General features: G+C 47.6%; 1 protein-coding gene across 1 annotated transcript; it reads left to right on the top strand.

The window, feature by feature from the left end:
* The first annotated feature begins 34,767 nt into the window (after positions 1–34,767).
* NOTCH1 (notch receptor 1) lies at positions 34,768–140,337 on the top strand. Its single transcript, XM_034427164.3, has 34 exons — positions 34,768–35,181; positions 44,516–44,597; positions 80,096–80,358; positions 81,814–82,152; positions 85,008–85,130; positions 87,705–87,938; positions 89,106–89,261; positions 91,116–91,301; positions 93,452–93,565; positions 97,281–97,394; positions 100,412–100,645; positions 103,411–103,521; positions 103,642–103,834; positions 105,707–105,852; positions 107,113–107,226; positions 109,616–109,735; positions 111,959–112,111; positions 112,625–112,853; positions 113,469–113,670; positions 114,245–114,398; positions 114,738–114,922; positions 115,960–116,092; positions 118,793–119,050; positions 120,155–120,267; positions 121,788–122,356; positions 123,891–124,316; positions 125,821–125,969; positions 128,717–128,933; positions 130,668–130,758; positions 131,961–132,120; positions 133,497–133,792; positions 133,929–134,076; positions 134,172–134,269; positions 134,894–140,337. Exons 1-34 carry the CDS (start codon positions 35,076–35,078, stop codon positions 136,277–136,279), a joined length of 7,602 nt encoding a protein of 2,533 aa, XP_034283055.2. The 5' UTR covers positions 34,768–35,075; the 3' UTR covers positions 136,280–140,337.
* The last annotated feature ends 2,497 nt before the right edge of the window (positions 140,338–142,834 follow it).

The raw sequence follows: 142,834 nt of genomic DNA, 5'->3' as shown, positions 1-142,834 counted from the left end.
CGGCCACATTTGTTAAGGGAACCACTGCAGTTGCTAAATGAGTCACCCAGTTGTTCAGTGAAACTGGCTTCCCCATGGACTTTGCTTGTCAGAAGTTCGCAAAAGGGGATTAGGTGACCCTGGGACAATGCAACAGTCATAAATATGAGCCAGTTGTCAAGCCTCCGAATCTAACAAATTCAATGTAGAGACAGGTAAAGCCGTACACTTAGGCAAGAAAAACCAAAAGGACACATTTAGACTGGGTGAAACCAGGCTTAATAGCAGGAACTGGGAGAGGGATCTTGGAGTCTTAGTGGACAACCAGCTAAATAGGAGCCAGCTGTGTGTGGCAGCAGCCAAAAAAGCCAATTCAATCCTAGTTGCATTAACATTCCTACTCCCACCCCATTCCAAGGATGTTCATCCCAAATTGTATAGCTAAAAGTCTGTAGAGCTTCTCAGTCATCCAGGTCCTGGTTGTCCCAAAGGTGCTTTTTCAGGAGGCAGCTGGACTTTCTTGTTTTTTCTTTTGAAGACGTTTCACTTCTCATCCAAGAAGCTTCTTCAGCTCTGACTGGATGGTGTGGAAGGGAAGGATTGATATTCCTTGCAGACAGCTGGTCCTTAGAGGGTGGTTGAAGCACTTGGAGGTTTATCTGTGTCCTCAGGGTCACCTGAGTGGTGCTCCTGGTTTATCTGGTCTGCCATTTTTCCCTCTGGAAATCCATTCCTACTCCCACCTCATTCCAAGAGTCTTCATCCCAAATTGTACAGCTAAAAGTCTGTAGAGATTCTCAGTCCTCCAGGTCAGGGTTGTGCCAGTGCTTCAACGACCCTCTAAAAGGATGCAAAGGACCAGCTGTCTGCAAGGAATATAAATCCTTCCCTTCCCCACCATCCAGTCAGAGCCGAAGAAGCTTCTTGGATGAGAAGCGAAATGTCTTCAAAAGAAAAAAAAACAAGAAAGTCCAGTTGCCTCCTGAAAAAGCACTTGTGGGTGGCTGTACAACTCTCAGGGGATCAAAAATCCCGGGTCCCCATTCCTGATTTTGCAAACCAGGCTAAACTGAAGGGCCCAGTTGAGCATCTGAAACACACAACCACAAAGCCCACATTTTTTTCCCCGCTGGCTTCGAAACTCTCTGCAGCCAGCTGTCCAATTAACCGCCATGTCACCTGGCCACGCTTAAGCCAATTTGGGCACGGCTCAGCCGGTCTCTCTCTTTGCTGGTCGAGAGCTTTGGAAGAGGGGCTGGCTGGAAGGCTCCCTGCGCAAGAAGCTCAGATTCCCAGCTACTGATTGGCCTCCTCTCTTTGGCTGGAAACGGTTGGGAAGCCTGAAGCTGGGCAGAGGCACAAAACCAACAACTGCAAAGAAGTGGGGGGGGCACTGGGGAGGCCGTTTGCTTTGGACCGAAGGAGCAGATTTCGGTCGCCTGATTAATTTTTCAAATTAACAGAGTTGGAAGGGACCTTGTAGGTCATCTAGTCCAACCCACACACCCAAGCAGGAGACCCTGCACCATTTCTGACCGAGGGCAGTCCAGTCTCCTCTTGAAAGCCTCCAGGGATGAAGCTGCCACAACTTCTGAAGGCAACTTCTGTTCCATGGGTGGATTGTTCTCACTGTCAGAAAAATTCCTCCTTATTTCCAGGTTGAATCTCTTCATGATCAGCTTCCATCCATCGTTTCTTGTCTGGCCTTCAGGTGCTTTGGAGAATAACCTGACCCCCTCCTCTTCTTTGTGGCAGCCCCTCAGATACGGGAATCCTGCTATCCTGTCACCCCTAATTCTTCTTCACTTTAGACTGAGCAGACCCAAATCCTGCAGCCGATCTTCATATGGTTTAGTCTCCAGGCCTTTGATCATCTCGGTTGCTCTTCTGTGCACTTTTTCCAAAGTCCCGAAACCTTCACGGGAGGATTGTTGTGATGCTTGCCCAGGGAAGAGAGTGAAGGCTGTACAGGGCCTGCAGTCACACACGCCCCTTAATTAGGCTAGCCGATTGGAAGGAAGGAAGCTAATATAACGCACTAAACTATCTTGCGGATTAACAGAGTTGGAAGGGACCTCGGAGGTCATCTAGTCCAACCCCTGGCCCAAGCAGGAGACCCTACACCGTTTCTGTCAGTCTCTTCTTGAAAGCCTCCAGGGATGAAGCTCCCACAACTTCTGAAAGCAACCTCTCTTCCATCGGTTGATTTTCTCCTTATTTCCAGGGTGAATCTCTCCTTGCTTAGTTTCCATCCATTATTCCTTGTCTGGCCTTCAGGTGCTTTGGGGAATAGCTTGACCCCTTCCTCCTCTCTGTGGCAGCCCCTCAAGTATCGGAAGACTGCTTTCCCCCCCACTTTTTTTATTCACAAGAATACAATTGAAAATGCTACAAGAATCTAAAGAAAATGGAAGATTTGGACTACCAGATTGTTTTTTTTTTTTTTAAATTTGATTTATATGCCGCCCTTCTCCGGAGACTCAGGGCGGCTTACAATGTGCTCAGCAATAGCCTTCATCCTTTTGTATATTTATACAAAGTCATCTTATTGCCCACACAACTGGGTCCTCAATTTACCTACCTTAGAAAGGATGGAAGGCTGAGTCAACCTTGAGCCTTGGCGAGATTCGAACCTGCAGTAATTGCAGGCAGCTGGTCTTAATAACCAGCTTAATAACAGGGTGCCTTAAACCCCTGTACTACCAAGGTTTTCATGTTACCAAGCATGTGTGATAACGGTTAAAAGAATGGATGACCCTTAGACACAAGAGACTGTTATATTTAGAAGGATATGATTTACAATTAGGATGGCATGCCTTCCTATGGTATGAGAAGAATAAAATCCATAGATACTTTCAAAATCACTATACAAGAAACTCATTCAAGGACCTGCCCACTGGCAAAGAAATTCTGGGCGAAAGTTAAAAAGTAGATAGAGGAAATAACTCAGAATTCAATAAAGGGAGAACCTGAGCAGTTCTTATTGGGGATATCTATAGAAAATTATACCAAGGAAATATATTATTTGATACTACATATATTGACGGCAGCCCACATATATGCGCAAAATTGGAAGAAGGAAAATCCACCATCAGAAGAAGATTTAATTAGGAAAATTTTAGAATGTGCAGAGCTAGACAAACTAACAAAAGAACTCAAGGAGAAAGAGGAAACAGAATATTACAAAGTGTGGTGTAGATGGTATGAATGGTTGGAAAATAAGAAAAATGAGAAAGAGGAATAAAGGGGAGAGGGGGAAAAAGTGTTGAAGATCAAAGTATAGGGTAGACGAAATAAAGAAAGATGGAAATTAAGTGTTGAATAAGATTTAGTTAAAGTATGTGAAAATAGATGTATGTAGAAAGAAAGGATCACTTTGAAATAGCTGTAAGAAAAAGTGATTTGTATATAAATGTTGTGTGTCTGTGTCTTGTTTTAATGTGTTTAAAATAAAAAACTTTAAAAAAAAAAGAAACTCATTCCAGAATGGCTCTCAATGATGGAAGCCTTTAGATACCCAAATCTGATGAAGTTTGGAAAAATTGTGACATAAATATTGGAAGTCTGCTATCCTGTCTCCCCTGGTCCTTCTTTTCCCTAGACCAACAATGCCCAGTTCCTGCAACCGTTCATCGTATGTTTTAGCCTCCGGTCCCCTAATCCTCTTGGTTGCTCTTTCTACACTCTTTCCAGAGTCTCAACCTCTTTTTTATAGTGTGGTGAGCAAAACTGCATGCACTACTCTAGGTGTGGTCTTCCTAGGGCTTGTAGAGTGGCATTAGAGTGTGCTGTTTGCAAATCAAAAGAGCCAGCAGACCTCGTGAGGTCAGGGCACAGCAGCCCATTTGGTCCGACTCCTTCCGGGAACTTTCTCCCATTTGCCAGTTCTCCTTTCCCAGGGGAGTTTTGGAGATTCCCAGTCGGGAGCATCTGTGCCACCTTTTGCGGCAAAAGGACTAGCATGGTTTTATTTATTTATTTATTCAGTATGTTTGTCAGGCTGCCCGCCTGGTGTGCAGAATGTGGTGTGGCTCGCGGTTAGAAACAGAGTGAAAATGGAGCAAACGCAGCCACCTTTAAAAACAACATAAATAAGCTAAAATAACATTGCAGCCCAGAAGCCTCAGCTCATGCCACCAAGACCAAGAAAGGTCCAGCAACATGATTACTATGGGTCTGTGGAGATTCTCCATCCTCCAGGTCGTAGCCTGAACTAAAGAAGCTTCTTGGATGAGGAGGGAAAGGTTTTCAAGGAAAAAAACAAAACCAAGAAAGTCCAGTTGCCGTTTGAAAAGCACCTTAATGGGGACATTATTACTACAGGTAGCCTTTGATGGACAACCACAGACATTGGGACCAGAATTATTATTGCTAAAGCAAGGTGGTTGTGTCCGATTTCACAACCTCTTTTGCTATGGTTGTTAAGCAAGTCACCACCGTTGGTTAAGGGAATCTGGATGTTAAGTGAATCCGGCTTCTTGCATTGATTTTGCTTGTCAGAAGGTGACGGGGAAGGTCCCAGAGGATGATCTGATCCCAGGACTGCCGAGGATGCTGGAACTGTTGTACATGGGTGTTGTTGATCACATGACTGTGGGAAACGTTGCGACGGTTCTAAGTGTGAGGACCAGTTGTAAGTCACCTTCTTTTTTTAGGGCCATTGTAACTTGGAACGGTTGCTAAACAAATGGGTGTAAGTCGATCCCTGTCTGTCTGTCTTTCTGTCTGCCACCTGCCATTGATCTCCAGTGGATTGTGGTTCTGGTTGGGTTAGAATAAAATAGAGCTGGAAGGGACCTTGGAGGTCTTCTAGTCCAGCCCCCTGCTTTGGCAAGAGACCCTATACCCGTGATGGCAAACCTATGGCACGCGTGCCACAGATGGCACATGGAGACATATTGGTGGGCACGCAAGCATTGCCCTAGTCTCCCTTCCGCTTTTCCACTCCCATTTGACAGAATTGGGACGTTTGAGGATTCTTGAGCCCATGTTTCCCAGCTCGTCTGTCTCTCATCTGGACCTTCTCAGGGCCCTTTTTCATAACTGGGCCTCCTGCCTGGACAGGTCTTCTCCTCCGGTGTGACTCCAGAAGGTCTGGGACTGAAAAGCAGCATCTCCATCCATCTCTCTCTCTCTCTCTCTCTCTCTGCACCCCCTCCTCTCTCTCGTGAAGGAAAACCCAGAGGAAATCCTTCTGTCTCACAGTTGTGAAATGAAACAAAACCCCTTGCAACTTGTTTATTTCCTGGCTCAATTGTGTGGGCTGGTGAATGGACCAGGACGGGCTCCTTCTTTAACTGTTTCAGGGCTGCCTTCGGGCTTCCTCTCCCCTTTTCCTGATTTATGAAAACCTTGAGGGAGCCCATAAATACACTCCACTGGCATGTAAAGTCTGGGAACCAGGAAGTTGGTTTACGCTCTGCCTCCCACGCCTTGCATCAGCCAGGATTGAGACGGGGAGGGAAGAGGGAAGAAAGAAGAATCTGCAGAGGAGAGAGAAGGAGCCGATCAGCTATGCTGGCTTGCTGGGTTCTCTTGCAAGACCCCATTTATTTATTTATTTATTTATTTATTTATTTATTTATTGGTTCAATTTATATGCCGCCCTTCTCTGGAGACTCAGGGTGGCTTATAATGCGTTAAGCAATAGCCTTCATACTTTTGTATATACCTGCTTAGTACGGCTTTCGCCCCCCCCCCCAAGCGGTGTTCTTTTTTATACAAGGTCAGCTTATTGCCCCCACAATCCGGGTCCTCATTTTACCTACCTCGAAAGGATGGAAGGCTGAGTCAACCTTGAGCCTGGGAAGATTTGAACTTGCAGTAATTGCAGGCAGCTGGTACTACTTAACAGCACTTTAGTCCTCTGCACCACCAAGGCTCTTGGTGGGCGCACCAAGGCACCATTGCCACATTCACATGACCAATAAGCCTGATTGAGGCTCCATGATGGCTCAGCCTGGCCCATTCAACCTGTGAGAAAAAGAGAGCTGGCTTTCCCTCACCCTCAAACAGCCTCGGCTAGGAAGGGGTGCAAACCCAGTCTTCTTTCTTTGCAAGGAGAAGGGGGCAAACTCCCATCCACCTCCTGCATGCCAAGATCCTGGGTGTTTTAGACTCCCTGGTAAGGAGGGCAGTGGTTGGAAAAGCAGAAAAATCGGGACATTTGCTGTCTCCCTGGGAGGCTGGTGGCTCCAATGGCTTTCCGGGGCTTTTGGCTGGGTGCGATGCCAATCCAGGCTACCTTTGGGGCTGGCATCGAGGCCCTTTGATTTCTGACAAGACACATTTCAGACTCCAGCAGAGGAAAGACCAGACTGGGACAGAAACGTCCTTTTGTTTGGCCCAACAAAGAGGCTTTGAGCCGTTTATCTCTGGAGCTGCGCAGGAGGAGAGGGAGCCTGGAAAGGCAGGAGAGCCGGGGTGGGGTGGGGGGGTGGAGGGCTGTGAGAAAGGGAACCGGGAGGCTGCCCTGGCGCAAAAGTGCAGCCCGCATGAAACAGGAGCCGCTGCATCAGATAAGCGGCACACAAGGAGCGTTCTTGGCATTCCCCACTCCCGCTGAGCCCAGCCGGGCAAGAGACTCCCTTTCTCCTTTAGGATCTTTGCGTTGTCGGAGGGAAACTGAGTCCCAGCACAACCTCTCCCACTCGGTGCCTCCCCAGGCGCTCTTTGCCAACGGTGCTGAAGGCCTTGGATCCATCCATCGGGGCTTAATCACAAACCAAACATGGGATACAGTCAAGATCAAGGGAGGTGCTAATACCACTTTATAAAGCCTTAGTAAGACCACACCTAGGGTCCTGCATCCAGTTTTGGTCCCCACACTATTAAAAAGAGGTTGAGACTCTAGAAAGAGTGCAGAGAAGAGCAACCAGGAGGATTAGGGGACTGGAGGCTAAAACATATGATAAACAGTTGCAGGAACTGGGCCTGGCTGGTCTAGTGAAAAGAAGGACCAGGGGAAACAGGATAGCAGCCTTCCAATATTTGGGGGGCTGCCACAGAGAGGAGCGGGGGGATCAACCAGTTTCCCAAAGCACCTGAAGGCCAGACAAGGAATAATGGACGGAAACTGAGCCAGGAGAGATTCAACCTGGAAATAAGGAGAAACTTTCTGACAGGGAGAGCAATCAACGGAACAGAAGTTGTGGGAGCTTCATCACTGGAGGCTTTCAAGAAGAGACTGGGCTGCCATCTCTCAGAAATGGTGCAGGGTCTCCTGCTTGGGTGGGGGATTGGACTCAGTGGTGGTATTCAGCCGGTTCTATCCAGTAGTAGTTGAACCAGTAGTGGTGGCTGCAGTAGGCTCCACCCATCCACCCGGACATCATCACATCCCGTTTTGGACACTCTCCACATGCGCAGAAGGTCCTGCGCATGTGCAGAGCTGTCGGATGCACACTCACATTTGCGAACCAGTAGCAAAGTTAAGTCAATACCATCTCTGGTTGGACTACCGTGTTTCCCCGAAAATAAGACCCTGTCTTATATTTTTTTTGAACCCAGAAATAAGCACTTGGCCTTATTTTCAGGGAGGTCTTATTATTTTGGAGCATGTGGAGCAGGACAGGGATCCTCTTGCCATCTTACCTGATTTCCAGCTCTGTCTCCCTAACCCTAACCAGAGGAAATGGTGGGGACCAATATTTTTGGGGGAGGGTTTATTTTCGGGGACGGCTTATTATCCAGGAAGGTTTTATTTTCAGGGAAACACGGTAGATGATTTATAAGGTCCTTCCCAACTCTGTTAATCTGGAATGGTTTCCACATGGAAAGAAATTGTTATGTGCATTAACTCATCTCACAGACTGATCCTTTCAGAAGGCAGCCTGGCAAGCGACGGAGGCTCCATTGGGAGGTCAGGCAAACAAGCCAACTATGGCCAAGGCCACCGGTACTCTTGCAGCCCCCATCACTCTGAGTGGGTCTGGAACCAGGGGTCTCCTTCGCCTTAAGGAAAGACATTCCCTACTAAGAAGGGACCCGGATAGCAGTAAGCACAGCTGGATCGCCAGCCCACTGGCAGCAGCCCCTCACCCCAATGCCAGGGTTTGGCTGTCTGCAGTTGAGCGTGGCTGGCCCTGATTCATAAGCCGTCCCCTTGCCCAGAGAAGCAAAAGAGCTGCAGCCAGAATCTGTAGAGATTCTCAGTTCTCCAGTTCATGGTTGTCCCAACGGTGCTTTTTCAGGAGGCAACTCGACTTTTTTGTATTTTCTTTTGAAGACATTTCACTTCTCATCCAAGAAGCTTCTTCAGCTCTGACTGGATGGTGGGGAATGGAAGGATTTATATTCCTTGCAGATATCTGATAATCTGCATCCATTTTGGGGGTTATTGAAGGGGGGTGAAGCAAATGACCAGCTGTCTGCAAGGAATATAAATCCCTCCATTCCTTACTATCCTGTCAGAGCTGAAGAAGCTTCTTGGATGAGAAGTGAAACGTCTTCAAAAGAAAAAAAAACACAGAAAGTCCAGTTGCTTCCTGAAAAAGCATCTTTGGTGCAACCAGAATCCAACATTCAGGCAAATCTGGTTGGGTCCCCAATCTTCTCTCTTGCATCTTGCTTTAAGGGGGACGACCCCCAAATTCCTGCTATCTAAAGGCAAAGCCGCAGCAGCTGCGATCCCTGGCGTTCCAGGAGGGGATGTGGGTCGCCGCAGGTAGCAGCCCTGGTACAGCAGCAGCCAGGTGCGTGAGGAAGATGTTGCCACATTTTCTCCCTCTTTGCTCTGATTTGACTTCCAATTTGATTGGCCTGTGGAGAACAATAAATGACTCCCTAGATTTCTTATGAAATCTCACGAGGAGGAGCGGGGGGGGGGGGAACGTTGCTTATCCTCAGAGGGAGCAGAGTTTTGGCTATCTCCGTCTGCGGGAACTTTTGTTTTGGCTCCTGGAACGGCCCTGCCCAGGCTGAAGGACACCAGATTGGGAAGGTTTCAGGGTGCTGAATATGCACAATAATGGATGACAATGATACGGATTTTAGTTTCACTGTGGGAGAAACCGAAGCCAACGGTTGCTTTCTTCGGTGCTCCCGTGGAATAATCCTAACATTTCGGGGGAGAGGACATTAAAACCACAGCAAAACTTGCCATTTCTTGGGTTGCCTCAGATTGTAAGAGAAACTAAGATGGCAGAGGTGGTATTCAGCCAGTTCGGATCGGTTCGGGCGAACCAGTAGCAGCGACTGCAGGAGGGCCTGCCCGGACGTAATGCCATCATTTCATGTGTGTGTGTGTATTTCTTATAAAAAGAATCCCAACTATTTGGGCTGCTGCAAGAAAGGCTCTCCAGTGTCCCTCCCTCCCTCCCTCCCTCCCTCCTTCCTTCCTTCCTTCCTTCTTCCTTCCTTCCTTTCCTTCCTTCCTTCCTTCTTCCTTCCTCCCTCCCTCCCTCCTTTTCTCCCTCCCTCTCATCCTTCTATCTTCCTTCCTCCCTCCCTTCTTCACTCTTTCTCTGCTTCCTTCCTTCCTTTCCTTCCTTCCTTCCTTTCCTTCCTTCCTTCTTCCTTCCTCCCTCCCTCCCTCCTTTCCTCCCTCCCTCTCATCCTTCTATCTTCCTCCCTCCCTCCCTCCTTTACTCTTTTTCTCCTTCCTTCCTTCCCTTCCTTCTTCCTTCCTTCCTTCTTTCCTTCCTTCCTTCTTCCTTTCTTCCTTCCTCCCTTCCTCCCTCCCTTCTTCACTCTTTCTCTCCTTCCTTCCTTCCTTCCTCCCCCCCCTCCCTCACCTTCTTTCAACTTACAGTCATATACAGTAGATTTGCTGGGAAAAGTTTGCTATCATTTGCAAATATTCGAGGTGAACAGCCACAGCTATAGATGTTGCCATTGGGGGGTGGGGAATTGTGCTTGGGGGGGTGATGGGGGGGTCCTCACAACCAGAGCTGCCGTGGGGAGACTCCCTTAACTTCATGGAACAGATTCTAAGTTGGAGGCTGTCTCCAACCTAAGAACATGCCACTGCCACGTTTTGTGGGGTGCTTGGTGCTCTCTGAGAATTGGTGGCTTTGCTTTCAGAAGTCGCCTTAGGGAAGATCATCATTATTTAGATGAGCAATGAAATGTTCACAATTCAGAAAGCAGCAAAGTCTCCACAGTTCAGTCCTGAGTTACAAGATGCTCTTCTGTTGGGACCAGAGTTTTCGAATAGAATAGAATAGAATAGAATAGAATAGAATAGAATAGAATAGAATAGAATAGAATAGAATAGAATAGAATAGAATAGAATAGAATAGAATAGAATAGAATCACAGAGTTTGAAGGGAGCTTGGAGGTCTTCTAGTCCAACCCCCTGCTTAGGCAGGAAACCCCACATCACTTCAGACAAATGGTTGTCCAATCTCTTCTTTAAAACTTTCAGTGTTGGAGCATTCACAACTTCTGGAGGCAAGTTGCCAAGAACTGTCCCAATTAAGTCCAGCCAAAAGCAGAGTCAGAATTGCTGCTCTCCCTGCATGTATAGTAGTGGCCAAAATTGTGGAAACCTTTTGGGAAAAGTGTATTTTTGAGGTTGGCTAATAACACCACTTTTTTGGAGGGAGTTTCAAGATAATCCTATTCCACTGCTGGAATGGCCTGCGAATAGCCCAGACCTTCACCCAATTGAAGAAAATCTAGGGAGCCGACTAAAGAAACTGGTTAGTCAGAAATGACCTAGCAATAAAACCCAGTTAATAGAAGCCATCATTCAATCTTCAAACAGCTGCAGAATTCAAAGACTTGGTTCACTCCATGGGAAGACATTGTAAGGCCGTAATTCATGCTAAAGGTTACCCAACGAAGTATTAACTGACATGGGGATCATTGGACATGGGACATGGGGCATGGGAGATATACATGGATATCATGGATATCTCGTTTTTTCTACATGTTTCACTTTTCTTCTTTATACTGTAACGGCTATTCTAATAGCAAATCCTTCATAAAAGTTATTGCATTACATTCTTGATTGAATTATCTTTCCATTGATGTATAATTTTATGGTATTACTCCAAAACAAAAAAGTGGTGTTATTAGCTAGTTTTAGAAAATACACTTTTCCCAAAAGGTTTCCACAATTTTTGGCCACTACTGTACTTTTATCCTTGATAACAACTCCAGTGATTCACTTAACAAAACGAGAAAAGTTGTAAAATGGGACAAACAGATTTCTCACTTAGCAACGTAAATTTTGGGCTCAGTTGTGGACTACTGGTATTATACAACCTCAGTCACCCAGCTATGAACTGAAGGCAACAAACTGCCATTGGGTGAATTACAATTATCGCATGGCTCTGAAAACGGCCAAGAACAAAGGTGTGAGTTCCGGCAGCAGAAAAGAGTTGTTGAGGAGGCATTGCGAAAACTTCAGGGTGGCAAAGATTTTATGCCACTTTGCAGCCACAAGCAAAGCGGATTCTGCCTTCTGCTTTTTATCCCCAAGTGTGTCCTAAAAGAGAGACCCCAAGAGAGAAGGAGAGCTATGGCACTTCTTTAGGCCAACCGTTTTGGCTGAGAAACTCTTTGGGGGCTGTCGGGATTTTCAACAGAAACCTCTGAAATTGGAGAATGAAATGCTCCTGCCTGAGCTCCTGTTTTCTCATGGACAATTGCAATTGATTCTGCTGCCTGTCCCTTTCCTGTTTATTGTCTCCCGCAAACAACAGCCTTTGATGTCTTTGGGTCTTTCTTGTCCCCCTGAGGGGGTTTCCTGCCCAAGGAGCCTTCTCCAGACTTGCTACACACCACTTTGGAGCTTGTCCTCCTGCATGGGGCTGGCTGGAGCCACCGGGGGCTTTGAGCGCCTTGCAAGGCAAAAATCATCTCTGGATTTAAACTTAATGTGGAGAAAAGCAAGGTTTTGCACTTAGGCAGGGAAAACCAAAAGCACAAGGATGGATTAGGCCCGTGACGGTGAACCCATGGTACGTGTGCCACAGGTGGCACACGAAGCGATGTCTGCAGGCACATCTAGGTCAGCTCCACCGTGCATGTGCGTGCGCCTCAGGGGTGAAATCTACTTACCTTCCCTACCAGTTTGGAAGTGCATGCGGAGAGCAACTAAGATGATTGGGGGCAGGGGTGAAATCCAGCAGGTTCTGACAGGTTCTGGAGAACCGGTAGCGGAAATTTTGAGCAGCCGCACCACGCCCACCAAGCCACGCCCACAGAACCGGTAGTAAAAAAAATTGGATTTCACCACTGATTAGGGACCTGGAGAGAGAAAACATACAAAGGAGGACTGTAGGATTTTGGTATGGCTAGTCTAAAGAGAAGAAGGACTGGGGACATCAATGACAGCAATCTTCCAATATTGGAGTTGCTACAATACATACACACAAGAAAGCTGCTGTGGGATATACTGTATGCCCATTCTCCCCACGACTGGGAACTGTGTCTGAGGCCAACATCCCTGCATCTAAATCCCAGCTGTTTGTGTGTGTGTATGTGTGTGTGTAGGTCTGGTGGGGAGAGAGGTTGGCTCTGGTGCCTCCGAGGTGCCAAAGGCCAACTGCAGACGCCTCCCTCAGGAGCAGCCCTGAGCTGACCAGCTGACTGGTGCCCAATGCTGCAGCCTCCAGGAAACCCCAGAGAAGCCCAGGGGCTGCAAGGATGCCAGGATGCCCGCCTCCCGGTCCCCGCCCTCCCCCGTGTTCTCATGGCCTCTCTCGGATGCCTGGGTCTCTGCTCGCTTGGCTAATTGGAGAGCGCGATCGCCTGGGAAGGAAGGGAGGAGGAGGATTCGCTATTATATCTGGCCCCTGGCCAGCAGCCTTTGTGTTTTCAGAAAGCCGGTCCCTCCACAACCAGCCCGCCTGACTCCTTCTTGTGCCCCCTTTCCCTCTCTCTCTTCTGGGGAGGCAAGCAAGAAGTCGAAAACCAATTGGGGGCCTTGCAGCCCAAGGTCCCCCTTGCCCAACCAGAGCTTCCTCGCAGGCTGTGTGTGGACCCCAAAACTCAAACTCTGTCTCTCAGTCCAGCCCACCTTACAAGGTTGTTGTAGTGGGGAAAACAAGAGGAAGAAGGAGCATTAGATATGTTCGTTGTCTTGAGTTATTTATAAAAATAATAAAGTCAGGATAAATATATATATTTTAAATAAATAAATATTATTTAATAAAGCAATGTATATGGCTATCTAACTCATTCATGAGGACAAATAATTTCTGTGTAGATACGAATAAAACATTTTTGTAAGGCACGTCACTTCCTAGCCTACCCTGAAGTTTGAAATTAATCTCATCAACCATCTGAAATATTTCTGGAACAAGAGCTTTATTAATATTGCCTCAGCGTTGGGGGGCTGACCTGACTTAACCTCTGAAATTCTCAAGAGGTAATGGGACTATTCAAAATGGTGGCTCAGCAGACTGATAGCATTGTGATTAACACCAGCTGTCTGCAATTACTGCAAGTTCAAATCTCTCCAAGGCTCAAGGTTGACTCAGCCTTCCATCCTTTCTAAGGTAGGTAAATTGAGGACCCAGTTTGTGGGGGCAATAAGCTGACTTTGTATAAATATACAAAAAGTATGAAGGCTATTGCTTAGTGCATTGTAAGCCGCCCTGAGTCTCCGGAGAAGGGCAGCATATAAATCAAATTAAAAAATTTTTTAAAGTGGGGGTCTCCAACCTTAGTAACTTTAAGACTTGTGGACTTCAACTCCCAGAATTCCTCAGCCGGGAATTCTGGGAGTTGAAGTCCACAAGTCTTAAAGTTGCCAAGGTTGGAGACCCCTGTTTTAAAGGATGGTGGAGATTGTTGATCGATTGATTGACTGTGTGCCATCAAGTCTGTCAGATGTAAATGCCTTATTCTCCAATGTGTAAATAATGTATATATGGAACATCAGAGGTTAACTTATTCTTTGGACTTTAATGTATTCATAACTTACCACTCCCATTCCTAGCTCCACCCCTTGTATATATAAGGAGCCACCCTCACCATTCTCGTTGCTTCTACCTCGAATATTCAGTGAATATAGAATGCCTATCATAATTAAAAAGAAATATATTTAAAGCTTTAACTTCTATTATCTTTATTGAGTCTGATCCTGAAAATATTGCAACAAGCTGGTAGCAGAGGATGGTTAATTGACTCAATAAGTAATTAAAAATGTCCAAGAAAGATAGGCCCAACACCAGGGCCTACAGCAAAGAAATAGAAACTGATCAAGAGATGATCAACGAATCCACCAATGCGATTTCGAGAGAATCCGAAGAATACACCACTGAAGAAGAAGAACTAATGAGTGAAAATAATGACCAGAAAGAAATCGAAATAGAAAATAACGAACTCAGGTCAGAGATATTAAAGATACTAAAAAGCCAAAAGAATGATGAAAGTCTCATCGCGGACCTCCAGGAGATGCTGAAGAACAGCGGAGCAGCGAGAGAGAAAAACGTCATTAAAGAAAAACCCAAAGATCAAAAAATCGTAAGTGAGATGACTACTGAGAAAATAGTTGTTAAAAAGAAAAGATGTGATCCCGCGCGAAATTTTGAATGGCAGCCATCTTGGTTTCAACGAACTTCAAAAGAGAATGGAGCAGAGCCAATCAAAACGCTCAGTTCAAAATTTCTGGCGCGAAAAACACTATCAGACGAAGAAAGTGAGAAAGAAGTCTCAAACTCTTCAGATGATCCAAAATCAGAAAGTGAAGACGATTTAACAAAATCTCAAGTAAAATCAGCAATGAAAACGCTTTTTGCTGCTTTTGGGCCAAGACTGAAAATTACCAAGACATCTACGAAGAAGCAAGAAATCAAACCGGCGACTCAAGACCTGCACGCTCCCATCCTGACTTCGAAAGCGACGACGCCCGAGCCCAGAGAGCCATGCCGATTTCGCCCTACACCACAGACAAAATCGAATACCAACGCACACAAAAAGAAGAAAAGAACCGTCACCACCACCAGAACCCCAAAAACCGAGCCAGAGACCGACTCATCTGAGGAGGAGCGGATCGAGAGAGCTGAAAGGGAGAGAACCTTCCACGACGCCACCAAAGAAGAAATGAACAACGCGCATGTGCGAAACTACGTAGACGACCCAGAAGGACTTGAACTGGCCAGAGAACCGCGCAGACTCATTGCAAGCATCCCAATGCCGTTCTGTAATTTCCTGCACTTGAGAGATCACGGACTGCCCCAGGTTGTAAGTAATGGACAGAATAATGTAGGTAACTTACCCAGTGACTTCCCAAAACTTAGAATTGATGGCATTAATTTACAAGAGTGGTATCAACAGCTTCAGGTTATTTTCATGAAAGAAAATTTGCTATTCTTTATAACTAGCCCTCCAAGAAGACCTTGGACTTTAAAAATAGATTGTTTACATCATAGAGCATTTTTCATAATAATATCTAGCGTGTCTCCTGCAATGTATCATAGCATCAAACCAAACCTAACTGTATCAGAAATAATTCAATGCATGTTTAATCTATTTCACAGCGATAGCGTAGCTACAACCACAAGAATGTCTAAGGATTTCTTTTCCTCTAGAGTAAAACCAGGGGTTTCTATAAGTGAGCATTTGATAAATCTAAACAAAATAAGAGCTGAGCTACAATTGAGGGGGGAAGTGATTTCAGATCAAACAATGAAAAGTGTTATTATCAATTCACTTGATCCATCATGGGATAGCTTTATGTCACACTTAGATACCATTAATTTGGGATATTTATCCATAGAAAGTCTATCTAACAAATTGATAGCAGAAGACAATTCAAGAAAAAATCGATCCAGTAACCAAACAGACCACAAACCTTTTAGGAAAGTAGTCTTTCAAGATAAACATAATGAGGCCTTTAGATGCTACAATTGTGGATCCAGGGAACATAGTAGAAGAGACTGCCCCAAAGTCTCAAGAGAGAGACATAGACCAGAATATAGGAACAAATATAATTACAGACAATCTTCCACAGATAGACACAAATATAGAAGCCCACCAAATTACAAAGAAGGTAGAGGGGGTAGAGAAAATTCAAAAGAGAGGAAATCTGGGTCACTGAATGGGCTAAATAAACAAGACAGCACCAGAACACAGCAGGATGAGAATAACAATTGGCTTATTGACTCTGGTGCAACAAATCACACCACCAACAACAAAAGTATATTATCTTCATTTATAGAAGATAAGTTTGTGATAAAGGTAGCTAATCAAGAAAAGGTTCAAGTACTAGGCAAAGGAAATGTGACCTTGCCTGGTCTAGGGAAAATAGAGGGGGTATTATTAATCCCAGAAATACCTCACAACATACTAAGTGCCATAAAATTAAGCAGAGAATCTGATATCAATATAGTTTTCTCAAAGGGGAAAGCAACTATAGAAAAGAACAAAACAAATGTAGGTACTGTAATGATAAAAGGAGGTCTACCCTATCTGATAACTAAAGAAAGATGTTTACATAACATTGATTCAAATATGGAAGATTGTATTGAAGCAGATGATGAAAATGTCAGTAACAGTGACAATGATGAGTGTAGAATAACTCATGATCACAAAAACACATACAAGGAAAAGAAACCAAAAATAGGTAAACCAATTCATGATGAGTGTGCTCACATCTTACACAGGAAGTTAGGACATGCAAGCTTTCCTGTAGTACAAAAAATGACTGAACACGCAGAAGGTGTCAAAATAAAAAATTGTGAAAATTATTTGGAATGCTCAGTATGTAAGTCCACCAAACTAAAAACCAGTCCCAGACCAAAAAAATCTAACAGATCAACTGACAATATTTTTGATTTGGTACATATGGACTTAGTTGGTCCATTAAGTCCCTCAATTACCTATAGAAAACGTTACTTCCTAACAATAGTGGATGACTACAGCCGATATGGTTTTGTTTACACATTAAAGCACAAGGATGAAACATTTCAGAAATTTAAGGAATTCTACAAACGTATAGAAACACAACATAATATCAGAATAAAGCAAATTATGACAGATAGGGGATGTGAGTTCATGTCTAAAGAATTCTCCCAATGGTTAAAGGATAGAGGAATGTTACATTTCACGTCCAATCCTTTTTCTGCATTTCAAAATGGAGTTGCAGAGAGGAAAAATTCCACACTACAAACCATGATTAGGTGCACATTAGAGGATGCTGGTTTAGGCAAACAATTTTGGTCAGAGGCATTACATTATTCGAATTACACTCAAAATAGAACCTGGTCCAGTATTGTGAATAAGACACCATATGAGGTGATGTACAATAGAAAACCCAAATTATCACACATGCACATATTTGGAGTCACTGCAGACGTACACATACCTAAACAATTGAGGAGAAAGGGAGAAAACGTATCCAGGAGATTAAGATTCATGGGATACGAAACTGGAACCAAAGGGTACAGATTTATTGATAGTAATAACAAATTTATAGTATCCAGAACAGCTGTGTTCCATGAACAGGCCAATTGGTCAAAATTGCACCTTAATGAAATATTTCCTAATAAATGTAAAGATACGATATCTTGTGAGGAAGGAACAACAGAAAATCAAAATATTAACAAAAGTAAGAACAAAACCAAAACTTGGACTAATAGTCAGCATAAAATAAAGACAGACACATTAACAAAAAAGGAAGCTAGATATTTGCATGATAACCATAGCAAGCCTGAAAGAACTATTAGAAACAATAGAAACCAAATACCAAATAAATACAAAGATTACATAATGCATATGAATGGAGAACAAATAACACCTAATACATATGAAGAAGTATTGAAACTTCCACATGAAGAAAGAGAAAAATGGGAACTAGCTATGGAAAAAGAGATGGAAAGTTTACAAGGATTAAATGTATTCACACCTGCGATCGCACCTAAGGATAAAACAATTATAGGTACCAGGTGGATTTATAAAATTAAGAACTTAGAAGGAGGCAATACCTTATACAAGGCTAGACTAGTTGCACAAGGCTATGCACAAAAATATCCAGAAGACTATACTGATACATATTCACCCACAGTGAGAACAGAGAGTGTCAAAACAGCCCTTGTAGTAGCATCTGCACTCAATCTGGACGTATTCCAATATGACATACAGACCGCATACTTACATGCAAAATTAGATAAGGAAATATATGTAAGAGCACCACACAGTCAATACACTAATAAGAACGAAATTTGGTTATTAAATAAGAGTCTGTACGGATTAAAGCAATCCGGCAAAAGATGGTACGATTGCTTGGTAAAAGTACTTAAGACCATGGATTTCAACGCCACCACTGCTGATAACTGTTTCTTTGTAAAAAAGAGTAATGATCATATTGAATTTGTATTAATTTACGTGGACGATATTTTATACATTGGAAAGCATAAAGAGAGCAGGGAAATCTTTGTAAATAAGTTAAATGAACACTTCTCACTGAAATCTCTGGGTAAAGTGAATAAATACCTTGGTGTGCAAATTAACAAAACTAAAAGGGGATTCAAACTTACACAGAAAGATAAAATCATCGAACTCCTAAACAAATGTAACTTAAATAATGCTAAAACCTGTGACACCCCTATGCAAACTGATTTTCTTAGAAACACTGATGAATCTTCCCCTGAGTTTAAAGACAACACATTTTACAGATCAGTTATAGGTTCACTCCTTTATATATCTAATTGGACTAGGCCAGATATTGCATTACCTCTCAATCTATTGTCAAGATATGTTAGTAAACCAACCTTGTATCATTGGGAAGCTGTCAAAAGAATTCTAAGATATCTGAAGGGTACATTAGATTTTTGTTTAATGTTGGAACCCAATAATGACAGAGAACCAAAAATTACTTGTTATGCTGATGCAGATTGGGCTGGTGATACAACATGCAGAAAGAGTACTTCTGGTTATGTTTTTCTATTGAATGATTGTCCAGTTTACTGGTATACTGGTAAACAAGAACTAGTGGCCACTTCTACTACAGAAGCGGAATATGTTTGTTTGTCCAAAGCTGCAAATAACCTTGTATGGTTCAATGATCTGATCACTGATGTTTGGAAGAAACCCACCTTACCATTTATTATGCATGAAGACAATAAAGCGGCCATTGAAATATCCAGATCCGATGCAATTGGACAAAGGTCCAGGCATATTGATATAAAGTTTAAGCATGTGAGACAACTGTCTCAAGACGGATTCATTAAAGCAATACATTGCGATACTTCTGAACAATTAGCTGACATATTAACAAAACCCTTACCTTCTAAACAACACAAATATTTAACTTCTAAATTATATGTATTATATTGTCCTGAATCAGAATGTAATTGGTGTTGTGTAACGAACCGGCATTTAGAGGGGGATTTGTCAGATGTAAATGCCTTATTCTCCAATGTGTAAATAATGTATATATGGAACATCAGAGGTTAACTTATTCTTTGGACTTTAATGTATTCATAACTTACCACTCCCATTCCTAGCTCCACCCCTTGTATATATAAGGAGCCACCCTCACCATTCTCGTTGCTTCTACCTCGAATATTCAGTGAATATAGAATGCCTATCATAATTAAAAAGAAATATATTTAAAGCTTTAACTTCTATTATCTTTATTGAGTCTGATCCTGAAAATATTGCAACAAAGTCAGTGTCAACTAGGAGTGCTATTCAGCAGGTTCTGACAGGTTCTGGAGAACCGGTAGCGGAAACTTTGAGTAGTTTGGAGAACTGGCAAATACTACCTCTGGCTGGCTCGAGTGGGGTGGGAATGGAGATTTTGCAATATCCTTCCTCCAGGAGTGGGGAGGGAATGGAGATTTTGCAGTATTCTTCCCCTGCCACGCTCACCAAGCCACGCCCACAGAACCGGTAGTAAAGAAAATTGAATTCCACCACTGGTGTCAACTCTTAGCAACCACATAGAAGAAGTTCTCCTAGGTGATCTGTCCCCAACATGGATTTTGGGGTGTTCTGATGGTGGACTCATCACTTTGCTGCTAGCCAACATCTTTTTAAAATTCTTCCCATTAATTAATTGATTGATTAGATGCCATCAAGTCAGTGTTGACTCTAAGGGACAAAAACATATAGATTATTTTCCCCAGGAGAATCTACCCTGAGCTGATCCCTCACATGTCCCAATGTTGTCTATGGGGATTCTCCATCATCCAGGACACAATTGTCCCAAGTTCTCCAAAAGGCAACTGGGGTTTCTTGGTTTTTTTCTTTGAAAACGTTTCGCTTCTCAACCAAGCTTTTTCAGTTCTGAGAACTGATCCCTCACGTGTCCCAAAATTGGACCATCTTGATGGACCATCCATCTTGCTGCTAGTTACCCTGTTCTCTTTCCTTCTGCCTTTCCCAGGATTATGGACTTCCCATGGTGGTTGGGTCTTTGCATAATGCAACTGAAATAATTTGAGACGGGTCATTTGCGCCTCAAGAGGCAACTCTGGCTTGGCTTGCTGTAGGATCCAATTGTTTGTTTCCTTGGCTTTGCCTGAAATTCTCAAGATTTTCCAATTGGAAAACAGTTCAAGTCTTTATCCTGTTTTTGTTTTTGTTTTCTTGTTTTATACAAAGTGGATAACGAAGACCAGATGGCTTTTTGTATCAGAATAGAGCTGGAAGGGGCTCTGGAGGTCTTCTAGTCCAGCCCCTTGCTCAAGCAGGAGATCTTATTTTTGCTCCTTTGCTCCTTTGAAAATGTTTGTGGGCGTTACAAACCCAATGGAAAGCTTTGGATAAGAGAGGATTTGAGGCATCCAACACTGTTCACGAAGGGTCAAAATCAGCAAGATGGAGGATGGAACTGTAGGAAGTTAGCACCCACCCCTTTCCTAGAAGAATGAAATATTTTGGGAAATATTAAAAAGGCCGAATATTATGTTTCCCTGGATGATAAATGGAGAAGCATGTTTTAAAGACGAAGCAGCTTCCATCTTCCTGGCCCCACCCTTTGTCAATGGGCCAGAGGTAGAAACCCAATCCTTTGTCAAAGGACCATCATCTGCAACACAATAGGATCCATCTAGCAACAGAAACTAACACAATGGGACCCATCTAGCAACAGAAACTCACCACATGGCACCTGGGAAGATTACATCAGCCAGCAAGGCTAGCTAAGACCCCACCCCCTGAGAGTCTGACAACCAATCCGGATACTCTTTCTGGGCCCCAGGAAGTTCAAAGCCAGAGAAGGCATAAAACCCGGGGACTCGCTGCGTCTCGCCCCTTTTCTGTTCAGGAACTCAAACCATGTGATCCTGTCCACCATTAAACCATCTTTCCAAGCAGTCTCCATGTTTCCAGGGTCTTTTTCCCCACTTGGAGCTGAACCCAGAAGGAAATTTCTTCCTACAGAACATCCATCTGCCACCTTGCTGTCTTTGGCCTCCTTCCTGCAGCCAGCACTGAATGAATTCATGTGCTAAACCAGAGGAATCAAACTCAAGGCCTGGGGGCCAAATCCGGCCCGTGGCGATGCTTAGATCTGGCCCACGGGGCCACCCTGGAAACATCAAAGGACCAGCCTGCAGTGTCTCTGCCAGCAAAAACAAATCTCGGGAGGACCTCGAGCTCCGTTTTTGCTGGCAGAGGGTTGCAGGAGGCCGTTGCAGCCGAAACGGAGCTGAGGGCCGCGGGTAGCCCTCCTGAGCTCTGTTTCCACTGGCAGAGGGTTGCAGGAGGCTGTTGCAGCTGAAACGGAGCTTGGGAGCCCGTTGTCGCTGGCAGAGCACTCAGCCCACCACAGGTGCCCCAGACATGAGTGATGTCAAGGGCCACACCCATACTGGCCACGCCCCCAACTCCCCCCCAGGTCAAATACAACCCTGATGTGACCCTCAATGAAATTGAGTTTGACACCCTTATGCTAAACCATTTAATGAGGGATGGCAACAGCAGTGTTTATCTGGAGCTGTTTCAAAATTAGAGCCCATTGGGCTGGCTAGGGGGAACCCATCTTGGAATAATCATGGCATGTTAATAAATAGATGGCTGAGAATTAATCTGGGTTTTTCCAAGCAATCCTGTCCGCTGTACCCATTAAACACAACGATCGTAACATGCTCATTGACAGTTGCTGCTGGATTGAAACCTGGTTTACCAAACATTAATCACAGATGATACCAAGTATCGCCTGGAATATAGGGGTAGTACTTTCCAAGAAACACGTGAGCAAAAAAAAAAAAAAAGCAGATTTTGTAGCCCTGTCAGCTGTGCTGTCTCACCCAGACTGAAGACTTTGCTGTTGTAGTTGTTACAAGAAGGATTTAAGGCTTAGTATGCTATGTGAACCTACCGATAGTGACTTATTTAATCCACAGAGTTTACTGCTTGTTCTGATTTTAGCCAACAGCTAAAACAATTTGCTAAAAAGGCCAAAAGCCTGTGTGAGAGTATACACTGAAAGTGCATGGTTCTGGCATAAATCAATATTTTTAATATGTGGACATGATAGCAATCTTCCAATATTTGAGGGGCTGCTGCAAAGAAGAGGGGAGGGGGCAACCTATTCTCCAAAGAACCTGAAGGCAAGACAAGAAACAATGGATGGAAACTAATCGAGGAGAGAAGCAACCTGGAATGAAGGAGAAACTTCCTAACAGTGAGGACAATTAATTAGAGGAATGGGTTGTCTTCAGAAATTGTGGTTGCTCCATCACTGGAGGTGTTAAAGAAGAGATTGGACAGCCATTTATCCAGAATGGTATACGGTCTCTTACTTGTGCAGAAGGTTGGACTAGAAAACCTCCAAGGTCCCTTCCAACTCTCTTATTCTGTTATATATTAATAATGTTAGCTTTAAGAATGTCAGATTTATGAGATCATGTCAAAGTTCTGTAACTTGATTTCCATCAGCAGCTGGCCAGATGCATCTTTGAAGTTAGCAAGCAAGTTTGTTTATTTTTTTTAAAAAAAGCATTTTAATCCCACTGCTAGAGCTGCTTACAACTGTCAGAAATGAGATAATCCCCATCCATAAACTTCAGACCTAAAAACATGCAAAAAGGCGGGGGGGGGGGGGAGGTGAGGAGGGAGAGAGAGAGAGAGGGAGGGAGGGAGGGAGGGAGAAAGAGAAAGAGGAGAGAGAGATGAGAGAGAGAGGAGGGGAGAGAAAGAGAGGAGAGAGATGAGAGGGAGGGAGGGGGGAGAGAGAGAGGGAGAAAGAAAAGAGAGAGAGAGAGGAGGGGCGAGAACGAGAAAGAGGAGAGAGAGAGAGATGAGAGAGAGGGAGAAAGAGAAAGAGGAGACAGAGGGGGGAGAGAAAGAGAGGAGAGAGAGGGAGGGAGGGAGAGGGAGGGAGGGAGAAAGAGAAAGAGGAGAGAGAGAGGAGGGGAGAGAAAGAGAAAGAGGAGAGAGAGAGATGAGAGGGAGGGAGGGAGGGAGAGAGAGAGGGAGAAATAGAAAGAGGAGAGAGAGAGAGGAGAGAAAGAGAGAGGGAGGGAGGGAGGAGGGGAGGGAGAGAGAGAGGGAGGGAGAAAGAGAATGAGGAGAGAGAGAGAGGAGAGAAAGAGAGAGGGAGGGAGGGAGGAGGGGAGGGAGAGAGAGAGGGAGGGAGGGAGGAGGGGAGGGAGAGAGAGAGGGAGGGAGAAAGAGAATGAGGAGACAGAGAGGAGGAGAGAGAAAGAGAGGAGAGAGAGAGATGAGAGAGAGGGAGGGAGGGAGAGGGAGGGAGGGGGAAAGAGAGAGGAGAGAGAGAGGAGGGGAGCGAAAGAGAAAGAGGAGAGAGAGAGATGAGAGGGAGGGAGAGAGGGAGAGAGAGAGAGGGAGAAAGAGAAAGAGGAGAGAGAGAGAGAGGAGAGGAGAGAAAGAGAGAGGGAGGGAGGGAGGAGGGGAGGGAGAGAGAGAGGGAGGGAGAAAGAGAATGAGGAGAGAGAGAGGAGGAGAGAAAGAGTGGAGAGAGAGAGATGAGAGAGAGGGAGGGAGGGAGAGAGAGAGAGGGAGAAAGAGAAAGAGGAGAGAGAGAGGAGGGGAGAGAAAGAGAAAGAGGAGAGAGAGGGATGAGAGAGAGGGAGGGAGGGAGAGAGAGAGGGAGGGAGAAAGAGGAGAGAGAGAGGAGGGGAGAGAAAGAGAAAGAGGAGAGAGGGAGATGAGAGAGGGAGGGAGGAGGGGAGGGAGAGAGAGGGAGAGAGGGAGGGAGGAAGAGAATGAGGAGAGAGAGAGAGGAGGGGAGAGAAAGAGAGGAGAGAGATGAGAGAGGGAGGGAGGGAGAGAGAGGGAGGGAGAAAGAGAAAGAGGAGAGAGGGAGATGAGAGAGGGAGGGAGGAGGGGAGGGAGAGAGATAGAGAGGGAGGAAGAGAATGAGGAGAGAGAGAGAGGAGGGGAGAGAAAGAGAGGAGAGAGAGATGAGAGAGGGAGGGAGGGAGAGAGAGGGAGGGAGAAAGAGAAAGAGGAGAGAGAGAGGAGGGGAGAGAAAGAGAAAGAGGAGAGAGGGAGATGAGAGAGGGAGGGAGGAGGGGAGGGAGAGAGAGAGAGAGGGAGGAAGAGAATGAGGAGAGAGAGAGGAGGGGAGAGAAAGAGAGGAGAGAGATGAGAGAGGGAGGGAGGGAGAGAGAGGGAGGGAGAAAGAGAAAGAGGAGAGAGAGAGAGGAGGGGAGAGAAAGAGAAAGAGGAGAGAGGGAGATGAGAGAGGGAGGGAGGAGGGCAGGGAGAGAGATAGAGAGGGAGGAAGAGAATGAGGAGAGAGAGAGAGGAGGGGAGAGAAAGAGAGGAGAGAGAGATGAGAGAGGGAGGGAGGGAGAGAGAGGGAGGGAGAAAGAGAAAGAGGAGAGAGAGAGGAGGGGAGAGAAAGAGAGGAGAGAGAGATGAGAGAGGGAGGGAGGGAGAGAGAGGGAGGGAGAAAGAGAAAGAGGAGAGAGAGAGGAGGGGAGAGAAAGAGAAAGAGGAGAGAGGGAGATGAGAGAGGGAGGGAGGAGGGGAGGGAGAGAGAGAGAGAGGGAGGGAGGAAGAGAATGAGGAGAGAGAGAGAGAGGAGGGGAGAGAGTGGGAGGGAGGGAGGGAGGGAGAGAGAGAGAAAACAGAGGCTTTGAAAGCTAAATTCAAGAGTCATGGAACAAAATGGCAGATTCTGCCCCAACCAGCTTCTGAAACTGGTTTGTCATTTGTGGACCAAATGATGAACCGAAAATCTGCATGGCTTCATAACTTGCTTTCTATTAGGAAAAAAAATATATTTGTAGCTCAGGATTGGACTGTGTTGTCCATGGTGCTTTCTGGACTTGATTGTTTTCTCACAGAAATTTCTTGACCCAACTAGATAACATCATCAGTGCTGGAAGGGAGTGGAATTTGCTGTCTGCTTACCTATTGGTTGCTTGCCCTGTCAGTGCAGATGGGCGGATTCTTGGTGATTCCTTGATCAAGCTGTTAATTATTATTAGATTGTCTGATCTGCTAGTTTCTTGATTGCGGTATTGTTCAATGATTGACTGTTGGTCTAGTAACACCAATATCAATAGTAGGCCAACAATCAAATAGTAAACAACAACCTAATTTGTTAATTTGTTCCTAATTAAGGAACCACCAAGAACAACTTACCAACACAGACAGGGAAAGCCATTTGTATATTACAAGGAGTGCATTCCACTCCCTTCTAGCACTGATCATGTCACCTAGTTGGGTCAAGAAACGTCTGCATGAAAGGAACCAAGCCCAGAGAGCACCAAGGACCTCACTGGTGCTTTCCATTGCTGTGGGACAGTTATAATGCTGCACAACATCTTGATTTGATTCCTGAAGTAACCTAATTTTGAATTTATGTCAGGTACAAAATTGCCCATGGTTAACACAAACCAAACATGGGTAATTGCAAACACGAGGGCATTTCCAGGCTGTGTTGCGAGAACCTGGTACTGTATGGCCTCCTGACATAGTTCCTTCACCCAAAGCCGTATCAACTCATTCTAGGACCAGTGATGGCTACTCTTTTCTGGGCTGAGTACCCAAAGCGCATGCGTCAGTGTGCGAATGCGTGTACACGCCCCTAACCCACAAAATGCAATGTGTGTGCGGACCCATGCATGCACCCCGCCCTGTGCATGCGCATGTGGCCCCCGGCATGTGGCCCCCACACATGCGCACGGGGCCCCCACATGCACCCCGTCCCCCACGCATGCGTGGCAGAGACCCGAAGACCAGCTGGCTGGTGGGAGTGCGCGGCAGAGCTGAGCTGGGACAACGGCTCGCGTGCCCACAGAGAAGGCACTGCGTGCCACCTGCTCGCTCCCTTTTCCGACAGAGCCACAACAGAATGAAATGTGCTCCCTATGCTTCCTACCATTGCATACAAATGGCTGGATCTTCCCGGTGGCCTGACAGCTTAATAGAGCCTCCATGAACAGGGGCAGTCCACCTCTAATTTCCCAGTGGATATCCCAATGAAATCGACATTTGGACAGCTTTTGTAATGAGGACAAATGCTGGCTTAGAAAGGATTCCCTCCGCCTTCCGTGTCCAGCTGGTCTGTATTATGTAAAACCTTGTATTATCCGGGTTTCCCCACCATTTCAAGCCAAGCTAGTTTGTTTTGGCATTGCAGCTCACAGAAAACAAGCCACTGTTATCTGACAGCCAAATGTTGTGGCTAACCAAACCAATGGTTGCTTATTCGGCAGAGGAAGGACAGCCTGGCACTCGGCACGAAGCCCAGTCACTGAAAAAGGGCCAGTGCCCACCAGCCAAAGGGAAGATGGGCCTCTTTGCCCTGTAAATCCTTGCACATTTTTTTCCCTCCCGAGAAACTTTCCTGGCAGAGCAAAGGCAGCAGTCACGGTGAGACCGTTGGAAAGTCCTGTCCAAACACGCTGAGCCACAAATCAAGACGACGACTTTTGGTTGCCGCTGCTGGGATGCTGCTGTGTATTTGTTTAAAGCACCCAATCCGGAGCTCCCGCACATCCCCAACCTCTCCCTCCACCAACTGAAGGGCCGCAGCAGCTCCAGGCCTCTGGGCGCCTCCTTTCAGCACCAGGGTTCAGCTCTACACGGTTGCCACCAAGCCCCGTCCTGCCCTCCCGAGCCCCTCGGGCTCAGATGCTCCCTTGTCTGCCTGAAAATTGGACAGCTTCACACCGGAGGAGGAGGAGGGGGGGCAGGTTAAACCTCCCTCTGCTGTGTGACCCACCCAGCCATCCTGGCTTCTTGAAAGCACAGTTGGGGGCCCTGCTGCTTGTGTGAAGCCAGTCATCACGGTCCATCCGTCCCATAAACCGTGCCAAGCTGCGCTGGGTAGCTTAGACAAAAAGAATAGCAGCAGCAGGTTAGTTCAAACGGCTAATGTGGAAAGTGATGGGAGGGTATTGACTCCTGCAGAAGTTCCCCGTTCTTGTATTTGCCCAAGACTGCGTGAAAAGCCTCAAGTTTGTTTTAGAAGTCACAACAAATGTGCTCACACGGCCTGTGATCAGGGCAAAAATTCTGGGGACCGCCAGCACTTAAAAGCCTAAACTATTGAAAGTGCGCTGCAGCTCACGGAAGGACCTGATTATAAATTGGGTTAGCAATAGCCCTTAGACTTATATACTGCTTTACAGTGCTTTTACAGCCCTCTCTAAGCAGTGTACAGAGTCAGCCTCTGGCCCCCAACAATCTGGGTCCTCATTTTACCCACCTCGGAAGGACGGAAGGCTGAGTCGACCTTGAGCAGGGCCGAATTGAACTCCTGGCAGTAGAATGCAGTTAGCCTGCAATGCTGCATTCTAACCACTATGCCACCATGGCTCATAGATAGATAGATAGATAGATAGATAGATAGATAGATAGATAGATAGATAGATAGATAGATAGATAGACAGACAGACAGACAGACAGACAGACAGACAGACAGACAGACAGATGGACATAGAGATATATAGCAGTAGCAATAGTACTTAGACTTATAAAGAATAGAATAGAGCTGGAAGGGACCTTGGAGGTCTTCTAGTCCAGCCCTCTGCTCAAGCAAGAGAAGCTATACCATCTCAGACAAGTGACTGTCTCTTCTTAAAAACTTCCAGTGTTGGAGCATTCACAACTTCTGGAGGCAGGTTGTTCCACTGATTCATTGTTCTCACTGTCAGGGAATTCCTCCTTAGTTCTAGGTTGCTTCTCTCCTTGATGAGTTTCCACCCATTGCTTCTTGTCCTGCCCTCAGGGGCTTTGGAGAATAGCTTGACTCCCTCTTCTTTGGGGCAGCCCCTGAGATATTGGAAGACTGCTATCATGTCTCCCCTAGTCCTTCTCTTCATTAAACTAGACATTCCCAGTTCCTGCAGCCATTCTTCATATGTTTTAGTCTCCAGGCCTTTGATCATCTTAGTTGCTCTTTAGATTAGAAAATAATGTGATTTTATACCCTTTTGAAATCTCACGGAAGAGCCAGGTTTGGCGCTCTCTCTCTCTCTCTCTCTCTCTCTCTCTCTCTCTCTCTCTCTGTGTGTGTGTGTGTGTGTGTGTCCCCTTGCAGGTATGCAGAAGGCTCCCCTGAGGTTCTCCACAACCACAATGGTGCAACCCAGTGACAAATGCCTGCGCTCGTTTGAAACCTCCTCTGACTTGATTTCGGTCAACAGCAGCCAGCGAAGCACCGTCTAAAAAACTCTTGCAAGGAAAAATAATAAAAATGCATCAGAGTTTGACAGCGGCTGCAGCTCTGGTCTCTTTTTTTCAACGCACCCACAAAGTCCACTTTGGAGAAAACCAAAATATTGTGGCGATAACAGAGATGAAAGGGATGCAAAAAAAAAAAAAAACCCCTTCCATGTGCCGTTTGGACAAGTGGTGTCAAGGAACCTGCATTTGTCAGTAACAAAAGTGGCTGGTTTTATTTAAATATCCCGGGGCAAATTTCTCACTAAACCAACTTTCCCACGCTGGGACTCTCCTTCTTCGCCTGCTCATTTTGGCAAATTTTTTTTGTTCCCGGAGCTGTCAAGGGGAAATATATAAGCAATGCTGGTTTCACTTAGTTTTTTTTTTTTCCAGGCCCCCGGGACACAAAAATAATTTACAGATGTGTGTTACCTGTTTATATTTGCATTAGGTTTTCCTTAGCGAACATAATATTTCTTAGCTTGCAGGAACAAAAAATAGATCCCACGGTAGTGTTTCTTATCCGTTTTATTTGAACTTGGGGGGAAAAAAATCTCCCAAACTTCAGACATGTTTAAATCTGTCTGGGCAGAGGAAAAAATGTAAAAGAACAACGGATCCAATGGAGGTCTGCCAAGATTTCCATTAAGTCAGGCTTAACAGTTATTTAATTTTTTTTTAAAAAATGCCTTCAGTCCTGCTATTTTAAATCCAAAATATCTCCTCAAATTGTACATTTTTTTTTTTAAAGGGCTGGTCCAAGGATCGAAAAATCATTTGAGAGGTTTTGTTTTATGAAAACACTTCTACTCATTCATCTTTTTAAAGGACTTTTAGGGGAAAGAAGAAAGGATCTTCTGTGTCCAAAATCCCATGATTTTACTAAAATATGCCTTTTGATAAATTAAAAGGATAAATTAGTTGCTTGTATTTCAAAGAAGGAATTCAGCTAGTTTCCTGATTTAAAAAAATAAAAATAAAAATCACAGACATTTTGCATCTCTCTGCAGGTCCCCTCACAAAACATAATTTCTCCACCACTCTTCCTTATACTTTAACCCTTCCTGCATTTTATGACTTCTGCATCCCCCTCAGGAAGCTGTGATGGTAAAAACTTGATATGATTTTGAGGTGGAACCAGTGGTCGGTTTCAATTTTTTTTACTACTGGTTCTGTGGGTGTGGCATGGCTTGGTGGGCGTGGCTTGGTGGGCATGGCAGGGGAAGGATACTGTCAAATCGCCATTTCCTCCCCAATCTAGGGGAAGGATACTGCAAAATTGCACAGGCCCCCACCAAAGCAAACCCTAAATGCTTAATGAAGCCTAAGCTGCAAATCATGGCCATCGCAACATGCCAAGTCAGAAAGGAGCCAAGGTGACTCCATGTACTGGGTGAACCCAATAAACCGTGGTTTATTCAGGAAATTCGCTAGGCCAAAGGAGGGCTGGTTAGATTGGAGATCTCACTCCCTCCTTACCATCCTGGAGGGCCAAGGGATGCCTTTTAGCCACTGGGACCCACTGGTTTTACCTTTGGGGAAAGGGGCGTGGCCAGCCAATGTTATTACCGGTTCTCTGAACTACTACAAATTTTTACTACCAGTTCTTGCGAACCGGTGCAAACCGGGAGCAACCCACCACTGATGCGTCCCACCCCATCATGCCCTGTTTTGCCTTCCAGGTGGTGCAGGAGTCTTTCCAGGCCCAAATCGGGGTGCAACCCCCCCCAAGCCTCTTTTTGGGCCTGGAAAACCTCCTGCACCAACCTGCACCCCCCATGCCCCGCCCTTCTGTGCATGCATGCACGCGTCCCCTACATGCACCCCGTACCCAGCGCATGCGCAGTAGAGACCCAAAGACCAGCTGGGTGGTGGGCAGCGGACACACACGTGCACTGGAGCTGGGCTAGGGCGACGGCTGGCGTGCCTGCAGAGAGGGCTCTGTGTGCCACCTGTGGCATATGTGCCATAGGTTCGCCATCGCAGCCTTCTAGCAAACCTTGGATTGTCTTAGCCAAAGGCTACGGAGTAACCACAACCAACTGTGTTATTAAGCCAGAAACCACAAGAACAACTTGAGAGGAAGGTGCTCCACTCGCTCTACGGACCCAGAAAGAAAGGCAGATGACAGAGAACAAAGCCAACATCCGTTTCCACTCCCAGCTCTAACCGTGGATGATTCAGCCACTGAATGTTTCTGAAACCACGATGGCAGAGTCTGGAGATCAGTGCAGGCAAAGGTGACACACTACCAGCCAAACCCTCTTAAAGCAGAAGACGGCTTAATGCATGTGGGAACCCCAATGGCCCCAGCGTTAAGGGTGATACGTTTATTTTGTCTTGTCTGACATGGTATAGGGTGTCCTGCTTGAGCAGGGGGCGAGACTAGAAGACCTCCGAGGTCCCTTCCAGCTTATTCTATTCTATTCTATTCTATTCTATTCTATTCTATTCTATTCTATTCTATTCTATTCTATTCTATATTTTGTATCTATCCTATCCTATTCTGTATCCTATCCTATCCTATCCTATCCTATCCTATCCTATTCTATTCTATGTTCTGTATCCTATTCTATTCTATTCTATTCTATTCCATTCCATTCCATTCTATGTTCTGTATCCTATGATAGGATACAGAATATAGAATGGAATAGAATAGAATAGAATAGAATAGAATAAGGAATAGGATAGAATAGGATACAGAATATAGAATAGGATAGGATAGGATAGGATAGGATAGGATACAGATTAGAATAGGATAGGATAGGATTCCTATCCTATCCTATCCTATCCTATCCTATCCTATCCTATCCTATCCATTAGATTTTTATCTAGCCTTTACTACTCTATAAATAACTCAAGATGGCATAATACCGTTTCCCCCAAAATAAGACATTCCCCTGATAATAAGCCCAATCGGGCTTTTGAGCACATGGCAATAAGGCCAAGCGCTTATTTCAGGGTTCAAAAAAATATAAGACAGGGTCTTATTTTTGGGGAAACACAGTATTCCTTCTTCCTGCTATTTTCCCCAACAACCTTGTAGAGTGGGTTACTCTGAGAATAAGTGACTGTCCCAGAGTCACCTAGCAGCTTACATGCCTAAGGAGGACTAGAACTCAGAGTCTCCTGGTGAAAGTCACCCTCCTGGCCTAAGGCAGGACTAGTCTAGAACTCACAGCTTCCTGGTTTCTAGGCCTGCAACTTCACAGATACAGTACATCATAGTGGCTTATTGTCAGAGGAAGATCCTTTCAGCAGCCAAATGATGTACAGAACCTGGCTTAACAAGATATGTTTATGTTGACATAGTATGTTGTGCATGGAACTTGCCAAGAATGACACACACACAGCACAGCAGCATTCAGCTACAAGGCTATGCATACTGCATCCAGTTTTGTTCCCCACACTATAAAAAAGATGTTGAGACTCTAGAAAGAGTGCAGAGAAGAGCAACCAAGGTGATGAGGGGACTGGAGGCTCAAACATACAATGAACAGTTGCAGGAACTGGGCCTGGCTAGTCTAGGGAAGAGAAGGACCAGGGGAGACAGGATAGCATCTTCCAGTACTTGAGGGGCTGCCACAGAGAGGAGGAAGGGGGTCAAGCTATTCCCCAAAGCATCTGAAGGACAGACAAGAAACAATGGATGGAAACTAAGCAAGGAGAGATTCACCCTGGAAATAAGGAGAAAATCAACCGATGGAAGAGAGGTTGCTTTCAGAAGTTGTGGGAGCTTCATCCCTGGAGGCTTTCAAGAAGAGACTGACAGAAACGGTGTAGGGTCTCCTGCTTGGGCCAGGGGTTGGACTAGATGACCTCCGAGGTCCCTTCCAACTCTGTTAATCCGCAAGATAGTTTAGTGCGTTATATTAGCTTCCTTCCTTCCAATCGGCTAGCCTAATTAAGGGGCGTGTGTGACTGCAGGCCCTGTACAGCCTTCACTCTCTTCCCTGGGCAAGCATCACAACAATCCTCCCGTGAAGGTTTCGGGACTTTGGAAAAAGTGCACAGAAGAGCAACCGAGATGATCAAAGGCCTGGAGACTAAACCATATGAAGATCGGCTGCAGGATTTGGGTCCGCTCAGTCTAAAGTGAAGAAGAATTAGGGGTGACAGGATAGCAGGATTCCCGTATCTGAGGGGCTGCCACAAAGAAGAGGAGGGGGTCAGGTTATTCTCCAAAGCACCTGAAGGCCAGACAAGAAACAATGGATGGAAACTGATCAAAGAGAGAAGCAACTGGGAATTAAGGAGAAACTTCCTAGCAGTGAGGACAATTAACCAGTGGAACAGCCTGCCACCAGAAATCGTGGGAGGTTTTTAAGAAGAGACTAGACAGCCCCACTTGTCTGAAATGGAACAGGGTCTCTTGCTTGAGGGGGTTGGACTGAAAGACTTCCAAGGTCTCTTCCAGCTCTATTCTGATTACATACATTTACTCACATACTTATCGGCTCTCCACTCACGTAAATTAGGGAGTGACCCATAACAGGGATGTTATTATTCACAATTAATATCAGTATTATTTTTAGTTTATTGTATGTCTATTGCTGGTCGATGACCGTAATAAAGTTTATATTCTTCTATTCTGATTATTATTATATTAAGGAGAAACTTCCAAACAATGAGGACAAGGATCCAGCGGAACAGAAGTTGCCTTCAGAAGTTTTGGTGCTTCATCCCTGGAGGCTTTTAAGAAGAAACAGGAGAACCATTTGTCTGAAAGTATAAAATCCAATTTTTTTTTACTACTGGTTCTGTGGGCGTGGCTTGGTGGGCGTGGCAGGGGAAGCATACTGCAAAATCCTCATTCCCTCCCCACTCCTGGGGGAAGGATATTGCAAAATCTCCATTCCCACCCCACTCTGGGGCCAGCCAGAGGTGTTATTTGCCGGTTCTCCGAACTGCTCAAAATTTCCGCTACCGGTTCTCCAGAACCTGTCAGAACCTGCTGGATTTCACCCCTGATACAGAGTCTCCTAATTGAGCGGGGGGGGGGGGGTTCGACTAGAAACCTCCAAGGCCCCTTCCAACTCTGATGATGATGGTGCAGGAGAGCCTGAAGGCTGCTGCACCTGTTTGTGAGGACCTGAAGAGGCAAACCTCCCGCTGAGTATCAGGGCAGCACTCGGGAACTTGCCAAGAGATTTAAGAGAATTGGAAGGGATCTTGTGGGTCATCTAGTCCAACCCCTCACCCAAAAGAGCCGAGGTGGCGCAGTGGTTAGAGTGCAGTACTGCAGCTACTTCAGCTGACTGCTAGTTCAGCAGATCAGCGGATCAAATCTCACCGGCTCAAGGTTGACTCAGCCTTCCATCCTTCCGAGGTGGGTAAAATGAGGACCCAGATTGTTGGGGGGCAATATGCTATTTAGTATGCTGTCTTTGGTGTAACCCGCCCAGAGTCCTCGGAGAGTGGGTGGCAAAGAAATATGAATAATAAAATGAATAAATAAATAAAAAGGAGACCCTGCACCATTTCTGACAGATGGCAGTCCAGTCTCTTCTTGAAAGCTTCCACTGATAAAGCTCCCACAACTTCTGTTCCACGGGTGGATTGTTCTCGGTGTCAGAAAGTTTCTCCTTATTTCCAGGTTGAATCTCTCCTGGATCAGTTTCCATCCGTTGTTCCTTGTCTGGCCAACAACCTTAAAGGAGCTGTGAGTCCTGACAGTGGGAACAATGAATCAGTGGAACAACCTGCCTCCAGAAGTTGTGAATTCTCCAACACTGGATGTTTTTAAGAAGAGAGTGGACAACTATTTATTTATTGATTTGATTTATATGCCGCCCTTCTCCGGAGACTCAGGGCGGCTTACAATGCGTTAAGCAATAGCCTTCATACTTTTGTATATACCTGCTTAGTAGGGCTTTCGGGCCCCCCTTCCTAAGCTGTTTCTTTTTTATACAAAGTCAGTTTATTGCCCCCACAAACCGGGTCCTCATTTTACCTACCTCGGAAGGATGGAAGGCTGAGTCAACCTTGAGCCTGGTGAGATTTGAACTGGCAGTAATTGCAGGCAGCTGGTGTTACTTAACAGTGCTTTAAGTCTGCTGCGCCACCAAGGCTCTGTCTGAAATGGTACAAGGGTTCCTGCCTAAGCAGCGGGTTGAGCTAGAAGACCTCCAAGGTCCCTTCCAACTCTGTGATTCGATCTCTCTTCTATCTTCTATCACAGTTTGCAAGAACTTCCAGTGGCGGGTCGTTCCGGCGGAGGGGACGTTGGGGGAGCTGGGGGGGGCAAGGCCCCGCCTGTCTTCTCCGGGGAGGCGGCGCCTGGCATGCAAAAAAGAAATAAAGCGAAGCGAAGCAAAGGCAAAACCCCGCCCCGGCCGAGCCTCCGCCCCGCAGCCAGCCTGGCTCTCGTGCGCGCCCGACGCCCTTTTTGCAAACTTCCCGGCCAGCCGAGAAGTTCCTCTTTTCTTGCAGCGGAGCCGCCGAGCCGAGCGAGCCGAGTCCCCGGCAAGGAGCCTTCCAAGCAGCCCTCCGGCCCGTCCCGCCCGCCGCCCGCCAGGAGGGAGGATCGCATCCCGGCCGGAGCCGCCGCAGCCGGTCCGGGAATCCCATCGGCCGGAGCCGCCGCAGAGTCAGGCGGCGGGATGCGATTGCAACCCCTCCGGGGACGGAGCCGCCGCCTCCGCCGCTTCCCGGGGTTGCTGCTCCTGTGGCTGCTGCTGCTGGCCGTCTTGCCCGCCTTCGCTGCAGGTAGGCAGGCAGGCCAGGCCGGGGAGGGTCCCGGGGTGGGCGATGCTGGCGGGAGAGCCTCCCTGGACGGCCGCAGTCTACCTTGCAAACCGCTCAGCCAACGGTTCCTGGTGGGTGGCCGGGTGGGTTGGAAGAAGCGCGCCCGGGTTCTCTCCCCCGGCCGCCCCGAAGGTTACCCGGGTCGCCCTGATCTTGCTCCTCTCCCATCCTCCCCTCCCCCGGCGGCTGCGGATGATGGGAAGGGGATGGCGGAGGAAGAGCGGCCGCCTTGCACAACCTCCTCCGCTGCTGCCACCGCAGCTTCCCCGCCACCCGGTCGGGGCTCGGCTGACCCGCCGCTCACCCCGGCGGAGGAAGAGAAGGGAAAGAGCCGCAGCTTCGGGGCGGCCGCCTCGTTCTTTCTTTCTTTCTTTCTTTCTTTCTTTCTTTCTTTCTTTCTTTCTTTCTTTCTTTCTTTCTTTCTTTCTTTCTTTCTTTCTTTCTTTCTCTTTCTTTCTCTCTCTCTCTCTCTCTCCCTCCCTCCCTCCTTCTTTCTTTTTCTTCCTTCCTTCCTTCCTTCCTTCCTTCCTTCCTTCCTTCCTTCCTTCCTCCCTTCCGCCCTCCCTCCTTCCTTCTTTCTTTTTCTTCCTTCCTTCCTTCCTTCTTTCCTCCCTCCTTCCTTCCTTCTTTCTTTTTCTTTCTTCCTTTCTTCCTTCCTTCCTTCCTCCCTCCCTCCGTCCTTCCTTCCTTCCTTCCTTCCTTCCTTCCTTCCTTCCTTCCTTCCTTCCTTCCTTCCTTCCTTCCTTCCTTCCTTCTTCCCTCGGCTCAACTTCGCTTTTTTCCAAAGAAAAGAAGAAAAAAAAACTGACCCGACCGGCTCTCCGGCTTCCCTCCCAGCTTCCCTCCCAGCGGCTCCTTGGAGCTGGCTGCCCGGTTAGGAAGTTTGGGAAGAGTTGCTTCCCGCCCCCAACCCCGTCCCACCGGACAAGCCTTCCTCCGGCTGGCCGGGAACCATGGGAGCGGGAGTCCCTGGAGGTGGCAGAGCGACCCCCCCAGCCCCGTGTGCGCCCCGTGGTTAAAGGACTCCGGGCTGGGGGGCAATGGGGGGGGGCTGGGCCGTGGGTGGGAGCCTCGCGGGGCAGGGCAGGGGGTCTGCCGGGGGCGCCCCCAGAAGCCGGGCTGGGACACTGGGGGCTTCTGGCCTCCCTCTCTGCCCAGCGAGGCTTTTTCGTTCTCTCTCTCTCTCTCTCTCTTTGTGTGTGTTTTTTGTCAACCACTTTTGTGACTCTGCGTCAGATTTCCTGTCCTAGCCTCCTCTTGTACTTCTCTCCCCCCCCTTCTTCCTTTTTCTGGGTTTTTTTTTTAACTGATGACTTTCGGGGCAGAAGTGTGTGATTTTGGGGAAAAGCAGCGGAGATGGAAAGAAGCAAAAATAGCAAGCCTCAAAGACCAACCTGTGGGTTTTTGAAAGGCCAAAGGAGGGAGGGAGGGAGGGGGGGCAGCCGCTGCTACACCCCCCTTTCCTCCTCCCCCAGGCTCTGGTCTTGTGCTGAATTTGGCTGGGATTCTTGGAAGGGGCAGCTGCTGTGGCTGATGGATCCTCTCCCTCCCTTCCCCCACACACAAGCAAAGAGTTTGAATTGAAATCGAAGTTGATCACAAGTGGTTGGGAGCCACGTGGTGCTTCCCCCTTAATCCGGGCCCTGCCAGACACACAGGTTGTGTGTTTGTGGTATGTGCACACACAGGTGAGGCACAAAAGCTCCTGAGCTCAGATTTGGGGTTTTATGAAGCAGGGGGTCCAGCCCAAACAATCCAGCCTCTTTCTCCCCTAAGCCTTCCGTAGTTGCCATCCTCCCGGCTTGGTATGATGGGGATTGTAGTCCAGCATAGACTCAGGAAGGCTCCAGGCTGCCTCGGATCCTTGCCAAGTCTTTGGAAGAAAGCCAGGCCCAGACAGAAGAAGGCCTTGGGGTAGCTATTTTCGGCACCGGAGGTGGGAGACCCATCTTCAGGTCCACCTTCACACCAGGGGTGAAATCCAGCAGGTTCTGACAGGTTCTGGAGAACCGGTAGCGGAAATTTTGAGTAGTTCGGAGAACCGGCAAATACCACCTCTGGCTGGCCCCAGAGTGGGATGGGAATGGAGATTTTGCAGTACCCTTCCCCTGCCACGCCCACCAAGCCACGCCCACAGAACCGGTAGTAAAAAAATTTGGATTTCACCACTGCTTCACACCCATCGGGAGTGGTGGTGGGTGTCCTCCATCTTGGGCCTTCTCTCTCTAAAGGTTTATTTATTTAGCGTATGGCACATACATGGACTTGTAGTAGTTCCAGTGTTAATGTCCAGTCCACCCAGCCAGTTGGAAAAAAATCAGACTTTGGGCCGGTGTAAGCTCTGGATGGACATTGGGACACAATGTGCTGGATGTTTTGTCGAGGAGCCTCACAGTCACACTGAGGGGTAGAGGCGAGACCCCCACTTAAACAAGGAGTCCTGGCAGACACCATGTTGGACACGGATCCTGTTCAGAGTTGACCACTGCCGGAGAGGAAGGTCAAAACCTGGCACCTCTCTGAAGAGTCTCCCCCCAGAGACTTCTGGAGATGGTTGAACTCTGGTCTTTTTTGGGGGGGGCTGCAGAGTGGGACTCTCTTGTGCCAACCCTGCCCCTCTAAAGTACTCCCCCCCCCAATCTGCCTTTCTGTCAGACCTGCCGTTTCTTGGCCAGAAACGGTGTGGTGGGTCTGCCCCAGAGACCCCCCTCCCCTCTGGTCTGTTTGGAAGAAGGGGGAGGAAACCCCTCTTGTTTTGAAGTCTGTATTGGAGTGAGAGAGAAAAGGGCGCCTTCCCGGACCAGCCTCCCCCAGAAATCTGAAGGGAAGCTCAGAACCGGAAGTTTGGAATGGAAACCGGAGCTTTCTTAAGGAAGGGGGGCGTTTTCTGCCCCCGGGGCTCCTCTCGGGCTCCCCCAAATGCAGACGGGGCGCCCCCGCACTCCTTCCCCCGCTGCCTGTTTCGGGAAGTGAAGGGGAACTCGGTTTGGCCTTCGGTCTGGTTTCGCTTTTGCTGGTTTTTATTTTTTTATTTTGCTTTTGAGCAAAAGGCAATTCCAGCTTGGCGCTGTACAGGTGCTGCTTGACTTACGGCCACAATTGAACTTCTGCCGTTAAGTCAGACCTTTTGTTAAGTGGGTTTTACGACCTCTCTTGCCACCGTTGTTAAGTGAGTAGCAGGGTGGTTAAGTGAATGGGGCTCCCCCATTGATTTTTTTTCTTCTCAGAAGGTCGCAAAAGGGGATCACGTGACCCAGGGACACTGCGACCGACGTAAATATGAACCCCCAAGCGTCTGATCATATGAGGATGCTACAACGGTCGTCAGCGTGAAACATGGTCCTCAGTCACTTTTTTCAGTGCCGTCGTAACTTTGAATGGTCACTAAATAAAGTGTTGTAAGTCGAGAACAATCTTTTCTTTTCACTCAAAAACTACCTGCGTGGGTGTCTCTCGCGTGCTGGCAGACTGGCTTGCTGTCCCCCCCCCACCCTCGGCTGCCTGCTCAGTCCGCTGCGGCCGGCATCAGGCGGCTCCCGAGGGACGGCGGGTGGGGGGGGCTCCGATCCCCTCTTTGTCTGGGCAGGGGCTGTCGAGCGGCACAGCTGTTGCTTTTTCCCACGCGCCCAGCCGAGCCCCGTTTGCGGAAAACGCCGAGTAGCTGCCAAGCCAGACGGGGCGGGTTGGGTGTGTGTGTTACTCCAGGAGGCTGATGCGTTTGCCCCCCCCCCACACCCCCCCCCAGAAAGAAAAGGGGGCATTTTCACTGCTGTGAATGACAGCCTGGTTGGCTTTCGTGGGAGATCCCCAAAGCTCCATCTGTGAGCGCCTTAACAGAGCCACAGGTGTGCATGTGGCCTCTGCCAGTTTTGGGACGTTTGGTCTCTTTTTGGGGGTGCAGGGATGCCCAGATTTTACAAGCCCCGGGGACCAGAACTCAGTTGCAACCCAGCTGCTTTCTCCACTTCTGATGGAAGCAGAGAGACCCCCTGATACTTCGACTCCCTTCTCCCTTGCTTGGGGGCTACCCCTGGTCCTTCGTCAGTTGCAGAGGGACCAAAATTCGCCCGTCCATCGTCGTCCCCCTCCTTCCTGGTGAGATAATTGTGCATGCTAAAAAAAAGGCCGGGGGGCTTGGATTGCATGGTGATGTGGGCCATCATGTCTTTTGTGACCCCTCCCCTTCCTGCAGACCCCGTCCCTCCTCTGCCCTGGGACCAGTGGGCCTCCAGAGGGGCAGGCCTGGTTGGCATCCTTGGGCTGAATCATCATGGATTGGAGAGTTTGATGTGGTGAACCAGCCATGATGGCTTCTTTAGCAAATCATGGCTTAGCTTAATATAGGAATTCTTTGGGAGGCTTGGCTTTGCTCCAGTGTTTTGTTTTTGTTTTCCTTCCTGCAGTCATTCCGTATTCTTTTAAGCTGATTGGTCTACGATAGTATTATTGTACTAGGCTAAAAGGATGTTTTTTAAAGTTTTGGCAAACATATTTGCATTCTGCTGGACTTCAGCTCCAAGTTGATTTATGTTTTTTCATTTGTGATGCCTTTGGGGTAATTTTGAGGCTCTTTTGAGACTCTGGAAAGAATGCAGAGAAGAGCAACAAGGGGCAACATGATAGCAGTGTTCCAGTATTTGAGGGGCTGCCCCAAAGAAGAGGGGGGTCAACCTATTTGTGGGAGCTTCATCACTGGAGGCTTTCAAGAAGAGATTGGACTGCCGTTTGTCAGAAATGGTGTAGGGTCTCCTGCATGGGAAGGGGGTTGGACTAGATGACCTCAGAGGACCCTTCCAACTCTGTTATTCTGTTACTTACCAAGCAGAAGAAGGTTGCTTCACAGTCTGCATTTGGTGGCTCACCAAAGTGGGACCATAAATCAGCTTTTTAAGATGCTCTTCCTTATTTCTTGAGAGGACCTGAAAGTAACCAGGTCTCTTTTCTTCCGGTTTACAAATGCTTCCATGCCAGGTTCACCTAGGAGGAGGAGCAATTCTTCCTCATTGCAGGCAATTCAGCAAATGTGCATTTAATGCCTAACCCAGGCAGGACAGGCCTGCCTGTGCTTTAGCAGTTTATGGTCTGGTGGGTTTTTTTTTGGTTGCATCACGTTGGTTTCCTTTATTGCACTTTTTACAAATAATAAATCTCTATTTCATTGGACGACTTAGAGGACTAGCAACTCTTCCTGTACTTAACGTGCAGCTCGATTGTGGCTAAACATAATGTGCAAAGCTGTTAATAGTTGGTAAACCTATAATCCTCTGTTAATATGTGCCAAACCAATTAACTGTGTGAACCACGGATAGCTAAACCGTGGCTTAATGTGTTGTGTGGACCAGGTCCTATTTAGTACCCAATCTGTGATTGGCATCCTTGATGCTTTATAAAAATTTCCCCTTTAAAAAATATGACCTTTATCGAAGTCAACTGCTTTTCCTGCCAGAGGCTATTCAAAATAAAATAAAATAAAATAAAAATTGTCTCCCAGACCTCTCATAGCCAAACAAAGTTTGAGTTGATTCAGGCAGCCCGAGAAACTCCTTTCGGGGTTAACAAAATACATTTTTTCCTGTTGATAGAACATATAGTGCCAAACCAACAAGGGAAAATTGAGCCTAGTCTGTTAGTTTGCTCCATGAAGTCCCCACAATACCTTGTCGTAGAATCCTAGTTTTGCCCCAGGTTTGGTGTTTGGTGAGGTTAATCCACGTGCAAATCGTGGTAAACAGAGGTGGCTTTCAAAGATGTTTACCACCGGTTCGCCGTGCGTGCACACGCTTGCTTCACGCATGGGCCCAGCCTTCCACGAATGTGCTTTGTTTGCGCTCACGCCTTCCGCACATGGATCTGGCCACGAAAACATGGCTAAATAGCCTAAATAGGACAGCATAGTGGCAGCCCACCGTGTCCGCTACCAGCTGAATACCAGTACTAATGGTAAATTATGATTTTCAAACATGGCCATTTTAAGATGGGTGGGCTCCAACTCCCAGAATTCCCTTGCCTGCATGCTGAATAACGCAGCTGATTTTCGGGCCTTCTGGGCCCACCAGAAGTCAGGAAATGGGTTGTTTCTGGCCTCCGGAGGGCCTCCAGGGGGGTGGGGAAGGCCGTTTTTGCCCTCCCCAGGTTCCTAGAAAGGCTCTGGAGCCTGGGAAGGGCGAAAAAAAATTGTCGATCGAAAGGTCGGCAGTTGAGTGGTTCGAATCTCTGGTGCCACATAATAGGGTGAGCTCCCGTTGACTTGTCCCAGCTTCTGCCAACCTAGCAGTTCGAAAACACCTAAAAAATGCAAGTAGAAAAATAGGGACCGCCTTTGGTGGGAAGGGAACAGCGTTCCATACGCCTTTGGCATTGAGTCATGCCAGCCACATGACCACGGAGACGTCTTCGGATAGTGCTGGCTCTTCAGTTTTGAAACGGAGATGAGCACTGCCCCCTAGAGTCGGGAACGACTAGCTCGTATGTGTGAGGGGAACCTTTACCGTTTATTCTTGTAGAAATAAAGGGTCCTTTTGAGTTACACAGACAGGCCCATAGAGACGTGTTTTGCAAGCTTGGCTGCTTTTAAGGTGTTTGGATTTCAACTCCCAGAATTCCCCAGCCAGCCATTCTGGGAATTGAAGTCCACTCATCTTAAAAGCAGCCAAGCTTGTAAAAAACGACGGTGCTCGAGAATTCTGTGGGTTCTTCTCTTCAAGCTGAAACAGAGTTTCCCAGAATCGAGGAAGAAGCGTGGAGCTTGGCATTTGTTCAATTTGGCTAAGATTGTCATCTCTAGTGATTGAAGATACCCAATACTCTCTTCGCATCTCAGATGATATCTGGCGCAGAGATCCTGGGATTATAGCGATGGTTGGCCTCCCCCTTTAGGTCTGACGAGTTGCCATCCCATAATGCCAGTCCATCATCCCATGAAACGGTTTTTCCTTTTCATCTGCTTTGTCCAGAAGAGATACATACATACATACATACATACATACATACATACATACATACATACATATATTTATGAGAACTGCTAAACTGGAATTTCCTGGGTGGATTTCTTTGGGCCTCCCTCTTCCCCACAAACCAACTTGGTTAATCTCTGAGTAGCTAAGCAGGAGTAGAGCCAAGGCCACTTAGAATTGGGGGGGGGGCAGAGGGGGAAATCCCATGCCGGGAAGGGCAGCGGCAAACTCTGGATGGTCATTTACACAATCATTTATGAAGCTGAGGAAACTGCTTTCCTTGGTGTATAGCAAGCCATTCTGTAGCATAAAGAACCAGTTTGATGTAGTGATTTAAAGCACCAGCCAGAATCTGAGAAACTGTGAGTTCTAGTCCTGCCTTAGGCAAGACTAGCCAGCTAAGTGACTTTGGGCCAATCACCGGGAGACGGTGAATTCTAGTCCTGCCTTAGACATGAAAGGTAGCAAGCAGGAGGATTTTGGGTCAGTCACAAGGTGGTGGTGAGTTCTAGCATTGTGTTAGATAGGAAAGCTGGCTGGGTGACTTTGGGCCAACCACCAGGAGACGGTGAATTCTAGTCCTGCATGAAAGCTGGCTGGGTGACTTTGGGCCAGTCCCTCTCTCTCAGCCCAACCCACCTCACAGGGTTGTTGTGGAAAACATCAGAGGAGAAGGGTCTGTTGGATATGTTCACTGCCTTGACTTATTTATAAAAATAATAAAGGTGGGATACAAATAAATATAGATCTGATGACTTTATAACTGCTAAAGCCGATTCTGGTTCCAATTATGACTCTTCATTATTTGGAAATCACCTGAAAAGGTCATATTTTAAGAAGGTAAATTATGATTCATGTCCTGGAAACTTCACCTGATTTACCTTTTGATTTCCTGCCTGAAAAATGGGTATAGAGTTCTTAGATAGCTGTCAGTTGCGGGAAGAAGAAATATTGCATTTTTTTGAGGCCACTTGGATCTGTACAGTAAATCTTCTATTTTGTGGACGATTTTGGCGGAGGGATGTCTGTTAAACCCAAATGTTCATTGACTTGAAATTTAGGTTATTTGCATCAATTGCTACATGGATTGTTTGCATTGCTTTGCATATAATGGAGTCTGTTTGAAATAAAACCGGGTCCATTAAATCAAAAAAATTTGAAACAGCGAAGCCCTGCTGTTTTACAAAAGCACTGAAATCTTGCATATATAAAGATGACTAACATCCTAACTCTGTCCTTTAACTTTTCCCAACCGGATGTGTTCTCAGAGCATTGACATTAACCCCCATTCTCAGGGTTTGGGGAGGGGAAGCCTGGCATCTGGGAGCACATGGAGTGGGGCAAGGCTGCACTGGATCCTATCCACAGCCCTATCTAACAAAATGAAATTCAATGTAGAGAAAAGTAAAGTCCTACACTTAGGCAAGAAAAACCAAAAGTACCCATATAGACTGGGTGAAACCAGGCTTAATAGCAGGAACTCTGAGAGGGATCTTGGAGTCTTAGTGGACAATCAATGAAATAGGAGCCAGCTGTGTGCGGCGGCAGCCAAAAAAGCCAATGCAATTCTAAATTGCATTAACAGAGGGATACAATCAAGATCAAGGGAGGTGCTAATAACCACTCTATAAAGTCTTAGTAAGACCACACCTAGAGTCCTGCATCCAGTTTTGGTCCCCACACTATAAAAAAAGATGTGGAGACTTTAGAAAGAGTGCAGAGAAGAGCAACCAGGATGATGAGGGGACTGGAGGCTAAAACAGACGATGGACGGTTGCAGGAACTGGGCCTGGCTGGTCTAGTGAAGAGAAGGACCAGGGGAGACAGGATAGCAGACTTCCAATATTTGAGGGGCTGCCACAGAGAAGCTATTTTCCAAAGCACCCGAAGGCCAGACAAGGAATAATGAATAGAAACTGACCAAGGAGAGATTCAACCTAGAAATAAGGAGGAATTTTCTGACAGTGAGAACAATTAACCAGTGGAACAGAAGTTGCCTTCAGAAGTTGTGGAGTCACTGTTCATCACTGGAGGCTTCGAAGAAGACTCTGGACTGCTTTTTGTTAGAAATAATGTAGGGTCTCCTGCTTGGACGGAGGGGTGGGGGGATGTTGGATTAGATCAGGGGTCTCCAACCTTGGCAACCTTAAGCCTGGAGGACTTCAACTCCCAGAATTGGAGACCCCTGGAGACCCTTGGACTAGATGACCTACAAGGTCCCTTCCAATTCTGTTAATCTGTTAAAGATCCTACATGGATTCTGGGCCTCTCTTGATATCTTCCGTCCTGTGGCTGAGCTTCACCAGTGCCATGACAATATCTCTCTTCTCTCCTTGCAGGCTTGCGATGTACCCAGCCTTCTGAATCCTGCTTGAACGGTGGAAAGTGTGAAACCTATCAAAATGGAACAGGGGCATGCCTGTGAGTACTGGCTTGTTTTTTATAAGCGTGGGGAATGAAAGCGTGTAAAAGATTTCAACCCTGAGATGTCCTTTTTTGAGTGTTCCAAGCTTGGGATAAAAACAACGCAGGCCTTTTGAATTTTGTCTCGACTGAAGGAGGATATTCTTATTTGGTGTGGATCTGCTTTGTTCTGGCCTTGAAAACACACTGCATTTTTTTTGCATCTTCTCTTTAATGATTCTATTCCACCCTTACTTTGATATTAGTGTAACTCTCATCCCGCAGTGAATTGTCGTGTGGCCAGTTGGCTGCAGCGAATTGTCACAAACCCTTTTGTGCTCCTAAGGAAAAGGTGGGATTAGAAGTCAGTCGAAGAAGTGAGTGAGTGAATCAAATCAGTTCTTGGAGCATTGAGAAAGCTCATGAGAAAGCTGGCTTGTGGTGATACAGGGCTTTTCTGATCCCAACGGTGTGTGGGGAGGAGGTAAAGGGGAGGGGGAGGCAGCCCCCCTTCTTTTATTCCCCCCACTTTCTATGCTTTGAGTTTGCTCAGGAGAAAGCAGGAGACCCCTTCAGCAAATTAATCAGCATGGGAGCAATTTAACAGAACAAAGGCTCGGTTCCTTGGTGAGATGCTGATGAATGCATGCCACAACATACATACATGCATACGTATGTACACACACAAGCACACACAGACACCATGCACTCATATAAAAACGTGTGTTTGGATTTTTCTGCTCCTAGAAGCAAACCTACCCTGGACTCTCTCGTCTAAAACCTTGTTTTCTTTCATTCAAAGAGTGACAGCTGGGATTCGGTCAAAATTCAGCTGCTATTGTTGAGACGGGGAGATGGATGCTTTGTGACTAATCTCGGGAGGGTTCCCAGAATGCCTGATTCACTCTTACCCCACACACCCCATTTATTCCCCCTTCCCTCTCCCCAGTCTTCTGGTCATTCTTCTTCTGCCTCAAAGAACTCGTTTGTCTCCCCGATTTCCATGGGGCGGACAGATGGAATTGAATGGGGCCAGGACAGATGTGGGTGTTCTCTGCCAAGGGAGGGGGGTTTACTGTTCCTGCCTCAACTGCCAGTGCCCCTCACCACCCGGAGGGCCAGTTAGGAGGGGAACTTCTTTGCATAAATCGTAAGTTTTGTTCACCACCTTGCCAGAGGCCTTGGCATCGGCCATCTCTACCGGTGGTGCCCTCCACGCGTGCTGGGTAAGTTACAGCCTGAAGGGCCTCTCTTGTGCTGGATGATGGGCTGTTGTAATACCTTGCACGAGGATTGAGCTCCTCAGGAGAGTAAATGCCCCCCCTCCCCAAGCCTGCTTGGTGTGGATTTAGGCAGGGATTCTCCACCTTGGCAACTTGAAAATGTCTGGATTTCAAATCCCAGGAACACCCCCTCCCCCCTGCCCTCCCCAGTCAGCATCTTGCCAAAACTTGAGAAACACGAGCTTAGGGAGTCGTGTAAAGCTTGTAAATCTGGATCAGAGGAAATCAAGTGGAATATAATGCGTGAACCATACTTAAAATTAACAAGTGTTTGTGGTGCAAACGTTTCATTTGGCTAAATGCTGTATTTTTTTAAAAATGAAGCTTGGTTCCATCTCTGTGCTTCTCCTTCTCCTTCTCCTTCTCCTTCCCTCCTTCCTCCTCCTCCTCCTCTTTCTACTTCTTCTTCCTCCTCCTCCTCCTCTTTTCTCCTCCTTTCTTCTCCTTCCCTCCTTCCTCCTCCTCCTCCTTCTACTTCTTCTTCTTCCTCCTCCTCCTCTTTTCTCCTCCTTTCTTCTCCTTCCCTCCTTCTTCCTCCTTCTACTTCTTCTTCTTCCTCCTCCTCTTTTCTCCTCCTTTCTTCTCCTTCCCTCCTACCTCCTCCTCCTCCTCGCTGTTCTCAGCTCAAAAAGCTTATAAAAATAATTTCATCCAGGGGACACACTAGGGAGGGAGGGAGGGAGAGAGAGGCATTCTCGTGTTGGCTTAAAAGGTTGGATTAAAGAGCAGAGAAGGGGGTTCAACTCTACAGCCAGTCTTCCACTGACAGCTGGGACCAGAATTTCCATTCCTAAGCCATTAAGTGAGAGGCGCCCAATATTATCACCACCTTATTTGCTGCAATTATTCGGTAAATCGCACAGTTTTTAATTGAATCTGACTTCCCCCCTTGACATTGTTTGGGGTCACCAACCTCTCCTTCTCCCTCCCCCCCCCCACGACCTACCTTACAGGGTTGTTGGGATAAAACAGGAGGTTTCCTCATCTCTCCGAAGGAAAGCTGAGTTGTGAAGTGAATGGGTTAAATTGGTGCCAAATCCACAGGGACATTGGATAAAAGTTGGCATGGGCTTTTAGAAGCTCATTTCCCTAAATTTGGTTGCGTCTGTCACTTCTAACCTAAAAAGATGAAAAGAGCTTCTATCTCAGTGCTGGTTGCTCAGCAGTGGGGTGGGGGGGAAGAGACCTATTGCCAAGCCTGGATCTGACCCACATCACATAAATCTGACTGCATGACATCATTCTCCCAGAGATTTCTGGCCCCGCTCAGGCTTTTGAGCTCACACAGCCGAGCGCCTGCGCTTTTATATTTGATATGATATAATTAAAATTAACACTGGGAGTGGGAAATGTTGGTTCAGGCCACCAGCTCCCCTGCCGCTGCGGGTGGCTTCCAGCCTTCTGCCAAGTGTGGTTTTTGCGGTGACGAATGCAAACTGCAGCTTTGCAAAAGTTGGCCCCGGTCTCTCCACAGCTCAGCCTCTGTTCCCAGATCAGATGAAAAGGTTTCTCCGGGATCTCGTCTCCATACAAGGAGAGATACTAATTAAACTTTGGCAGGGCTGCCTTTCGGGGTTGCCCTCCCCTCCGCACGGATGAAAGGGGGCTGATTTATTTGATTTTCCTAGGACCGCTGCAGACACTTGGTCTGATGCCACTTTCCCAGGAATGCTCCCGTTTGCCCAGTTAGCCAGCTGCTGGTGCTGCTGGGAGCAGATTCGTGCTTTTCTAGGGTCTACCTTCAGCTAATTCGCTGGGTCAGCACCTAACCCAAAGCCCACCTCACGACCCCGGTTTCTTTGCTCTGGCCTTGACCCGAAGCAGCCTCTCCCTCCGCTGGGCTGTCTGTAGCCCCGTCGACACTGAACACCGCATCCAGTTTTGGTCCCCACACTATAAAAAAGAGACCAATGATGGGTTTCAACCGGTGTTACCACCAGTTTGCACAGTGCGCACGCTTTGCACACGCTTCTCCGGAACCGGTAGTTAAAAATGCTTTAAAAAGTAAAAAAAAAAAAAAAAAAATTCCGACCATTGTGCATTGGTCAGCTGATCTTCAGAACTTTTTTTTTTACTTTTTTTACTACCGGTTCAGGCGAACCGGTCTGAACCGGTAGCATTTCACCCCTGCCGTAGGCCATTTCTGACAGAGGGCAGCCCAGTCTCTTAGTGAAAGCCTCCAGTGATGAAGCTCCCACAACTTCCGAAGGCAACTTCTGTTCCATGGGTTGATTGCTCTCACTGTCAGAAAATTCCTCCTTATTTCCAGGTTGAATCTTTCCTTGTTCAGTTTCCATTCATTATTCCTTGTCTGACCTTCAGGTGCCTTAGAAAACAGTTTGACTCCTTCCTCTCTGTGGCAGCCCCTCAAATATTGGAAGGCTGCTATCCTGTCTCCCCTGGTCCTTCTCTTCACTAGACTAGCCATGCTCAGTTCCTGCAACCGTTCATCGCATGTTTTAGCCTCCAGTCCCCTCATCATCCTGGTTGCTCTTCTCTGCACTCTTTCCAGAGTCTCCACATCTTTTTTATAGTGTGGTGACCAAAACTGGATGCAGGACTCTAGGTGTGGCCTTACTAAGCTGTTCGAATCTTGCTCGGGTCGTAAGTGCAAGGACCAGTCATGAGTCACCTTTTTTTCAGCACCATTGTATCATCCAGCAGTTGTTAAATGACAACTTGCATTTACAGCGCCTTCTGGGACGAGGTTCCCATTCTCCGTCTCCGGCCAAGTGAGCCTGTTCGAGCCCCTTTGGAAGCTGTTTTTTTTGCACGTTGCAAAAGCCGCCTGCTCATCTCTTTTCCCTTCGCCTGAGCTCTTTTCTGACGAGAGAGAGGCCTTGCAGGAGGAAGGACCCCCAGAAAAGGAACTTTTGAGTTGAAAGTTTCTTGTCCTGGAATTCAGCAGGTCACCAGCGCGCCAAAGTTTTTTTCCCAAGCTTTCGGAGCTTTTTAATTCGGTTATTCAACTCCAGAATCCATTGTTAAACTACTTTAAGGAACGGAAGTCTTTCAGCTCAAAGGTTTTCCTCAGTCTTTAACCTGTCCTTACTTCCATGGAAATGCTTGTAATAATAATAAATGGGGGAGGAAAAGGAATACAGACTCGCAGGAAATGGGTGCGGTGTGGAAATGGCTCAAGGAAGCAAGAATAGTTCAGTTGGGATCCTGCCATGTTGAGTCTGTCCTGGCAGCTCTAGCTGGGAAAGAACGGATCACTTTAATTTAGGTGTGATGCGGAGGGAAGCCGATCCCGTCTTTTTCCTTTTTTTAACATTCAGGGTCTGAGCCTTGTGAGGACGGCCAGACGGTTTCCGAATTCTGCTCTCTCCAAAAGAGACTTTGCCGGTCATGTTTGGCTCTTCTTAGGGAGCAAGCAGGGCTGTCCGCACACAAGGCATGATATGATGGCGGCTGTAATGGTACGGTTGAAGCTAGGTGTGCTGCACGACACGCAGAAAATCCGGCACAGCTTCGATCACCCGATTGTGCCACCGTATTGACTTTTTGTTCGCGCTTTGCACGCTCCCCTCTAGTGCAGCTTTCCCTCGCCCCAAATCTGGCCCTCCTTTCCCCCACAGCTCAATTTCTGAGGTTCTTGCAGATTCTGAAAATATTGCCGTCCTTCCCTGTGATCAAAGCAACACTCGAGGTTGCATGTCTGCCTTTTGCTTCTTCCAGCCTTGCACTGTGTCACTTCCTGGCTATTGTTGTGCAAAACCTGTTGTGGAAACATGGCTTCCTTACCCCTCACCCCAAGTTCTTTTAGCCAGCACTACCAGGGTGTGAAGCTGGGCCTGTTGGTAGGTAGTACCCCAACCCAAACTGAGCCATGGTTCTGTTTTATAGCCCTCTCAAGCACCTCTTAACATTGGGGCAAGGACTTGTATCAATGCTCCTTTCAGAAATCATATCGGGTGGGAGCTGAGAGCGAAGGGAAAACGAACTGTGAAGTTTTCAAAAGTTTCTTTTAATGAAAAATGACAGAGGGAGGGAGGGAGGAGAGAAGAGAGCTGGAAGGAAAGAGAAAGAAAAAACGGGAAGAGGAAGGAAGAGAGGGGAGAAGAAAGAAGAGGGGAGGAGAGAAGGAAGAAAGAAAAGGAGGAAGAGAAGAAAGGAAGGAGAGAAGAAAAGGAAGGAATCAAGAAATCCAGAAGAGAGTCCCCGATTGGTTGTTCCAGTGGGTGTCCTCCAGCAGAAAAACAAAAACAGAGCCCTTTGGCGCCTGCTGCCTTGCAAATTATTCGTTTTTTTGGAGCTAATTGGCCATTTGTTCTTCCCCCTCCCCCCCCTTTCCTCAAGGAGCATCTTAGAAATGCAGGACAGGGGACATTTGTCAAAGGGCTGCCCCATGACCGAACGGGGGGAGATTGTCCTAGATTGCACCAATTAATGAAGTGTTAATTTGATCTTTGGCTTCCCTCCGCTTTTTCCTTCTCAGGCTCTTCAGAGGAGGGGCTTCAGCCCCCCCCCCCCCGCTTCTCCAAAAAAAATGTGGGTCACGTGCTTTTCATCCTCCCCAGAGTAAGGCCATCTGTGTGGCTGCCCACCCACTCGGTGGGAACCTCGGTGGCTGCGGTTTTTCTCCTCCAGTATTTGCACCACATACGACAGGAGCAGCGTGCCAAGATAGTCCCTCTCCTGCCTGCTCAAGCCTTCCCAAGTTTGCGTGTGTGCCAGGGGACAGTTTTGTTCAATAATTTCACACACACACACACACACACACAGAGATTTTTGTGCATCCCACCAGTTGATGCACATCCTGAAACCTTTGGGCAAGATTTGGCGTCAATTTTTAAACCCTTGCTTTTCTTCGCCTTGAGGGTCCGGCAGGCAGGGCTCACCTGGGGTTGACTTAGGGAAGCCCCCCCTTGATGAACAAGTTGGAACCTGGGCTGAAGGCTTTGAGGGCCTCTCAGTCTGGTTGGATCAGATGCAAAACTATTATTTTGTATGAAGAACAGTTGCAGGAACTGGGCCTGGCTAGTTTAATGAAAAGCAGGACTAGGGGAGACATGATAGCAGTCTTCCAGTATCTCAGGGGCTGCCCCAAAGAAGAGGGAGTCAAACTATTCTCTATTCCCCCCTGAGGGGGGCAGGACAAGAAGCAACAGGTGGAAACTTTTATGATGTTTGTGTGTCTATATTTTTCTTGATTGTACACCGCCTTGAGTCCTACGGGAGAAAGGCAGTATAGAAATATAATAAATAAATAAATAAAATAAATAAACTAATCAAGGAGAGAAGCAATCTAGAACTAAGGAGAAATCTCCTGACAGTTAGAACAATTAATCTGTGGAACAACCTGCCTCCAGAAGTTGTGAATTCTCCAACACTGGACGTTTTTAAGAAGAGGTTGGATAACCCTTTGTCTGAAGTGGTGTAGGGTTTCCTGCTTAAGCAGGGGGTTGGACTAGAAGACCTCCAAGGTCCCTTCCAACTGTGTTGTTCTGTATTCTGTAAATGGACCCTCTGATTTGGCTTCGCGCATGTTCCTGGCGTATGTGATGCAGCTTTCCAAAGTTGCTTTAGGGGATTCCCGTAAAGAAGGCCAGTGGCTCCATGGGGCCTCCGACTGGCCCGTTATGAGGTATCCCAAGCTGAGCTTGCTTGTAGGGCCAGGATTTGGGTTCTTTGTCCCCTGAATTTCCTCCCTGGGTCTGCCTAGATGTGGTCTGTCAAGAGTCTCCTGCCCCACCAGCCAAAGGACTCCCCCACCCATCACCACCACCAGGCCAAGGGTTCTTGGTTACAGCTGGCTGTGGAATTTCACTCCTATTTAATTTCAAAAGAATTGACAACACTTTGCGAAGTGGGGCTCCCTGGTTGGCTTCCGTAGGCCAAGCGATGTGATTTGTAGCCCCGCGTCACTTTTGGCTGCTTGTTAGCAGCATTGAACACGTTGAATGTTCCCCCCCCCACACACATCCAGCCGCCCCTCAGGCCTTCGCACGTCCACAGGATGAAAGTCCAGCTGGCCAGAGGCATCTCCGTTGGGCTTGGCTGAATTTGGCACCCCGGAGAAGCCACGGATCTCAGCTTGTCGCCGTCAAACTTTATCTGCTGGGTTTAGTCCAAGATTTCTCAACCTTGGCAGCTCTTAAGGAGAAACTTCCTAACAGGGAGGACAATTAATCAGTGGAACAGCTTGCCTCTATATGTTGTAGGTGCTTCATCACTGGAGGCTTTTAAGAGGAGACTGGACAGTCACTTGTCTGAAATGGTCTAGGGCCTCCTGCTTGAAGGGGTTGGACTAGAAGACCTCTAAAGTCCAGACCTCCCGCTTGGACTATTGTAACACTCTCTACATGGGGCTCCCCTTGAGGAGCATCCGGAGGCTCCAACTGGCACAGAGTGCGGCCGCGCGGGTGGTTTTGGGAGCAACATGGTGCTCCCGTGTGACACCTCTCCTGCACGAGCTGCACTGGCTCCCAGTGGTCTTCCGGGTGCGCTTCAAGGTTTTGGTTACCACCTTTAGAGTGCTCCATGGCTTAGGGTCTGGTTATTTACGGGACCGCCTGCTGCCGCAAACAGCCTCCCACCGGCCGGTATGCTCTCACAGAGAGGGGCTCCTCCGGGTGCCGTCAGCCAAACAGTGTCGACTGGCGGCCCCCAGGGGGAGGGCCTTCTCTGTGGGGGCACCCACTATCTGGAACGAGCTCCCCCCGGAGATACGGAGGATCCCGGATCTGCGCACTTTCCGCCGTGCTCTTAAGACCCTCCTATTCCAGCAAGCCGGCCTGGCCTAATTTTCTCCCCTTTCTTTTAAATTTTTAAATTGGAATTTTAATTTGTTTTAAATTATTGGGATTTTTAATTGTCTTGGGCTAAATTATTTAATTTGGTTTTAATTATGTTTCTAACTTTTGTATTTATGTATTTTATTTTGTGCCTGTTCACCGCCCTGAGTCCTTCGGGAGTAGGGCGGTATATAAATTTAATAAAACAAACAAAACAAAAACAAACAAAGTCCCTTCCAGCTCTATTCTGATTATTATTATTATATTAAGGAGAAACTTCCAAACAATGAGGATAAGTAACCAGTGGAACGGCTTCCCTCCAGAAATCGTGGGTGCTCCATCACTGGCGGTTTTTAAGAGGAGACTAAGACAGCCATGTGTTTGAAATGGTATAGGACAGTGATGGCTAACCTTTTTGCCGTCACGCACTAAAAGTGGGGGGAGCACGGGGGAAGTCGTGCCCATACCCATAATTCAATGCGCCCCACCCCCCATGCATGCGTGCATGACCCCCCCCCACACTTCCCCCACTTTTGGCACACGATAGCATGTTGGGCCCAGTAGGCCCGTTTTTCGCCCTCCCCAGGCTTCCAGAGCCTTTCTAGGGGCCTGGGGAGGGCAAAAACAGCCTTCCCCATCCCCCCAGAGGCTCTGCAGAGGCCAGAAATAGGTGAAGATCCCAGTGGTGAAATCTAAAATTTGTTACTACCAGTTCTGTGGGCGTGGCGTGGTGGTGGGGGGTTTAATGTGACTGGTGGGCGTGGCCAATTTTTTTTTACTTTTAAAACCATTTTTTCTACAACCTCTTTGGTGAAGAGGTTGTAAAAAAATGTTTTCAAAAGGCTCTGACGATCCCAGCTGAGTTGCCTGATCGACAGAGGCTCTTTTTCTTTTAAAAGCCTCTGCCAATCAGGCAACTCAGCTGGGATCGTCAGAGGCTTTTAAAAGAAAGAAAAGGGTTTTTTTCTTTTAAATGCCTCTGACAATCCCAGCTGAGTTGCCTGATCGGTGAGGCTTTTTAAAAAACTCAGCTGGGATCGTCAGAGGCATTTAAAAGAAAATAAAAGCCTTTGACGATCCCAGCTGAGCCACACAATCATCAGAGGCATTTTTTTTTTACTTTTAAAAGCATTTTTTCGGCCAAAGAAGTTGTAGAAAAAATCCTTTTAAAAGTAAAAATAAAAAAGCCTCTGATGATTGTGCGGCTCAGCTGGGCATGGGGGGGGGCAGGGATTTTTGCTACCGGTTCTCCGAACCACCCACCTCCATCGCTACCGGATTGGGCGATCCGGTCCGAACTGGGAGCATTTCACCCCTGGAAGACCCCAACTTCTGAAATTTGCCATGGTTGAAAAACACTGGTTTGCTGAAGCCTTTGTTTTGAATGTGGGCCAAGGGAGTGGGCGGTCAAGGTGATTTCCCTCCTCTTCCTTCATGAAGAACTCAAGTTTCAGGATCGGTAGTAGACAGTTGCAAGGTGATAATGAATCAACGTTGTGGTTTAATTAACTAATTGCTCGCTGCAACACCAGATAGATTTTATTATTCTGCTCTCTTCTTTTTTTTTTTAGAAAGTGCACCCCTTCACCCCTGACAGTACAGGTAGTCCTTGACTTACAACAGTTCGTTTAGTGACCGTTCAAAGCAGCCCCATCGTCACGTGATCAAAATTCATATTTAGGACCGTTGCTGGGTCCCAAGGTCATGCGATGTGCTTTTGAGACCTTCTGAGAAGCAAAGTCAACGGGGAAACCTGACTCCCTTAAGCAACCCACTTAATAACCGCAGTGCTTCGTTTAACGACCTTGGCACAAAAGGTTGTAAAACGAGGCAAAATTCGCTTAACAAATGCCTCGCTTAGCAACAGGCGTTTTGGCCTCCATTGGGGTCGTAAGTCGAGGACGCCCTGTCGTCTCCACCTGCCCAACTTCCCCCCCCTCCCCTGCCTGTTTTGGGAGAGAGTGGGCGGGGGAAGTCCTGCTCTGAAGCATTTTTTGCATGCTGCCTTTCTGGGTTTTGCAAGAGCAGCTGAAACTGGGGAAAGTCCTAACTTGGCCAAATACAGATGATTTTCTCCCCAAATATTAAATATCCTTCACGGCAGAATGCCGGGGCTGGCAAGGCAATTTGCACGTCGAGCACAAGGGCTCCTGTATGTGTGTGTGTCTGTGTGTGGAACAGGTGGGATGTCACGTTGTCTGGGCTACACACAACAAAACACGGTTTGTTTTGTGTTGGCTCATCTCTAAGCGATGCACATCTAGCCAATTGTGATTTATCTGCTTAACTTTATTTCCTCCCCCTCTTTAATTAAAAGGAAGACAGGAAGAAACGGTTTTGTCTAGATCAGTGGTTCTCAACCTTCCTAATGCCGCGACCCTTTAATACAGTTCCTCATGTTGTGGTGACCCCCAACCATAAAATTATTCCTAAAACCATTGAAAATATGTGTTTTCCGAGGGTCTTAGGCGACCCCTGTGAAAGGGTCATTCGACCCCCAAAGGGGTCGCGACCCACAGGTTGAGAACCACTGGTCTAGATAGATCCATCCAGAGCTTTTACGTATCTTGTATAAAGCCTTACATATGAGCTTCTTCAACGTGTGTACCTTCTTTCAATGAAAGAGGACTGCATTTCTTTGTATTGCTTGTTCATTCATCCGCTGTTCTTTGTATTGGGTCTGTAAGCAGCTTCTGGATCTATCATGTCTACAGGTAGTCGAGGACTACCTGGATACAATGAATGCATTGGAGAGATTCCTTTTTAAGATGTCTGAAGGCTCTGTTCATTGTTTGGAAGTAGAAAGAAAATTGCCAGAAGATTGGTTCCTTCCTTCCTTCCTTCCTTCCTTCCTTCCTTCCTTCCTTCCTTCCTTCCTTCCTTCCTTCCCTCCCAAATTCCAAGCCATCCATGAATACAGCCTTCCTTCCTTCCTTCCTTCCTTCCTTCCTTCCTTCCTTCCTTCCTTCCTTCCTTCCTTCCTTCCTTCCCTCCCTCCCTCCTTCCCTCCCTCCCTCCCTCCCTCCCTCCCTCCCAAATTCCAAGTGCTGGCTGGGGGATTCTGGGAGTTGAAGTCCACCCATCTTCAAGCTTCCAAGGTTGAGAAACACTGTCTTAAAGCATAATAATAATAATAATTGTTCCGCAACATAATCACTTTCAGAGATTTCAAAATCTCCTTTTCATGGTCATTCTCAGTTCATTCTCCAACAATAGGCTCTTTCCCCCCCCCCTCTACATCTACCCAGGGATGGCTTATTCAGTTAATCAGAATAGAACTGGAAGGAACCTTGGAGGTCTTCTAGTCCAGCCCACTGCTCAAGCAGGAGAACCTATCTATACCATCTCAGACAAGTGACTGTCCAGTCTCTTCTTAAAAACCTCCAGTGATGGAGCATCCACGATTTCTGGTGGCAAGTTGTTCCACTGCTTCATTGTCCTCACTGTTAGGAAGTGTCTCCTTAATTCCAGTTTGCTTCTCCCCTTGATTAGTTTCCATCCATTGTTTCTTGTCCTGCCTTCTGGTGCTTTGGAGAATAAGTTGACACCTTCTTCTTTGTGGCAGCCCCTCAAACACTGGAAGATTGCTGTCATGTCACCCCTAGTCCTTCCTTTCTCTGGACTAGGCATACACAGTTCTTGCAATTGTTACTCCATGGTTTAGGGCAGGGGTCTTTAACTTTGGGAGTTGGGAAGCCCATTTGGGACTAAATGACCAGGTTGGCTAATTGCCAAGTATCCCCAAGTGGAAGGCCAGCTGGCGAGTTTGCCCCCAGGAGGGTGAAAGTTGGGGGGTTTAGAAACAAATGGTGTCAATTCACCTGAAAATCATTTTGTTTAGGGCCATGGAGGGCTGCTGGTGGTGGGGAATCTCCATGGATCAGAGGACAGGAAGGGTGTGGCGGGGTCTCCTTATAATTCCGGTTGGTTTTACACCACCTAGTAACCCCAGCCAGCATGGAGAGAGTTGGCCTAATGAATCTGGAAGGCTCTGAATTTGACATAAGGAAGAGGCTGTTTCAATGGTGGGTTCCTCTACTAGGCAGGGGTGGGACTACATGATCTCAAAGGGCCCTGCCAGCCTTGGCTTTTGGTACAATTAGCAAGGGCATCCTGAAGAAATTTCCCAGAGTTTCCCAGCAAGAACTGGGAAAGAGCGGCTGGCAAAAGGAAGCAGTTACCCTTGGCAAGCTTGGTAAAATATTCAGGGGCTGCATTCGGACAGCAGGTTGCTTTTACATCGTGTAGTGTGAATCACCCAAGTTTGTTTGGGGTCATGAAATCAAATCAACAAATATAATAAATAAATAAACAAACAAATAAATAAATGTCATGAAATCAAATCAACAAAAATGAATGAATGAATGAATTTATTTTTATTTTTATTTATTTTAATTTTAATTTGATTTATATGCCGCCCTTCTCCGGAGACTCAGGGCGGCTTACAGTGCGTTAAGGTTGACTCAGCCTTCCATCCTTCCGAGGTGGGTAAAATGAGGGCCCAGATTGTTGGGGGCAAGAGGCTGACTCTGTAAACCGCTTAGAGAGGGTTGGAAAGCACTGTGAAGCAGTATATAAATCTAAGTGCTATTGTCCTTCCTTCCTTCCTTCCTTCCTTCCTTCCTTCCTTCCTTCCTTCCTTCCTTCCTTCCTTCCCTCCCTCCCTCCCTCCCTCCCTCCCTCCCTCCTTCCTTCCTTCCTTCCTTCCTGGTACAGTGGTTACAATGCAGTATTGCAAACTAACTCTGCCCATTGCCAGGAGTTCAATTCTGTATGGCTCAAGGTTGACTCAGCCTTCCATCCTTCTGAGGTGGGTAAAATGAGGACCCAGATTGTTTTATTTTATTTTATTTTATTTTGATTTATATGCCGCCCTTCTCCGGAGACTCAGGGCGGCTTACGGTGCGTTAAGCAATAGCCTTCATACTTTTGTATATTTTATACAAAGTCAGCTTATTGCCCCCACAAACTGGGTCCTCAATTTACCTACCTTAGAAAGGATGGAAGGCTGAGTCAACCTTGAGCCTGGGGAGATTCGATCTTACTTTAATTGCAGACAGCTGGTGTTAAATTACAGTGCTTAGTCTGCAGAGCTATCCAGAAATAAATAAATAAACGTCATGAAATCAAATCAGCAAATGTAAATGTTCATCTTGGTTTGTTTCAAACCGAACTCGCTTCCTTTTTTTTTTTTTTTTGGCTTGGTGAATCCAGATGTGAATCCCCCCCTGAGAGGTGCCTGATCAGAGAACTGACGGTCATTCAGCCGCTCGGCTGGAAGGGCTGCCCGAGTGCAGCGCTATTAACATGTGGGACGCAGGCCACTGAAAGCGGAGTTGAGAGGCAGCCCTGCCCCACAAAAGGGGGTTTCTAAGGGAGGCGGCGGAAGAATGCCAGAGGGCAGCGGGTCCCCCATTGTCTCTGCGCCGTTCGTGTTGACACTCGAGGTTTTGCCATGGGACACCATGGGATGGTTTCCTTGGTTAAACATGGTTGGGCTGGACAATACCTTAGCGGCCCAGCCCAGTGGGAACCGTCCTGGCTGATGCATTTGCATGAGTTTCTTGCAGCCATCAATTTCTCCCTGTGTTTGGGAGAAGGCTGAGTTGGCTTTTGTTCCCGGAGGTTTGCAGATTGGCCCAGTTGCAGATATCTCAACACCCCCCACCCCTCAAGACCCCTACAGTCGGAAGATTGGAGCTACCTGCTGAAAATCTGGGAAGCCATGGAGTGCCTTGCGTGAAATGCCTTCCTTTCCTGAAGCCAAAATTAACAAGCGGCTGAGCTTCCCCCTTAATTGGTTTAATTTGAAATTTTGTTTAAGCAGCTAACAAGGTGGGTCATCCTGAAAGCACAGTTATGGCCAACCAGAGTGCAGAGTTTCTGCAGAATTTAAGAACTGAATGCCGAGCTCATAATTTATTTATTTATTTTTAATTTGATTTATATGCCGCCCTTCTCCGGAGACTCAGGGCGGCTTACAATGCATTAAGCAGTAGCCTTCATATTTTTGTATATTTATACAAAGTCAGCTTATTGCCCCCACAAACTGGGTCCTCAATTTACCTACCTTTGAAAGGATGGAAGGCTGAGTCAACCTTGAGCCTTGGCGAGATTCGAACCAGCAGTAATTGCAGGCAGCTGTGTTAATGACAGGGTGCTCTAGATCACTGTGCTATCAAGGCTCTTGATAGCAGGTTCTATAAATGAAAACCTGGTTTAAGTCTTTCCTGGGACCATTTATCAGATGCTCATTCATGTATCCAAGTTAATCCACATGATTAATTTAAGAGCTATGTTGACCCGGAAAAAAATAGGCTTTTTGATTTCTCTTCGGTGTGGTTTGGATTGGCTTGCACAAACTGGTCCTTTCTTTAGTGTCCCTATGGCTGAATAAACCATGATTGTTGGCTTATTATGCATCCCAGTGTAGGACTCTGACATATTGCTATCTTTAGAAGCTACGTTATGTGAACGCAGCCAGCCACACGTTTAACCAGTGGAACAACCTGCCTCCAGAAGTTGTGAATTCTCCAACACTGGAAGTTTTTAAGAAGAGATTGGATACCCATTTGTCTGAAATGGTCTAGGGTTTCCTGCCTGAGCAGGGGGTTGGACTAGAATGTCCAATGTAATGCTCTCTACATGGGGCTCCCCTTGAAGACCACCCGGAGGCTCCAACAGGTCCAGAATGCGGCCGCGCGGGGGATTATGGGAGCGACACGGCGCTCCCATGTAACACCTCTCCTGCGCGAGCTGCACTGGCTTCCGGTGGTCTTCCAGGTGCGATTCAAGGTGTTGGTTACCATCTTTAGAGCGCTCCATGGCTTAGGACCAGGGTACTTACGAGATCGCCTGCTGCTACCGATAGCCTCCCACCGGCCAGTACGCTCCCACAGAGAGGGACTCCTCAGGGTGCCATCGGTCAAACAATGTCAACTGGCAATCCCCAGGGGGAGAGCCTTCTCTGTGGGGGCATCCGCCCTCTGGAATGAATTGCCCCCGGAGATATGGATGATCCCTGATCTACGTACCTTTCGCCGTGCCCTCAAGACGTTATTGTTCCAACAAGCTGGGCTGGCCTAAACATGGGTTAATGGGTTGTTTTAGTTTTTTAATGATATCGGGGCCAAATTATTTAATATGTTTTTTAAATTGCTTTTAATTTTATATATGTGTTTGTTTTATTTCTTGGCTGTGCACCGCCCTGAGTCCTTCGGGAGAAGGGCGGTATAAAAATTAGATTAAATAAACAAATAAATAAATAGTAGACCTCCAAGGTCCCTTCCAACTCTGTCTATTCTATTCTATTCTATTCTATTCTATTCTATTCTATTCTATTCTATTCTATTCTATTCTATTCCATTCCATTCCATTCCATTCCATTCCATTCCTACTCTTCTCTTCTCTACTCTACTCTACTCTACTCTACTCTACTCTACTCTACTCTACTCTACTCTACTCTACTCTACTCTTTTGTATTCTACTCTACTCTACTCTACTCTACTCTATTCTTCCATTCCAGTTTCTATTTTCTATTCTATTGCAGTAAAGTAAGAAAAAGATAACTGGCTTGCCCAATCATCTGGATTGCTTCTGGATGAGTGGACTTCAGTACCCAGAATCCTTAGCAATGGTTGTGCTGGCTGGGGAATTCTGGGACTTGAAATCCAGACCCCGGAGGACACCTAGGCTGGGAACGGCAGCCCTAATTGCTGACTAGGCAGAAGGAAGCAGATCAGGTGGACCTGGGCATGGATGGAATTTATTTTTTAAAGCTAGCTACAATTCTCCGTGTTGAGAAACAGGCACCCAAGAAGCAGACTGGGCTGAGGTGAAGAGCAGGAAAGGCAACGGACGTGGTCAAAGGCTCCTTCAAAGCGGCTCTTCTCTCCCCTGTTCAGAAAAGAGGCTGCCTGCTTGGCCTGCAGTTGGGGAGCGCAACTTTAAGGCCCCGAATCCCCCAAATCAGAGGTCTAATCATGTCCACTGTCTCCCTTGGCAGCCCCAGTCCCATAACGGGTGCCTTTGCGGCTCACTTATGGTTTTAGTTCTGGTTTTAGGAACAGGAAACATACAAAATCTGTACTGTGAGACCCAATTCCCAACTTTTAAAAAAGTTGCAGAAAGAGTTTAGAAAGATTCCTCCCCAAATTTCCCCTCACCCCTTTGCCTCAAAAGCCCACCCTTCCACGGTCCCTGAACAACGGCTTGTTAACTCCAGACAATGCAGTTTGCCTTCCTTCCTTCCTTCCTTCCTTCCTTCCTTCCTTCCTTCCTTCCTTCCTTCCTTCCTTCCTTCCTTCGGAACTAGAACCTGCCATCCCCTATTAGGCTTCTAGTCTGGGGCCTTTGCTAGAGCAAACTTCCTAAAAACTTCCTGGTGACCAGATTAACAGAGTTTGAAGGGACCTTGTAGGTCATCTAGTCCAACCCCCTCCCCCACAAGCAGGAGACCCTACACCATTTCTGACAGATGGCAGTCCAGTCTCCCCTTCAAAGCTTCCAGGGATGAACCTCCCACAACTTCTGTTCCATGGGTTGATTGTTCTCACTGTCAGGAAATTTCTCCTTATTTCCAGATTGAATCTCTCCTTGCTCAGTTTCCATCCATTGTTCCTTGTCTGGCCTTCGGGTGCTTTGGAGAATAGCTTGACTCCCTCCTTTCTGTGGCAGCTCCTCAAATATTGGAAGATGCTATCCTGTCTCCCCTGGTCCTTCTCTTCCCTAGACTAGCCATGCCCAGTTCCTGCAACCGTTCTTCATATGTTTTAACCTCCGGTCCCCTAATCATCTTGGTTGCTCTTCTCTGCACTCTTTCTAGAGTCTCAGCCTCTTTTTGGTGATGTCTGTTTTTTAGTCTTTTAAAAGCCTGAAGAGCTTGCCAGAGAAAAGGATTCTCTCCATTGGGGACGGATAGAAGAGCTACCAGCTTCTCTCCTGTTTGGAATTCAGAGCTTTGGTTTGCAAACATCTTAGTGCTGGCCTTCTTTTTATAAAATTAATTAGTAACGATGGCTATAAAACCATAAAATACATGTCAGATTGGAGAATGGGATTGACTGGTGTGTTGTCGTCAAAAGTTGTAAAAGTTTTATTCAGGCGTTTGCGAAGGGTACATATTTATGTGCAAAGGTCTGGAGGCATCATAAAGCAATTAGGTGAAGCGCTTATGTTGATTGTCCTCTCGGGAACCTCTGATTTTGTTTTTCTTAAAATTAGATAATGGAAACGTGGGGCACCTTCGCAGCGCCAGGTGTTAAAATATTTACAGTGATTGCAATAAAAATTTAACATTACACAGTTTTGTTTGGGTAGTTGCATGTATTTCGAATACACTAATCGTTGTGTTAACCGGATTGTTAACCATGATTTCCCACTCCCCCTCCCTTTTTTTTTTCTAAACGTTAATTATGTTAAACATGAGTACATTGTACTGCAGTTCTTTCCACCAATAAAGAAGTGTTCAATTCAATTCTTTTGGCCAGAGGGGCTATTTTTAAAGCTATAGTTATTCTATATTCCAAAGAGCTGGATTTATTTATTTATTTCTTCATCAAATTAAATCTGGTATGCTAAATCACTCTGCGGCTGAGAAATAGAACATCTCCCAAGAAGGATTTTGTGTGTGTGTATGTGATGCCTTTTTCCCACTTCTTTGTTTTCTGGTGCATCCTGAAAAAAACCTTCCTGGAACACTTATTTCATTTCCTAAAAATCTGCCGCCTGATACTGAGTCAGCCACTCCTGTGGAGGGGGGAAGGGGGAGGCTCAGCTTAAGGCAGATGTGAAATCTTCTTTGCATCTGGAGAAATGGGGGGACCCACCTGCAGCATGCAAATAGCAGGTAGTCCTCGACTTACGACCACAATGGACCCCACCATTCCTGTCGTTAAGTGAGACATTGGTTCAGTGAGTTTTGGCCCACTTTCTTGTCACCGCTGTTAAGTGAATCACTGCAGTTGGTTAGTTAGCAAACCAGTCGTTAAGTGAAAAAAAAAGTTTTGGCTTGTTTTTATGATTGTAAACTGGCTAGAGATGGGCAGGGAATAAGTTTCCTAAATAAGTAAATAACACGAAGAAGTTCCCGTTCTTTGGGGGGGAAAGCCTCAAATTCTTTTCTAGAAAATAGCAACAATAAAAAGAGAAAAGAGTCAACATATAAATGCAACAATACCGAGCTAACAATGCAACCATAATTGTTCTGGCTAAAGAAGCCTTCCTCCAAAAAGATCCATTACAGGCAGTCCTCAACATACGACCGCAACTGAGCCCCAACTTTATGTTGTTAAGTGAAAAATTTGTGAAGTGAGTTTTATATTCTTCCTTGGCACGCTTGTTAAGGGAAGCGCTACAGTTGTTAAGTGAGTAACCTGGTCGTCATTAAGTGAATTTGGCTTCCCCATCGACTTTGGTCGTCAAGGTCACAAAAGGGGATCACGTGACCTTGGGATACGGCGACGGTCATAAGTATGAATCAGCTGCCAAGTAGCTGAATTTTGCTCACGTGATGATTGGGGAGGCTGCAAAGGCCGGAACTGTGAAAAATGGTCGTAAGTCACTTTTTCCAGTGACAAAGTTGTAACTTTGGTCACTAAAGGAACTGTTGTAAGGTGAGGACTACCTGTACTTTTGACCAAGGTGCTCAATTCTGTTTGCTCCCAGGCTGGGGGTTAGAACCCTTTGCACTTAACTAACCTGACTAGGTGGCTCAGTGGCTAAGACGCTGAGCTTGCCCATCAGAAAAGCTCGGCAGTTCGGCGGTTCGAATCCCTAGTACAGGTCTCTTGCGTGATCAGGGGGTTGGACTAGATGGCCTCCGAGGTCCCTTCCGACTCTGTTACTGCTACACTTTCTCAGGGTTAGAGTGCGGTGTGGCCAGAGAAGGAAAGAGGCCCCGTTTTTGCATGGATTAAAGATGGATTAAAAAAAGGGGGGGGGGTTCAATTGCACAGTCACAGCTGCCCTCTCATGATCCCCCATCCCCCCCTTTTCAAGCACCCCTGTGATCCAGGGGTGAAATCCAGCAGGTTCCGACAGGTTCTGGAGAACCGGTAACAGAAATTTTGAGTAGTTCGGAGAACTGGCAAATACCACCTCTGGCTGGCCTCAGAATGGGGAGGGAATGGGGATTTTACAATATCCTTCCCCCAGGAATGGGGAGGGAATGGGGATTTTGCAGTATCCTTCCCCTGCCACGCCCACCAAGCCACACCACACCCACCAAACCACGCCCACAGAACCGGTAGCAAAAAAAATTGGATTTCACCACTGCTGTGATCGTGTGATTGCTCTAAAAAAAAAAATCCAGTATTTTCTAAGCCGGAGTGCCCAACCTTTTACTTTCCTTTTACTTACTGGGTGCCAGTTTCCTGTCCCTTGCCGATTCATTTAAAGACTGCATGATTCACTTAGCAGCTGCTGTGTTTTGTTTAACAACCACAGCGAAAAAAGGATCATGAAAAGATCGGGCGCAACTCGTTAGCAACCCGCCTCGCTTAAGCAGTGGAAATTCTGCTTCAATTGTCATAAGTCAAGGACCCTCCGTCGTGAAAAGCAGAAAACTGGGCTTGAATATGAATTGAGCAAGAGAGCAGAGAGCAGGCGAGATGGCTGTATTCACACAGCCCCAGGAACCAGGTTAAAAAACCAAATGGTGGTTTATTTAATTAAAATTAAATTGTAAATTGTAAGCTATGAATTTGGTGGATGACGCGCAAAAGACTTGTAACCAACCGACACACTGTTTGCAATTGAAGATGGTTTTATGTATGTTTGTTTAAAAATAAAAAAAATCTTTTCAAAAAAAAAAATCAAATGGTGCTGCCTACCTAGCATGCTAAACCAGGTTAGCGTTAACCTGGTTAATTGTCTTACGGTTCCATGCCTGTTTGATTGGTTGAGGAGTAAACGGGTTGGGGGGAAAAACCAGAAAAAAAGAGTTTTGTTTACAGCATTTGAATTGCTTGCAACTGGGAGTTGACTTGAAAGCTGAATGCAGTTTTATTGATCAACTTGGGCCTGGTATTGATTGGCTCCTTTTGCAGATACTGGTACAGAAAGTCGGCAGGAACTGATCGAGCTTTGGGGATTTGGGAGCAGAGTTGCTGCCTTCCGGCCAGAGTTTTGCAAAGAAGCATATTTCCTTCCGCAGAGGGAAATACGCTCTTCCAAAAGTCCAGTGTTTTCTTGTTGCCCTGAAGGTCTGCAGGCCGCATCTCGACACCCGACCCATTTTTATAGGGGAACGGTGACTCCTTTGATGGGTGCCATAAAACTCGGTGGGTGGAGAGAAGTCACCCTCCTCTTTTAATCTTTAAACCCAAGAAGTCAGGCCAAACTTTCTCCCTGAGGCTGTTTTCTCCCGAGGCTGCTGGCCGTGGATGGAGGCGTTGAATTTATTGACTTTCTAATGGGCTTCAAACTTTGAGCTGCTGAATTTGGCAGGCTGAATCAATCATTAAGCCTTGGAGATACGGAGGGAGGCGCACGGCCCTTAAAAGCACCTGGGCGTCTAAAGGAAGTTATCCAGCCCTACAGGTGATGCGTGTAGGAAGCAGGATGGCGTGTCCCATTATCCGAGACCCTTCCCATGGAGGAGGAGGAAGGAGGAAGGAGGAGGAGGAGGCACCCCTGGGCCCAGTGCAGTTAGTGCATAGATAGGAGATTGAATTAAGAGAATTATTCCCAGTATTTACAAGGGTGCTTGAACCTTCAGAGAATGGAATTAGATGGAGCCGGTCAACTCTGGCAGTGCCTGGAGGAAATCCAACTTCACACGACTGGAATAACTACAGCCATGTGCGCAGTTCTGAATACTCAGAGCAAGTCCAGGTTGGAAGGACCAGGGGAGACAGGATAGCATCTTCCAATATTTGAGGGGCTGCCACAGAGAGGAGGAAGGGGGCCAAGCTATTCTCCAAAGCACCCGAAGGCCAGACAAGGAACAATGGATGGAAACTGATCATGGAGAGATTCAACCTGGAAATAAGGAGGAATTTTCTGACACTGAGAACAATCAATCAATGGAACAGAAGTTGTGGGAGCTTCATCCCTGGAAGCTTTCAAGAAGAAACTGGACTGCCATCGGTCAGAAATGGTGTAGGGTTTCCTGGCTGGGCGGGGGGTTGGACTAGATGACCTACAAGGTCCCTTCCAACTCTGTTAATCTGTTAAACTAAAGTCATTGCATTATGATAAGCAAAATAGGCTCCGCTTGTGTCCAGATGGGCAGGTTTCGATTCCCAGAATTCTTAGCCATGGCTCTTCTGCTTGGGGAATTCTGGGAATTGAAGTCCAGACACCTGGGAGGACACACCTTGTGTGATGCACAAGCCAGGGAAGCAGGCTGGGTCTCTCCAGATGCCACCGGTTATAGCATTCCTGCAGTTCTGCTAATTATGGCCTGATGAGGAAACTATGGTCTATGAAGCACAATGGCCAGGTTTGCATACGGTGGAAAGCCAGAGGGCTAAACGTAGCTTAGGATAAGGGTTAAAACATTGGATTGGGACCTTCAGATCCGGCACACACGGCTCCCTGTCACTCAGACGGGTCTTGCAGGATTGTTGGGAGATTCCCCGAGGGTGTCTCCCCCACCCCCAATTCCAGACTACATCTGCAACAAAGGAATCAACCCAAGGGGCCCAGCACCATGGGTCTCAAGGCCCTCTGGGTGGAAGTGCCACCACTGTCTGCCTGCCGTGCAGGACATGGAACTGTCTCTCGGTGGTGCTGCCTGTGGGAACGGCCACTTAGGAGAAGGGCAGAGAAGCGGTCGCTGGACGTGACCGCCCTCAAGTGAGCAGCGTGTGACCCGGCTGGTATCAGGGTCTCCGGCATATGACCGTTTGGAAATCTTCGTTGCAAGATGTTAATCTGGTGGATGGCGGCCAGGCTTTCTGACAAGGAGAGCAGCTTGAGAGGGGAGCTGATAAGTCAAAGGACGTGTGTGTGTGTGTGTGTGTGTCCTTGTCCTTTCCTTGGAGGTCAAGCAGGAGCTGGACAGGCACCTGCTGGGGATGCACTGAGCAAGGCTGAGGATTCTCCGGCTCCAGCCACCTTTAACAGATTAACAGAGTTGGAAGGGACCTTGTAGGTCATCTAGTCCAACCCCCTGCCCAACCATTTCTGACCGATGGCAGTCCTGCCTCTTCTTGAAGGCTTCCAGTGATGAAGGTCCCATGACTTCCAAAGGCAACTTCTGTTCCATGGGTTGATTGTTCTCACTGTCAGGAAATTTCTCCTTATTTCCAGGTTGAATCTCTCCTGGATCAGTTTCCATCCATTATTCCTTGTCCGGCCTTCAGGTGCTTTGCGAAATAGCTCAACCCCCTTCCTCCTCTCTGGGGCAGCCCCTCAAGTATTGGAAGATGCTCTCCTGTCTCCCTGGTCCTTCTCTTCACTAGACTAGCCATGATGCCCAGTTCCTGCATAGTCTTCATATGTTTTAGCCTCCGGTCCCCTAATCCTCTTGGTTGCTCTTCTCTGCACTCTTTCCAGAGTCTCAACCTCTTTTTTATAGTGTGGTGACCAAAACTGGATGCGGTATTGAAAGTGTGGTCTTCCTGGCTTCCGGGGCCAAGGGGTGCTTCCTTCCGAAACGTTCTGGCCCAGAAGAGCAGATCCAGAAGCCACATATTTTGCCCTTCGTGAATGCAGTAAAAGCAGGATCTCTGGGCTTCTGGTGGGAGGGCAGAGTATGGCTTGGATTCCGTCTAACGTGATTTGTGGATGAATCTAAGCCCAGTTTGAGCTGCCCACGCCTGGGCTGGCCTTTCCCCCGCCCTCCCTCATTATCCCCTGCCCTCCATCGGGGTCTGTAATAATAATAACAAACTACATAAAGATAAAATGGGGAGGTCGGACTTCTGGGGCTTCTCAAACTTGCCCGCCAGGTTTCCAACCGGAGAGAAACTTGGGGACTTGTTGCTCTGGAATTCTTCCTTGGATCCCAGGCTGGGCTTTTCCCCTTGTTTTGTGTTAAGATTGGCAGTGACCTAGTAAGCATTCACTTGGGAAGGACTTTCTTTTTTCTTTTCTTTTCTTTTCTCTCCTCTTTTTAAAACCAAACCCGGGGGGGGGGGCTGGATCGAGAGGGGGGGGGTGCCGCGGGGCGTTGTGTTTGTGCATGGCATCTGTCTCTGCTCCCGGCAGATGGTAGCTGGCGTTGTGAAAAGGCCCAGCCAACCTTCTGGATTAATCACGGGTGAAAGGTCGCCCAAACATCTGCCTTGGGATGTGTTGAGAAGTAGCATTTCTATAGAGGGGAGACGGGAAGGAAACAAAACCTGTTTTCGGTCGGAGAGGAGGGGGGGAGAAAAAGGCGCGGGGACAATGGGAAGAACCGAAGCAGGGTATCCAACGCGACTGGTGGGGGTGTAGGGGGTGGGACGCTTTGTGGAGAGGGTAACCGGACACCCTCCTGCGGCCCTGGGATTTAAGCTGCTCTGGGGCTGCCTTCTCTAAAGTGGCACTCTTATTTATTTATTTATTTATTATCATATTTATATACCGCCCTACTCCCAAGGGACTCAGGGCGGTGAACAGCCAAGATAAAAATACAAATAACATACAAAAGTTAAAAGCTATTAAAAATAGATTAAATAATTTGGGCTCAAAAACAAATTTAAAAACATCCAATTTATGTAAAACATTTAAAACTAAGTACTAGAAGTATTATGTTATCTATAGTGGAGTTAAGGCTTCAGGGAGGGATTTAGTAGTCTAAGGATAAATAGGTTAATTTAGCTTATGATTGTTAATTGAAATACCTTGTATTTTGCTCTGGGAAGTCTGGGGTGGAGGGTGGGATGAAGGGAGGGAAAGGGTGGGGGGAATATTGGGGGGGGAATTTTTTTTTCGTTTTGTAAAACTTTTCAATAAAAAAAAAAAAAACCAATTTAAAAGGGAGAGTTAGGCCAGACCAGCCTGTTGGAATAAAAACGTTTTTAGGGCGCGGCGGAAAGTGCGTAAATCTTGGATCCTCCGTATCTCCAGGGGGAGCTTGTTCCAGATGGCAGGTGCCCCCACAGAAAAGGCTCTCCCCCTGGGGGCCGCCAGTCGACATTGTTTGGCCGATGGCACCTTGAGGAGCCCCTCTCTATGGGAGTGAACTGGTCGGTGAGAGGCTACTGGTGGCAGAAGGTGGTCTCATAAGTACCCTGGTCCTGAGCCATGGAGCGCTCTAAAGGTGGTAACCAAAACCTTGAAGCGCACCCGGAAGACCACTGGGTGCCAGTGCAGCTTGCGCAGGAGGGGGGTCACATGGGAGCGCCACGTCGCTCTCATCACCACCTGCGGGGTTGCATTCTGGACCACATCTTGAGATGTGCAGGACTCCAGTCTCCATCGTTCCCCACTGGCTTGCCCGGGGCTGAATACTTCTTCTTAGAGGGGCTGCGGTGGGCTTGGGGTGGGGAGGCTGAGACCCAGGGAAGGGGAGCAAGGGGTTTCACCATTCAGTTGTCAAGTAGGGAGAAAATATAGTTGTGAAGCTCCCAGATTCCTCCTGTTCTGTCGGGAACAGAGCTGGGTTTTCCTGCAGAAGGTGCAAAATCCAGCCGCGTGGCAAACGCCAGAGTTTGGAGCTCACCTTGAAAGTGCGCCGGTTGGAAATCGCAGGGAATATCACAGGAGCTGAACGACTGCAGACCGGTTGCTCCGACATCCGTAGTTCTGAAAACCTTTGAAAGGCTCGTGATGGCCCACCTGAAGACCCTCAGGGATCCGCTGAGACCCCTTGCAGTTTGCCTATCAGGCAAAGAGACGCTGTTATGATGGCACTGCACTACATTTTGCAACATCTTGAATCCCCAAAGGACTATGCAAGGGCCCTTTTTTGTAGACACCAGCTCAGCATTTCATGACCATCGTTCCAGATATTCTTACTCACTAAAGTGACTCAGCTAGCTGTGCCTGAATTCCCCTCACATCCTGGACATAAACTGTTTCAACTTCTCCCCTCTGTATAGCCATAGCCCTTAGACTTATATACCGCTTCACAGTGCTTTTACAGCCCTCTGTAAGCGGTTTGCAGGGTCAGCCTCTTGCCCCCAACAATCTGGGTCCTCATTTTACCCACCTTGGAAGGACGGAAGGCTGAGTCAACCTTGAGCCTGGTGAGACTCAATCTGCCAAATTGCAGTCAGCCGGCAGTCAGCAGAAGGAGCCTGCAGGACTGCACTCTGGCCATTGCGCTACTGAGCACCGTATGCTGCTATAGGGCAGGGGTCACCAACCTTTCGGACCTCAGGGACCACTAAATTCATAATTTTAAATCCCGCAGACCACTAATATGAATTTTTTAAAAAGATAAATAGTGTTTAGTGCAATTTAGTGCAAAATAAAAAAATGCAAATAATTTTTCTGAGGACCACCAAAATTTTCCCACGGACCACTGGTGGGTGACCACTGCTATAGGGGATTGCATGTCAAAACAATTAGACACAAAGATAGCTTTTTTCTCCCCAGGCCATCACTCTGCTGAACACCTAATTCACACAGACACTCTGTCTTAGGTCTAAAGATGTAGATTAAAAACAAAAGCTTGGCATATTGGCTTTAGATAAGTTAAGCAGGTTAAGTGCTCTCCGCCATCCGCTGCAAACCGAGACAGCCAAAAAAAAGCCAGTGCAATCCTTGGTTGCGTAAACGGAGGGATAGAATCAAGATCACATGAAGTGTTAGTACTGCTTTATAAGGCCTTGGTAAGGCCACACTTGGAATACTACATCCCGTTTTGGTCACCACATTATTTAAAAAAAAAAAAAAAGATGTTGAGATTCTGGAAAGAGTGGAGAAAAGAGCCACAAAGATGATTAGAGGACTAGAGGCTAGAAACCTATGAAGAATGGTTGCAGGGATTGGATATGTCTTCATGAAAAGAAGAGACTAGGGGTGACATGACAGCAGTGTTCCAATATTTGAAGGGCTGCTACAAAGAAGAAAGGGTCAATTTATTTTCCAGAAGGCAAGAGAAGAAACGATGGATGGAAACTGATCAAGGAGAGAAGCAACCTGGAATTAAGGAGAAACTTCCTAACAGTGAGGACAATTAACCAGTGGAACAGCTTGCCACCAGAAGTTATGGGTGCTCCATCACTGGAGGCTTTTAAGAAGAGATTGAGCAGCCATTTGTGCAGAATGGTATAGCCTTTCCTGTTTGAGCAGTGGGGTTGGATTAGATGACCTCCAAGGTCCCTTCCAATTCTATTAATCTGCCCTTTTTCTGAGACTGGGACAGAAGAAGAGAAGAGCTTTAAGAGATCGAGCTAAAAGACCAGCAAATTGAGCGTGCTGTATGCACTTCCCTCTGTGGCTGCTTTATTTTCCTTCTGAGTCGGGAAAAAGCCGAGTCGGTGCTAAAACTGTGCTGATAATCCAGTCCTTTTGGAGCCACCTCCCTTCTTCACACCTGGAGACGCCTGTTTCTGCAGTTGTTGTCCACGTGGGGTGCATCTGTAGCCTTGTTCCAATCCATCTCGACGGCTTATTTGGCGGCCGTTATTTCTTATCTCCCCAGTTCAAGCTCTTCTGCAGATAAGGCCAGTCCCGTGTTGGAGATGCTCTGATCTTGAAGCTTGATCAGATCAGAAACCGCTCGCTGGTTCTTTGGGAAGAGATGTCGACCAAGGCATTGGCCTCTCTGGGTGGGACCTCCTGCTTGAAAACCACCAGAATGGGGGTTGTTGTACAGAGTTCCTCAGCCAGCAGGAGTTGAAGTCCACAAGTCTTAAAGTTGCCACGGTTGGAGACCCTGCTCTGTACAGAGGAAACCAGACATGGGGAAAATGCTCTTGAATTATACGAGCCCAAGGTCAAGAAAGGGGAACAGGTTTAAAGAGGCTTGCAAAATGCCACGTGATCGGGAGGTTTCCTTTTAGCCTCCGGCAGGGTGTGTGAGGCATGGATGACAGTCATAGCCGAGGGGAAACAAGGACTTAACTCTTTCTAGGGGAACCTCCCTTTCCAGCCCGCTTCTTCCTTTTAAAAGTTGCTTTGAGGGGGTGGGGGGTGGGGAAGGTGATAGTCGGTTGACGGACTGCAAAGTGAAACCTTGTCTGGACGCAGCTTCGTTATTTCCAGCCATGTGGAGAAGATCTTCTTCTTCTCCTTCTTTTCCTTCTTCTTCTCCTCCTCCTCCTCCTCCTCCTCCTCCTCCTCCTCCTCCTCCTCCTCCTCCTTCTTCTTCTTCTTCTCCTCCTCCTTCTCCTTCTCCTTCTTCTTTCTCTTCCTCCTCCTCCTCCTCCTCCTTCTCCTCCTCCTTCTCCTTCTCCTCCTTCTCCTTCTCCTTCTCCTTCTCCTTCTCCTTCTCCTTTCTCCTCCTCCTCCTCCTCCTCCTCCTCCTTCTCCTCCTCCTTCTTCTTTCTCTTCCTCCTTCTCCTTCCTCTTCCTCCTCCTCCTCCTCCTCCTCCTCCTCCTCCTCCTCCTCCTCCTCCTTTTCCCTCAGGTGCAGGGTCTGCTTTTTGGATCATTGAGTGCCACTTTGCATGATCAGCTGTGTCTCCAGGGCGCAGGCCCACAACTTGCATGTCTTTGTTGATGGTGTTTTGGATGCCCGCGAGGTCTCCGGGCATTGAATTCTATTTGGTAGGCAGCCTTGGCCACAGTGGAAGGTGCTGCTCTCTGGACATGTCCATATCAGTGGAGTCGGCCTTCTCTCATCTTCTCTGTAATTGTGCCACACCAAAATGCTGTCGAATGGTGTCATTTGTGATGCGGTCAAGAAGGGAGGTGCCCAATATCAATGGAGCTTTTGCATTTCCATGGCATGGAGAGAGCTTTGGGTCCCTGTCGTTGCTGCCCAGCATTGTGCCACACAGTGCAACGGGCGGACGGTTGTCTTGTAAATCTTAGATTTAAGACGGGTTGGCATTCGTCTGCTACATAAGTTCTCTCCAGCGCATCCAGGCTGCATCCACCCTTGCTGGCACCTCGTCATTGATGTCGCCATTGCCTTGGAGGTGGGATCCCAGATACCGAAAAATGGAGAATAGCCTCCACTATGAGGGGTTAATTTTCCTGCGGGTCAGAAAAGGGTTTGTACCTGCTCACTGTGATAGCCATCTCTGACCCCTCCCAATTCTTCTCGCGTGCCCAGAGGTTGACTGCTCTGGTTGTTATCTTATCAGATTGTGGAATTTGGGTGCGTGGTTTAGTGGTTGTGCGTACGCAGGTTTAAAGCATGTTCCGGTGAGTATCCCTGGGTCTTAAATCAGCTGCATTCTTTTGCCCCAGAAGAGTCTGTTCAAATTACAGTTAAATCTGGAGTCATTCTGTTTTGTACCAAAAAAAAAAAGATCAGGAGTTGGGTCACATCTTTTGCGACTAACAAAGATTTTACCCAGGTGTTTGCAAGAGCTGGATAGAGTGGAGGGAACTATCAAAAATGCCCGCTGGCAGGGAGTGGCTGTGTCCAGCAGCAGCTGGAAGCATTTTTGCAGAGTGGGCCAAATGGTGCCCTCTCTAATAAAAATGCTAAAAAGTAAAACCCCGATTGGCACAAGTAGCATAAACTCACCCTACACAAATTTGCACCAGAACTAGCGATGCACATTGGCAGAATTGGCTCTCTTGCCCAGTTGAAATTGAGCACCTGTTCAGCTCTGGACTGGCACTTTCTCAAGATCAGCCCCTCCTGGGTTAATTCCACACACTCTGGTGGCGCAGGAGGGTCCTGGGTGAGCCTCACTTTGCCAAACGCTGCTTGGTCTTTTCTGCAATCTGGGTGGCAATAGGCCTGGAGGGCAGTCACCAGAGAGAAGGGGGCTGGCCAACTCCCAGGAATTCTGGGAGTTGAAGTCCACAAGTCATAAAAAGGGCCATCATTCGCCTTTGACCAAAAGTGACCACAGATCCTGACCTTCATATCATCAGCCACATTGTTGGTGAAGCATGCTAGATGGGTGTCATTGTGTAGGCAGATGGGAGAAAGGACAGCTTTGAAAAGGGAAGTAAAGGTTGTAAAATCGAATAGAATAATCTATTCTAGGGACCTTGGAGGTCTTCTGGTCCAGCTCAAGCAGGAGAACCTAAACTATTTCAGATAAGTGATTGTCCAGTTTCTTCTTAAAAAGAGAAGGTGATGAAGCACCCACAACTTCTGATGGCAGGCTGTTCCACTGGTTAATTGTCCTCACTGTTAGGAAGTTTCTCCTTAATTCCCGGTTGCTTCTCTCCTTGATGAATTTCCATCCATCGTTTCTTGTCCTGTTTCTCTGGTGCTTTGGAGAATAATTTGACTCCCTCCTTCTTTGTGGCAGCCCCTCAGATACTGGAAGACTGCTATCATGTCTCCCCTAATTCAACCCCGAATGACCTTAAACTCTGGGAGGGGTACGGGGTGGCCGGGCCAAGGTAGATCCTGGGTGTGCTCTGCTTTGGGAGTTGGGAGGCTGAGTGGATTCTCAGATCTGGACCAGCAAGTGAAAAGGAACCTCAAGATTTAACCTATGGAAATGGGCAGGATACCCGTTGTGCACAGATGGGCAACTTCAGCAGGCCAGGTTGATGCCCCAAACTTGCCCGACCCTCCTTTTACGGGTGAGAACCTCGGCTTTGCTAATCCAGATGCCTAGGAGAGGCTGAGATTCTGCATTTGGACAAAAAAAGAGCATTTTTTAGCAGGCTGCTTAGAGAGCAGAACACGGGTGCCAAACTCCACCAGGGTTGCCTGTAGAGTTGGGAGGCAGATCCCTACATCGGGGTGCTGCCAGCAAATATTCCTCCGCTGCGCATCAGGGGCAGGTCCCCACAATTTCTGGGGGCTCTGGGGCCCAGTCTCTTGATTGCCTTATGAGAGCCTGTTAAGACAAGAAACGCATCAGGGAAGCACTCTTTCTCTCGTGCCCTCTCTCTTTCCCTCCCTCCCTCCCTCTCTTTTCCTCTCTCTCTTTTTCCCTCTCTGTCTCTCTCTTTTCCTCCCTCCCTCCCTCTCTTTTCCTCTCTCTCTTTTTCCCTCTCTGTCTCTCTCTTTCCCTCCCTCCCTCCCTCTCTTTTCCTCTCTCTCTTTTTCCCTCTCTGTCTCTCTCTTTCCCTCCCTTCTTCTCTCTTTTCCTCTCTCTCTTTTTCCCTCTCTGTCTCTCCCTTTCCCTCCCTTCCTCCCTCCCTCTCTCTTTTCCCCTCTCTTTCCCTCCCCCTCTCTCTTTTCCTGTCTCTTTCTCTTTCCCTTTCTCTCTCTTTCCCTCTTTCTCTCCCTCTCTTTCTCTCTCTCCCACTCCTCTTTTTCTCTTTCTTTCCTTCCTCTTCCCCTCTCCTGCTCTTTCTTTCCCTCCCTCCCCTCTCTTTTCTCTCTTTTCCTCTATCTTCCCCCTTCTCTTTCCCACCTCCTCTCTTTCTCTTTCCCTTTCTCTCTCCCTCTTTCACTTCATCCTCTTCTTTCTCTCTCTCTCCCACTCCTCTTTTTCTCTCTTTCCCTCCCTCTCTCTCTTTTGCTCTCTCTTTCCCTCTCTTTCTCTCCTCCTCTCTCTTTTCTACTCTCTCTTTCCCTTTCCCTTTCTCTCTCTTTCTCTCTTTCTTCTGAAAATCTCTTGCTCTGCAATGCCACAACGCTTCCTGGGTCTCTCAGAAGCAACCGGGGGCTGCAGCACAAGTGGAGGGGAGGAAGGAAATGGCAAATTGCAGCCTCTTCTCTGACCACGGTGTCTCCGCTGTGGCTCTGGGCCTGTCTTTTTTTGGGGGGGGGGGGAGTTTCCCTGCACCCTGTTGCACAGCCCAAGCATCCGGCTAAATTCCCCAGCAGCACAAAGCCCCCCCCCCCCCCGGCCTGTGGAGCGTTGGCCTGCCAAGGCGGTGTTTTGGGCAGCAGCGGGGGTGGGGGAGGGGAGTGTGGTAGCAGCTGCTGCCCCCTCATTAAAATGCACACCTGCTCCCAGCAGATGCCGCGGGTGCTGCTACTGTGCCCGCTTTTCTTTCAGTTTGGCCTGGATTCTGCCCATCTCATTAACTCAAAGCGTCCCCAAACTTCAGGGGATTCTCACATAAGGTTTCAACAAGAGGATTGAAAATGGACGCTAGAAAAAGAGGGTGGGAGAGAGAGACTAAAACTGACTCCTTCCCTCCCTCCCTCCTTCCCTCCTTTCTTTCTTTCTTTCTCTTTTTCTCTTTTTCTTTCTTTCTCTTTTTCTTTCTTTCTTTCTTTCTTTCTTTCTTTCCTTCCTTCCTTCCTTCCTCCCTCCCTCCCTCTTTTCTTTCTTCCTTTCTTCCTTCCTTTCTTCCTTCCTTCCCTCCCTCCCTCTTTTCTTTCTTCCTTTCTTCCTTTCTTTCTTCCTTCCTTCCCTCCCTCCCTCTTTCTTTCCTTCCTTCCTCCCTCCCCCTCCCTCTTTTCTTTCTTTCCTTCTTCCTTCTTTCCTCCCTCCCTCCCTCTTTTCCTTCCTCCCTCCCTCCCTCTTTTCTTTCTTTCTTTCTTTCTTCCTTCCTTCCCTCCCTCCCTCTTTTCTTTCTTTCTTTCTTTCTTTCTTTCTTTCTTTCTTTCTTTCTTTCTTTCTTCCTTCCTTCCTTCCTTCCTTCCTTCCTTCCTTCCTCCCTCCCTCCCTCCCTCTTTTCTTTCTTCCTTTCTTCCTTTCTTCCTTTCTTTCTTCCTTCCTTCCTTCCCTCCCTCCCTCTTTCTTTCCTTCCTTCCTCCCTCCCCCTCCCTCTTTTCTTTCTTTCTTTCCTTCTTCCTTCTTTCCTCCCTCCCTCCCTCTTTTCCTTCCTCCCTCCCTCCCTCCTTTCTTTCTTTCTTTCTTTCTTTCTTTCTTTCTTTCTTTCTTTCTTTCTTTCTTTCTTTCTTTCTTTCTTTCTTTCTTTCTTTCCTCCCTCCCTCCCTCCCTCCCTCCCTCCCTCCCTCTCCATTTAAGGACAGAATGTGAAACTTAATGTATCTGCCAATCTGCCAACTACAGCTTTGCCCCCTCACCCCCCCACCCCTTGCCAATTTCCATTTAGTATTTGTTTTCTGCCGTGACTGAGTTCTTTGGCACACAAAATGCCCTCTTCCTGGGAGACCTTGAAACTTCTGGGCCCAGACCCCTCCCCACTGAGCCTTTGGCAATCCCGGGAGGGTTTCAGCAGGAGAGCAAAGGAGGCCTAGAAGAAGAATGTGAGGAGAAAAAGTGGGAATTCTTTGGTAGAAATGGTTCAAATCGCAAATTAGGAGCAGCTCCATCAAAAATAGGCCAATAAGCCCTTGCAGAAACAGGATACGGACTAACAGAGTTGGAAGGGACCTTGGAGGTCTTCTAGTCCAACCCCCTGCTCACTCAGGAGCCTTTGTAGGCCGCAGGCTGCTTGGTGCCCCAAGAGCACAGGAGCCGTGATTGAGAAGCAGGGCCCCCCTTGGGGTGCAGTGAGTTGTGTCCCTCCTACACAACCTCGGTTTGCGCCGTTTGGCACCTGGAAAACGGATGCGAAGCATAAATATGGCATCTGCTCAAGCCAGGAGAAGGTCGGTCCACACAATTCGGCTCCCTGGCTGACAAAGTGTGCTGGCTATGTTCACAACTTCCCCTTTTGAAAACTCTGCTTGTTTCGAGGCACTTTCCCTTTTCTTCCTCCCCTTTGGACCAAAAGTGAAAGGGAAAATCCAGAGGAGGGAAGAGAGAGAAGCTGGCACCAAGACATCAGTCTTCTCCCCTCCCCTCCCCTCTCCTTTCCCTTCCCCTCCCCCTTCCCCTCCCTCTCTCCTCTCCCTTCCCTCTCCCCTCCTCCCCTCCCCTCTCCCCTCCCCTCTCCCCTTTCATCTCTCCTCTCTCTTGGAGGCTTTCCAAGCAAATGATGGAGTGAGTTGCAGAGAGAATGAAGTAGCTGGCAAGGAAGTCAGGGTTGGCAGCATCAAAACAAAGGAATTTGGGGTTCCTTTGTACCCCGGCAGAGATCCCCAACAGGGACTCTCTGTTGCACTGAGGATATTATCTAGTTGGGCAATGAAACGCCTGCATGAAAACCACCAAGCTCAGAGAGCACCAAGGACCTCACAGTCCTCCTCCTCCTCCTCCTCTCACTGATGATGTTACCTAGTTAGGTAATGAAACGTCTGCAAGATAACTACCAAGCTCAGGGAGCACCCAGGGCCCATCACAAGGGGGCCTTTCCTGTGTTCAGCCAGCTTGGAGCTCAGCTTGGTCACGTTGCCAGTTTTCCCCCCCCCAGGGATGTCCATCTCCCTTCCGAAGGGCCAAACGGAGAGGGGTGCTTTGATGAGCCACTTGGCTCCAGTTCCTTTTGGCGATGCGCAACAGATGGCCAGCGACCAGTGGATGATGGCCGTTGCAAGGCCATTACCTTTCCCAAAACATAAAGGAAGGAAAATACAAATAACCCCCGCCCCCTCCTGCTGCCATAAGGCTCTGGCTGATGGGCCTTTGGATGGCCATGGAAGAAGCTTCAGTTTTTCAGGAAGGATGAGACTCTTGTGCGGAGAATTAAGCTTGTAAGGGACTAAAATGGGCTTTAGACACCTCAGCGCACACACAAAAAAAAGAGCCACTCGCTTTTGAAATGTAGAGGCGAATGGGAATTAAACCTAGTTTAATTCTCCTAGTTTCATGATGAAAACTGCAGGTAGCCTTTGATTTACAACCACTTGTTTAGTGACCGTTGGAAAGAATGACAGGGCTGAAAAAACGGGACTTCCCATTATAGATTCTCCAAGGTCACCTGATCAAACTTTGCAAACTGTTTCCCTTCTAAGTGGCTTAAGTAGAACTCCCGTCTTTTCCCCAGAATCTCAAATTCTTTAAATCGGCATTTCACAACCTTGGCCAGTTTAAGATACAGTAGTGGCCAAAATTGTGGAAACCTTTTGGGGAAAGTGTATTTTCTAAAACTAACTAATAACACCACTTTTTTTTTTTTGGAGAAGCACCATAAAATTATACATCAGTGGAAATATAATTTAATCAAGGATGTAATGCAATCACTTTTATGAAGGATTTGCTATTAGAAGAGCAGTTACAGTATAAAGAAGAAAAGTGAAACACGTAGAAAAAACGAGAGATACAAAAATTATATACCATAGAAGAAACGAGATATACAAAAAGGATCACCATGTCAGTTAATACTTAGTTGGGTAACCTTTAGCATGAATTACGTCTTTACAACATCTTCCCATGGAGTGAACCAAGTCTTTTAGTTCTGCAGCTGTTATCATGGGAAACCAAGATTGAACGATGGCTTCTATTAACTGGGTTTTATTGCTGGGTGGCTTCTGGCTAACAAGTTTCTTTAGTCAGAAAATCCATAGATTTTCCATTGGGTGAAGGTCTGGGGCTATTCCCAGGCTATTCATTACAGCAGTGGAATAGGATTAACTTGAAACTCAAAAAAAAAAAAAAAAAGTGGTGTTATTAGTTGTTAAACCTCAAAAATACACTTTTCCCAAAAGGTTTCCACAATTTTGGCCCAAAGTTGAGGAAATACCGAAGTTGGAATTGGTTGTAAATCCCTCCCTCCTAAATAAAGAGGTTTGAAAATCTTAAGCCTTTTTGAGTGGGCTTTTTGATAGATGGGGATTTTAAAGAACCAGCAAATAATCTTCTCTTAGCTTCCAGTAACCTGCATATTTATTGGGCAAAGTGTTCTCAGAGATTTAAAAAAAAAAATTCTTTAAAAACCTCTCATAGGGCTCGAAAAATGATCTAGAACATGGACAGGTACTTTTAAGTTGGAAATGTGGAAAGGAAAAAAGTTGGTTTATCATGCCTGGTGGATTTGCAAAAATGCCAGAAAATCCTGATTTCCAATACATGCCTGTGACCCAAAGTATTTTAAAGATAAATATTCAATTAAAACCAGAGCTTTCCCTGTGTGACAATTAGAAAACAGTTCTGGAAAGTGGGTTTTCTATATGGCTGTGAGATTTTTATACGCGTAAAAATGGGAAGACTCTGAAATACCCACAATGAAGATGCGGGATTAGCAGAGGTAACACAATCAACCTCCCTGTTTAAGGAAAGGACAATAACTGCCATGTGCCTGGAATACCCTTGATGGACTTTTTGCTGGGGGGGGGGGAACCGAACTTGTGATTTTATGGGTTTGATGATTAGAAACGGTAGACGATGAAAAGAATTAAATTATGTTGTAACCTTAAGAGATGGCAAAATATAAACGTAACTGCGGTTAAGAGGATTGGCAGTTGCTTCTTTACAGTGTCACTTTTTCCTAATTCTTCCTTTTTTTTGTGCTTTTTTCACGTTACTTTACTTTTTCAGCATTTGCATTCTTTTTATTCTTTTCAAGAATTTCTTTCCTAAGAGTCACATTAAGGGTGGGGGGGAGGAAACCCTGCATAAGGGCTGCAAAACGAGCCTTAGAGACTGTATCCAAAGGCTGTCGTTCATTCGAATCCTGCTCTTTCGTGATTTCCCTGTCCGTCCGATGCCCTGCCAGCCTGCAGCAGGAGAGACGGGAGAAAGTTTGGGTGGCATTGCAGACCCGCCAAAGAACGCCGAATAGCTGTTGCTTGCTCCTGCAGGTCTCTTATTCATCCTCTTCCTCCTCCTTCTTTTCTTAGATGCTCCAAGGACTTTATTGGCCAGCGCTGCCAGTTCCCGAATTTGTGCCTCAGCTCCCCCTGTAACAATGGCGGCACCTGCCACCCCGTGGTTGAGGGCAACGCACCCGATTACATCTGTTCCTGCCGGCTGGGCTACATCGATAAGCTGTGCTTGACCATTGAGGAGAATGCCTGCCTGAGCGGCCCCTGTCGCAACGGAGGGAGCTGCGATCTGGTCACCTTGACCGAATACAAATGCCGCTGCCCTCCAGGCTGGTCAGGTGAGAGAGAGAGCAACTGGCACACATCCCCAAGGGAGGCCCCCTTTGAGATGCCTGCAGCTCCATGCCTGGTGTTCTGACTTGGGCTTCCTGAGACAGTAAAAAGCACACAATTAGTCCCCAAAACCCTCTTTTTATTTCAATGGCTGTGAATTCTGTTCATTCACAGCCTGCGAAGAGTCACAAATAGTGTGTAAAGAGTCCGACAGAAGTTTCCCACAGTCCTTCGGGATAAGGCTGATAAGCACCCACCTTTATCTCCCTTGACACGCTGCCAAAGACCTCATTGGCAATTAGCTTTGCAAGGCCACACGGAGCACAGAGTCAAAACGGAGCTTCAGAATTTAAACCGACCAGAATGAACAAAGTTGCTTCCTGCAAAGGCTCATGTCCCTTTGCTCCACCTTTATGTCTTATGGGAGCGGCCAATCATCTCCAAGCCTTACTCCCGAGTCGTCCCTTTTGTCTTAACTGTTCTTACCTTCTGGCAGCTCTGCGCACGCGCGCACTGGGAACAATCTCCCCCTGTTCCTCTGCCTTGCTGACATCAGACTCTGGGGGCTCCGGAGTCAGCACAATAACTCCCAGATGGCCCTGGCCCTATCTCTGCCTCCGACGCAGAGCCTTCCCCAGACTCCAGGACTGGCCCATGTTCCTCCCTAGCCTCCTCACTGTATGACTGCTGCCAGCTCCACAGGCTGCCGGCGGACCACAACACCTGGTAGAACCCCAATTCTCAGCTGCAGAACCGAGCCTGGCCTTGTGTGTTTTGATTTGTCCTTGTTGGGATTGTCGGACTTCAACAATGCAAGGAAGAGGTTTAATTTTTTTCGGTCTTCCCCGTGACAGACGGAACCAGGCAGGGGGTGCCAACACCATCTCTTTTCCATTTTTCAAAAGTTTCTCTCCATCTTTTGTACTCTTGATCGGTGTTTCTTAAACTTGGCAACTTTTAAGACGTGTGTGCATTCAACTCCCAGAACTCTTTTCACCCAGCAAGGGTGGCTGGAGAATTTTGGGAATTGAAGTCCCCACGTCTTCAAAGTTGCCAAGTTTAAGAAACACTTGATCTAGCTGGTTCTGCCCACCATTGGAGGGGAGTGGGGAAGGTGGAAGAGAAGGATGCAGGCACCTTAGAGCAGGTTTCCAGCACAGAGACTAGACACTGTCCTGGTTTAAAACCAAGTGGTTTAATTCTTGAACCAAGGTATCCCTGTAGTTTACACATACAAAGAAACTCTAAAGTAGAAGAAATAGAACCAGGCAGCAAAAAAATGTGTATTTTTAAAGAAGCCGATGTAAATGGAACACAAGTGTTTGCAACGCTTTATAAAAACATTTAAAAGATTAGGACTGAAAAATGGAAGGTTTTCAGGTCTTATTTGTGCCGTGGCTGGGTTCTTTATCCTGAATTTTTGGCTGAAGCAGGCTATCTCTCCTCTCTTTGCCCTGCAGGCAAGACGTGTCAGCAGGCCGACCCCTGTGCCTCCAATCCCTGTGCCAACGGTGGGCAGTGCGTGCCCTTTGAGTCCAGCTACGTGTGCAGGTGTCCGCAGGGCTTCCACGGGGCCACTTGCAAAGAAGACTTGAACGAGTGCAGCCGGACGCCTCCCATCTGCAAGAACGGGGGCACCTGCGTCAACGAGATTGGCTCCTACCAGTGCCACTGCCGGCAGGCCTTCACCGGCATCAATTGCGAACACCTCTACGTGCCCTGCAACCCCTCGCCTTGCCAGAACGGGGGCACGTGCCAGCAGACCGGAGACGTGGCCTACGAGTGCACCTGCCTTGCAGGTAGGCTGGGGTGCCTTGGCTCTCTCTCTCTTTCTCTGAAACCTTAACTTACAGATGAACAGAGTTGGAAGGGACCTTGGAGGTCATCTAGTCCAGCCTCCCCCCCCCCCCCCAGCCAAGCAGGAGACCCTACACCATTTCTGACAGATGGCAGCCCAGTCTCTCCTTGAAGGCTTCCAGGGATGAAGCTCCTGCCTGACCCAGGAGCGATACAGAGGGCATCTTTGGAAGCCACGTGTAACGAACATGGTTGGAATCAGCTGGCGTGATTCCAGCGCTCTTGTGAGAGATTTGGCAGCCTCACAAGTTTCCTGCCAGCTTCTTTTATTTTGAGTACCCATTGCCTTCACATAGCAGCCTGACCCAACCCCGATTTCTTCACTTCATGTTGTTTCACCCCCCCTCCCCTTTTTCTTACAATGCCCCCATTTGCATTCCTGGCTCCTCTGCCATCGGTCTTCTGCAGAATGCTGGGATACTTTAAACAACCATTAGCAAACGAGACACGTATGCAGTTCACGGGCCCCTTTAGGCTGGTTCTGCCCCGTAGCTTTTTCCTTGAGAAAGTTGGGATCTATGGAAGAGCCATATAAGGGAATGAAACTAGTTCCTGGCATCCAGCTCGGGCAGGGGTGGGGGCGGGGGGGCGGGGGAAGGGGAGAGTTGGCTGGACCACCCTGGACAGAACTTCACTTTCTGGTGCAGAGAAACTTTATCCCTTGCTGGGAGACATGACAATGACAATGGATAGGTATTAAATATATGAAGAAGTAAGCCAGCCAGCATTAGCCATGACCGTGATTAGTGCAACTGGGTAATAGTGACAACCACAATCACATTCACATGAACCAAGTAGAATCTAGAACCCATGAATCCAAAAAGGCCCCCGGCCATCCGTAATCTGTTTCTCGGGAGGTACTTTGCAATAGAACGGATCAGGCGGTTGCCAGCTTTTCCTTTCGTAGTACCTAAACCAGCGTTTTGCAACCTGGGAAGCTAAAAGGTGTAGACTTCAACTTCCAGAATTCCCCAGTCAACATTATTTATTTATTTATTTTATTATTCATATTTCTATGCCACCCACTCTCCGAGGACTCTGGGCGGCTTACACCAAAGACAGTATACTAAATAGCATATTGCCTCCCCAACAATCTGGGTCCTCATTTTACCCACCTCGGAAGGATGGAAGGCTGAGTCAACCTTGAGCCATACAGAATCGAACTCCTGGCAATGGGCAGAGTTAGTTTGCAATACTGCATTGTAACCGCTATACCAGGAAAGGAAGGAAGGAAGGAAGGAAGGAAGGAAGGAGGGAGGGAGGGAGGGAGGGAGGGAAGGAAGGACAGAAGGAAGGAAGGAAGGAAGGAAGGAAAGAAGGAAGGACAATAGCACTTAGACTTATATACTGCTTCACAGTGCTTTACAGCTGTCTCTAAGCGGTTTACAGAGTCAGCCTCTTGGCCCCCAACAATCTGGGTCCTCATTTTACCCACCTTGGAAGGATGGAAGGCTGAGTCAACCTTGAGCCGGTGAGATTTGATCCGCTGATCTGCTGAACTAGCAGTCAGCTGAAGTAGCTGCAGTACTGCACCCTAACCACTGCACCACCTTGGCCCATATGCTGTGAGAACAATTAACCAGTGGAACAACTTGCCTCCAGAAGTTGTGGGGCCCTCCATCCCTGGAGGTCTTTAAGAAGAGACTAGACAGCCACTTCTCTGAAATGGTATAGGTTCTCTCTTTAGATGCTGAGCTGAATAAACGTATTGATAAAGGGGCCACCACATTTTCCAGACTTACAAAGAGAGTAGGGCTTAATAAGAAGCTGACGGAACATACAAAGATCCAGGTCTATAGAGCCTGCATCCTGAGCACACTCTTGTACTGCAGTGAGTCTTGGACCCTCTACGCATGGCAGGAGAGAAAGTTGAACACCTTTCATATGCGCTCGTCTCCGACGAATTCTTGGCATCACCTGTCAGGACAGGTCTTGGAGCGTGCTGGAATTTCTAGCATGTATACACTATTGAAACAGCGACGTCTATGCTGGCTGGGGCATGTCGTGAGAATGGCCGATGGTCGGATTCCGAAAGATCTCCTGTATGGAGAATTAGTGCAGGGAAAGCGCCTCAGAGGGAGACCACAACTGCAATATAAGGATATCTGCAAGAGGGACCTAAAGGCCCTGGGAATGGACATTAACAACTGGGAAACCTTGACCTCCGATCGTCCAGCTTGGAGGCTAAAGACGCAGCTTGGCCTTCTCCAATTCGAAGAGACCCTTGTTCGGCAGGCTGAGGCAAAGAGGCAGTCCCGGAACCAGCAAAATCTTTGGGGTGGGCAGGGGACAGAATGGATCTGCCCTCAGTGTGGAAGGGATTGATGGCCACTCTCCAATTGGCCTTTTTAGTCACACCAGATGCTGTTTTAGGACCTCTTTCCAGAGCACGATACCATCGTCTCTTGAGACTGAAGGATGTTAATGTAATAGGTTCTCCTGCTTAAGCAGGGGGCTGGACTAGAAGACCTCCAAAGTCCCTTCCAGCTCTATTCTGATTCTGGTTCTGAACATAGTGGCAGGTCTCTTCCATACCGTTGCTAAGAAAACTCCACTAAATTAAACATACAATTGATTTCTTTTTATTGAGTCAAGCTCTCAATTTAGCTCCAGTTTGTCTGCCCTGGCTGGCAGCAGCTTCTGGAGAAGAGCTTCTTACTGCCTTGCCTGGGGAGGCTGGAAATTAAGCCTTGGTTCTCCTGCAAAGAAAACTGGGTTTGTGGCCCCTGGGGTTTTCCGTTCTTAGCGGGGCTGAGAATGGGTCTCACCTGTCCTTTTGCTCCTCCTCCACCGGCAGGTTTCGCGGGCCAGAACTGCGAAGAGAATCTTGACGACTGTCCCGGAAACAACTGCAAGAACGGAGGCACCTGTGTGGATGGGGTGAACACCTACAACTGCCAGTGCCCACCTGAATGGACAGGTGAGGATGCACCGATGGGAGGTGGGGGAAATCGGGGAGCCCCAAAGGGAGGAAGGTCAGGTGAAAATGGCTTGAACTTTTCTCTCTTTTGATTTGATTTTGATTTGATTTTATCGGATTTATATACCGCCCTATTCCTGAAGGACTCAGGGCGGTGAACAGCCACAGAATAAAACACATAAATACAAAAATTTAAAATAGAATAAAAACGAATTAAATAATTTGGCTGAGACAAATTTAAAATACCCAATAATTTAAAAACAAATTAAAATTTACATTTAGAAGGGGAAAAGATTTAGGCCAGGCCAGCTTGATGAACTAAGAAAGTCTTGAGCGCGCGACGGAAGGTGCGCAAATCCGGGATCCTCCGTATCTCGGGGGAGGGAGCTTGTTCCAGATTGTAACTGAATTTGAAATCCAACCACCAGCTTTCTTTAAAAAAAAAAACAAATTTTAAAACAATTAATCCCTTTTAATAATTTAAACAATACAGCCAAAAGATGAACAGAGGTAGAAATGCTTGCATCTACCTCTGTTTGTCTTTTGGATGTGTTGTTTAAAACGGGTATCAAACTAAAGGCTCGTGGGCCAGAACTGACCTGCAGGGTGCTAAAATCTGGCCCGCGGGGCCGGCCTGGAAATAGGCCAAAAGACCGGCCTATGGTGCCTCTAACGGCCAAAACAGACCACGGGGTGGCCCCTTTTTGGCTTCCACGGCCTCCAGCAGCACTCTGTCAGCCAAAAATGCTGCAGGAGGCTAGGGAGGCCAGGAACGGGCCACGTGGGGCCTCCATGTGGCCCGTTTTCGGCCGGCAGAGTGCTGCAGGAGGACTGGATTGGACTGGATTACAATTATGTGGCCTCAAGTAAGTGCCTGCTCTGGATCGAAAACAAGCAACATCCTATGTTAATGCTACAGTTGAATGCCAGATTTTACATACTGTCGGTCCACTTAATCTACAATCCGCAATCTATAACGGATAGCCATTTGTATTTACTATCCTGGAAATTTACCTCTGCTGTTAGATTTTGTATTATCATGTTATTTATGCTATTGTATTTTTTATTATTAGTTAAATAATAAAAATACAATAATATAAATAGCTTTTCTGCCTGGAAAAACAATTTACTATTAAACAATGGGGTATAAATTTAGAAATAAAAAGTTTAGTGGAGTATGAAGTATAAGCAGTGGTGGGATTCAAGTAATTTAACAACCGGTCCTCTGCCCTAATGATTTCTTCCAACAACCACTTTGCCAAACTGCTCAGAAAGTTTTTTTTTTTTTTTTTTTTTAATTTGATTTATATGCCGCCCTTCTCCGGAGACTCAGGGCGGCTTACAATGTGCTCAGCAATAGCCTTCATCCTTTTGTATATTTTATACAAAGTCAGCTTATTGCCCCCACAAACTGGGTCCTCATTTCACCTACCTTAGAAAGGATGGAAGGCTGAGTCAACCTTGAGCCTTGGCGAGATTCGAACCCTGCAGTAATTGCAGGCAGCTGGTCTTAATAAGCTTAATAACAGGGTGCCTTAAACCCCTGTAGTACCAAGGCTCTTTTTAGTTAACAACCGGTTCTCCCGAAGTGGTGCGAACCGGCTGAATCCCACCACTGAGTATAAGTAATAAATGTTTGCCCGTAATATCTGGTAGAAGAGATAGGAAAATGGTTATCATAAAGAACTGTGGAAAGAAAGAAGAGAAGGGGAAAAATGCGTCTTGAACCTATATCAAACGCCCACCACTCCCAGACACGTCCCCCCACCCCCATCCCCGGCCCTCTGAGGTCAAACACGACCTTGATGCAGTCCTCAATGAAATCGAGTTTGACACCCCTGTTTTAAAACATATTTTGTTGTTTCTAAAATTAGGACCCGAAAGCAAGACAGCTCTTCCTCCTGATTCCTTCGTCCTTCCCCATCCATAATTTTCTTTCTTGTCCTGTAATATTTCCAGAAAATGCTCAGGCAATTCAGAGAGACCGGTCTGGAAAGTTGAGATTAAGTTGTTAAGTGTGAATGTTACAAAGTTACAATGGCACTTTTTCCCGTGCCCACTAAACGAACTGTTTTAAATTGAGGACTATGTGTCTAGCCCTTCCTGCTCTTCTCCTATTGGGAGTGCAATAGAGTGTCAGCACTTCAAGCTGCATTTACTCTAGTGCTGACATAAGAAGGAGAAGGGAGGCGTCTGGAAAGGGACGTTTGACTTTTCACCTACTTATTTTCCCTGGAGATAATATCCCTAGGAGATGGGATGGGAGGGGGAAATTCCTTTGAGTTGGAACAGTAGATTAGGGGTAGAGTGACTTGGAAGATGGCCAATGAGTGCAGGGGAGTGGGGAACGGAAAGGGAGGGTTTTGGGTCTGGAAGTCAGTGTTGGCTTCTATGGAGTCAAATCTAGAATGTTGTGCTTAATAAATAGGAGTTTTTCTTCAAAGACTTTGTTTGAAATGCAATTTATTTGAGACGACCTCGAAACCTGACATAGAGACTTTAATCTGGACCACTTTGGGGGTCTCTCCCCACCCCCGTGAAGAATTTGGATCAGCCCCCTTCTTTCTCTTCTAGGCCAGTATTGTGCCGAAGATGTGGACGAATGTCAGTTAATTCCCAACGCTTGCCAGAATGGCGGCACCTGCCACAACACACACGGGGACTACAACTGTGTCTGTGTGAATGGTTGGACGGGGGAGGACTGCAGCGAGAACATTGACGACTGTGCCAGTGCGGCTTGCTCCCCAGGGGCCACTTGCCATGACCGTGTGGCCTCTTTCTACTGCGAGTGCCCGCATGGGCGCACAGGTGGGTATCCAAGGGAGAGAAAGGAAGAAGGGTTGCAGGAACTGGGGTACGGTCATTCTGGAGAAAAGAAGGACTGGGGGGGGGGCATGAGAGCAGTGTTTCAATATTTGAGGGGCTGACACAAAGAGGAGGGGGTGCTGCTTCCCTCTGTAGGTGCTAAGATTACAGGAAAACTGCTAGGAATTCTGGGAGTTGTAGTCCCAATACATTTGCAGAGGTTATGGAAGAACAAGAGGGAGCGGTGTGGTGGCCTTAGAGGTGAAGATGCTCGCGTCACACTCGGGAGGCTGAGAATTCAATCCTAGGCAGCGACAGACGTTTCTCTATCAGAATGCAAAGAGAAAATATTTGCTGTGAACCCTGCGTAGGTGTCGGGGAGGGCATCCAGCCAGTAAACGCTCAGCTCTATTCAGTCGCCCCGACTCCATCCCGATAAGAAAGGGGTTACAGGATCGTAATAAGAAAAAAAAAGTAAGAACAAGAGGATGACTAGTCCCTGCCTTCTCAGAGGTCTCCAGATGTTGATCCACAGCCCAATTCCAGCTGCTGAGAATGCACCAGTTTACTCTGATGGATCGGCGAGGCCTTCTCGGAGCTGCACAGGCCAGGCACTCTGTGGCCGTGTCTCCCAACTCCCTTAAACCAGGTCTGTTTAAGACCTGAGCGACTGCCATTCACTGCCATACTAATTAGCACCCTTTTCAAAATTTCTGTTCAGTCTGTCCAATTTTTGGAGGCTGCCTAGACTCCCTATAGTTTTCTCGAGAAGGTGTTTTTTTTTTTCCAGAAGTGATTTACCATTGCTTCCTTCCTAGGGGCTGAGTGAGCACGACTGGCCCAAGGCAATCCAGATGGATTTGTGACCCAAGGCAGGACTAGAACTCACCATCTCCTGTTTTCTAGCCTGGTGGCTTAACCACAATACCAAACTGGCATTCAGTTAGCCCTAGCTTGCTACGTATTATTTTCCTAGCTTTGCCAATAAATTAAGCTCGGATGCTTTGGCTAGGATACGGTTCAGTATACAGCATGCAAGCGAGCAATTCAATAACCAGGTTGCCTCCATTGTGGCAGTGGGGCCATTGACTGCCTGTGTTGCCGATGGATGGGGGAGCATCTTTGCAAGTGTCTGCGTGTCTTTCTGAATCCCCCCTCTGCCCTCTGCAGGCTTGCTGTGCCACCTGGAAGATGCCTGCATAAGCAACCCTTGCAACGAAGGCTCCAACTGCGACACGAACCCCGTGACTGGGAGGGCCATTTGCACCTGCCCCTCGGGGTACATGGGGCCAGCCTGCAATAAAGACGTGGACGAATGCTTGCTGGGTAAGGGGGCATCGGAGCCGGGGGGCGCCGGGTGGGAGTGAGACCCGTGGAGCTGGCTGGGGTTGAAGAAAAGTCTGGGGAGGGAATTGGTACAGAAAACCGACCCTAGGAGACAGGCCAACCCTTGGAATGAAACTCGGGGAGGTTCGGGGCCTGGAAAAGCCGACCTGCGAATTATTTTTATATTATTAAATTCATTTGCCAGAATGGTGCCGTGGCCTAGAGGTAGAGCTCTCGCCTCACAATCAGGAGGCTGTGAGTTCGATCCTAGGTAGAGAAGCAGATATTTCTCTCTCTGGGCACCATGAGAATATATCTGCTGAACAAAACTCCTCATTGGTGACAGGAAGGGCATCCGGCCAGTAAAGTCAAAGCCTTTATTGTCATTGTACATCACGTATTCAACGAAATAGTTTTGAACCAATTTAAACACTCAGCTCCGTTCAGTTGCCCAGACTCCACCCTGCAAGGGATTATGGGGTTGTTAAATGAGGATGATTAAATTCCTTTGCCACCCATCTTGGCGGTTGGAGGAGACTCTGAAACGAGACAGGGTCAATTTGGCTCCAAGTTCATTGGCTCATCAAGTCCTTCGTGGGGTTTCCTTGATTCTCCACCCCCAAACATTTTATAATATAAAGATAGCTCAGTGGCTAAGATGCTGAGCTTGTCGATCGAAAGGTCGGCAGTTCAGCGGTTCGAATCCCTGTGACTTGTCCCAGCTTCTGCCAACCTAGCAGTTTGAAAGCACTTAAAACAAATGCAAGTAGAAAAATAGGGACCACCTTGGTAGGAAGGGAACAGCGATCTGTGCGCCTTTGGCGTTGAGTCATGCCGGCCACATGACCACGGAGACGTCTTCAGACAGCGCTGGCTCTTCGGCTCTGAAACGGAGATGAGCACCGCCCCCTAGAGTCGGGAACGACTAGCACGTATGTGCGAGGGGAACCTTTACCTTTTACTTTAACTAATGTCAGTATGGATAATATTACTATCTATTCCTTGGATATGCCTCCATTGAAGCTTGGGGGTCAATATTGGCTCCTTTGGGGGACCCCGATTTAGATGGCCAAATCCAACATGCCACGAGTGGCTCTCTGCCCCTTGGTTGGTCAGGATGTGGGTGGGTGGGAGGCTATTTACAAGCGGAAGGAGGAGGAAAAGATTGCAGTTGAAACAGATGCGGCTTTTGCTTGAGCTCCTGTATCCAGTGCCCCCCATAACACAGGTAATCCTTGATTTACAACAGCTTGTTTAGTGACCGTTCAAAGTTACAGCGGCACTGAGAAAAGGGACTTACGACTGGTGTTCACACTTTAAGACCGTTGCAAGCATCCCCAGGGACAAATGATCAAAATTCAGACGCTTGCCAGAACTGACTCACACTTAACGACGGTCGCAGAGTCCCGGGGTCACGCAATCCCCTTTTGCGACCTTCGGACAAGCAAAGGACAGTGGGGGTGGGGTGGGGGAGCCAGATTCACTGATCAGCGCTGTGTGACGCACTTAATAGCTGCGGTCGTAAAATGGCCCAAAATTCGCTGAGCCAATGTCTCACACGGCCACAGAAATGTTGGGCTCAGTTGCGGTCGTAAGACGAGGACTACCCTGTAGCCTCCACGAGTGTCTTCAGCTTTCAAAAGTCCTGGGGGAGGGGTCTACAGAGGGGGGGGAGGAAATAGCATTTGCCTTGTTTGCTGCAGTGCTGGTTGGACAAGGAGCTGAACAGAAGGAGTGCTTTGGAATTGGGGAGGGGGCGAACCAAGGACAAGAGAAAGAGAAGGACCCCTTGTAGCCCCCTTGGCCATTCACACATGCACCTCCCCGCCTAATCCTCCTTTTCCCTCCTGCCAGGTGCCAACCCCTGCGAGCATGCCGGGAAATGCCTCAACACGGAGGGCTCCTTTCAGTGCCAATGCCAGACGGGCTATTCGGGTCCCCGCTGCGAGATAGACGTCAACGAGTGCTCCTCCAACCCCTGCCAGAACGATGCCACCTGCTTGGACCAGATTGGGGTCTTCCAGTGCATTTGCATGCCAGGTAACCCTGCCGGCTCCCCTGTCCTTCCGGGCCCCTCTGATGGGCGGCTCTCCGGACCTTTGGGGTGCCCTGGGTGGAGCAGTGATGGAGAAGGAAGAGGTGTGATCTTCAAATCCTTTGGTGCTTGGCTTAGTTTTTGTAACCGCTCCATCCATGAGCCACGGTGGCGCAGTGGTCAGAGTGCAGTACTGCAGGCTCCTTCTGCTGACTGCCGGCTGCCTGCAATTTGGCAGTCCAAATCTCACCAGGCTCAAGGTTGACTCAGCCTTCCGTCCTTCCGAGATGGGTAAAAGGAGGACCTGGATTGTTGGGGGCAAAAGGTTGACTCTGTAAACCGCTTAGAGAGGGTTGTGAAGCAGTATATAAGTCTAAGTGCTATTGCTATCTATCTATCTATGTCTGTCTATCTATCATCCATCCATCCATCTACCTATCTACCTATCAGCTGTAGTGGTGCAGTGATTAGTATGCAATATTGCAGGCTAATTCTGCTGACTACCAGTTCGATTCTCACCAGCTCAATGTTGACTCAGCCTTCCGTCCTTCCGAGGTGGGTAAAATGAGAAGCCAGATTGTTGGGGCAAGAGGCTGACTCTGTAAACCGCTTAGAGAGGGCTGTAAAAGCACTGTGAAGCGTTATATAAGTCTAAGGGCTATTGCTGTCTTTCGGGGTGCCCTCCAATTCAGACCCCTTGCAAGGGGGGCAGCCCTGCTCCACACAAGCCTGGGTAGTGGCTGGAGCAGTGCTGGGGTGAGCCAGGGCCATCGGAACTCGGAGTCACCCCTGGCTTAAAAGCCTGCATTAACCAGATGGAATTGCTGCGTTTGTGCCCCACGCCAAGCCCAATTAAATGAACCAGATGATGCTTTCATAGGTTGCTTCATGCAACCACATAAGACAGCGGCTGGGTTGAGTTCCAAGGAAGGCGGTAGCTGACTTTGCCCACAACGCAGCCGAATAAACGGACCCAACAAACTGGGTTTGCAGAACAGCTATAAAAACGCTAAACCAGATTTTATTTAAAAAACAAACAAACCTATTTTAGCACTGAATCTGCTCTGAATACCTCTTTAACTGGCATGATGAAGCGTCCCGGATGAAGTCGGCTGGGGGGGGAGGGGGGAGAGGGAGCTGAGAATCTCGTGCTGCGCCCTGTTTTTCCAACTTCTTCCTCCTTTCTCCCTTCTTCCCCCCCCCCATGTCCTCCCCCCCCCCCCACCAGAGCCTGCTTTACAAAGGCCCGAATTGATTCTTTGGCAAGAGCATTGGAAATTAAGCGGCTGAGTTGGCAAAGCTAACCCCAGCTCGGAGGACTTAAAACTTCAGTAGGAGAGCCTGGGAGAAATTGGAGGGGTTAGTTGCTGCGGTGCCCTAAGATTGGCATCGGGCTGTTTCGCCCTATAGCTGAAAACAGTGGGCTGGCTAAGAGCGAGGGCACACTGCAAGATTTTGTCTTGGCACTCCTGGGTGTGAGATGAGTTTAACCCCAGTAGGGGCTGTTTTCATAAAGCTGCAGAGTGAATGGGGACACATTAGAATAGAATAGAATAGAATAGAATAGAATAGAATAGAATAGAATAGAATAGAATAGAATAGAATAGAATAGAATAGAATAGAATAGAATAGAATAGAATAGAATAGAATCACAGAGTTGAAAGGGACCTTGGAGGTCTTCTAGTCCAACCCCCTGCTTACGCAGGAAAACCACTTCAGACAAATGGTTATCCAATCTCTTCTTAAAAACTTTCAGTGTTGGAGCATTTACAACTTCTGGAGGCAAGCTGTTCCACTGATCGATTGTTCTCACTGTCAGGGAATTCCTCCTTAGTTCTAAGTTGCTTCTCTCCTTGATTAATTTCCACCCATTGCTTCTTCTCCTGCCCTCAGGGGCTTTGGAGAATAGCTTGACTCCCTCTTCTTTGGGGCAGCCCCTGAGATTGTCGAATCCAGTCGGGACCTACCCTGCCCCCTTGTCTTGACCTTGTTGATTAACGAATTATCTGTTCCTTCATGTATAAGATTTTTACAGCTGCCCATCTTAAGCAACCGTGGCTGGCTCACAATTGCAACAACAGCAACTGTTTTTCCAAGGAGAGAAGAGACCCCAGGTTTCCCCTCCCGTTCACTGCTGCTTTTTCCCTCCCTGCAGGTTACGAGGGGGTCTACTGTGAAATCAACACGGACGAGTGTGCCAGCAGCCCCTGCCTGCACAATGGGAACTGCGTGGACAAGATCAACGAATTTGCCTGCGTGTGTCCCGTGGGTACGTTCGGTGGGGCGGGGTGGGGGGAGAAGTGGGAGGGCCTTGGAGAAGATGATTGATTTTTGCCTATAGCACAAAGCTCTTTGTAGTGGAGACCAGGGGCTGGAATTAATCCCTGGCCCAGAGGCCATGCGGAGGCTGCCCTGCCGAAGTGGGCAGTTGGGGAAATGGCTGAGGCAGCGGCAGTGGTGGCGGTGGGGGGGGGGGGATGTCATTTTGCTTTGGGCAATTCGGAGGAGAAGGGAGTTATGTTGGGGAGGGGCTCTCAAAAGTTCTGAAGTGTGGCCCCACCCTCCTTCAACTATCACCACTGCAATCCATAATTGGGAGAGAAAGCCTCCATGTCCAGCAGCTGTCTATCCCTGGATCCCCATCTGATGGGCGGGGAGAGGCACAAGGGTTGACCGTTTGTGGGGGGGAATGTGTGTTACTTTTTAACGCACTTCTCAGAAGCTCAGCAGGTGGAAAGTGTCTCTCTTTGCGGGGTGGACAGACACCTGCACACACAAAGAATTGCAAGGACATTGTTACAGCCTCTTCAGTGGTCTCTTTGTTTTTTTGGGGGGGGATATTTTCATTTTGGGGGTCTTGGGTGTCCTGTGTAGAGGAAGCCTGGGATGGGGCTGCCCTCCGTAGTGTTTTGTGGACAGGAAAGAAAAGAGAAATCAACCAATCAATTTATTACAGTCTTAGACCAGAGACCAGAACAAATAAAAATGCTCAGTAAATATACAATTAAAAATTATAGTACAAAATAATAAATAGCAACTAAAATCTATAATAAAATCCAGAAAAGGCAAAGGGGTTTCATTGGATTTTTGCCCCTTTGGTGCCTCCTTAGCTCAGATTAAATTGGGGGGGGGGCTCAGAATGGAGGTGGAAAGCAAAGTGAGTGAACAGAGCCAATGAATAGTTAGAAAGAAGTTGTTTTTCTGTGAATTCCTGGCGCATTGTGCTTTATCCCAACCCTGGATTTTATTTACTGTGCACAGAGCCACCTTTTCCTTGGAATTCGAACGAGGGTCTGCTTTAGGTCGATCCCCTTGAAGTAGGGTGGGCTAAGAGGAGAGTCACCCCTAAGTCTTCTCAGTCCAGGCCAACATTATAAGCCCTGCGCTGTCCAGACTCTTAAATCCTCTCTCCCTCCTGCAGCCATGGGATTCATTTAACAAGTGCAGTGACTTAATTATAGCCCCCCCAAAAAGGTCCTACTTAACCACTTCCTTGCTTAAGCAATGGAAATTCGGCTCTCAATTGTGGCCATAACTTGAGGATTCCCTGCCACTTCTTCCGAATTACGCTTATGCCTAATGTGCGCTAGGAAATGGTAGCTGTGGTTTAGTGGTACAAGGTTAATGGTTTAGTGGTACAAGCAGGAACGGGCTTCAAAAATTTTAGCAAGGGGTTCTCTTCCCGGTTGCTGGGTGGGTGGGGCCATGGTGGGCAAGGCCTAGTCAGCCTCCTGCACCACAGTGGAGGGGGCGTTTTTGCCCTCCCCGGGCTCCGAAGGTTTTTCTTGAGCCTCCGGGAGGACAAAAACGGCCTCCCCAGGCTCCGGAGGCCCTCTGGAGGCTGGAAACGAGCCCATTTCCGGCCTTCCTGAACTTCCGGTAGGCCCGTTTTTTGCCCTCCCCGAGCCTCCATGCGCGCCCTGCACTTACCTGCATCCAAAATGGGCCACGTGGGGACTCCTGGGAGGGGAGGGATGGACGGGGCCAGCCAGGAGTGGGGTTTGGGGGTTCTCCAAACTGCACAGAATCTTAGCTAGAGGTTCTCTCACATTGTACCTCTGGCTTTAGTGTCTGCCTGTGTTTGAAAGCACCTGGGTTATCTGTGGGGTTGACGTGGGTCTGCTGCCCTCCTTCTTGGGCGTCTCTGATTTGAAAGTGACCTCCATGAAGGAAAGGAGGCCACGCAGATCTTGATTTGTGGGGCCACGTCCGTTGCAGCCACACAGATTGCAGCTGATGCAGAGAGAGAGAGAGAGAATTCTTCTCTGCAGAGAATTAAAAAGGAAGGATTCGGGAGGGAGCCCCCTTCCGTTTGGGAATAGCCAGATAAGGGAATGTTGATGCTGTGGGGTAGAGCAAGAGGACGGGGGGGTGGGGGGTGGGGGCAGCTAATTCATAAAACGGGCTTTGAAGCGGAGGCTTTAGAGATGTAAATCAGGAATCTTCAGCACTGCTGCGCAGGCAGCCGAATAACTATAGGGGCGAGCTGAGGAGTTAAAAAAAAAAAACTCTGGGGATTGAATGCCAATGAATTGGAAAAGAGACCTTGAAATACGGGGCTGTCTGCCTGCTGCCTGTCCCACCCTTGCAAGGGAAATGCAGCCATTGCAAGTAGGATGTGTGTGTGTTTATAGGAAAAAGTCATTATTACAGCATCATTTTTATCTTTCGTCTGGCTATGAGAGTAGCACAGTCGATTGGGTGAGAAGAGCATTAAAAAGATTAGTGCAAAACTAGGCTCAAATGGGCAGGTAAGTCAGTGATTTACTTGTGTTCCAATATCTAAGGGGTTGCCACAGAGGAGGTGGGGGTGGGGGAGTCAAGCTTTTCTCCAAAGCACCTGAGGGCAGGACAAGAAGCAACGGGTGGAAACTAATCCAGGAGAGAAGCAACTTAGAACTAAGGAGAAATTTCCTGACAGTTAGAACAATTAATCAGTGGAACAACCTGCCACCAGAAGTTATGAATGCTCCAACACTGGATGTTTTTAAGAAAAGATTGGACAGCCATTTGTCTGAAATAGTACAAGGTTTCCTGCCTGAGCAGGGGGTTGGACTAGAAGACCTCCAAGGTCCCTTCCAACTCTGCTATCCTCTTATTCTATTTTGCAAATGCTTGTTTTCTGACTTTGCTTTAGACCGTGAAGTTGTTTGCAAAGGGGTAACTGGGAAAGCTTTTGGCAACGGAATCCACATTTTGGGGCATCTTGGTAACCCAGTATTATTAGGATCCCAAACATCTGGATTTCAATCTCCCTGAGAAAATGGATGGCAATTAGCAAAAATTAGGCAATTGTCAGCCCTGCAGTGCTCTGGGGATTTCATTTGGGTCAGTGGCCACAATTTTAGTCCTGTCGTGAAAGAAAGTCCCTGGGCTGGGAAGGCCAAAATTATGGCTGAGGAGGCCGGTGGAAACACGGGGTTGCCGTTATTACAGCCCAGAGTGGAAGTTTAATTATTGCTGGGAAGGCAAGAGGACGTGGGAATGTGGGCAGCCCCAGTGCCATGCCATCCTTTGACTTTGATTTCACTTCTCAGATTTCTCTTTTTGGGGCAAGATGGGAAGGGGGTTCTTTTGGGTTTTCCAGGTTATCTGCAGGAACCGTCCATCATGATTAAAACATAATTTTGGGCGTCAGCTGATAGAAAAATGTTGATAGAAAAAGCAGAGGATACTGTGTGAACGGACTCCTGGAAATCCTTCGAGTCGCAGTTATTTTCTGCTTGTCTAGTTACATGCCTTTCCTTTCGTGATTTAAAAGAGGGGGAGGACGCCTTCTGCCCCTCCCTCCCCAACCACTTGCATTAAATCCTTCCGTCTATCATTTTGAATCCCTGTTTGTTTAGGGAAGACATCACTGAAAAATCTGCCCCTCTGTGACGGGCTGAAAAAGTTCCCCACCGTGATTCCAAGGAGGGGGTGGGGGGGAACAAGCAGGAGCCAAGACTTCCTGATCAAGCTATTCCTGTTTCTTCTTCTCCCAGGATTTAATGGTCACCTGTGTCAACATGACATTGACGAATGTGCCAGCACGCCCTGCAAGAACGGAGCCAAATGTGTGGACGCACCAAATGCTTACGTGTGTGAATGCACAGAAGGTAAGCTTTGGGGTGGGGGTGGGGGCAGACCAGAGGAAGCCCAGTAGGGTGGCAGCTGGCCTGGTGTTTTTAACCAGTCCTGTCAGGGACAGCAACACAACACATGTTTGTAGAAGAGTTTGAGAAGCACCCTTTCCTAATAAAAAACCATTGGAAAAAAAAGTATGATGGGATTTTAAGCTACTTTTCATTCACAAAACACATTTTCTAACCGTGATCCTCACGGGGCTATGTGGGCAGAGGAAGAGTGCCAGACTCACGGCAAGAAACCCAGATTCCTACCTCGATTCTGAGCTTTCCTGCAGAGGTAGGGGAAAGGGGGTTACGGTCTGGGTAACTGACTTGGGGGCATTTCTCAGGGTTGGGTGCGGCTGCTCCCTTTGATTTTCTTTCTAACTCAGTCTCGGTTTAACGGGCAGGATGCTCCTTGCTGATATGATATGGGAAAGAAATGCGTATCTGTTGTTGCTGTGGAGAATTTTGCAAATATATCCCTAAAGAGGAAGGATGAAGGGTTGTGATGCTTCCAAATTTCTCCTTTCAAAAGCCCTAAACAGAGGGAGGTCTTGTTTGGCGACCGATGAAGCCTGTGGGGGGGTTTAAAGCTTGCCAAATCTTGGGGGAATCTCTCTCTCTCTCACACACACACACACGCCCAGGCTCCCTTGTCTCGTGGGTAGGCCCCGGGCAACGGCTGTTTACAGAAGGCAGCTTCTGGCCACGTGGGTCGGGAACAGCACCAGCATGATGGCCACATGCTGACCGAAATGATGATGAGCGTAACTCCTGTCCCGGCCCGAGCGATTCTCTGCTTTGGCCCCAGGCAGATTGTCTGGTTCTCTCAAACTCTTCTACAAACATGTCTTGTGTTGCTGCTCCCATTTTCTGCCCGATGGGGCTGAGGCCGTCCCGAATTCAATTTAAAGTTCAGTACCATCCTTTAAAGGGGTTCAGTGGCTAAGACGCTGAGCTTCTCGATCGAAAGGTCGGCAGTTCAATGGTTTGAATCCCGAGTGCCGCATAACGGGGTGAGCTCCCGTGACTTGTCCCAGCTTCTGCCAACCTAGCAGTTCGAAAGCAGGTAAAAAAGGCAAGTAGAAAAAATAGGGACCATGTTTGGTGGGAAGGGAACAGCGTTCTGTGAGCATTTGGCGTTGAGTCTTGCCGGCCACATGACCACGGAGACATCTTCGGACAGCGCTGGCTCTTCGGCTTTGAAACGGAGATGAGCACCGCCCCCTAGAGTCAGGAACGACTAGTGCGAGGGGAACCTTTACCTTTACCATCCTTAAGTGGTAGCCCTGAAAGAAAACCAGGCCTAAAGGAGAAGCTGTTGCAACCTGCTTTGTTTTTCCAGGTGTCCCCAAATTCTTCCACATTGCAGGCCTGGCCCCGAGGAAGAAAGGAACAGGAAAAAAAAAGGGGGGGGGAAACCACAATTCACTGGGTCTGTGAGGGAAGCTCTGAACTGAGGAGGAAGAGTGGGGGGCATGTCCTGCCTCCTGGCTCTGTCCAGACTTTCTCCATCCCGGCTTAAAAACAAACTGCCATTTTGGGCTAGTCAGGGAGTCCTGTCTGGGCACCGTCCCCCTCTTTTCTGGCCCCTCGTCTCCGGGCAGGAGAAAGGGTGAGCGCAGGGCCGGGGGTGCCGGGTGAGGGAAACGCGAGGCACCCTCGGACAAAACCCAGCCCGGAGCCCCCTCGGCAAACAGAGGGACTTTTGTGGGGCCGGCCGGCTGCCAGTGGCTCTTCTCTAATGAGCGTCTTGGTTGGGCGGCAGTGGCGATGAAAAGCCGCAGTGTGGGCTTCCCTGGCGGGAGGGGCGGGGGCAGTCAAAGGCCCACTTTGTCTGCCCGTTTGGCTCCCTCCCTCCCCGCCCGCCGCCCTCCTGCTTTTGTCCGCTGGCGGGAGGAGGCGGGCGAGAGAAAGGAGCTGCTGTTGTCCTCTTTTGAATTCGCTGCGCTCCCCCCTTTCCCCCCACCCCCCCAAGCCGGATCCAGACAGGCAGGGAGGAGAGCCCAGGCCAGAAGAAAAGCCTTTGTGTTTGCCAGAGGACGGAGCTCCCCCTCCCCAGCATGGATCCCCAGCTGGGTCCTGTGCCCTGGCCTGGCAGCCTCCCTGCCACCCGGCCTGTCTCCTGCCTGCAGCATCTCTGGGGCTACGGGGAGGGGGGGCAGGCCTGCCCTGAACCCGAAAGGCACCCCAAAAAGCCCGAGCAGAAGCCACAGTTGGCAAGTTTGCTTGGAAGGAAGGGAGTTCGCTCTGGGTGTCCGTCCCCTCCCGAAGCTGCAAAACGCTCGGTTGCAAACGCGCCCGTTTATCTGAAACAGATGAGTTTGGCCACCCCACCATGCCCACCGTTTCTTGCTTTGGGTACCCTGGTTTCGTTGCCAGCCACTCCCCCACCCCCACTCCCATTCATGCTTTCTGAATGTCCCGAAGCGGAGAGGCAGAAATAAGAATGCCCCTCCCTCTTCTGTCGCACACAAGCTTTCCCCCTTGATTAATATTCTTTTGAAGGCAAAGAATTGAGCTTTCCAACGTGGGATGGAGGTCAGGGGTCTGGCAGGCTCCTAGCAAGACGTTGGGGTGGGGATGACATGGGAGGCCACCTCGCTCTCCTCCAGTGAAGGAGGACTTGACCCTTCTCCAACTGCCCGCTCAGCCTACTCCTTTGCTTTCTCACGGACTCCCATCCTTCTGGCTGGGAACCTTGGGAGGTGGAGTCCAACCGTGGGGTAAGAAAGGACAGCCTTTGGTAGGCAAGCTCATTTCTATCTGCTGGGTTTCCAGCCAGAGTTAAGGACAATCTGGTTGGGGAGCATCCTTGGAAGCACCTGCAGGCTGGCTGAGCTCTAGAATACATAAGCCACTCTTCCCAGCACCTGGTCGAGGGACGAAGGATGCCCCGGTTTCTGTCTTGGCTGCCACCTGGAAGAGAGGTGACGGCTGCTTTGTGGTGCCATGTTGCAACTCTTTTGAAGGTTTGTGCCCTTTTCCTCCTCTCTGTTCCCCAGGCTTTTCGGGCACTCACTGCGAGACGGACATCAATGAATGTGACCCTGACCCCTGCCACTACGGCACGTGCCGGGATCGCATTGCCACCTATAGCTGCCTCTGCCAGCCTGGGTACACCGGGCGCCTCTGTGACACCAACATCAACGAGTGCCAAAGCCAACCCTGTAAGAATGGAGGCACCTGCCAGGACAGGAACAACGCCTACACCTGCTTCTGTCTCCGAGGCACTACAGGTAAGAAAAGGGTGGGGTCTTCCTTCCGGCCTTCCCACAAAAGGATGAAGCAGAGGCAAACGATCTGGGGTGCCCCATATATTTCAGGTTAAGGAAAGAAGCCCTGGAGATGTTCCGGCCTCTGGTAGTCCTTGATTTACAACCGGTTGCTTTGAAACTTTTTTCTTTTTGGAGACACCTAGAATCCTGCATCCAGTTTTGGTCACCGCACTATAAAACAGATGTTGAGACTCTTAAAAAAAGTGCAGAGAAGAGCAACCAAGGTGATTAGGGGACTGGAGGCTCAAACTTACAATGAACGGTTGCAGGAACTGGGCCTGGTTAGTCTAAGGAAGAGAAGGACCAGGGGAGACAGGATAGCATCTTCCAATACTTGAGGGGCTGCCACAGAGAGGAGGAGGTCAAGCTATTCTCCAAACCACGTGAAGGCCAGACAAGGAACAATGGATGGAAACTGAACAAGGAGAGATTCAACCTGGAAATAAGGAGAAATTTTTCGTGTTTGCTTACTGATTGCCATGTTCCCTTAATGATCTCCCTTAATGATCTCCCTAAAATCAGGTTGGTCACATGATGACTTGGTTCACAACTTACAACTGTAATTGGCAGACTCCCTTAGGGTCGTAAAGCAAGGACTACCTGTATATTGGGGATAAAATTGCCAGCCTCCTCTTTCTGCTTGGAAAGCACTTAAGGCAAGCTGACTTCAGGCAAAAAGCACTTTTGAGACAACTGTGACCTGGATGACTGAGAATCTCTTCAGACTTTTAGCTATACAGTTTGGGATCAACACCCTTGGAATGGTGTGGGAGTAGGAATGGATTTCCAGGGGGAAAAATTGAACCATTTGCACCACTCAGGAGACCCTGAGGACACAGATAAACCTCCAAGTGCTTCAACCACCCTCTAAAAGGATGCAAATGACCAGCTGTCTGCAAGGAGTATAAATCCTTCCATTCCCCACTATCTTGTCAGAGCTGAAGAGGCTTCTTGGATGAGAAGCGAAACGTCTTCAAAAGAAAAAACAAGGAAGTCCAGTTGCCTCCTGAAAAAAGCACCTTTGGGGCAACCAGGACCTGGCTGATTGAGAAGCTCTACAAACCTATCTGGCACTTTAGCAGCTAGCTAAAGCAGGAACAACTGTTTTGCAAGCAGGGTTCTTTCTAAAGTTCCCTTTAACCAGATTTATTGAGATGAGTGGGAAGAAGGGAGTAATGAGTTTCAGCCCCAGAGCAGAGACTTCCTGGTTTCCCTTCTAACAGCCTTTCTGTGAATTCCTTTGCTGATGTAACTTTCATGTATCGGCCTCCAGAATTGAACCCAGTTTTGCAAAGAAGTGGTTCCCTTTATCACTGGCAGGACTCTGGGGAGCACCCCAAATAAACCTTCACCTGGCAAGGCAAATTCTGGGGCTTCTCCCAATTGCCGGTCATTGTGTAATATTTTAATTCTGCAACATCTTGTGGATGATGGTTCCGCTGGTCATCAGGAGCAGCAGGAAAAGAAGTCCCATTGCTACATGCAGCAAAAGCTTGCTTCCCAATTTGTTTCCCCCTTGCCTATCCTGTGGCAGTGAGTTTTCTTTCGACTTTAAAAGGTTTCAGCATGCACACCTCCATCCCTGGATCTCAACCAGAACAAAATTTCTTAAAACAACCCTGAGATTTTTTCAGAGCCCCACTCCCTGGGCAACAGAACATCAGTCTCTGGGAAGAAACGGGGTGTTATGGTTTCGGGGGTGACACTGAGATCGGAGCCCCCAGGAAGCCTCACAAATGCCTTTGGCTTCACCTCCGCACCGTTTTCCTAACCGCTCTGTTCTTTTTCTTTCTTTAAGTTCTTTTATTTTTCAATTTTTAAAATACATACATTCCATCTTTCCTTAAGCAATGCGTAGTCTGGGTACAACTATCTCTGTGCCACATCCTTCAACATTTGCAACATCATTCACATTCACATTAATATTGCTCCTCTAAACTTAAAATTTAAGGGGCGTGGTGGCTCAGTGGCTAAGACGCTGAGCTTGTCGATTGAAAGGCCGGCAGTTCAGTGGTTCGAATCCCGAGTGCCGCGTAACGGGGTGAGCTCCCGTTACTTGTCCCAGCTTCTGCCAACCTAGCAGTTCGAAAGCATGTCAAAAGTGCAAGTAGAAAAAATAGGGCCACCTTTGGTGGGAAAGGAACAGCATTTCGTGCGCCTTTGTCGTTGAGTCATGCCGGCCACATGACCACGGAGACCTCTTCGGACAGTGCTGGCTCTTCGGCTTTGAAACGGAGATGAGCACCGCCCCCTAGAGTCAGGAACGACTAGCACGTATGTGCGAGGGGAAGCTTTACCTTTACCTTTAAATTTAAAATTACAATACATTAAACAGTTTTATTATTTTTATTTTTATTAATTATATTTCTATGCTGCCCACTCTCCGGGGACTCTGGTCGGCTTACACCAAAGACAGTATATTGCCCCCAACAATCTGGGTCCTCATTTTACCCACCTCGGAAGGATGGAAGGCTGAGTCAACCTTGAGCCGGTGAGATTTGATCTGCTGATCTGCTGAACTAGCAGTCAGCTGAAGTAGCTGCAGTACAGCACTCTAACCATTGCGCCACCTCGGCTCTTTTAACATTATAAAACTTTTGAACATTGAAGTTGAACATTATAAAACTTTTCATTTTCTTCTTAATATCTTCTAATGATAGTACAATAGTAACATTGAAAATAGTTATTCTCATCATATCTCATCCACGCTCTATTCTTTTCCGAAGGGCCCAATTGTGAGATCAACCTGGACGAATGTGCCAGCAACCCTTGTGATTATGGCAAATGCGTGGACAAGATCAACGGCTACGAATGCGCCTGTGAGCCAGGATACACAGGTGAGGGAGAATGGGAGGGAGAGCCGCAAACACAGGAGGGGGGGGGGAAGGGGGAGGCTCCCCCTGTGGGCTTCGTGGCCCCTGAGTCAGGGTCCTCACTGCTTCCTTGCCTCTCTGCAGGGAGGATGTGCAGCATCAACGTGGATGAGTGTGAAAGCAACCCTTGCCACAATGGGGGCACCTGCAAAGATGGCATCAACGGATTCACGTGTGTCTGCCCGGAAGGTTTCCATGACTCCATGTGCCTCTCGGAAGTGAACGAGTGCAGCAGCAACCCTTGCGTCCACGGGAGATGCCACGATGGGCTGAATGGGTGAGCGGCGGGCAAGGCTGTGCCAGGCAGGAGGGGCACTCTGGGAAACAAGACAGTTTGTGGTGGAGGCTTTGGTGGGAATTACTGGGTGGCATCTCTCTTTGTCCTTTCTAAGGGTTTTTCCGGTGAGACTGGTCTATCAGGGCAACCTCACCCCTGGTATAGCCGACAAGCAAGGAGAGCCTGTGGCGTAGAGGTTAATACATCTAACTAATATGCAAGCGGCCCGGGTTCGAATCCCAGAAGGGTATTGACTAGCTGAGGAGAGCTAAACAGCTTGAAATAGATCTATACTAGTCTCCCTTTATATCTTTGTCGATAAATTTAAATTTGTCTTTTCTAAGGAGGCTGCTGGGCCCAGAAGCCTTTCAGGAAATCAGACAAGGTGGGAGGGGATAGCTATGGAGCAGATTCTCATGTGTTAAAATTTTTAATTGACAGTCAGGGTGGGGAGCCAAAGGGCTGCTGGGAGCAGCGTTTTTGACTCTGAGCCACAAGCCACCCTGGGGGAGACCAAGGATGGATTGGGATGCTTTGATCAGAGGCAAGGAAAGGCAGTTTCAGGCCTTTGGATGCTCAAACACAGAAGCTCACCCCCATCATGGTCTCTTAGCTCAACCTACCTCACAGGATGGTTGTGCAGGTAGAATTGGAAAAGTGAGACGAAGCCTTGGGAGCAAAAGTATGACTGAACTCAATTCGTGTCCACTTTTATAGAATGCACTCCCTCTAAAAATGTACAAGTGCTCGCTATAAAAATGCAAAATTACTCACTTTAAAAGAATAAAGAAATAAAGGCATGGAACACACCCATATTGTGTTGTTCTTTGAATCTCAGAGCTGAATCTTGCTGGGAAGAAAAGGCAGAGTTTTGAGGAGGACAGGCTGCGGGATGCGGGTGGCCAAGATCCTGATTTGCTGGGCATGCAGAAAGTCCCAAATTCTGCCTCCAGCCTCTCTCTCCAGGCCTGTGAAGCCCCCGGAGGAGACATACGCTAGAGAAGCACCATCAGTCAACCGTTCTGTGCAACGCTGAGCTTTGATCAAAAGATTTGCTCCTGATTGAAGCAGCTTTCAAACCTTCTAGGGTTGGGTGGAGGGGCGAACCAGCTTCTGCTCAATATCATTAGCAGCCTTTGGGGTGCCTCTGGGGCAGGATTGCCGAACCTCGGCACGTGGACGTCAGTTAAAGTGAATTCAGATTTGGGAGTTGAAGTCCGTGTGTCTTAAAATCCCCAAGGTTGGGAAACCCAAAAGATCTTCTGTAGAATAAAATAAGAACATAAGGATAGGATAGGATAGGATAGGATAGGATAGGATAGGATAGGATAGGATAGGATAGAATAGAATAGAATAGAATAGAATAGAATAGAATAGAATAGAATAGAATAGAATAGAATAGAATAGAATAGAATAATAAATTAGAATAGAATGGGATGGGATGCTCACTCGTGTGCCTTCCGTGCATGCACTGGGCCTAAATAGCACAACTTGGGGGGGGGGCAGGCCCACCCACGATCGCCACTATCGGTTCGCTTGAACCTGTGAGAACCGGCTGAATCCCACTTCTATGCCCATCTCTAGAGGGCGCCAATAATGTTATGGATTGGCCCTTTCAAGACCTATTTTTATTCTTCCAGAACCTATTTTAGATTCACTAAGTCTAATTTGGCTGCAGGAGATAACACAGTGGGGTTTTTTTTCCTGGCACTAGTCACCATCCTACAGATGTTGTTATTTTTAAGGTGGTTTGTTCACTGCACTGTAAGAGGTGTTTGAGTGGCATCAAAAAATGAGGACTATTTTTAAAAAGAAAACCAGCCAAATCCCAATCACTTTATGCTTTGTAATTTCTCTCTCCTGGAATCACAGCTACAAGTGCGATTGTGACGCGGGCTGGAGTGGGACGAACTGTGACATCAACAACAACGAATGTGAGTCGAGCCCTTGTATGAATGGTGGAACCTGCAAGGATATGACGAGCAGCTACATTTGCACCTGCCAGGAGGGATTCAGTGGTAAGAGCCTGGACTTCGCCCACAGTTTCACCCCTCTGAAAGTCATGGCAAATTCCTTTTCTTTTACACATGGATCTTCAGCTTAGAAAAGGAAGCCAAACTGCTATAAATATATTATAAACCCTTGACTAAAGTGGCACCTCGGTCTTTATACCAAACGAAGGACCCATTGGGATCCCCATATCAGAACAACTTGGCACCTTCTGTGCAGCCAGAATCTGAAAATAACATGACAGTAATTAATGTTAAATAAATAAATAAAATAACATACACAGTAATTAAGCAAAATGATTCAGTTGAGATCTGCATATGTGGGACTGATTGGGGTAGATTGCAGGGGTGACACACCTAAATATAATTTTATCATATTCTCTCTATATCTTAAATTATTGTATTCTGTCCCTATTTCATTTTATTTATAATTTCATTTTAAATCATATTTATGATTTTATTTAAATCATATTTTATTCCAATTTCATTTTAAATCGTATTTTATTCCAATTTCATTTTAAATTGTATTTTATTCCAATTCCATTTTAAATTGCTTTTATCAAATTTTAGCAATAATTTGTTTCTGGAACTCTGCACTTTGATATGGCCCAAGGGCTAATCAATACATAAAAGATTGAGATATAAATAAATACTATATAAACCCTTGACTAAAGTGGAAGGGCTTAGTTAGATATCTGTCCAAGAAAGGGTTGGCTTGGGTAGACAATTTGGGAAGGTAGGCCACCAGAGAAGTTGACCTCAATCTGACCTCTCCAGCTTTTTGAGGAAACGATCAGAAGGTCAACCTTGATAAATTTAAGACCTGTGGAATTCATCTCTCAAATTGGTTGGGGAATTTTGGGAGTAGAAGTCCTTAAAGTCACAGAGGTTGAGAAACATCTGTCTAGCCTAAAAGTCTGTAGAGATTCTCGGTCATCCAGGTCATGTTTGACCCAAAGGTGCTTTTTCAGGAGGCAACTGGACTTTCTTGTTTTTTTCTTTTGAAGACGTTTTGCTTCTCATCCAAGAAGCTTCTTCAGCTCTGACAGGGGCTCCATTCCCCACTATCCCGTCAGAACTGAAGAAGCTTCTTGGATGAGAAGTGAAATGTCTTAGAAAAAAACAAGAAAGTCCAGTTGCCTCCTGAAAAAGCCCCTTTCCGACATGGGGCTAGCCTGCTGCTGTTCCAGGTTGGGAAAGGATGCCTTGGTGGCTTTTGGGCCCCCCCAGATATAGGTGGGACCCTCCAGATCTCCTTCTTTCCCCCAGGAACCAACTGCCAGATCAACATCAACGAATGTGCCTCCAACCCTTGCCTGAACCAGGGAACCTGCATTGATGACGTTGCTCGCTACCAGTGCAACTGCCTTCCACCCTATACAGGTGAGAGGACCAACTCTTGGATGGGGGCCTTCGGTCAGAGAAAAATTGTGGCCAGGAGGGTGTCTCAGAATGGCTTGGGGTGGGAGCAGAAGAACAAACCTCAGGCACTTCTGCTTTCTCTGACGTTTCTGTGCCGTGAAGGGAATTGACCTCCATGCAGGGGGGGGGGGGGGGAATTCAGCCGGTTTGGACTGAATTTTACATCTGGTTCGCTGAACCGGTAGTTGCAAGGACTGGCTGGCCCCGCCCACCCCACCCCTCCCAGGAGTCGCCACGTGGCCCGTTTTGGATGCCAGGTAAGCTCACGTGGAGGCTCTGGGAGGGCAAAAAATGGGCCTCCCGGAAGTTTCCGGGCTCCAGAGGGCCTTGGGAGTCTGGGGGAAGGCCGTTTTCGCCCTCCTGGAGGCTCACAGAAAGCTTGGGGAGGATAAAAACGCCCTCTCCTGCCATGGTGCCAGAGGCCGAGTAGGCCATGCCCACCCAGCAACTGAGCAGTTGCTAAAATTTTTGAATCCCACCCCGGCCTTCATGCCAGCTGGCTTCCTCACCGTCCCTGCTCGGTCTCTCCTTCCAACCATGGAGCTTCTGGCCACCAAACATCGTCCCTCGTTGACCCAAAGCAGCCCACTGCAGCTGAGGGGTCTCTGGCGGAAGAGAAGGGGAGGGGGATTCATCCACTTCCCTGAGGAGCCCTAAAACGTTCAGGGCAGCTGCTGAATTGCCTTTCCCAAGTACAGGTAGCCCTTGACTTACCACAGGTTGTTAGTGACTGTTTAAAGTTATAACAGCACTGAAAACAGGGACTTACGTCAGCGGTCCCTAGACTTTGCGGTTTGGCGGCCTGGGGTGGGGGAGAGAAGGGAACTGGGCCGCATGAGCATTGAGGCGGCACACATGTGTGTGCGTGCACAGCTCAATTCATGCAAAAGGCCGGCTGGCATGCAACTCAACTTGCACAAGTTTAGTTTTAGTTTTTATTATATTTGTATACCGCCCTTCTCCCGAAGGACTCAGGGCGGTGAACAGCCAGAGTTGAGCTCTGCACGCATGTGTGTGTGTGTGTGTGCTGGCCCACTCTGGTCCTGGTGTTGGGGACCCCTGATTTATGACCATTTTTCACACTTATGACCGTTGCAGCATCCGCAGGGTCACGTGATCGAAATCCAAAATGCTTGGCAGCTGACTCATATTTATGACGGTCATAGTATTCCGGGGTCACACGGTCCCCTTTTGCAACCTTCTGAAAAGCAAAATCAATGTGGGGGGAGGCCAGATTTGCTGAACAACCGTGTTATTAACTTAACAATTGCAGGGATTCGCTTAACAACGCTGGCAAGGAAGGTCGTACAATGGGACAGAACTCACTTAACAAATATATTGCATAGGGGGAGAAATTTTGGGTTCGATTGTGGTCGTAAGTCGAGGACCCCCAATATCTGATCCCCACCCTCCCTTCTTCCCCGATAAGGAGGCGCGATCGGAAAAGTTCAAGAGGAGCCTCCGAAAGTGAGGATGGAAAGTGACGGGATGGGATTTGCTTCTTTCCCTAGGTTTTCATCCACACCCTTCTCGGTCACCCCACCTCAGATTTTCCCTCTTGCAAACATCTGGACGGAGGTTGGGGGTTGGACTAGATGACCCCATAAGGTCCCTTCCAATTATTCTGTTATTTATCTCCTGCCCCTGAGTGGCCCCTTTCGTGCAAGGGGTCCCCTTTTTCTGTTTTTGCAAACTTCGCCCCTTGGCCTCCCCTTTTGGAAAGAGGCCCCTTGCATCATCACGAGCGCAGGAGGGCCGCTCTCTTTCGGCCCCTCCGGCCGTTTCCTGCTTCCTCCTGCTGCGCAAAATGGCAACCTCTGGACAATTGGAGGAAGTCCTGGACTTTTCCTGCTTTTGCTGGTTGCTGGAGAAACAACCCAGGAGATTTTGGGGGCGGGATGCTTGCGTGTGTTTGTGTGCCCAGAGAAGGTTCTGGAAAACAGAAAGAAGGCCCTGTTAGGCGTCAGTAAACAGGAAAGGAAGGCTGGGCCAGGGGGCTTTTTCCCTCCCTTCTGGTCCAGGTGAGGGTCACTCACAGGTGACTTTTGGAGAGTGCTGTTTGGACAACTGCCATTCCTCAAAATGTCCACCGTGTGGATGAATTCCTTCCCCAAGGAGAAAATCTCTTGGAGGAGGTCCAGAAGGGATGAGGGGGGCAGCTCCGAGCTACTCATGGCCAGAGTCCACCGTGCAACCTGTAGGAATATCAGGCAGCCCTGACCTCTCAGCCGTGCACGCTTGAACCCCAGATCCAGCCAAGGGCATTTTGGGATTGAAAGGAAACAGCCTCTGGTCCACGTCAGGAGGACCACGGACTGCAGCCAACCCAAATTTTCTTTTCCAACCGTAGGTCCCACCTGCCGGGAAGTGCTGGCGCCCTGCGCAGATGGTCCCTGCAAGAATGGGGGCCAATGCAGAGAGTCGGAGGACTACGAGAGTTTCTTGTGTGCCTGCCTTCCAGGGTGGCAAGGTACGAGGGGGCCTCGTGGCTTTGCACCCCCCCCCTTTGGGGTTTCCGAGGTGTAACCGTTTAGGCAGCCAAGCGCAGACTTCCGAAAGATGATCTAGGGAGAAAGGGAGTAACATCCCACAGAGGTTGTAGGGTGAGCAGCCTGACTGCGTCTTGGTGGGTACAATAGCAATAGCACAGACTTATATACCGCTTCACATCCCTCCCTAAGTGGTTTTTAGAGTCAGCCTCTTGTCCTCAACAATCTGGGTCCTCATTTAACCGACCTCGGAAGGACGGAAGGCTGAGTCAACCTTGAGCCAGTCAGGATCGAACTCTTGGCAGTGAGCAGAGTTAGGCTGCAATATTGCATTCCGACCACTGTGGTACCACGGCCCTTCCTTCCTTCCTGCCTGCCTCCCTCCCTCCCTTCCTTCCCTGATTCTCATTCCCATTTCCTTCCTTCCTTCCTTCCTTCCTTCCTTCCTTCCTTCCTTCCTTCCTTCCTTCCTTCCTTCCTTCCTCCCTCCCTCCCTCCCTCCCTCCCTCCCTCCCTCCCCTTCCCACCTAGCAATAGTACAGATTTTCAGTATATACCACTTCACAGCCCTCTCTAAGCAGTTTACAGAGTCAGCCTCTTGCCCCCAACAATCTGGGTCCTCATTTGACCCACCTCGGAAGGACAGAAGGCTGAGTCAACCTTGAGCCTGGTGAGATTCGAACTGCCAAATTGCAGGCACCCAGCAATCAGCAGAAGGAGCCTGCAGTACTGCATTCTACAAACCTATAAAGCAGCGTTTCAAAGATACCCAGACTATCATTTGCAGAATTCCCCATGGCTGGCTGGGGGATTCTGGGAGTTAATCCAGACATTTTAAAATTGTTAAAGTTGAGAACACTGCTATAAAGAACAAAGTATTTTTTTTTAATAGATCATATTTAGGCTTTGTTCCAGGGGAGCCCTTCAAATTGTATATCCCTGCTCTGGATGTCTGCAGGCAGGCAGGTTTCATCTCCCAGAATTCCCAGCGAGTAGCTACTACACTGTCTACCCAACTGGAAGCCTTCTGCATTTGAGCTAATTAACGGGGTTAAATAATTGTAAACATAGACATCTCCAATCTAGCCCTAACATTCCCTTTCCAGCTGAATCCTCCCAGTCAGCCTTTGGGTCTCCCAACCCCGAATTTTGATCCTTCCCTCTGCTGCACTAATTCCATTTTTTTAATATGAGCTGCACATACATTGAGACGGCAAGTCTAAATCATTAGCTGATGCTTAATTAATGGTTTCTCAATCCAAATTGGTCTTAATTAGCTGGCTAATTAATTAAAAAAACCTCAGAAGAGCCCTGCTGGATTATGGTCCCATAGTAAGCAGGCAGAAGTTTTCAGCTCTGGAGAAGATCGTCTCTTCTTCCACTTTAGCGTTTCAGGGTCAAACTAGGAACCGTGGCTACCTCTGCTCCAGCATCCTATCTCAGGAGGTGACTCTCTCTGTCTCTTACGGCTGTAAACTCCACCATTTAAGTTCATGCGGGCCTTAAATGAATTATTTTTCACTTTGCTTTCTTCCTGTCGTCTTGGTACTTAGTGTGGGTTTATTGCTGTATATTAATTCGTTTCCTGCTTTATATTAATCAGTTCAGTGCCGTTTTATGGAATTTTTATTTTGCTCTAATCCACATTGGGCGTAAATCAGGGTAAGGAGAGACCTCCAGGTATTCTAAAGCAGGGGTCTCCAACCTTGGCATCTTTAAGACTCTGGGAGTTGAAGTCCACAAGTCTTAAAGTTGCCAAGGTTGGAGACCCCTGCTCTTAGGAAACAAAGGGCACCGTTGACCAAGAAGGAACATCACTGCCCTTCAGGGAAGAGCAGTCACTGAGTGGTTTTATTTTTATTTTTTATTTTTATTTTTATTTTTTGATTTATATGCTGCCCTTCTCCGGAGACTCAGGGCGGCTTACAGTGCGTTAAGCAATAGCCTTCATCCTTTTGTATATTTATACAAAGTCAGCTTATTGCCCCCACAAACTGGGTCCTCATTTTACCTACCTTAGAAAGGATGGAAGGCTGAGTCGACCTTGAGCCTGGGGAGATTCGAACTTGCAGTAATTGCAGGCAGCTGGATGTTAAATACTACCTTTAACAGTAGCACTAGTCTGCTGCGCCACTCAGGCACAGCAGACTAATGATGAGTGGCCATTTTCCACAGTCTTATCTCTCTCTCCCTTCACTTCTCAGGCCAAACTTGTGAGATTGACATCAACGAGTGCGTCAAGAGCCCCTGTCGGAACGGCGCCGCGTGCCAAAACACCAACGGGAGCTACCGCTGCGTGTGCAAACCTGGTTTCACAGGGGGCAGCTGTGAAACGGACATCGATGACTGTCAACCCAGTAAGAATCCCGATGGGGAAGAAATTCCCGGTTAGGGCCTGTCCCAACTGAGCTGGGAGGGTGGGGGCAGCTGGGCAGCCGAACTGGTGCCCTTTAAAACTGCTCTTCCAATGGAGAAAAACTGCCTTCCGCCCCTCCCCCCACTGCCCCCTCCCCTTATCATCTGGGCACGTCTCTGCTGTTGGGGAAAGTTGATTTGGGGTACATTGGAGGAAAAAAAAGGGGCTGTCTGCCTTTGTAAATGGGGTGGAGTGGGGGCACCCCTTGGCTTCTTATTCCAGAAACCCAGCGCCATGGATTTAAATTCCTGGAAGGCAAATTCCAGGCACGCTAGAAGCAGGGACCCAGAAGCATGGGGTTCACTTTCTGGGGGCTTGGAGGGTGGAGTTATTGAAGAGGGCATGGACAGGGATATCACTGCACTCCTTGTGAGAGCGCCCCACAGGCCCTCTTCCCTCCTCCTGGTGCTATGAATGTGATGCCAGTCGGCTTTTCTCCCCCCACCCCCCACAGATCCCTGCCACAACGGGGGCTCCTGTTCTGACAGCATCAACGGCTTCTCCTGCAACTGCCTGGCGGGCTTCCAGGGCCCCGAATGCCAGGAAGATGTGGACGAGTGTGCCAGCGATCCCTGCAAGAACGGGGCCAACTGCACAGACTGTGTGAACAGCTACACCTGTACGTGCCCGTCGGGCTTCAGTGGGATCCACTGTGAGCACAACACTCCAGACTGCACGGAGAGGTAAGTTCATCTAGGATGGGCCTTTTCAATCGTGACAATTTAAAGGTGGGCAGACTTCCAGAAATTCCCAGCCAGCCATGAATCCTGGGAGTTGAAGTCCACCCATCTTCAAGTTGTCAAGGCTGAGAAACACTGATCTGGGACATGCCAGGTGGATCAAAGCAGATCCCTTCTGATCTGGTCCTTGCGTTTCATGTAAGGCCCAGCATCTCTGAAGCCAGGGGTGGGTGACACTCTCTCTCTCTCTCCCTCTCTCTCTCTCTGTCAGAGTAGTGATTTAAGAGCTGACCAGCTTCTACAATGATGCACTGATGTAATGATGAGAATGAGTCAGCAAGGTTTTTGGCTGTTATCCTTTTAAGAGCCTGTATAATAAGAAGAGGCCCTGTTAGGACGTCTCTCTCTCTCTCTCTCTCTCTCTAGCTGTGTGTTCTTCTCTGTTGTAATTTGCTGTTTGTTTGACTTCTGCCTATAGTACGTGTATGTATAGTATATATTCTTTTGTAGATAAAGCCACTATTTATTACGAACCTCTGTTTGCTGTTATTGCTCCTGGGTTGTCTCGCGTAGCAAAGCTGTTCGCACTCTGACACTCTCTTCCTCCTGGTCACTCAGCTCCTGCTTCAATGGGGCGACCTGTGTGGACGGCATCAACACCTTCACGTGTGTCTGCCCGCCCGGCTTCACTGGCATTTATTGCGAGCACGACATCAACGAGTGCGACTCCAGACCCTGCTTGAATGGGGCGACTTGCCAGGACAGCTACGGGACTTACAAATGCACCTGCCCGCAGGGGTACACTGGACTCAATTGCCAGGTAACCCTCAATTCCACTTCCTGCTCCAGGTGGAATATTTGCTTTGGATTTTCAAGGAGGGGAGGACAGGCAGTTCTCATTTGGTGGCCCCAATTGCCATGGGCAATGTGGTAATTAAGTGAAGTGGTTGCTAGCCGGTCTCAGTTCAGCTTTCCTTTGCTGTACAGACCTGCAAAGATCATTAAGGCAATGGTAGGAATAGAAATAGAAATAGAATTCTTTATTGGCTTAGTGTGATTGGACACACAAGGAATTTGTCTTTGGTGCATAAGCTCTCAGTGTACATAAAAGCTATAAGTGGTAAATCACGATCATAGTCATCATAAAAATGCATTCGTCATAAATCATAAGATACAACACTTAGAATGAACATAAATCGCACTAGGAAACCAAATAAAACAGGATAGCTCCCACTTCCCGTCACTGGCAGCGTCTCTCGGGGACCGTCGCTCATTGGGGTTGCTCTCTCTGTCGCTCCGCTTCCAGTTAGCCTGCGGCAGCCCCAGCACCTGTGGGGGGCAGCTCTTCTGTCCCCTCACCCCGTGCACCGTCCTCTTCCCCCCTTCTCTGTTAGAGCCTGGTCAACTGGTGCGACTCGTCTCCCTGTAAGAATGGAGGGAAGTGCTGGCAGATCAGTAATCACTACCGCTGCGAGTGCCCGAGCGGCTGGACTGGCCTGTACTGCGACGTACCCAACGTCTCTTGCGAGGTGGCTGCGCGACGCCAAGGTGGGTCCTTCTCCTTCCTGCTCGGGTTCCTGACCTCCGCGCTGGAGGATGGGGGAACTTCCATCCAGCAGGCACCTCCTTCCGGGATCCTCTGTCCAGAACTCTGGACAACTCGCCTTGGGGGCTGCCTGATGGGAACCGTCTTGTCTGAGGGTTGGTGGTGAGGGGCTGAAGAGGGTGGGGTTCCCTGGGCCCGAGACCACAAAAGTGCAAGGAACAAGAAAGACTTTGTCCGAGCTTGGGCCCGGGCACTGTGGCCAGATTGTTTTGCTCCGATTACCCCTTCCTACCTGCCCTGTCCCGGCCTGCCACATGTGTCTGATGGCCTCCCTCTTGCAGGACTGGACGTGTCCCGCCTGTGCAGAAACTCCGGCCTCTGCGTCGACAGGGGCAACACCCACTTCTGCCATTGCCAGCCTGGCTACACGGGCAGCTACTGTGAAGAGCAAGTGGACGAGTGTTCCCCGAACCCTTGCCAGAACGGGGCGACCTGCACGGACTATCTGGGCGGCTATTCCTGCGAGGTAGGCTTCCCGCTCAGGAAGGATGCGGGATAGTGGATTTCCGGGGCTGCCGGGCATTGGGGGCCGTTTTCAGGAAGGCAGGCCCTTCCTCCGTTTCCCAGGTAATGTTCGGAGGCAGATGCCCCAGCCCTGCCTGTGGCAGGAGAACCCGGCTTTGCTGCTCGCTCAGAGGTGTCTTGCTTCTTCCTTTTTTTTAATTATTATTTTTTATTATGCAATTTTCTTTGTTATATATAAAATTTCCATATCCACAATATGGATACAATCTCTTTTAAATACAAGTAATAAATGCAAGTAGAAAAATAGGGACCGCCTTTGGTGAGAAGGGAACAGCATTCCGTGCGCCTTTGGCGTTGAGTCATGCCAGCCACATGGCCACAGAGACGTCTTCGGACAGCGCTGGCTCTTTGGCTTTGAAACGGAGATGAGCACCGCCCCCTAGAGTCGGGAACGACTAGCACATATGTGCGAGGAGAACCTTTACCTTTAAATAAATCTTATACATACAATAACCATAACTATTATTCTCAAAGTCTATTCACCATGATCTTCACATCCTTATTGAACATTTTCCCATTATTTAATTAAACACTCTGTTCAGTTTTGTCTATAGTTAGTTAATAATATCAAACATTATAAACATCATATAAACGTCAAATTTGTAGCCATTGTCCTCTATTAATCATGTTTACTTATCCTCATTATTCAATATTCATTATTTAATTATACATTTACTTCATCTTTATTTACATATCCTCCTCATTCTAAATTTCTAACTTCTGCTTCTATTTTCTATCCGTTGATAGAATAATTCCCAAGTTAAAAAGTATTCTGTTTCCTCCTTATCCTTAATTTTCAGTGTTAATTATCCATTTCAGCACATTCTAATATTTTCTTGATTACATTTTCCTTTTGTGAGGGTATATTTTCATTTTTCCAATTTTGTGCATATACAGTTCTCGCTGATGTTAAATATGTATTTCTTTTATTATATTTCTCCAGTAAGAGAGAAAATGTGTCTGCTTCTTCCTTTGCAGTGCGTGGCTGGCTACCACGGCAGGAACTGCTCGGAGGAGATCAAGGAATGTCTTTCCCATCCCTGCCAAAATGGCGGCACTTGCATTGATCTGCTCAACACCTACAAATGCTCTTGTCCCCGTGGAACTCAAGGTAGGAGGCTCCAGGGAGAGGGGATGGGCCACCACACAGAGATCTAGAGCAGGGGTCGGCAACCTGAAACACTCACAGAGCCCTTTGGACCCATTTCTCACAGAAAAGAAAACACCGGGAGCCACAAAACCCTTCCTGTGCCTGACTATTTCCTGAGCGGCCACAAAACTAGCATATGTAGTTGAATTAAACGTTCTGTTTTCTTCTGAAAGTTTTCTTTTCTTGGATTTATCCATGGCTGGCCTACCGGGGGTTGAAAAGCTCAATAAATCACATGCCGGCAGGTGTCGCACATTGGTGGTTGTGACACATATTTTGAGCGACGGAGCCACAGCAGAGGGCTGAAAGAGCCACATGCGGCTCCAGAGCCACGGGTTGCTGACTCCTGCTCAGGAGCCTCAAGAGCTGAGCAAGGACTCCTTGCTCAGCTACAGATAGGTTCCTGCAGGAATCAGTCAAAACAGTCAAGCTTCTTGGCCACTTTTGGTTTGTCTTCACCATCTTTGACTTTTTTTGACTCTGCCCCTGTGGAAAGCAGCTCGGTTTGGATCCTGTCTCTGGTTCGGCTTTTTGCAGATTGGGAAGGGAGGGGAGGGCTAAGAGGGAGGGGAGGGGGCTGCATCTTGGAGTTTTGGTCTGTGTCCCTGATTTGGGAGAGGTGAAGTCTGTCTCCCTCTGGTGGTGAGAGTTGGTCAAGCACCTTTTCAAAATTGGATAACTTATTTGTTGTCCAAGATACGGCATGAGGGGGTTGGACTAGGAGATCTTCAAGGTCCCTTCCACCCCCATGATCCTGTAAATTAATTTGGTTTCCTCCATTGGGGTTCCAATTGTCACTGCGTTTTTGTATTTACCGGCTGAGCTCATTATTTCTGGACTGTCAGACTTTCCGTAGCTTGCCAATTTTGTTATCAGTAAGCTAACTACGTATATCCACATTCTTTTCTTTCTACTTCACACTTTTCTTTGTTCTCTTGCCAAGAGAAGTCTGGCTGCAGAGAGGTAGCCGGAAGGAACTTTACCAAAATGTAACAGTTTAATTATTTAGATTAGTAAGATGTTTTATTTTCTTCTTTACAATAAATATGAGTTTAATTAGAAGATGTATTCCGGTTTTATTTTTCAAGAGTATACACAAGGAAAGTGCCACGATCCAAGCAATTACCCCAGGAAGGTGACGGGGCTAATTGCCTTGACACCAATAATCCACAAAGGCTGTGGAGGAAACAAATTTGATGAGATTGTAGCCCAGAGTAGGACGGAATAATATAAGAGAGCAGCTGATTTTAGTTTAATATACAAAGATAAGCTGGGTTGGACCGAACTGGTAGTTGGATGGGAGACTACCCGGAGATCCCGGGATTGTAGGCATTATAAAAGCATCCTGGAAGAAGGCAATGGCAATCCGCTTCTCTATTGCCACTGAAAAAGACATGGAAAAATCATTAGGCCAGCTTGCGCTCAAGCATGGATAATCAGTGTCTCTAGAGATTCTCAGTCCTCCAGGTCCTGGTTGTCCCAAAGGTGCTTTTTCAAGAGGCAACTGGACTTTCAGTTTTTTCCTTGAAGGCGTTTCGCTTCTCATCCAAGAAGCTTTTTCAGCTCTGACAGGATAGTGAGGAATGGAAGGATTTATACTCCTTGCGGACAGCTGGTCCTCTGCATCCTTTTAGAAGCTTCTTGGATGAGAAGCGAAACGTCTTCAAAGAAAAACCAGAAAGCCCAGTTATTATTTATTTATTTATTTATTTATTTATTTATTTATTTATTTATTTATTGGTTCGATTTATATGCCGCCCTTTTCCAGAGACTCGGGGTGGCTTATAATGCGTTAAGCAATAGCCTTCATACTTTTGTATAGACCTGCTTAGTAGGGCTTTCGGGCACCCCCCAAGCGGTGTTCTTTTTTATACAAAGTCAGCTTATTGCCCCCACAATCCTCATTTTACCTACCTCGGAAGGATGGAAGGCTGAGTCAACCTTGAGCCTGGTGAGATTTGAACTGGCAGTAATTGCAGGCAGCTGGTGTTACTTAACAGTGCTTTAGTCTGCTGCGCCACCAAGGCTCCTTTTAGAAGCTTCTTGGATGAGAAGCAAAATGTCTTCAAAGGAAAACCAGAAAGTCCATTTGCCAGTTGAAAACAAATCACCTTTGGGATGTGAATAATCGACCAGTGTTGTTTTTTTTTTTTTAATTTATTTTTATATGCCGCCCTTCTCTGGAGACTCAGGGCGGCTTACAATGCGTTAAGCAATAGCCTTCATACTTTTGTATATTTTATACAAAGTCAGCTTATTGCCCCCACAAACCGGGTCATTTTACCCACCTGAGAAAGGATGGAAGGCTGAGTCAACCTTGAGCCTGGTGAGAATTGAACTCGCAGTAATTGCAGGCAGCTGGATGTTAAATGCTGCCTTAGTAGGAGGCATTAGCCTCCTACGCCACTTAGGCTCAGTTTCCCAACTTCACCAGCTTAAAGACTTCAGCTCCCAGAATTCTGCTGGCAGGAGAATTCTGGAAGTTGAAGCCCACCTACCCTGAAGTTGCTGAGGTGGAGAAACGCTGCATCCCTCTGCTCTCCCAAAGTAGGGAGGCCGAGAGTTGGTTTTACAGGGTGACTGGTAAGCCTTGGAAATGAAGCAATGTATAAATGACTGGGAAGGATCCTGTGAACTGACTGGCTCCCCTCCCCCGCCCAGGCGTACACTGCGAGATCAACATCGACGACTGCAGCCCTGCCACCGACCCCCAGACCCAGACCCCCAAGTGCTTCAACCGAGGGAAGTGCGTGGACAAGGTGGGGGGCTACAGCTGCATCTGCCTGCCAGGCTTCGTTGGGGAGCGCTGCGAGGGGGACGTCAACGAGTGCCTCTCCAATCCCTGTGACCAGCGGGGCACCCAGAACTGCGTGCAGAGAGTCAACGATTACAAGTGTGAATGCCGCCCAGGATACACGGGTGAGCGCCAAGAGGGGGATCCCGGAGGCCTGGAGGTGGGGTTGGACCAAAAAAATTGGGGTCTAGACAGGAGGGCAGTATCCTCCCCTCCCACACTGTCTGCCTTCCTGCCTGCCTTCCTTCCTCCCATTCTCATTCTCATTTCCTTCCCTTCCCTCCTTCCTGCCATTCTCATTTATTTCCTTCCTTCCTTCCTTCCTTCCTTCCATTCTCATTTATTTATTCATTTCCTTCCTTCCTTCTCATTCCCATCTCCTGCTTCCTTCCTTCCTCTCATTCTCATTTCCTTCCCTCCTTCCTGCCATTGTCATTTATTTCCTTCCTTCCTTCTTTCCTTCCTTCCTTCCTTCCTTCCATTCTCATTTATTTATTCATTTCCTTCCTTCCTTCTCATTCCCATCTCCTGCTTCCTTCCTTCCTTCCTCTCATTCTCATTTCCTTCCCTCCTTCCTGCCATTGTAATTTATTTCCTTCCTTCCTTCCTTCCTTCCTTCCTTCCTTCCTTCCTTCCTTCCTTCCTTCCATTCTCATTTATTTATTTATTTATTTCCTTCCTTCTTTCTCATTCCCATCTCCTGCTTCCTTCCTTCCTTCCTTCCTTCCTTCCTTCCTTCCTTCCTTCCTTCCTTCCTTCCTTCCTTCCATTCTCATTTATTTATTTATTTATTTCCTTCCTTCTTTCTCATTCCCATCTCCTGCTTCCTTCCTTCCTTCCTTCCTTCCTTCCTCTCATTCTCATTTCCTTCCCTCCTTCCTTCCATTCTCATTTCTTTCCTTCCTTCCTTCCTTCCTTCCTTCCTTCCTTCCTTCCTTCCTTCCTTCCTTCCTCCCTCCCTCCCTCCCTCCCTCCCTCCCTTCCTTCCTTCCCCTCCCTGAAGGCAACTCTCACCAATTCTTCGTTGGGGAGGAACCAGCAGAACAAAGGGAAACAAAAAAAAGTTTCCGACTTTTTGTCACAACTCCAACAAAGCAGTGGCCCATTTCCACGAAGGTTTCCGAGGCCCAAGGGAGGAAGGCCCTCTCTTCATCCAGAACAGCCCAGGAGAGAGCTTAGACCCCGAATTCAGTCTGAACCCCCCCCCTTTTTTTTTGCTCCCCTTCCAGGACGGCGCTGTGAAGCAGTGTTCAATGGCTGCCAGAACAGACCCTGCCGGAATGGGGGAACCTGCGCCGTGGCCAGCAACACAAAACACGGCTACATCTGCAAGTGTCCTCCGGTACGTGGCCGGCGTTTGTTTGGTCAGAGGCAGAAGTGGGGGAGGGGGGCTCAAGCAGGGTGCTGCAGCCTCCTCTTCTTCACACCTGGATTGTGATGGGCTGGTGTTTTGAAGGGCTGGGCCCCACCTGGAGTCCTGGGTCCAGTTCTGGTTTTTCAAAGGGTGCAGAGAAGGGGAAGGAGGGCTCGGGGGCCAGAGGGCTCGGGGGGGGGGAGGGCTGAGGAGAGAAATGGAAGAGTCTGGAACTATTGTGCCACTAGAAGAGGACGAGGGACAGGAAAAGGCGGACAATCTTCTTTTGTGAGGAATGTGGAACCCCACAATTTTAGGGAGTTCCAGGGCTGGCGTGCCCCCCCCTTGACCAGATGTGACCACGCAGGGACTGGATGGACCCTGACATGGAGTGCTAACCTCCCCAGTCTGGGCAGTCCTTCCTTCACTTCTTCGCAGTCTTGGCGTCCTCCTAGATTCACGGCTGCCCTTGGTGGACCATCTGACGGCCGTGACAAGGGGGGCTTTTGCACAGGTTCGCCTGGTGCGCCAGTTGTGCCCTTCCCTAGACAGGGATGCCCTCCGTACAGTCACTCATGCTCTCGTTATCTCACGTTTGGATTACTGCAATGCCCTCTACATGGGGCTGCCCTTGGGGTGCACTCGGAGGCTCCAGCTGGTCCAGAATGCGGCCGCGCAGCTTGTTACGGGAGCTTCCCGCTATTACCGTGTTACACCACTCCTGTGCGAGTTGCACTGGTTACCGTTGGTCCTTCGGATCCGCTTCAAGGTGCTGGTACTTACCTATAAAGCCCTTCATGGCATGGGCCTGGGGTACTTGCAGGATCACCTCCTACCGGCCTCCCACCGCCCAGTGCGCTCACATAGGACTGCCCTCCTCCGGGTGCCTTCGGCCAGACAATGTTGGTTTTTTTAAAAAAAAATTTAATTTTTTAATTTGATTTATATGCCGCCCTTCTCCGGAGACTCAGGGCTGCTTACAATGCGTTAAGCAATAGCCTTCATACTTTTGTATATTTTATACAAAGTCAGCTTATTGCCCCCACAAACTGGGTCCTCATTTAACCTACCTTAGAAAGGATGGAAGGCTGAGTCAACCTTGAGCCTGGTGAGATTCGAACTTGCAGTAATTGCAGGCAGCTGAATGTTAATAACAGGCTATTAGTCTGCTGCGCCACCAGGCTCTTGGTTGATGGCGCCCAGGATGAGGGTGTTCTCTGTGGGTGCACTGACCCTCTGGAATGGGTTACCCACTTAGCTCCGGACAGCCCCCGACCTCCGCTCTTTCCCCGGTGACCTGAAGACATGGCTTTTCCACCAAATTGTCTGATCTGATGGGAGTCTTAGTTTTAACTTCTTGGGGATTTTAATTGGATTATTTTAGTATTAATTTTATTGTTCCGTTGTTTTATCTTTGTGAGCTGCCCCGAGTTCTTCGGGGGAAGGGCGGCATATAAGTATGAATAAACATAAACAAACTTCTGAGTGACGTCTTCTTCCCCTCTCAGGGCTTGGATGGCATCACGTGTGAAAATGACCTGCACAGCTGCAAGATGCTGAGGTGCCTGAATGGCGGCACCTGCGTTCCCACTTCCAGGCAGTCCAGGTGCATGTGCGCGCCGGGTTTCACCGGTCCCGAGTGCCAGTTCCCCTCACACAGCCCGTGCCACTCCGGCCCCTGCTACAACGAGGGCACTTGCCAGTTCACCACAGAGCCGCCCCACTACCGCTGCCTCTGTCCCGTCAACTTCAATGGCCTCAACTGCCACATCCTGGACTTTGAATTCCCCGGAGGGCCTGGCCAGGACATCACCCCTCCCCCGGTGGAGGAGAAGTGCGAAATCCCCGGCTGCCCCAGCCTCGCCGGCAACAAGATCTGCGACGCCAAGTGCAACAACCACGCCTGCGGCTGGGACGGCGGGGACTGTTCGCTCAACTTCAATGACCCCTGGAAGAATTGCACCCAGGCCCTGCAGTGCTGGAACTACTTCAACGACGGCAAATGCGACATCCAGTGCAATAACAGCGGCTGCCTCTATGACGGCTTTGATTGCCAGAAGGTCGAGCTGCAGTGCAAGTAAGTCACCGGGCCCGGCTGGGCAGGGCGTGGCATCCCTCTCCTCTGCTCTGCTGGGCTTAGCCAGTTAGCTGGGCTTAGAATTTAGAATAACAGAGTCGGAAGGGACCTTGGAGGTCTTCTAGTCCAACCCCCTGCTTAGGCAGGAAACTCTACACCACTTCAGACAAAGGGTTATTGTTAAGGATATTGTTGTGTCACCACCAGAGTCATGGAGCTCGTAAAGCAGAGTACCATCAGAAGTTTTTACGCACGGAAACGGTTTTGAGAGTAATTGTGAATAACATGCAGACAAACTGGTTTTATAGTATTTTGCTTTAAGGGTAAAGCGAAATCATAGTCCTTTAACAATCCAAGTCTTAGCCATATAAAGTGCAATACAAGATCAATCCAGGGATGTAAAATCTTCTTACCAGTTTGTAGAAAAATACAAGGAACATTCAGGAACAATATAAAAACAGTTCAATAAATATCAGGAAATAGTAATAAATAAACCATGATCAAACAATGACCATTTAGAGAGATCAAAAATAGTTACAGCATAGCAGCAGGTAAAAATATGGTGTAGTGTTCACACTAACCACAATTAAGCTCTCCTTAAACACATTGGCTACAGAGCTCATCCAATCAGGATGCAGAATGACTCAGCAATGTCCTTAAAGCAACATAATACATTTACATAATACAAACATACAATGTTGGCTTACATATTTCCTGCCCAACTAGTTAGGCAATAACCATTTCCAGCATCTTCTTAAAAAGCTCCAGTGTTGGAGCATTCGCAACTTCTGGAGGCAAGTTATGTGTTTTCTGTAACTTTCCTTTGTTTAACGTTTTTTATTGAGTTATGAAGTATTATAAAATACAAAATACAAAAGTAAATAGAAGAGCAGTGAGGGGTAGAGGGGGAAGAGGGAAGAAAGGTGAGGAAAAATAGGGAAAAATTAAAAATAAAAAGAAGCATTGACTTCCGACTCTTTCTGTTACAATAAAATAAGGCATTAACATCAAATCACAACTCCTTGCTTTTCCATAATAGTATAAATAAGCCATTTCTGTAAAGGTCTATCCGTCTAACTGGTGAAGCCCAAAGTTAGAGTTTCATTCTTTTCCACATCAAGCATGAAGTTCAGAAACGGTTTCCATGTGGAAACAAAAGTACTTACGTTCTTTCCTTTAACCAAAGTAGTCAGTTCTGCCATTTCCGCCATCAGCTTCTGCAACCATTCTTCTGTGGTAGGAATCACCCTTCCATTTTTGTGCACGCAATAGTGCTGCTAAGATCAACGTAGATAATAACGAAGTTCCAATTTTTTTCTCCAGTTCTTTTTCGATTAGGCCCAAAAGGAAAAGTTCTGGTTTCATTTTTATCTCCCATTTTCAAAATTTTCTGCATTAAAATATGAATCGTACTCCAAAATGAAACAGGGTGGCCTACTTGGGAGGGACAGCAGTTGGCCTAGGGGTGTCTAGATGACACGTGGCCTTGAAAGGGTCCGGTGGGCCTCACCCGTTTCTTCCTCCATCTTGGCAGCCCTCTCTACGATCAGTACTGCAAGGACCACTTTTCCGACGGCAACTGTGACACGGGCTGCAACAGCGCCGAGTGCGAATGGGACGGCCTCGACTGTGCCAACCACGTTCCCGAGAGGCTTGCCGACGGGACCCTGGTAGTGGTGGTGCTGATCAGCCCTGATCTCCTGAGGAACAACTCTCTTAACTTCCTGCGGGAGCTCAGCCGGGTCCTGCACACCAACGTGGTTTTCAAGAAGGACGCCAAGGGCGAGTCCATGATCTTCCCTTATTTTGGGAATCCGGAAGAACTGAAAAAGCACCGCATCAAGAGGTCGGTGGGCGGCTGGCCGGACGTGTCTGAAGTGATGCTCAGCGTGCAGGAAGCTGTCCGCTCGGGGCTCAGCCAGAGGCCAAAGAGAGAGCTGGACCAGGTGGAAATCTACGGGTAAGCAGGAGTGCACCGAGGTGACTACGGGGTGTGTATGTGTGGGTGTGTAGTCATTCAGACCCAAGTTGAGGGACTTTGCGTTGTGTGGCCCTGCCCATTTGGAAGAACAAACCTAGCTGGCCCTGATCAGTTGGGGCGAATAGAAATTGGGACCAGCGAGAAGATCTCTACAGAATTCTCTGTATGGAGAATATCCAAGGAGAATTCTGTAGAGATTCTCAGTCATCCAGGTGCTTTTTTCAAGAGGCAACTGGACTTTTTTGTTTTTTGTTTCTTTTGAAGAAGTTTCACTTCTCATCCAAGAAGCTTCTTCAGATCTGACTGGATGATGGTGGGGAATGGAAGGAGTTGTATTCCTTGCAGCTGGTCGTCTGCATCCTTTTAGATGGTCATTGAAGCACTTGGAGGTTTATCTACATGGCTACATGAATCTCTACAGACGTTCAGCTATACAATTTGGGATGAACTCCTTTTGAAAGATGCGGGAGAAGGAATGGATTTCCAGAGGGAAAAATGGCAGACCACATAAACCAGGAGCACCACTCAGGTGACCCTGAGGACACAGATATAAGCCTCCAAGTCCTTCAAGGACCCTCTAAAAGGATGCAAATGACCAGCTGTCTGCAAGGAGTATAAATCCTTCCATTCCCCACCATCATACAGTCAGAGCTGAAGAAGCTTCTTGGATGAGAAGCGAAACGTCTTCAAAAGAAAAAAGAAGGAAGTCCAGTTGCCTCCTGAAAAAAAAACATTTGGGACATCCAAGGAGAATAACCCAAAGGCCTCACCCAGCACAACACAGGGGATCCTCGACTTACAGCCAGAATTAAGCCCCAAATTTCTCTTGCTAAGCGAGACGGATGTTGAGTTTTACCCCATTTTATGACCTTTCTTGCCGCAGTTGTTAAATGAGTCACAGCAGCTGTTAAATTAGTAAGATGGTTGTTAAATGAATCTGGCTTCCCCGTTGACTTTACTTGTCAGAAAATGGCAAAAAGGGGATTATGTGACCCCGGGACGCTGCGACCATCATAAATATGAACCATGCTGGCTACCAAGTGCCTGCATTTTAATCATGTAACTTTGAATGGTCGCTAAATGAACTGTTGTAAGTCTGGCAGAACTGGGTCAGGCTCAGTTGGATTCGTATCAAGCAACCCTGGCACCAAGTCCTTGCGCTGAAGGGCGGAGTGGGTGTCCTTCCCATTGGAATCATCATCTTCCTTTAACGATCCCATAATCCCTTGCGGGGTGGAGTCTGGGCAACTGAATAGAGCTAGCAGAGGGTATTAATGGCCGGATGCCTTTCCTGTTGCCAGTGCAGAGTTTTGTTCAGAGAGATTGTGCCCAGAGAGAGAAATATCTGCCTCTACCGAGGATTGAACTCACAGCCTCCTGATTGTGAGGCGAGAGCTCCACCTCCAGGCCACCGCACCACTCCTCCTTCCAACTGGAATGGTCCTGCTTATGTCTATACGTTCTCCCTTCCCCAAACCTGCAGGTCCATCGTTCACCTGGAAATCGACAACCGCCAATGCATCCAAGCCTCCTCTCAGTGCTTTCAAAGTGCCAACGACGTAGCGGCATTCCTGGGCGCCTTGGCCTCAAGCGGCAACTTGGACATTCCCTACAAGATCGAAGCCGTGAAAAGTAAGCTGTTCTGACCCAGCTCCCCTGTCAAGTATTTGCAAGCCATTGGCACATGTGTCATATAGACACCAGTGGAGGCAGAGAGTGTCTCCACCTCTGTGTGGAAAGGAGGGGCTTACCCTGAGTATAAAACCCCCTCCAACCTTTTCCACCTTGTGCTCTCTCCATCTCTCTCACTTTTTGTGTTTGTTCCTCATGAGACTTGTGTTCTGTCCCCGTACCACACACGCACCCCCACAGACGGCCCGGAGTTAATAAGCCACACGACAAAACTCTTTGAAGATAAAGCTGGCAGCAACCCAGTGGCTAGCTGCCAATTCAGACTTTACTCACACAAAACAAAGATTAGACTGCAAGCATTCTGATAAAGCAGGCAAAGTTTCAGCAATACAAGGATTCATCCAAATGCAGTCCGATAAAGCAGGCAAAGTCCAGTAACGCAGAGATCATGGAGTATTTCCAGTTTTTGCTCGTCACAAACTGAACCGGCAACCACACCCACATTTATACCCTGTGGGGTGTGGTCCAGTGACTCAGCTAATCTCTGGCACGCCTTCCCCTCTGCTGCGCACGCTTCTCCCTGCGCCGCTGCCGAGGGTCCAGCCAGCACTTATCTTCCTCATCACTGTCCACCTGTGGCTGCGGGGACGTGCTTGGCTCTGAGCCTATCGTTTATTTATTTATTTATTTAATTAAATTTCTATACCGCCCTTCTCCAATAGGACTCAGGGCGGTGCACAGCCTAAGTAAAAACAGAGCATACAAAATTTAAAAACAGTATTAAAATAATTAAATATTTTGGCCGTAATTAAAACAACCCAATTTAAAATCAATTTAAAATTTAGCTCAAGCCAGCCCAGTTTGGCCTTCGGTGTCCTCTGGAAGCATTGCCAGAGAGGAGGATCCTGGAGAAGGAGGCCTTGCCAACTCCTCTCCCTCACTCTCAGAGTCTGCATCTGTCGATAGCCCAGGCTCAGGCAACGGAGCCACAACAACTTGATCTCTGTTGTACATAGTTAATATGATTTATCATATGAATAAATATGTTTAAGACATTTATTTATGCATCTGCCTCTGAACTCTTCTATGCTCCTGGGTGTTTTCTACGATCCCAATTCCACATCCCCAAGCACGACAAACCCTCTGAAATTAACTCAACAGATTCCTTTATTAGGAGCCCCGGCAGCCCCGGCAAAAAGTTTCTCTCTCAACGCAGGCTAACAAATCCAGCCGGCCAGAAGATGAATAGTTGTCTGCCACATCTATACATCTCTGCCCCCTGCCTTTTATCCCCAGAGCTAGCAGCGGTGGCTCTTCCTTCCCAAGGATCGGCCCATAGATTTCCACTGCTCTCCTCTCCTCTGCCTTCTAGTCTCTTCTTAAAAACCTCCAGTGATGGAGCACCCACGATTTCTGGTGGCAAGTTTTTCCACTGGTTAATTGTCCTCCCTGTCGGGAAGTTTCTCCTTAATTCCAGGTTGCTTCTCTCCTTGATTAGTTTCCATCCATTGTTTCTTGTCCTGCCTTCTGGTGCTCTGGAGAATAATCTGACCCCCACCTCTTTGTGGCAGCCCCTCAAATACTGGAATATTGCTATCATGTCATCCCTAATTCTCTTCTCTAGACTAGCGAGACCCAAATCCTGCAGCCGTTTTTCATATGTTTTAATCTCCAGGCCTTTGATCATCTCAGTTGCTCTTCTCTGCACTTTTTCCAAAGTCTCAACATCTGTTTTGTAGTTGCAAAATTGGTTGCAGGATTCCAGGTGTGGTTTACCTTCGTATTGTTGTCTATTAAAATATCCATCTGGCATCGAAGCAGTGTAATTTGGGGTTTCTCACCAGTTTCCCAATAACAAAACTTGTTTGGTTTCTAATCTTACAGAATGTGAGCAGGCCCGTGATCCTCAGCGTTGGCATCGACATGCGGACTTCAACTCCCAGAATTCCCTAGCCTCCCATGCTGGCTGGGAAATTCTGGGAGTTGAAATCCACAGTTCTTCGAATTACCAAGGTTGAGAAATAGAGGATTAAGTTAATAATGGATTTTATAGTTTGGGGCTAATTCCGCCAGATGCAGCTCAATATGCTTCTTGAGTCAAAGGCCCCAAATACACATATGTGCCCCGCATGCATAATGTACAACATACAAAGCCAATTGTAAACCCTGGCCCCAAAGCTGTAAAACACCGGCGATCAAAAATTGCAGTGAAGAGTTCCCTTTACGCCATGAATTGAATGCCTTTTTTTAAAAACCAGTCCCCTTCCCTTGCTGTTTGTGGGAGAGGGGGGGAAAGAAAAATCAAGTTTTGTCTCCCCTCCGGAATTTATTTCAAAATAAGTATTGCTAGGAAAGGAGGAGGGAGGGAGGGGAAGCTGCCCCAGACCTTGTAATCGATCCGTGACATGTGAAGAGCTGAAGTGTGCGCCTCCCAAATCCTCCCAAATCCTTTGGACTTAACCGCTCAATGTGGATCCAATGATTTGAAATGGGCTAATCCTTTTGCTCCTAAAGGAAGGAAAGCTTTTTTTCTCTCCCAGCGAAGCAACAGAGAGTTTGCAATGCTGATGAATCACATCGAAAGTGCCCTCCTCCTCCTCCTCCTCCTCTTCCTCCTCCTTTGGAGCTGGATAGGGAGGGGGGGACGAGTGGTGGGGCTGCTTGGACCTCAGTTCGCCTGTCTTCTTCCGGCTGGGCTGCACCTTCCCTCGGTCTCACCGTGGTCCTCTTGGCTTTTTGCATCCCAGGTGAAACGGCCGATTCCCCCCGGAGCAGCCAGTGGTATCCTATGTATGTGGTGGTACCTTCTCTCTTTCTGCTCTTCTGCATTGGCATCGGAGTTTTGGCAACTCGCAAGCGGCGACGGGAACATGGGCAGCTCTGGTTCCCCGAAGGCTTCAAAGTGACCGAGTCCAGTAAGAAGAAGCGCCGGGAACCGCTGGGAGAGGATTCCGTGGGGCTGAAGTAAGTAATCCCACCCACCCCCTTTTCCCCTTGCAGGGATCTCCAGCAGAGGTTGGGATCTGGAACCTGATCCTAGAGAGTGGTTCCCTCTTGGTCTGGTTCACACAAATAGCATTGTGTGGGGACCATGTAACTCTTGTCTTAATGGGGCATGGGGTTGAAGAGGGATGGAGTTTATTTGTTTAGGGAATTTTTTTTAAAAAGCATGTGAAATGAGCACAGCAGCGGTGGCTCATTAACCCCAATTTAGTGTGTCGAAGGAACGGCTTTTTAATGTTTACGGCATGCCAGCTTTGACTTCGGTTTAGCAAAATAGAACTTGGCTGGGACAGACCTTTACTTATTTATTTGGAAAATTTGCATGGCGCATGGCGACTCAAGGCGGCTTAAAGGGACATTAAAAACACCATATAAAAAATAATAAAATAATATGCTATTTACGTTATTTTTCAAAGCATTTTGAATTTTGGCTTCCTTTTGCAGTCCAGGGGAAATAGAGGCAAATATTAGTCCTGGGATTTTGTGAAAGGGCTGCTTTTCTGCCCCACGCAGGATAAATTGTCGGAAACACACCGAGGCTGCCTTCTTGGCCCATTTGTCGGAAGTGTGTCTCTGTGTGTGTCTCTCATTGATTTGTGCTATGCTTTGACTTCCTTTTCTCTCAGTGGGGGTCATGGGTAAGTTTCGGGAGGTCTGTGGGTTGTGGGTGGGCACAAAAGTCCCAGCTTTATTTTCACTGGCTTCCTTCTAAGTGGACTTCAGTTTCTCATTCAAGAATGATCGCAGGTTGCAAAGTAATCGGTTATATTTTATGGCCTCTCAGACTCTTCACGTTAGCTTCTCTCAGGGTCACATCTTATACAACTTATAACATAGTTATATATCAATTTTTATAATCTACTCCAATCTTCTTTTCTGTTTTTTCCAAACACAATTTATATATTTCAATTTCTGCCATAATATTCTTTTTCCCTACTTTTTCACCCGGTCAAAACTCTGTTCACAACATATGCATGTGAAAGAAAAATTTAATAAAACTTGTTTTAAAAAAAACTAAAAACGTTAGCTTCTCTCTCTTTTAAGTGTATACAGAAGCACATATATTATTTGATATTTTTAACACCTGAGCACTATGGACTTCCTTTCGTAAGACAGCCTACATATAATTTATGTTATGTATTTTTAGTACATTCACCTGAAAAAAAGGGCCAATGATAGCACATTTTTAAAAAGAGAGATTTTTTTTAAAAAGAGAAAAAAAGATCGGATGGTTTTACAGGATCCCCAAAAGGGTCAATCCGTTGAAGGTGATGATTGAAACTTCTTTATTGGCCAGCTCATAATCTGGAGGGAACATCCAGCGTTTACACCAATAAATTGATTTTGTATAACAAATTGAGAATATACACAATCACATCGCCCAAACCGCTCTGTTTTGAGAACATCTGACATTCTGCGTCTTCATTTTAATTCCTCGCTATTTTTTTAAAAAAAACTTAGTTTGACTTCCTTAGAAAGTCTCCAAAATTACTGAATTTTAGGAAGTTGGGGCGGGGGGTCATACCCTCAGCATGGATAAACGGTGGAAATCCTAGAATAATGGGAAGAGGTCTTTCTATTTAGTTTGTCTAGTCTTTACACCACTTCATTTGTCGCTCGAATGTTTCCCCCCGTGGATTTAATTCCTTGCCCCTTTCTCTTCCCCCCCCTTTCCCCCAACCCTTTGTCCTCCAGACCCTTGAAAAATGCTTCGAACGGGACCCTGATGGACGACAACCAGAATGAGTGGGGAGACGAGGAGACCCTCAACACCAAGAAATTCCGAGTAAGCTGGTCGCGCAGAGATCAGATGGGAAGTTGGAAAATCCTCCAGATTTTTCTTTCTAACCGCTTCTCATCCAGTCTGGATTTTGGGCATTTGGGATTTCTGTCAAAGAAGAAGAGAATTTCATAGAAGGAACGTGTAATTCGCCTGTAATATATATTGCAGTTTAATGCAGTGACTAAAGCTGTCCCTGCCTTACTAAAACCCAGCCAAGGACCACACTGGAGCCTGATAAATTCTTGTAATTCTTCACCGATGGCCTAAAGGACCCCCCTTCCGTGGTGCAACCTCTGCCCCGCTGTCTCCAGCCTAGGGGCCTGGGAAGGATGGGTTTGAAGCAGTAATTCTGTGTGGGCTTTTTTTGATCGAAAAAAGTGGGGGAGAGCTTTGCAAAGACGCCCTGAAAAACACATCTACAACAAGAGAGGGAGCCAGGAAACTCAAAAACTTCACCGAGAGGGGGAAAAAAATCAAACGAAATTCCCAAGCTCCCCCAGGAATAAAGTTAGGGCCACAAACCTTTATGGGGTTATTTGCCTGACAGGAAAATGCTGAGAAATAGCAGGACAGAGTTTAGGACAGGGTGATTTTTGGATCTTTGCAGGCCCATAAGTGCTTTCGTGTGGAGAGCTACATAATGAAAAGGTACACTCTCTGTTCCATCTTTTTTTCCTCCTTCCTGGTTCTCGGGTGGAAGGAAAGGGGAGACGGAAGGAGGCAGCTGATACCCTCGCGCGCCCCCCTCCCCTGGAGCATTTTGAGAACGAGGGCATGAAAACAGCACAAGCCCTGTTCTTGGAGAGAAGCGTCTTCAACATTACGAAAGGGCTTTTCTAACCGTGACATTTTTAGATGCCCAGTTAAACAGTTCTGCTCACAGGAACAAAATGTGATGCTTGTAGGAGTTTCAGGAAGCTCTATGAACATCTGCAGACCCCCACAGCTTTATGGGGTGGATTTCAAACCTCAAGAAATCACCTCTTCGGCCCTATGATTCTTCCGCTTCCTCTATTCCCTTCCTCCTCCATTTCCCCCTAGATTACACAAAACCAACTTCTAAGTAATACGTTTGAATTTCCGATCTCAAAAGACGGAGCTCCGTGTCGGCCTTCCTCTGAAACGAGCGTTTTGCAGGAAAGTTGACCAGAGGCAGCTCCGGCGGATGGATCTTCACTGGATCTTCTCCATCCCTCTCTTCCCAGGTAGAGGAACAGGTCATGCTGCCCGATGACCAGACTGACCACCGGCAGTGGACGCAGCAGCACCTGGACGCGGCCGACCTGCGCATTTCCTCCATGGCCCCCACCCCACCCCAGGGGGAGATCGACGCCGACTGCATGGATGTCAACGTTCGAGGGCCAGGTAGGGTGTGAACCTTTGGGTCTTTGGCACAAGAGGGAATGACGGACTGCTTCAAGATCCAGCCGGTAGCCTGCATTCTGGAAAAGATTCCCCTGTCAGGGTTTGAAGTAATACTCCCAATGAAAGAAAACTCCAAGGCTTGAGTTTCCTCAAAGTTATGTTTTATTAGAGATGTCATATTGGCACATCTGGGAAAACCCGAATCTGAAAGTTTCCAGGTTTTCCCCACCCAAAAGAAAGTCCAAGCCCCTGCCCAACACCCACAAGTCCATCACAAGGTCCAATCCAAGCACCGTCCCAACTGGAGATGCCTCCCAGTTCCAGCCTTCCAGGTTCAGGGCAAGATGTCCTTGACTCCCTGAGAAAGGAATGTTATTATGACTACATATCTCCCCTGCTCCATACAATCCCCCTCCCAGTTTTCCACAGCAGGAAATGTGGCAGGCCTGAAGGCCCCATGCAAAAGATGGCTTCCAGGCCTGACATCCCCCCTCCCAAATTCCAGGTGGCCTCAGCCCTGCCTTTTGTTTTTCATTTATTTTACTGCATTTCATAATATAAAATCCAAATGAAGATAAAGGCAGTAGGGAAATGGGGAAGGGAGAAGGGGAGAAAGAAAGGGGGGAATAGGGTAGGAAAGAATAACGAAGTGGCCAGGACCAACTTTTTTCAGCACGGTAGAATAAAAATGATAAAGCAACAACTTTTTATTTTTACATACTTAGTATATACACTAGCCATTTCTATAACAACACAGCTATCTAACCAGAATATCCTAAAGCCAAACTTTCATTGTTCCTGCCTGAGCACAAAGTCCAGAAGGAGTTTCTAAGCAGAAAAAAAAAATAGATGTATTATTTTTTAAAAAACGATTAAAACAGTTGATTTGCCCATATCCGCCTCCTCTGCCCAGCCGTTCTTCCATTTTGGGGATTAACATGTCTTTCCATTTTTGCACATAAAGAATTCTTGCTGTCAGCCTGTAGAAAAAAAATCCTTCTAGTCCTAACTCCTGCACAAGCAGGAGACCTACCATTTCAGTCAAACAGTTGCCCAGTCTCTTCTTAAAAACCTCCAATGATGAAGCACCTACAACTTCTGGTGGCAAGTAGTTCCACTGGCTAATTGTCCTCACTGTTAGGAAATTTCTCCTTAATTCCAGGTTGCTTCTCTCCTTGATGAGTTTCCACCCATTGTTTGTTGTCCTGCCCTCTGGTGCTTTGGAGAATAGGTTGACCCCCTCTTCTTTGTGGCAGCCCCTGAGATATTGGGACCCTGCTATCATATCACCCACGTTGTTCACAGTCTGTGGACTTCAGCTCCCCAATTCCTTCAGGCTGTTTCTGTTGACGGCTCCCTTTTCCTTGCCTTGCCAGACGGATTCACGCCCCTGATGATCGCCTCCTGCAGCGGAGGAGGGCTGGAGACGGGCAACAGCGAGGAGGAAGAGGACACCCCGGCTGTCATTTCGGATTTCATCTACCAGGGAGCCAACCTGCACAATCAAACGGATCGCACGGGGGAGACGGCTCTTCATTTGGCCGCCCGTTATGCCCGCTCGGATGCGGCCAAGCGGCTGCTGGAAGCCAGCGCTGACGCCAACGTCCAGGACCACATGGGCAAGACGCCCCTCCACGCAGCCGTGTCTGCAGATGCCCAGGGCGTCTTCCAGGTCAGGATGGTGCAGCATCTCAGACTGGCATTTGTCTCTGCCCTCCTTCCCACCAAAGCTGGGGGCGGTTTATATCACAGTCCTTTCCACTGTCCGCTAACCGAGGTGTTTCTTCCTTCCCTTCCCGTCGGGACAGATCCTGATCCGGAATAGGGCCACCGACTTGGATGCCCGCATGCACGATGGGACCACGCCTCTGATTTTGGCTGCCCGCTTGGCGGTGGAAGGCATGCTGGAAGATCTCATCAGCTGCCACGCGGATGTGAATGCTGTGGATGACCTAGGTACCTGTGGACCCCCGAGCCTCCCCTGCACGGTCTGCCGAAGGGGGCTGCGGAACGGCCTGCTTACGGTCTCCCCTCTTCCTTTTCCCCTCCAGGGAAGTCTGCCCTGCATTGGGCTGCGGCCGTGAACAATGTGGACGCTGCCCTGGCACTACTGAAGAACGGGGCCAACAAGGACATGCAGAACAACAAGGTCAGTGGGACGTCCTGCTTCAAATTGGGGCTGCGAGAGACCCCCGGATTTAATGGAACTGCCTTGGCTCATTTCCCCACTCTTCTCCCAACACATCTCCATCAAGTTCCATTCCATTCCATTCCATTCCATTTTCTCTTCTCTTCTCTTCTCTTCTCTTCTCTTCTCTTCTCTTCTCTTCTCTTCTCTTCTCTTCTCTTCTCTTCTCTTCTCTCCTCTCCTCTCCTCTTCTCTTCTCTCCTCTCCTCTCCTCTCCTCTCCTCTCCCCTCCCCTCCCCTCCCCTCCTCCCCTCCCCTCCCCTCCCCTCCTCCCCTCCCCTCCCCTCCCCTCCCCTCCTCCCCTCCCCTCCCCTCTCCTCTCCTCTCACAAGCACTAGACTCAGTTTGGGGTTGTGGTGAAGGCTCCAGACTAGAAACTGGGAGTTGGTGAGTTCTAGTCCTGCTGAGGCAGGAAGCCAGCTGGGTGACCGTGGCCCCTCACTCCCTCAGAGCCTTAGAAAGAGGGAATGGGGGCCCCTTGGGAGAAACTTTCTCCCGAAGGAAATTGCTCACCCAAGGCGAGGCAACGGGGAAGGCGGATGGATTCAGGGGAGGGGTCTGAAGTCCTGCTTCCCTGTCTTTTAGGAAGAGAGCCCCTTGTTCCTGGCAGCCAAAGAAGGCAGCTACGAAACGGCCAAAGTCCTGCTGGACAGCTTTGCCAACCGGGACATCACGGATCACATGGACCGCCTGCCCCGGGACGTGGCCCAGGAGCGCATGCACCACGACATCGTCCGCCTCCTGGATGAGTACAACCTGGTGCGGAGCCCGCCTTTGCACAACGGGGGGCCTCTGGGGGGCCCCACCCTCTCCCCGCCACTCTGCTCCCCCAGCGGCTACCTGGGCAACCTGAAGCCAGGCCTGCAGGGCAAGAAGGCCCGGAAACCGAGCACCAAAGGGCTGAGCTGCAACGGGAAGGAGCCGAAGGGGCTGAAGGCCCCCCGGAAGAAGTCTCAGGAGGTCAAGGGCTGCCTGCTGGACGGCTCCGGAGTCCTCTCCCCGGTCGACTCCCTGGAATCTCCACACGGCTACCTGTCGGACGTGGCCTCCCCGCCCCTGATGACCTCCCCCTTCCAGGCCTCCCCTTCCATGCCCCTCAATCACCTGCCCGGCATGCCCGACTCCCACCTCAGCATCAGCCAACTCAATCTGGTCAGCAAGGCGGATCTGGGCCTGGGAGCCAGCCAGATGCAGCCCTTCGAGCCGGGGCCCCCTCGCCTGTCTCACCTGCCCGTCTCCAGCGCCAGCGCCCTCCTGGGCAGAGCCTCGCTCAACTTCGCCGTCAGCGGGAGCCAGTGCGAGTGGCTGAACCGCCTGCAGAACAGCCTGGTGCCCGGGCAGTACAACCCGCTGAGGAGTGCCCTTCCGCAGGGCACGCACCCTGCCAACCAGGCCCTGCCGCACGGGCTGCTGGCGCCTCTGCACAGCGGCCTCTCCGGCACCCCTCTGGCTCCCATGATGACCTACCAGGCGGTCCCCGGGGGCCTCCTGCCCACCCACTCCCAGCCACACTTGCTGCAACCCCAGCAGCAGCAGCCGCCCCCACCGCAAGGCCATGGCGGGGCCACGAACACTACCCCCCAAGTGGGGGCGAGCTTCCTCGGGAACGAGCTGAGCCAGGCGGAGCTGCAGCAGCCGATGAATGGTGGGGCCCTGTCTGTCCACGCCATCCTGCCGCAGGACACCCAGGTGCTGGCGACCTCCCTGCCCCCCGGCCTGTCCCAGGCCCTGACCACCCCCCAGTTCCTGACTCCGCCTTCCCAGCACAGCTACCCCTCCCCCATGGACCACACGCCCAGCCATCAGCTCCAGGGGCCCGACCACCCCTTCCTCACGCCCTCGCCGGAGTCGCCGGACCAGTGGTCAAGCTCCTCCCCCCATTCCAACGTCTCGGATTGGTCGGAAGGGATCTCGAGCCCACCCACCAGCGTGCAGCCCCAGGTGGGGCGCATCCCAGAAGCTTTCAAGTAAGGGGGGGGGCACCTGAGCTGCCCTGTGAGACGGACAGACCCCCTTGGCTGAACTGGAGAAATCCCTTTTTTCTTCTTTTTTTTTTAAAAAAAATATTTTTGCATACATTGTAAGTTGGAAACGTCATTGCGTTCTTCCTCTTTTTTAGTATTTATTTATGTACTTTTTCTTTTATGTGAAAACACTGCCGTTTTATTTATATGTTCTGTTTAGAATTCCATGGGCTGCATTTACTATTCCAAGAAATAGAAAAAAAAAAATCTATTAACGGGGACTTTTTTTAATTGACATTTTTTTAAAAAAACAACAACAAACGTTTGTATCATGCTTTTTTATTTTTATTTTTGCCTAGAGAAACATTCTTCTGTAAAGCTATAAGAAAATATCCATAATAGTAAAATGATCCGTATTTATTGATCAGGATATTTTTTCCTGTTCATTTTTAAAACAGAATAAAAAAGGGGGAGGGGCAATTTTGTTTTTTTAAAAAAAAATGTACCTATATGAGGAAAAATAATTTAAATATAAGTTGATGGTTTATTTTTAAAGCGCTTTAAAATGTTCCCTGGGTGTTTACGATATATAGATATATAGATGTATCGGCTTTCTACATCTGGATGCTTCTGGGTGTCTTAGATTCCCTCCCAAAGTTCCTAGCCCTCATGGCAGGTGGGAATTCTGGAAAAAGAGTATCCGATACACACTTGGGCAGTCCAAGGAAATGGGAGATTGAAATAGGGCAGTGTTTCCCAGCCACGGCCACTTTAAGGTGTATCTAACCATTTCAAGGTGGATTCCACTCATCTTAAAAAACACACGGGCTGAGCTGGAAGTCCAAGGAGGAAAAACACTGATAATATGGATCGTGAATCTTTGTATTAAAGTTTCAGTATTACATAGTTTTATCCATCTTTTTGCATGAAAGCTGAACGTTTTCCTTTATTTATTTTAAATACTGCCTATGATCAAAAACAAGGATTAGAGGTTTTAAGCTACATAGTGAATTCCAAATGCTTCTCCCCTCTCTCAGAGGTGCCCTTTGTTTGTTGCAAATGTTGAAAGGAAAGGAAAGCCTGCCCTGGGTCGAGCGTAGAATAAGAAAGCAATGCCCTGCCTTTTTTTAACAAGGTTTTTGTGTTCCTAACTCAATCCTGGGCACTGTACCTACAGTAGTGGCCAAAATTGTGGAAACCTTATGGGAAAAGTGTCTTTTCTAAAACTAGCTGATAACACCACTTTTTTGGGGAGTAGTACCATAAAATTATATATCAGTGGAAAGATAATTTAATCAAGCATGTAATGCAATCACTTTTATGAAGGATTTGCTATTAGAATAGCAGTTACAGTATAAAGAAGTGAAACACATAGAAAAAAATGAGATATGCAAAAATTATCCCCATAGAAAAAACGAGATATACAAAAATTATCACCACGTCAGTTAATTTACTTAGTTGGGTAACCTTTAGCATGAATGACGGCCTTACAAGGTCTTCCCATGGAGTGAACCAAGACTTTTAGTTCTGCTAAAATGATGGGAAACCAAGATTGAAGGATGGCTTCTATTAACTGGGTTTTATTGCTGGGTCACTTCTGACTAACCAGTTTCTTTAGTCAGAAAATCCATAGATTTTCAGTTGGGTGAAGGTCTGGGCTATTCCCAGGCTATTCATTCCAGCAGTGGAATAGGATTATTTTATGAAACTCCAAAAAAAAAAAAAAAAAAAAAAGTGGTGTTATTAGCCATCAAACCTCAAAAATACACTTTTCCCAAAAGGTTTCCACAATTTTGGCCACTACTGTAAGAACAGCCTAAAGGAAAGACAACACGAACAAGAAAAGATGTTGAGATGACTATGAAGAAAGGTTGAAGGTCTGTTGGGGAACCCAGTAGGGAGAGGGAGGCTCATCATCTCCATGGGAGCAAGACGATGTTGGCCATGTGTTGTCTAGAACCCATCAAGAGATGGAGATGACTTCCATAGGAAGGCAGGATTGGAATCTCTTTCCTGGCCTTTCCAGTACTTGCCTTCTATCTGGCAATGGGGAGCGGTGGACTCACAGCTTAGGAAGTCCCCAGTTTGGGAAAACTAATGGAGGTTGGGAGTGAGAAATGGCGGATGGGTTTCCATGGGTTTAGAGTCTTCGGAGGGTCTCAGTCATCCTGGTCTGGATGCCTTTTTTTTTTCAAGAGGCAACTGGACTTTATTTTTATTTGAAAACATTTCGCTTCTCACCCAAGAAGCTTCTTCAGTTCTGCTTCATTGCACAGGAACAGTAGTGTGAATGGATGGGTTGGCCCCGAAGCAGCTTCTCGGATGAGAAGCGAAACGTCTTCAAGGAAAAACAAAGCCCATTTTGCCTTTTGAAAAAAAAAAAAAAAGAGGACCTTTGGGACATGGGTTTAAAAGGATTCCGCCCTTCTAGAGACAGGCACTCGAGAGAGAAAATTCTCTTCACTGACCAAAGTCCAGGGCAGAAGTTCCAACTTTCCTGCCCGTCTCCTGGCCTCCAAAGGGCACCTGAGCCTTCATGCACTAGGTCAGTGTCTTGAAGATGTAGGCAGTGTGGATTAAAGACTTGCCTTTACTCTGTGTTGCATCCCTCAACACAGCTGGAGGTGGCTGGAAAAAGACTTCAACTTTGGGGTTTCCAGAGGGGCAGACGGAGGCGGGGGTCCTTAGGAGGCTGGCAGCTGGAAGAAGCCACTGTTGAAACCACTGGGATGTGGCTCAGCAAAACCTCACCACAACCTGACCACTTCTCCATAGCATCAGCTTCTATCCAATTTCAGAAAGCTGATATCCCTGCATTCGATTGCAGGAATCCTCCTAATTCACATGACGGAATTGCCATCTTAGAAAGCAAGTTTTTGTCCTTCGGCCAGCAAGAGCCTCCTGCCTTTTAGGATTCGGCACCTCTGGGGTTTTTTTTGCGACGGTTGTATTATTCTCTTTTAGAGAACGGGGGCCGGCAGGGCAAGTGGGGCAGCTGAATTTGTATACAAATATATATATATATACAGTATGCGCCTATGGCAAAGCTAATGTTTTGTAAATACGGAGTCGGTTTTTTTTTTTTTTTTACATAAAACGATATGGGTGGATTTTGTTTAAAAAATCTAAATGATTAAACTGAAAAGAAAGCATTGCACTTTCTTTTGGGTTGTTGAAAATATTGCTCAAGGGAGGAATGAAATCGGCTTAGCTGGTGAGATTGGGTCCTTCGGAGTAAATGCTACATGAAAGTGTTTGACTTAGTCCTCAGTTGATTAACCATTCAAAATTACACTGAAAATGGGGACTCCCAGCCTCACTCTGACTGAAAAGCTCCATGGCTCTGAGCAAAATTCAGGCACTTTTGCAAGCAGCCTGTGCGGATGGATGGTTGCAAGATCCTGGGATCACGAGATCGCTATTTGCAGCTTTCCCGGGCGGGCTTGCAACAAGTGTCAATGGGGGAAGAAGGATTTGTTTAATGACGGTGGCAAAAAAAAGTGGTAAAATTGGATATAACTCAATGAAAAGCACATCACTTAGGAATGGAAGCTATTCCAGTCCCAATTGTAGTCATAAGTCGAGAATGACCTTCAAAGGAACATCCTCTGAGATGCCCAGGTAGGACTGACCTCTAGCTGCATTGGCATCTTTGGGTGAGATGGTACATATTGCATGAACTGTAATCCTGGGGAAGATGTTCTTCAGACTTCGGATGTTGAACACACTGGCACCTTCTTTTGGGGAATCTGATCACCTCCCAAGCTTCGTTTTTTTTTCTCCAAGGACCTCTGGAGACCCTCCCCACCTTTAGGATACAGGAAAGTGTTGGCATGTCTCTACAATGAGTGATTTTTAACACCCGCCTCTTGGTGTCAAATCTTTTTATGTTTTATAAATTAGACTGTAGTTTATAAGTCAAGAGATGTGGGAGATTAAAACAAACCAACCTGTAATTTAAAAAAAAAAAACCATTCAAAAGTGTAGTTTGCGAAAATGATGCCTTTTATTTTATTTTGTTACATGATTTGCAATAAACTATGTCAGTAGGCATTTAGAAGCGTTGGTTGTGGTCTTGCTTTTCTTTCAGATTAGATAATTTATTTCACAGAAGGAAATGTGTGGAGTCTTTTCCAACACTGGAAGGGCTCCTGAAATCCTTAAAAACATTCATCATCTTTCAATGATCCCATAATCCTTTGCGGGGTAGTCTGGGCAACTGAACAAAGCTGAATGTTTACTGGCCGGATGCTCTTCCTGTTGCCAATGTGGAGTTATATTCAGCAGATATATTCTCATTGTGCCCAGAGAGAGAAATACCTGCCTCTACCTAGGATCGAACTCACAGCCTCCCGATTGTGAGGCAAGAGCTCCATCTCTAGGCCACCGCACCACTCAAATCCTTAAAAGCATTCTTACGTTATTTCAGTAAGATAAAAAAATTATTCCTCTATGTTGATTGTGAGAGATATACCTCAGAGCTCATTAAGGCAATACCTTTAATCAGGTTGACCAAAGATCTACCAAGGTACTACGCCTTTTCTCCTTAATCATGGAGGTTAGTTGGGGAAGAAAGAAACAGCTGGGAAAATGAAACTGATCTTAAAATCATCTGGCCACATCACACCAGCTTACTTGTAAAACAGAGTGGTGACTTCAGCACTTCAGACATGTAAACTGGAACTTAATCTGGTCCCCAATGCATCAGACTGGAATATGAGCAAATACAAATCTTTCTGGAAAGAAAAATCACAAGTAAATGTAATCCTTTTTTGGAAAAATTCCCAGCTATTAAAAACCAGTGATTTCCATCCCAAAGGACAATTGGATCTTTGGACCCTGGAAAAGGAAAGAGAAATCAATTCACATGTTTACAGTCGTAAAAATCAATTCCTGATACTTTTACAGATACAACCATGTCATTTGTGCCATAGCCGCCTTCATTAATTCTCAAGTCCAGCCTAATATTCTGAGATTTGCAAAGCTGTAGGTAGTAAATGTTAAGATTTGATTTGACAGTAAATGTCAGTCAAGGCCAAATTCACCAAGAAGGGGGAGAAGTCAGACCTATGCAACATTGAGTACTCGAGTCTAAAGTAAGAAACTTCAAAGCAAAAATGAAATTAAACAGATTTTTTGTCCCCTAAAGCAGGGATTTCCAGTCAGGCTCACCAAAACCTGACTTTGGCAGATTTTCAGTTGCACTTTTAAAACAACTAGACACAGGGACAGTTTTTTCCCCATATGCCATCACTCTGCTGAGCACCTAATTCTCACAGTGCCATCTAGTGTCTGTTTGTTTACCCATGTAGTATGGCTGTAGTAGTATTTCCTCCTCCTCCTCCTCCTAGCCATTGTCTATCGGAGGATGTAGGCCTCTTCTGCATGTTTCCAACCAATATGGTCCTGAGCTTTCTTTTGCCAATTGGGCATGCCATAGTTGCTGATTCCATCAATCTGTCTTGTTTTAGATCACTTTTATGGATGCTTTTAATCAAGTGGGATCCATTCTATGACTGCCTTGCTCCACCTGCCATTGGTTCTTCTTGCTATGTGACCAGCCCGTTTCCATTTAAATTCTTTTACTCTTGATGGCATCGTATATTTCCGTTTGTTCTCTAATCCATGTGCTGGTCTTTCTATCTTGTCTTGTGATGAGGAGCATATATCTTTCTATGGCTCTTTGCGCCACTCGTATCTTTTGTATTGATTGGGAGGTTAGTGTCCATGTTTCACCAGCATATGTTACAACAGGTATTATCATTTATCCTTATTCTCTTCTATACTCCCCCCTTACTGGTATTATTATTATAATTATCACTAATCTGATACTTTGCATGCACCCGACACAAATTCCTTGTGTGTCTAAACAGACTTGGCCAATAAAGAATCCATTTCATCCAATTAAATCAAATTTCAATTCAATTCCAATTCCAATTCCAAATCAATTCATACTGCATCCAGTTTTGGTCACACTATAAAAAAGATGCTAAGACTCTAGAAAAAGTGCAGAGAAGAGCAACCAAGATGATTAAGGGGATTGGAGACTACAACATACGATGAATGGTTGCAGGAACCGGGCCTGGCTAGTGAAGAGAAGAACCAGGAGAGACAGGATAGTAGTGTTCCAGTACTTGAGGGGCTGTCCCAGAGAGGAGGGGGTCAAGCTATTTTCCAAGGCATCTGAAGGCCAGACAAGGAATAATGGATGGAAACTGAACAAGGAGAGATTCAACCTGGAAATAAGGAGAAATTTTCTGACAGTGAGAACAATCAACCAATGGAACAGAAGTTGCTGGAGCTTCATCCCTGGAAGCTTTCAAGAAGAGACCGGACTGCCATCTGTCAGAAATGGTGTAGGGTCTCCTGCTTGGGTGGGGTTGGACTAGATGACCTACAAGGTCCCTTCCAACTGTTAATTTGCAAAAATCAATTCTTTTCTGACTATTCAAGATGTCAGGTCAAATCCCTTCTATGTATATCTTCTTTTGAATCAAAGTAAAAGTACAAACGATGAGCTCCCGTTACTTATCCCAGCTTCTGCCAATGCAAGTAGAAAAAT

Source organism: Pantherophis guttatus, chromosome 16 (assembly GCF_059756535.1).
Source record: "Pantherophis guttatus breed Tessera chromosome 16, ASM5975653v1, whole genome shotgun sequence".
NCBI classification, from domain to species: domain Eukaryota; kingdom Metazoa; phylum Chordata; class Lepidosauria; order Squamata; family Colubridae; genus Pantherophis; species Pantherophis guttatus.
The sequence above is the reverse complement of the archived record's forward strand: the minus strand, read 5'-3'. Positions and strand labels throughout refer to the sequence as shown.

Coding starts and splice junctions, on each gene's coding strand:
- NOTCH1 (XM_034427164.3), top strand. CDS start 35,076: ATGCGATTGCAACCCCTCCGGGGACGGAGCCGCCGCCTCCGCCGCTTC. Junction 109,736..111,958: donor CTGCCTTCCAGGGTGGCAAG/GTACGAGGGGGC, acceptor TTCACTTCTCAG/GCCAAACTTGTGAGATTGAC. Junction 132,121..133,496: donor TGTCAACGTTCGAGGGCCAG/GTAGGGTGTGAA, acceptor TTGCCTTGCCAG/ACGGATTCACGCCCCTGATG.